General features: G+C 46.0%; 1 long non-coding RNA gene across 1 annotated transcript; it reads right to left on the bottom strand.

The window, feature by feature from the left end:
* Positions 1-5807: 5807 nt before the first annotated feature.
* LOC142786520 (uncharacterized) lies at positions 5808-10080 on the bottom strand. Its single transcript, XR_012889082.1, has 2 exons — positions 9911-10080; positions 5808-7674 (listed from the first exon to the last, which is right to left on the bottom strand). It is a non-coding gene; the product is annotated as an uncharacterized LOC142786520 (long non-coding RNA).
* Positions 10081-144179: the final 134099 nt, after the last annotated feature.

Raw genomic sequence — 144179 nt, 5'->3', positions numbered from 1 at the left:
AGTCAGCCGATGACAAGCACAGTTCCCGGTCGCATTCACGGTCCCCGGGCAGAAAGCCGCACTCGCCATCCAAGAAGAGCGCACCAGCACCGACTCAGCAGAACCTCCACCGCGGTCCTCCAGGAGGGGGAGCCAAAGGCAACGGCGGGGATCAAGGATGCACCCAACAGGCATCATCACTTCCGGTAAGCTGGGCGGAAGCCGTGGCTCCCAAGTCTGCATGTACTCCCCCCATCACACAAAACGTACACTATCAAGCAGTAATCGCTGAAAACAAACAGCTTAAGCAACGCCTTGACAAATACGAGAACAAAATAATGTGGCTCGAAAAACAGCTGGCCCAATTAATGGGAGCCACCCCGAAAACTACAGTCCCGGCCTCTCAAAATCTAACTAGCCACCCAAGCGGAAAGCTACGGGACAATGGGCACATCCAACCGCAATCGACACCACCACGAGATCCTGTAGCCAATATAGGAACAGAACAAACAGCGACAAACCTCACTTTACAACAACAACTGCAGCTAATGCAGCAGCACATACTGCAGCAAACAGAAGCCCAAATGAAACAGTTTTTTGTCGAATTTCATGACCTGAAGCGATACGTTCATGAAAGCCTCGACAAAGAAACGAAGCGTCGACGTAAGCAGAGCCAACTGCGGTCCCAGGAGTCCAACGCCAAAAGCATGCTTACCTCGGACGCTGAAAGCACACCCACCTCCTCGCATCATGGCAATTAACCGACGCATAGCAAACGAGAATCTCACTATATGGTCTTGGAACTGTCGTTCCCTGCACAACAAGCACGCTACACTCACTCTATACATAAAGGCGGCGCTGGTTCCTCCTGACGTAATCTGCTTGCAAGAGGTGGGAGCCAGGCCTAAAACAGTTTCTGGCTACAAACTGTACATGGATCCAAATACACCTAAGATTGCGACACTCGTCCGGAAAGAATTGGCAGCTACATGCATAACGGCACCGAACGAAGAGACGCAACACCTTATCGTAACGCTCTGGCCAGCGAAGAAGGGACGCCCGAGGCAGGTTATATGTAACATATACAGTCCCCCACAAGACAGAAATGCAGAATTTGAACAACAAGCTTCAACCACGCGACCGCTTGATCATCACTGGGGACTTCAACGCTTGGCACACCACATGGGGTTATAGCGCAGACAGACCCAAAGGTACGCGACTTTTAGAAGCGATACAGCGCTACGACTACACACTCCTCACGACACCGGGCATACCGACTCGTATAGGAAACAGTGTCAACAGGGACACCACTCCCGACCTTACCGTAACCAACAATGCCGCGACCATGCGCTGGAGTGTGCTGGACGACAATCTGGGCAGCGATCACAATATTGTGCAAATAACATATGAAACAGCTCGACTGCGACGCCCGCTCGGAAAAGCCAGACTGACTAACTGGACTAAATATAGAGAGCAACAGGAAGTAGACGGGCCCAAGCCAACAACTATAGCCCAATGGACACCATACATTAAGGGTCTCTATGACAAGAACACCAAGATATATCAAACAACTACCGACGCACCTGCCATTGACACCCACTTGACACATCTTTGGGAAGCTCGTCGAGGCCTCACGAAACGGTGGCGCCGACAAAAGCTAAATAAGAAACTCAGACTCCGTATAGCGAAAATCACGGAGGAAGTAAACGCATACTCAAAGGAACTTTACAACAACAACTGGCGCACCTTCTGCAATTCCTTAAAAGGCACATTAAGCACGAAAAAGACGTGGAACATCCTACGGAGTCTTTTGGATCCCTCTGCAACAAGAACCGAAACAAACGCTACCCTTCAACGGCTAGCTGGGGAATTTCAAGGTGATCCGGATCAGTTAATACAAGAGCTGAAACAACGCTACACAGGAGAACGCAAGCAAAACGTTAGCCCAACACCCAGTCAAGAATACAATGGAGAACCCAACACTGAGCTCGACGTCCCCATAACCTTTGCTGAGATTTATGCAGCGGCTCAAAGCTTCAAAAGAAATACAGCGCCCGGATTGGATGGCATTACAAATGCCATGGTACGGAACCTCAGCGATGAAGCATTACAAGCCATCACAGACCACTTTAATCAGGAAGTCTGGACACCGAGTGGAAAGATACCTGCAGAATGGACACTGGCACAGGTTGTACTCATACCTAAACCAGGCAAACGACGAAGCCTTGATCAGCTACGACCAATTTCTTTAACGTCATGCATTGGCAAGCTCTTCGAAAAAGTTATACTCACTCGCCTTGAGCAATACACAGAAGAACGGGGGCTTCTACCAACATCTATGTACGGATTTAGGCGAGGAGTGTCTACCCAGGATATCTTCTTACTGCTCAAAGAGGAAGTGCTTAACCCAGCGCCAGGTAGTCTCAACAATCTACTCGTTGCACTCGACATCAAAAAAGTATTTGATAATATTGCGCACTCTACCATACTAGACGGTCTTGCAGCCATAGGATGCGGACAACGCATATTCAACTATGCTTCTGATTTTCTTGGAAATCGCCAGGCGCAGATTGGCATAGCTGGTACCAAATCATCACCATACGACCTCCCACTGAAAGGCACACCTCAGGGCTCCATCTTGTCTCCATTTTTATTCAATATCGGCCTCCGGAAACTAGTCCTCCAGCTGGAGACTGTACCAAACCTGGGCTGTGCCTTTTACGCGGACGATATTACGCTATGGGCAACAAAGGGCTCCTATGGAGAACGACAAGATGTACTGCAAACCACTATAGACATGATTCAAGGCTACCTCACTGCTGCAGGCATGTCGTGCGCACCTAGCAAATCGAAATATTTGCAAATAAGACCCCCACGCACTCGGTCCAATCGTGCACCCGCGCTGCAGCTAGAAATTGCTGGACAGATCATCAACAGGACCCCAGTAGCTCAAATATTAGGCATGCACGTGCAAGAAAACAACAGCGTAAAGACTGCAATAGGCAAACTCAAACACACTGTAAAGAGTATTGCATCCCTTATAGCTAGAATTGCGCGAAGTAATGATGGGATGACAGAGGCCGACACGGTACGCCTTGTACAGGCCTTCGTTCTCAGCCGAGTCACGTTCGCTCTTCCCTTTCAATCAACACGCAAGCCCGAAATAGAGCAGATTGACAGACTCATCAGAATTGCGTACAAAGCAGCATTGCGACTTCCGAACAGCACAAGCACAGAAAAACTCATGGGACTCGGCATGCATAATACGTATGAAGAATTGGCCACCGCCACGCTAATCGCACAGCGAGAACGACTCACCACTACGCTCCAGGGAAGAACACTGCTACAGAGGCTGAGATACTCTCTCACCCCTCAATATTGTGGCGATGAGACAGTCATTGTACCCCAGCAAATACGTGATCAAATAATCGTGGAACCAGTTCCAAAAAACATGCACCCGCTCTACAACAAAAAGCGCCGTCAAGCGCGAGCACGAAAACTCCTGCAGAGAAGTAGCGATCCAGACGCTTACTTTACCGACGTCAGTCTTTATCCCGCGCCACCACAAGGCTCCAGAAAACAAGCATATGCATTGGCAGTGACTAACCAAAGCAAAGTCGTGGCCTGCGCGTCCGTACGCACCAGATCAAGTGCCACCGCAGAGGCAGCAGCCATAGCCTTGGCAATCAGAGAAGCCGAAAGAAGGGGGCGCTCAGCGTATATTTTGACAGACTCACAAGCTGCACGTCGCTTATACCTTAGAGGCACACTTCCAAGGTGCGTCACTGATATTTTGGGGTCCATGTTGATGGAGGCACATGGCGTCACTTGGTGCCCAGGGCATGACGGCCTGGGGGGGAACGAGGAGGCAAACTGCGTAGCTCGCGGACTTACTGGCCGAGACGCAGGACTCTCCTCAGGACACCTCACAGGGCATCATGAAGAGCAAAGTGTAACAAGCAGGCAGATATTGGAAAACCAACGCCTTACAAGACGCACGTGCGCCCCTCCACATCCGAACTTAAGCAGCCAACAAGCCCGGGATTGGCGCCGCCTCCAAACGAACACATACCCCCACATATCAAAACTACACGCAATTTTTCCACAGATATACACAACAGGGGTATGCCCATGGTGTGGTAACCACACAGCCACACTTACACACATAACCTACCAATGTACCGAGCGGCCAGCCAATGCAGTATCTAGGTTGGTGCGCTCACTACAAACACTCACAACGTGGTCTTGGGAGGCACGGCTTTCCGAGCTGGCACTGGGGAGCCAACTGGTGACCCTAGACCAGGCCCGGCGAGCCGCTGTGGCTAGTGGGGCTCTACAAGAGGGCTCCACCCGGGATTAGTCACGTAACTTTAATTCTTCAATAAAGTTTACTCTCTCTCTCTCTCTATGTTCTACAAATTTCTGCTCACCATGAGAGAGGAAATACATGGAATGATATTTGATACACAAATGTAAGCCCCTACACGGATCACGAATCAATGTAGCACGTCGCCATTCGGAATCGCTGAAAGCCATAGCATAATTACGACAGCATTTAGAAATGAGAAAGGTTCAACCTTCAAATAGACATAACCAGTATTACATGGAATCGCTCCTAGACTACAAGCTGTACTATTGATGTTCTCTCGAAATTTTTTAAATTATAAATATAGATATACATGTGTCTATACACACACAACTACGAAGTTATTATTTGCCAGAACCTTTCAACCACAGCTTTCTTCCTTCTTTTGTCGCTTCAAAAAACACTACTACCGTGCATCATTAAGTCATTGCCAAGCCACAAATTTCTCTGCGTCTCTTTTTTCCTTTCCTCGTCTGTTAACGCTAGCGTGTCATCTACCTCCAACCCGCCTTTTTTTAAATTTTTTCCTTTCCTTCTGCGTTTCTCTCGTTGATGCTTATTTCATTTGCATTCTGAATTTCTCTATTTCTCTGCCAACATGCCGCCAAGGTCTTGAGGCAATTCTGTTGAGCGGGCCACCTACGGGGATAGTGAAAGCATATTTTAACCAATGACTTTCCCAATTAAACACATTCTCTTCCGAACACATCTGGTGTCGCTTACCTTTGAAATCTTAGCATTTAAAGGTAGCCGCCTGCTGCTCTCTCGCGCCTTTTCGTAACCGCTTTCTTACGCGTCCCATTCATAGATGTTCAAGAACAGCATAGGCCTTTATCGTCGGCAACCCTTTGTGATGGCCAAACGCGGGGACTGTCTGCTGGCTTCGAACTTTCAAGCTCTTTGCTTTTTTCGCGTCTGTAGCGGCAGCACACCGCTCCTACTTTGCGTGTTTCCTCTTTTTTGCTTCCATTTTTTTCTCTACCCTCCGAGAACATTGTGAATTGCTACCAGTCAACTTGAAATGAAGTGAGGACTGCACTTGTTTGCTTTCTAGTTTTTTTTTCCGGCGGCAATTGCCAACAAAGACACGCACCACCACCAGGAGATGACATCTCTACTAACCCCCTTAAAGCTAACATGTCAAGGATGAGAAGAAAAGGCACTTTTGACGAACATAAGTCCTCCTATTGAAACATCAGCCAGCCTATCTGAGGAACTTCCACTGTTCACCCAGACTATCCCACTCTTCACAACATTTTTTTCTGATCCTAAGGCAGTTTTCAAGGCATTCGAAACACTATGGGCTGTTTATATAAGCTCTGCACACACAATTTAGCCATCTGATGTACAATATGCAAAGTATATCAGAGTGACTTGTTGGGCTTTACACTCTTACAGAGTATAAAAGAAGGAAAATTCGTAAGTTCATATCTAACTCAGAATACATGCAACAATCATTACCTCTTGCAAAAAATTAGGAATGTAATAAGCACCAGCACACACTTCGCAGAGCTGCTCAGAAATGCATCTTGATAAAATAGTTAAATATTGCAGTAAATTTTGAATACAAAAACACAACACCAGTGCACTAGTAGAGATGCCTGGTTGGCACCAAACTGCTGTATACTTAAGATGCATCATGGAAGCAAGACCACAGCCCACAACTAATCTACGCTTCATGTAACCCTTGACTGCTAAACTGAAGGCCACAAAATCAAACCATGGCTGTGGTGGCTGCAATTTCGATTAAGGAGGAAATGCATGACACCTGTCTGCTTAGACGTGGATGCATTTAAAGAACCCCAGGTGGTCAAAATATCTAAAACCCTCTACTCCAGTGTCTCTGATAATTATATCTTGGTTTTAACACGTTAACCTCGGTAAATATTATTCTCATTACACTTGACATGAAATAAAGCAAGCAGATATTACTATGTAGTTGAAAAAATTCACCATTCATCCCTCCGATCCAAGGACTCGTGTTACAATATTCTAGTATGCCTTCTATTAGTTATCATTAACAATGTTAAACATGAGTATGTATCACTGTAAAATATCCGACATGGTTTGGTATTGGCAAAGTTAGGTACTATGAAGTATGACAGTGGGAAAACACTTGATTGTACATATGAATTGAACTTCCCAAAGGCAATGAAATAACTACAGTGACAAAAATATATTAAAATAGAATATTCAGTGAAGGTTACACTGAAGATAAAATCATTAATGTGCTACTTTTTATCACAACACAAAAAGTGTTTCTAAACGGCCAATTGCACATAAGGCATCAATTAACATGACATGCAAGTCTGGCGAGCAACACACTCAGTAGATCTTGGAAAAAACAAAATATCCGATAAAGAGCTCAGTAAGCAGCACTGACACATTCTTAAATGCACAGCCTAGTTACATTGAAATCTAGCCTTAGGAACAGAAAAACACCTTGGCAGATTGTGTCCAGGGGGACACAAAGTAATAAAATAATGCTGTCATCTGGCCTACCAACCAAAAATGTTGAAATTTTAGTAACGCAAATAAGCAGGTATGTTTGCATTAAAAAGTTGGAGGCAGTCGTGTTTCTACACAGTCCCACTTGGAAAACTTTTTTGATTATGTTTATGCTCCTAGATATCCCGTTTGAAAGTTTAATTTTGCTTTTCATGATTACGCATGCAAGGCAGTGAGGTTCAGCAAAATATCACTCCATAGTGGAACGAGCAGTCGGTTCTTGCTATCGCCAGCGAATAGCAAGAGTAACCATTTTATTGTTTGCCCATGCCTTCCACCGATGGTCAGATTAAATGCATGAAATCAGAGTCTGTGCTAGTGCTCACTGTCCTGCACACATAACAATGCAAGCCGCAACTAAATTGCCAGCAGGATATCTGAGCACAGGCATGCTAGAATTCTTACAAGTGATAATATGTAGAAATGTGACTGGCTCAAGTATTTAACACATACATGATCTCTTGCTGTGGTCACTATTAGGTTGATTAATAAAACTTCATGGCACCGCTGATAGTGATAATTATTGTCTCACATTGCATCCTCCTGGATACATAGCTATCAGCAGAGGTGGCTTTACATACATAACTTACAGCGCTGACTTCTCTTTTAAGGAAAAACAAAAGGGTTAACTTTGAACACCCTGAACCTTTGTGCTCCTTGAATACAGCTACCAGGTGGCTCTCTGCAGCTCGCTTTTCAGAAGAAACAGAAGCCATGCGCCACTGATGTGCACCAGCAGTCAAATTTTCCACGAGCCAGCCTTGATGATGGGCTAGTCCAGACGTCTCCCACACTCTCTTCCTACGACGAGCATGTATAGACTGCGAGAGAAACAAAAAAAAAACAATTTACTGATGTGTCTGTTAGCGAAGCAGAATTTGGAACTCAATTTAGAATGATCTGGAACGTTTTGTTTTAAAATAGTAGGATGTACGAAAACCAGACATGCTACAACAAAAACATCCTCAATGTTTTTGGCGAACATAGCTGCAACCTTACGAAAGAATATGCATTTTTCACATAACAGATGTGTCACAAAATATACTTGAATAGCACTCTGGCATAGTGCGTATACATGCCAATTCATTAATAGGGCAGCGCGTACATGACAGTATGCGCTTTGATCAGGTATCCATTGGAGGTAACACATAAAGTTATATTACGAATTTTAGTTTGAACACAACTAATGTAACTTTCTTTCGGCTGCCTACAATAGGACGATTATGCCGATAACATAGAAAATTGGTTTCACTAAATTACTATTGTCAACTGCTAAATTATGGCTGTTAATTCAACGATTCCAGGTGGCTAAACAGGCAGTGCCCCTCACTCATCCCTAACATACCCCTCATTACAGGCTGTCTAATAAATAATGGGAAAAAATGTGGAAATGCTAATATAACGCACCCATCTTGAGCTAAATACCATCCCAATAAAGCATGCAAGCTTCTGCAACGATCTCTAGTAACAAGAATACTGGAAGGCATTGGTCACGATTTAGCAATACACAACAAACGTTTGACGAGACTGATTTCTGAAGTTGTGTAATTGCGTCAATGCCAACAGCTTGGAAACATGCAGTCTATATTCATGATTGTCAGATGAACATACTGTCCAATTTTCCATTTTCACAGCAACACGTGCATGCCTTATGTATGCATACTATGATGTATAACATTATTGCAAGTTTTGAGCGTTAAATGATATATTCGTTTCTCCAAACACCACAGATCCCTTCTATAACTGTAGCGCATGCCTATAGAATTTACTGAAGCTTGTCATCTGATGTGAAGACAAAACAACATGCTGACCCTAATTGAAAGCACGAGGTTTTGGCCCCCACACAAAAGCCCTATTCACAAGTGACAAAGCCTGTGCTTTTATTCGTGGCCAGTGTGTGGTTTTTTAATGTTTTCATGTGTGTTTCTGACCAGATCGGCATAAGCTTGTAGTCTGTTATTAAATGCCATTGGAGGTGATGGTCTAAACTGTTCTTACTGTTCGTACAAGTAAAATTGCTTAGCAAAGTTTGAACACAAAGTATGGGCGAAGCACATACAATATTTAATAAACCACCACAAAACAATGAAATTTAAGCATAGCGATAACAAGCTGAATAAAATAAAATGTGCTCTACCGCATGAACTACTGATCGAATTAGGGCTCGCACAGTTAAGCTACAGTTATTCGGCCCCAATAAGCCATGAAAATTTTGTTCGGAAATGCAGTTCAAGTTTAACGAAGGGCTCAAAATTCATGGGTTCCGAACGCATCAAACAACCTATGTTGCGAGTGTATAACGTAAGCTCAGATTTGACTAAACAGGCTGCATAAACACCTAAGCGTACATACGTGCAAGCCTTGCGAGCCGTACTTAAGACGAGGCAGCATGCTGCACGCGAACTCGAATAACACGGTAGTTCAAAGATGCGTGCCGGCGTGGATGCATACACCGGCATACGTTCGGCTACCCGCAGCAATTTCTGATAGCAGTTAAAAAAAAAGGGCGTACAACATATGAAACTTTTCAAACTGCTTTGGACGTACAACATATGAAACGTACAACATATGAACCCGTTGACTCCTGTAGCACACAATATGAACAGGCATGCAAAAAAAAAATAAAAATCCTCAAGTTAAGAGATCCAAACATATGCGCCCTAGGCGTAATCAACGCTTACAGCTAACAAACGCCGTTTTCGCCCAACAATTATTTAACCATAATATTGGTCCATCGCGAGCAGGGCTCCCCGCCAACACCACTGCCCACAGAGGCGAGCGCCGTCACAACTCGCACAAATCCGCCGCCGAATTCCCACTGCGTACGCACGCGCCATGTGCTTCACACACCGAAGCATGCTTGAATCGAAAGAAAAAGCTCGCCCACGCTTGACTTCCTACAAAAACGCCTTTACCCTGATGAAATGACACACACAAACAGGTTCGCTGCGTTAAAAAACTTCACTTATCGCCCACATGTAACGAAAAACGTAGCATGGCGTCGTTATCACGCTCTCGGTGTTGACAAAGCGCCGACAGCAGGAATGTGGTACGTACCTGGCGAGTGTTCCAAAATGCGACGCCACACGTCCTCGCTTGAGTAGAGTTCATCTTCGTAATAGGCAGCACCGGCAGAACACAAAACACGAACACAGCGCGCAAGCACACCTAAAAAAAATGAGAAAAAAACGATGCAGAACCGACAAGCTGCAGCGCCCGACCAGCGAGCAAGCACGCCCAAACATGTATCGTGGTTACAGCTCCGCAGACGTACAATGGCGCAATAAAATGCTTTAGTAATGCGTTGAAGTATACAAAGTGAATGGAAATATATATAACATAAAAACGAAGGAGGCATAATAATTTTATCTTCACAAAAAAACAAAATTTAACGTGACTTTAGCGCGCGAAGTTTGAAACGCTTGCAGGTACAATGCATTTTTAACAAATGAACAACAGCGGTAATAGTCACATAAAACACTCATGTTCTTGAATTTGAAATGTACTATTGTTGACGCACACATTTACACACTAAATTTTATTGCAATGATTGATGGTGCCTATGCATAGGCGTGCCCACCACGGGGGAAGGGAGGCGGGGGCGGCCCTTGGTCACTTAGGGGGCAATGTAAATCCCTATAGGTACGTAGAGAAATAGAGAGGGGGCACTGTAACTCGACGTAAGTTTTTTAACTCGACGGGGGTTGCAGTGCCCCCTGCTGATCACCTCATACACCCCCCCCCCCGAGGGGATGTCAAACAGAATAGATAGCAAATACAAATTTTACGGCGTGGGTTGCAGTGTCCAACAATATATATATATATATATATATATATATATATATATATATATATATATATATATATATATATATATATATATATATATATATATATATATATATATATTATTTATTTTTATTTATTTGTGAAATACTGCAGGCCAAAAAGGCCCAAGCAGGAGGGGCACAAACACAAACACAATATCAGTACATGAGTGACACAGCTTCACTAAAATACATCTGTGTAAGAGGAGAGCGAGTAGAAGAAAAACATTAAAACAAAGAAAGCACGCGATCAGTACATGAGTAACACAGCTTGACTAAAATACATCTGTGTAGGAGAAGAGCGAGTAGAAGAGAAACATAAAAAAAAATCAAGCAATAATGGGAGGGGGGGGTCAAGATTCACAGAATTAAACATTGGGTTCATCAAGATCGAAGGTTTGGAGGAAATCAGAAGGCAAGTTATTCCATTCTGTTACAGTTCTCGGAAAAAAGGAAAACTTGAATAAATCTGTCCGCGCAAAATACGGAGTTAAGGCTCGGACATGAGAATGACTAGTTTGCCTGATCGAAACTGGGGTAACGTAATGTGATGGGTCTAGCCCAAGTTTATTGTCAATTAGTGAGTCCAAGAATTTTAGACGGAGAAGCTGACGCCGCGATTGTAGCGTCTGGATTTCGTTATCTCGCATTAGTTCCGTAACTGATGTACCACGACCATACTTTGAGTAAATAAAACGCACTGCTCGTCTTTGAATCTTTTCGAGGGAATATATGTTAGACTTAGTATGCGGATCCCATACAATACAAGCGTATTCAAGCTTTGGACGTATTAAAGTGTTATAAGCTAATAGTTTCACTTGCGACGGGGCGTCTCTGAGTGTGTGTGTGTGTGTGTGTGTGTGTGTGTGAGTGTGTGTGTGTGTGTGTGTGTGTGTGTGGTGAGTATGTGTGGGGGGGCAAGAGGCGTGTCTCTCCCTCCTCTCGTACCCTTCTCCCCTTCGCTTCGCAAAGGCGCTGCGTGCACTGACCGTGCCATTCTCTGACCTTTATTTCTTCACCTAAAGAACCACTTCCCGTGCTCCCGCATGGTTGCAGAGGGTAGTGCATTGTTTTCTTTTTCGACCAAGCACGTATCGTCTTCGATAATCTTGTGAAAACAACTTGCACTCGAACGGCTTTTGACCGAGCTAGGGTCTTTTGTAATAAATTCAAGCTTTTTTTCTCAATTGCTTCTACACATGAATATGTGCTGTCCGTAGATCGTGACAGTAGCCCATTAATTTATTCACATATAATGTGGACGATATAAAGCGGCAAAGCATGTCGAATCATACAGTGCGAGGAGAAGTTAGTCTCTTTTACATTTTCTCAATTATTCTTAGTGTTCTGTATTCTTAGTGTTCTGTAAAATTTTTTTCATCCTTACGACATTGTTATCTTAGGAAAGGCATGCATTCCGTGCGCTATGCGTGGTATTTTATTTGCAAGCATGGATGCAGCTCGATTCTTGCACGTGCACTCCAGCGCCGGTGGTCTGGTGCTTATGGTGCTGGACTGTTGACCCGCAAGTCGCAGGATCGAATCCCGGCAGTTCACGCCGGCCACATTTTTAATGGACGAGAAAGAGTGCGAGACCTGTGTAGTTAGACTTAGGTGCACCTTAAGTAACCCCAGGTGGTTTAACTTTTCGGAGCCCTTCGGTACAGCGTCTCTAATGATTATATGACAACTTTGGGACGTTAAACAGAACAATTTTTATTCCAACAATTATAGGTGTACACCCTTCTGTTCTTCAACACCCTCACGAACGGCATAATAACACCCTTTTGCCAGTTACACCCTTCTCTGAGGGTGTACCAGCAAAGAAAAGGGTGTTACATTCATTCAAAAAGGGTGTAAATCTGCAAAACACCCTTTTTATACCCATAAGGGTGTAATTTTTTTTACTATGTTCGGTATCCGGGCTCCTGAACGAGGATGAAACAAAGGCGCCAAAGCTGTCCTGGCTTATGTCACTGGGGCTAGTGTCTTCGTCAATTTGTATGGGTGCCTCACTCATGGTGCTGTTGGAGTACTCGCAGAGACAGGCGTCGTCGTCTTGGGATGTAGTCTCCTCGATTACATGTGAACTTCTGGTCGACTGAGCAGCCATGTGAGGAGCGTCAGATGTATATTTCCATCTGAGACGTTTTCCTCACGACGGGCCTTGTCTGACGAGGGCCCGGCCTGTGCTTCTTCAGAAATTGCCACCGGACGTGGGGAACTTAAGTTTTCAGAACCTGGAGGAATTCCCAGGTCCGGAATCGTCAGGGATGCAGTGCGCGTATGGTGCAGCGTCGTAATTGGCGCACCTTTGTCGTGGTCGGTTACCGCGGCTCGCGTTGACGAAACATCGCACCTGTTCTCAGGTGACATTCCTGGCTGGAGTGGAGAGAAATTCTTGGATGCCACCACCGAGTAAGAGTGTTTCATTGTGCAAGCGACATTGGCATGTGGGGCGCCACAGCGGCAGCACGGCCATGAACAGCCCTTCCCGTCGTGACCATAGACTCTACACCGACCACACAAAGGAGTGGTGCAGTTCATACAAAAGTCATCACTATCGGCACATCGACGGCACACCTGTTGTATTCATTTAGAGTCGTAGATCACATGGTGGCCAGTGGCTTTGAGGTAGTTGAATGCAGGCGACGACGCCTTCATTTCCATGCGGAGGTATCGCTTTCCAACGGTCTCAGTTAGGCGCAATTTCATGAGTCCTCCAGTGATAAGCAACACCTTTCCGTATAGGAAAGGTGCTTGTGCGAGGACTTCGCAGGGAACGCGGCACGGTAAGAACAGGACAGTTACCTGGGTGTCTTGGGGTCCTAGAGGTACGATGGTGACGCGCTCTTTTTGGATGGTGACGTGTGACGCGTCGACAATTGGAGCCAGGGAGGCTTTGCTGTTCACTGTAACTTGACAATTCCGGCCTCCGAAGTGCTGGACTCAGTATACTTCTCCTCAAGGAGGATGAACTCGAAGGCTAATCCCTTTATCGGTCGCTGACTTGCCATGATGGGCACCCACCAGCCTAAGGAAGCCCTTTATTGTGCTGCTTAGCTCATCACCAAACACTAACAAGAACCAGACAGACGGAAAAACAATGCAAATGAACGAATGAACTGCTACTGGACATGATCTGACTGCCCAAAGCATGGATTGGCCATGTTACAGGAACCACCACAAATACCCTTGTTTGTAGACAAAATATTTTCCCACAAACTGGTGTTTTCCTAGCCGAGTGCAATGGCAAGGGGGTTTGTTAAATAAACGCTTACGCTGTTTAAAACATTTATCAAATATTTAATTAAAGCATGAAGTTTTCCCCCTGTCACATCTTCGTAAAAACAAATTGAGCGAATGAAGAACGATTGTAGGGCTAAGCAACGTTCCGAAGCCCACTGTGTTAGCCTGTAAGAGAAATTCTAGTTTCATGCATATAGGGGTCCTTAAATGCTCGCTGTAAAGTGACAATGTGGAACTGCCGTCGTCTACAGGCACTAACTAGGTGACGTCCCTTCTTTAACTCTCGGGCCCCCTCGGGACGGCGTTAAGCTCTCCCATAGTAGAGTACTCTGTGCTCAAAATCGTTACCACTTTTTTCTAACCCCCCCCCCCCCCCCCAATGCGGAACTGCCGTCGTCCACAGGCACTAACTAGGTGACGTCACATAAGTATTGCTTTGCCTATTGAGGCACACGGAACTCTTCGGTACTTGCGAGTGCGTAAAATTAGGGCACCCACAAGGATGAATAAAAAAAATTGTAGGAGTGGAAGCTCCAGCAGAATAGAAGCCACCTTTAGCCACTGCCAAGATGGCGGAAACGTGCTCTTTTCTGATAGTGCCTACTTGAAGATTAGGTGGCTTTGATATGTTATGTAAATGCTACGTAACTTCTATATTAAAAGATAGTTATTCCCGACGAAGTAACATACAGAAATGAGTATGGATTACTGAATCTTTAAAGAACTTTGCCTCCAATTAGAGGCTCACTAAGGAAAGTCAGTAACTGTAAGACGCACTTGGAGCACTATGTAGCCCGAAAAAGTTCCTACATTAAACTCGTCGGGCGTGCGAGGGGAACGCTTCATTTTTTGCGCTGATGTTGAATATGAAGTACTCGAAATCGTTAAACATTTTTTTTCTAAACGTATGGTAATACTTTATCGTGCCCCTAGTCAGATGGCCGCCAAAGCTACCATCTTGCCAGAGCAATCTCTTCACTTCTGTGCAATCACTTCCACTCCAGCAATTTCTTTAATCCTCCTTGGGCACCAAACGGTGATAAATTGAACCCTGACGTCATATTAAGCAGCGTTCTTGTGGAACGTGGATTGCGTATGGCAGACGCCGATGAGCGCCTCTTGCGCACGCACGATATGCCATAGAGTTCCACGTTCCTCGACAGGCAAAGCGTCTGTGCAGGTCCACTTGTCTTGAAGATATAGTAAGCGCTTGTGGCTGCCGATGGTGCCACATTGTCTTAGTAAAGTGACCGTTTCACGACCCCTTTAAACGCGATTGTCTCTCGTGGTATAATTAAGGAGATTTTGAAAACCACAGCATATTCACAGTGTGCATGATGATGAGTGGGGCGAAGCATTCGTAGGTCCGTCCGCGCTTCCATCCGCCCGTTCGTTCTTTCTTCCGTGCGTATCTGCGTTCATCCGTGCGTTCGTCTGTGCGTCCATTCGTCCATGTGTTGGTTCATGCGTCTGTCGGTGCATCGATGCATCCGTCTGCTGTCCATGGATCTATCACTCTCTCTGTCGGTGCATCTGTCTATCCGTCTGTTCATCTACTGAACACTGTAAGTACTGCCATCTCGCATCTTTTCATCATATTGTAACGTGGACTGAAAAAGCGAGAAAGAAGAAGAGGTAGGGCGCTCTCGAGTGACGTAGTTTCTGCAGTAACGGTTGAGCGCTGACATTTTCAGTGTAAATAACCCATCACATCCGTAACAGCTTTGGTGGAGGTGCTGGGTAACTTGCCATCCTGGACCCCACAGCAGTTCTTCTAAGAAGCAGACGCTTAGCTGGCCTACCCCTGGACAACATCAGCATGAACGACGACACAGCAATCCCGTTGACGTACAATGCTGCTGCATCCACTAGTGCCACCGACACGGCACAAGGTGGCCATCGACCTTGACAACCAGGCTACTGGGCACCTGAGCCACGGATATTCTCAGGTAAAACTGACGAAGACGTAAACGCTTGGCTAAAACACTACGACATAGCGAGCCGCTACTACGAATGGGGCGCGCCGGCGATGCTCGTGAACGTGGTATTCTTCCTTGCCGGGACCGCTTTGCTTTGGTTTGAAAACCATGAACATGTCCTACCCACTTGGGATATATTTGTTGAGGAACTGAAGGCCTGCTTTGGGGACACGAGTTCCATGAAAAAAAAAAAGCTGAGCGAACGCTGTCACGTAGGGCTCAGTTGCCAGGCGAAACGTGCACAACCTACATTTAAGAGGTATTGAAGCTTTGTGGGATTGTCAACGCAAATATGTATGACGAAGACGAAGTCGGTCATTTGTTAAAAGGCATCGCCGAGGACGTGTACAATTTTTAGATAACGAAAGAAAACTTGAACACTCTTTCCATTTTCGGGCATGGTATGGAAGCGCCACCACTGCCCTGAGCGGCCGCCTTTCGGCATCCTTATCCATACGAGCACACACCGACAGCAACGAGCATCGGCAACTACAAACCTATACTGATATTGTTTTGACTATAAAAACAAATTTAGTCGGCGTTGGTCCGAGCGTTGCGAGCGGTGGAGAAGGTGAAGTGAGAGAGAGCTGACACGCGGCGAGCACACGGCAGGTGAAGAACAGAGACGTCACCACGCACTTCTAGGAGGGCGTGGGCTACTGGCACTACTCCAACAGCTGCGGCGAGGGAAGTGGTGCGGATGGAGGTACAGCGCTACACAAGCTAGTCAAAGAGCTGTTATGCATCTAATATACATATCCAGGACATGACGGTGACGGTAAAAATCAGCCGAGTGACCTTAAAATTTCCACCCAAATAAAAATTTGCCACGTATCTACGTGTCTGCAAATGTCATCGAAAAACGATGGCCTTCGGCCGCACTTATTTCGTGCATGGCGTCGCATTTTCAGAGCGGCCTAAGAAACACTTGAGTATTTAGAACTACCTAAGTATGTATTTTCAAGTAAAAGAACACACCACCTAATACTTACGGATTCTTGTTGCTCCTCAGATATGTGTAATGTTTTATTTTTCATCGACAATGTTTACAACTATCGACCCAGCCACCAGTTTAAGATTGCTGTGCATTCAGCAAGTTGTACGATGATTCAAACGCAGCATCATTCGTGGGCTTTCAAAATATAGCGTTGTGTTGAGTGCCAGGCACTGTGAATGACCCCCCCCCCCCCCCTTGTTTGTGCAAATGGTCAACTGTTTTTATAAGTTTACTCATCTCGATGTTCATGAATGTTCTGTCCTTGTACAAAGTTTGCAGTGTACATCACTGCGTACACAAATAAGTTATTTTCGCTGTATATAACAGCGAAAATAACAGCGAATCATGAGTAACTGACACTAGAAACACATTGAGCCATTGACTGAAAGTGTTGAGTGAATGCCTGAAAGTCACGCGTACCCAAAGCAGCTGTCGCGGTAGTGTTTAGCGAGTGGGCAGGAGAGCCTGGTGGAAGAAACAGAGCTCTGCGTGCATCTCAGAGTGCGCACATGGTGCATGCCACAGCGCTAAGCTGCAGCCGATAGCGAAGAATCGCGCGTAGTACTTTGCTACCGTTCAACGATTGATTGATATGTGGGGTTTAACGTCCCAAAACCACCTATTGACTATGAGAGACGTCGTAGTGGAGGGCTCCGGAAATTTCGACCACCTGGGGTTCTTTAACGTGCACCCAAATCTGAGCACACGGGCCTACAACATTTCCGCCTCCATCGGAAATGCAGCCGGCGCAGCCGGGATTCGAACCCGCGACCTGCGGGTCAGCAGCCGAGTACCTTAGCCACTAGACCACCGCGGCGGGGCTACCGTTCAACGAGCTCCTCTTGTCGTGCCCGAATAAGGGAGGAAGGCCTGGGATTACAGTGGACAATTCGTATTTTTTGGATAAACAACGAAGCATTTTTGGACATACGGGCACGAACTTCCCTGCTAGAAGCACTGCAATGATAGCCCCACTTTCTTTGAGGCGATCCCAATTAGCTGTATCCCCCCCAACGAGCCATGCGCGTAACACTCGGGGCATTTTTTTCCCCGTAGACATAGAGTCCTGGAGGACGCGGCAATCAAGACGCCATGGTCTGTGAATCGTTGGCGTCTCCGCTGGCAGCCGGAGAGAGAGAGCATAACTAGGCGGTGGTCGACAATATACACTGGTGTCGGTGGCAATGACATTACCCCGGTGTCGTGAACGTAGGTAATGAGACCGGATGATGCGTACACGTGATCAATTCTGCTGCTCCACGATACTTAGCGCCAAGTATAGTCATAATTGCTACCATGTCCATTTTCATGAATGTCACTCAATGCCAATTACTGCACTAGACGTTCGAGTTCTCTGGCGTTCCAGTTTTACCGGACGCGACCCGAACCGCGAACATCTGCGTGTGAGTCTAAGACACAATTAAAGTCGCCTAGGAGTACCACATGTTGTGAATTTAAAACGAACGCATCAAGATATTGGAAGAACACATTAGAGTTCATGGACGCTGATGGGGCGTACACGCCGACAAATATTTTACGCAACAAAAAATGATGCAGTCGAATGCCAGCACGCATCCAAAGGCATCGAAAGAAACATGATGGTCACGTAAAAGACTTTAGTTAAACATATATACTCCGACGCCAGTAGAACGCGTGCTGGCGTACGAAAATAGGCAAATCCCACGTACAGTGGGAACCAATGATATGCGAAGCACGAATGAGAAATATCAATATGTCACTTTAAAATCAGCGCAACGTTATGTGGTGGAGATAAATGATGCCGTATATATCTTCCGCGTCGTGATTATCACCTTAGGATGTGTCGTTTACCTTCGTCATCTATACACGTCACGTGATACCACATTTGGCATATGTGGAGAAAGCGAAACAGCTGCGTGTACGTTATGAGCGTGGTCTGTTAAAACGTTCTTACATGAAACGCGTGGCAGGGTTATCATGTTTGCACGAGTCATATATTTCGTCATCCATTGAAGTCACGTATCACCAAATTTGGTATATGTGGAGCTAGCAAATCGGCTGCGAGCGCATCACAAAGAGCACAATATACTCCAAAGTAGCGTTGGCACACGCGCACGCTGCGCACAGAAACGCTACGTTAGTAAAACGCGAGCACTTCATAGTCTGACGCCAGGCGCGACCAGCATCCGTCGGCACGACCCGACGGCAACTGGCGCGACATGCGCCATGCTGCATTTCGTGCCGATGTCATAGAGTAACATTACTTTATGCCAATGCGTTACCCAGACAACACTACGTTGTCTGGGTAAAAAACCAATATATATATATATATTAAGTGTGAATACACTTTATAAGCGACCCCAAACCATACACCGCCGTCGGCGGCGTCCGCATCTCTCTCTCTCTCTCTCTATATATATATATATATATATATATATATATAGAGAGAGAGAGAGAGGGAGAAGAGGGAAATATATATCACGCTGGGGGCTGTTAATGACGTGAAAAGGCGCGGCACGCGGTGGCGGAGTGGGAACGGTTGCAGCACCGACCTCTTCTTGGTGCGACATATTTCCGGACACCTGGCCCAAGCGGCGACCTGAACGTAGCTCCAGGGGGTAGAGTGGTCGAGAGGATGACGAGGGATCTAACAGCACGCTCCATCACGTATGAAGTCTTGGTTTGGAAGACCTTTATTAGGCCCGAGGAACCGGCAGCCGACAGTGGAGATGCACGAACCAAGATGATGATGATACGTGACAACGATGAGGATGCATAAGCAATACATGATAATGATGATAATGTACAGATGAAGAGGATTGGTTTACTAAATGCCCACAATATATATATATATATATATATATATATATATATATATATATATATATATATATATATATATATATATATATATATATATATATATATATATATATATATATATATATATATATATATATATATATATATATATTGGTGTCAGTAACGCGCCTTATATCCAGATGGTAGTGTTGCCTCCGGGACATCCATCGCACGACCCGCTCTCGACGGGAGACTGAGAGAGAAGGCGGGCGCGCGAGAGAGAGGGGTGCTCGCGCAGCTGCAGCGAGCGAGGAGAGCGGAGGAGCGAGCGAAGGGGGGGGGGGGGGTATAAGGCGCGTTACTGACACCGATATCAGCGTCGCGTCCGTGGCTTATTCGGTAAAGCGTCGCGCTGCGGCCCGCCAAGTCCTCTTTCTTTTAAAGATAGTGAGAAGACTGCGGACTCCGCCGACGGCGGTGGATGGTTTGGGGTTGCTTATAAAGTGTATACACACTTGAAAGAAAAATTATTTTGAGGGGAGAAGTTCTTTAAAGCGGCTCCTGTTCGTCCCTCGTAGTCGTAGTCGTAGTGTGTAACAAGTGTTACATTTGGACCTGCAAGGTGGTGCCGCTGGGAGATTTCTCCTGTGCTTTGTTGAACAATAAAAAGGTGGCGGCGTGCGCGTTTACTAAAAGCCGAATGCTCCTGTCTCTTATTCCTCATTAGCAGCCATTGGCATGTACAGTGAGCACTATCTGACAGGAAAGGATTGCTACGTTCTACTCGCTGAGTGTAACCTCCTTAGTTTTAGAAAGGTTTAGCGGGCGTTGAGCCGCAGTGCCATGAATACAATGAACCAGTATATACCATGTACTCGAGGTGGTGAAAGGTGGGAAGTTGATACCAGGCGCAAGCCGTAAGAAAGTAAAAGCCGAATTCTGTCTCTGGTTTCCCATTAGCAGTGATTGGCGTGTACATTAGACACTAACTTACAGGAAAAGGGTGCGACGTTATACTCGCTAGGCGTAACCTCCTTTGTTTTAGAAATGTTTAGCAAGCGTTCGGCCGCAGTGCCATGATTACAGTGAACTAGTATATTCCATGAACTCGAGGTGGTTAAAGGGGGGAAGTAGACCCGAAGCGCAAGCCCTAAGAAAGTGTGCATGTGCCACCTCGCGTTTAGTCCTTGGAATGCCCGCTAGATGGGGGTGCTTCTATATAGAGAATATATGGTGAAAAGATGCCAGATGATGGTACTTGGAGTGTTGAATAGATGGACGAACGGACACACAGACGGATGCATGGATGGACGCATGAACGGACGCAGGAGCGGATGCATGGACGAACGCAGGGACAGATGCACGAACAGATGCAAGCACGGACGGGTGGATGGACGCATGGATGGTCATACAAACGGGCGCATGGACGGACGGAGAAAAGAACGAATGGATGGATGGATGCTTCGTCCCACTCTTCATCATTCATCCCGTGGATATGCGGCCATTTTTTTAAGTTTCTCTTTCTCTTTCAATACCACATTTAGTTTATATAATAAGTAATGGCTACTGTGCAAGGTGTTTGCAGCTAAATATTATTAGTGCAGTTTTTTGGCCCCATAAACCTACGAGAATTTAGCCGAAAGGGGTTTGTTTTGCAGTTTTTATATTGCACTACTGCTCTTTTATTGAATATCCAAACAAAAAAGTATTAGTTACTCCGAAGAAGGTATATTTTGCAAAAAAATACCTTTGCACCCCTCAAGTCAGAAAACATTAAGAGAAAAAAATCACAAATTTCCCAAAATCATCAACTTTGTCCACAATGAAGCTAGTTTGCACCACGTGGTGGTCTAATGAAAGATAACGTATATATGCAACTGGAAAGCAAGTAAGCAGTTCTTTTGATATCCCAGGTTTTATGATTACAATTTTCGTTTCATGGAAGAAAATAATTTTTGAATTTTCCAATTGGCAGCTATCTTCCCATTTGGTTATATGGCAGCTTCTCTCTTGTTCCTGTGGCCCCGGCATTCCTCAAGACAGACAGGGCGTTTCCTGTATGCCTCGCATGCTGGTGCCTCGCATGCTGGTGATGTTATCGCATGCGCCCTTCCTGCAACTGAGATGGGTCGGCTTGCTTCCCGTTTGCTTCAGCCGCATTCGTAGTGCTCACTCGCTTTCATTTACCCGCGGCTAGAACACACGATTTCTCGGGGTAGGGGGGGGGGGCTGTTATCGCTTTGGACTTTACATGGTGCGTGATGGCGATGCCGATATCGGAAACACTCCAAGAGTATTCATATCACAGTAAACATATTAAAAAGGAACTATGAAAAAACGTATGTTAAGTACACGCACCCATGCTCTCTGTTAACACATCGTGCTTCCCCAAAAAGTGGCCTGGTAGTGGCATTTCGGCTAGAAAATAACTAAGCAGAGCAGCCACCTTCTAGATTTTTTCATTAAGTTCACTAAAGCAGGGTATTGTCTCTGTACCTACAATAAGAGCAGTGCGTCTGTTGGCATCCACGGCAATTTTCTCCTTTTTCCACAAACTAAGAGGCACCCGTGAGCTTTACGTCAATCTTTGCCATGCCTCTAACAGACAGTTTTTACAGTGTACATATACCAAATTTGGTATCAAGTGACGTGAATAGATAGATGAAGAAAGTAAATAACACGTCCGAATATGATAATCATGACATGAAAGTCTTGCGTGGCACAATTTACCTCTGCCTCGTAACATTGTGCTGATGTTAAAGCGACATATTAACCTTTTTCCTTCGGGCTTCGCATATCATCGATTCCCACTGAACGTGGAATCTGCCAATTTTTTCGGCGCGCCGCCTACCCAGCGCAGGTCTCAAATACAAACTCCCGCCGAAAGCGGGCGTTCGGCCTGGCGAACACGCTCCCGCAATGATAACGTTGACGCTGTCGTACCCGCAGTGCTCAGCGACTTTTCTTGACATCGGATCGAAAGCTACAGAGCCAAATCGCGAGCATCCTTCCGCGAGCTCCACAACAGCGACCGTATTTTCACCGTAAAATATAGAAACCCTTCCATTATTTTCTACTTGGAGCTAATCGAGACAGGACGCAACTCCCCCCATTAGGATAGTCGTATTTTCCTTATTTTATTTGTTGTGACATCGAGTTTGTGAACGCGAGAGAAGTCCCACCTTTTTACGTGCACCACAAACACCAAGCGGTGTCTCCGTTTACATGAAACGCTCATGGTGCGCCCCCGTCAACTTTCATAGCGTTACGAGACGCGCACCTAAACGAACTATTTCGCGTAGTGGTACAAGAGCAGAAGCTCCACCACCGTGGCTTTCGCTTCAGTATCAAGCAATGTTGCCGCCGGGTATAGTATATTCTAGGCACTGTAATTGAGACTAGCCCGTTGCCAATAATTGCATTGCGTTTGTCTCCTATTAGCCCCGTTAACGAACTCTAGTGGCACGGAAGTTGGTTGAAGTGACGTCGAGGCAAAGACTCGCTTGATCCTCGGCCGAGTGTTGCCTTTTGCTGCGCTCACCGTGTGCCCGCTCTTACGATAAGTGATAAGGTGATAAGGGGTTATTGTTTCAATGCAAATCTTGTAAGGGTGAAGGCAGCGTTTACACTGCTAGCGAAAGTTAAATGATCTGTAGAAAGACGCGATAATCTAATAGGTAAACTTCAGCCTGAACGGAAAACTCACTGTGAATATGGTGAGGCATCACAGCAAATCATTCGTTGATTTAGCCAATGTTCCATAAACGTTGGTTTGTACTGCTTATGCCAAGAAATTGGAGCTGGAAGGCTCTACGCTGGTGGTTCTAACTTCGTTATCACTAAGTGTACACTCTAGGGTAAGAATACGTGTCCCGGAGAATTACAAAAACTATCAGAGTGTTTTTAATTTCACTAATTACATCTTGTTTTTTGTGCAGATTGTTTGGGCGATTCGCGAAAGTAGCACTGCATTAGCTGAATCTGCCATAAAATATTTTAATATATGCAGAATGTTCAGAAAAATTATGTGGTCACACACAAAGGTTCCGGGAAATGCTTAAGTATTTGTTTGCTTGAATTACGCAAGTATTTCTTCTAAGCAACTAGTCACCAGCAATTATGTGGCCGTATATTCCGATTTGCAAGAGCTGCTGGTCTGATCAAACGCCGCGTCACAAGCGGCAACGCTTAATGCATTCAATTACTGCGAGCAAAGCCTGAAACTGCATGACGAGTGAGCAAGAACAAAAGAAAAACAAATACAACAGGTGCGGTGCTCTTCTGGGCTTAGTGATGTCCAAATACATTGCGAGCTTCGATGCTGCATGGCTTTTCGCAACTGCGTAGAGCTTTGTGCACAGGGATAACGAAACTGTCTGTGGCCAGCTAGGCACATGTGTCCCATACAAATAGAACTGGTGAAAGTGAAAACATCAAATCTCGGACAGAAATGGCTCGTGAGGAAAGCAACACAGTAAATAGGTTCTTGCTCTTCACTCCCATCGGAATGCGGTCGCCACGGCCGACAATCAAACCTATCCTCGAGTTTAGCAACACGACAACCAGAACGTGATCGAAGTGTGTACGGTGGGGCGCGGTCACCAATGGTGATTGTACTGAACAAAAGTGTTTCGCTATTTTACTACAAGCATTATCGATGTTGTATTCGCCGTTCATGTGAAGATTGATTCAAGCGAAGAGCGATAGCAAACAGCTGGACAAAATACGATCCAAGCGCATGTATGTAGTAGGCGTGCTACAGTAGGCGTCGGATGATCCTTGCCATGACGTCATCCAGGCATCATACCAGGCGGCACTACCATAACTTGTTGGGACTAAGACGACTTTCCCCTCCTCCACGGGCCGTTGGAGCTGGGAGAGCGGGAGAGACGTTGAGCCCTCTCACCCGGCAGCCAAATTCAACGGTGGCGCCACGCCCGGTGTCTCCCTTTACGCACCTTATCATGCACCGATGAAGTGACACCGACGCATTTTATTATTTTTTTTTTGGAGAGCACATCTATCACGGATAACTACTACTTTGAAATGAGCTTGCGTTGTGGAATGGCCAAGTACCAGTATACGGCACATAGTGGTTCCAAAGCACTATGGATCTCAATTTTTTAATCAGAGCTGCCTATACAAGTTACAAATCGAGCGAATTACCACTACGGATATTACAGCTTACCTCTATAAGCATTCCGCATGTTCGACGCAAACAGCATGGACACCAGGTGTAGGCGCCACTGCTTCTGACGCGTATTCTGCGCCCCCCCTGTGCTGTCTGTCTCTCAACAAGACGCGTGCCCGTATTAGCTAAGATGTCGGAACAACTCAAACCAACTAGGGCCACAATGCCCACCGGCAATGAGATGTATTAAACGCTCTCACAACCTACCACTACAGAACCCAAACAGCATTAGTTAGACTACAGTAATGGTGAATAATGTGGGCGTCTGGTGTCTTATATACCATGAAATTCATGTGACGCGAAATTGATGTTCCATTTTCAAAAATTGACGCTTCCCAATACTCAAGCTAGGAGTGAAAACACACCAAAATTGGATGGTAGTGACACGAAACTGAAAGGAACATGATCTTTGCGTGAATTCTGCGACAAATTTGAAGAGACAACATAGAACTAAATTGTTTGAATCATGAAATCTAAGATCGAGGCCTGGTTCCTTTCAAAGTGGTAAGGTTAGAAAGCTTGTTTCACAGAAATAACGAAACTGCCATCATTGTTTCAGCAAGAGTTTGAGCGACAATTCAAGACAGATGCAAATAAATACTACTAATGATTATTATTATAAACTTCGCCTTGAGCAAACCTCAAAACCAAGTCGTCTGCCTAGCAAGCTGGTGTTCTGCCGCAGAACTACGCCATTCTCTGTAGTCTCTTCTGAAAAAAAAACCCTATAGAATGTTTATTGTGGGCAATGGAGGAGACTTCCCCTGCCACACCTTCCTCACATAATTCTACCGTGCAGCAATGAAATTGTTTACCTAGCCACCTGTAATGTTGCGTGGTAGAAGCATACAATAGCGCCAGGCGTCCAGATATGTTCATTGCACAACGTGTGAGTGACTAACGGCCCCCCATTAAAATGAGCTCAGTTATTTAATCAGGATCATCAACAAGAGTATCACAAAAAGGTAGTTAGCGTGTTGTTTTGCGGATGCATAGTTGGTACTTAGCTGATTTGTAAAAAGAAGAAATATGGTGTAGTGGGCAGTTAGCAAATGTGATGCAGCTTCACGTTTGCCTAAAGTGTTGCTTGGAAAGAACGTCTCGGAGCTAAGAAATGACGAAGTCGTTTAAAATAAAAACAGGATATGCAGAAACTTTAGGCATGTATGAAGATGCAAAAAGAGACAAAGTTACAACGTACGCACTGAGCCTAATTTGAAAACTAAAATGTATTCTATACGTTGTCCCGCTCATATGTTTGTGAAAATAAATGGTCACAAGTTGTTTAGATGGTGGCGGACGTTGGCTGTGTCTCAGCAGCTAGATCCACGTGTTGGCCAGCACGTCGACGCTTGGCGGAAGAAGAGGTAGTTCTTGCCCCCACCAGAACTGCGGGTGCTTTCGGACGCTAGCTCCTTCCGAGGAGGTGAACGCCACCCGAAAGGTGCCGCCCTCCACGAGTGGCTTCGGACCGGAGTCGAGGCTCGGACATCTGGGACGTGACCATGAAAAGTCAGGCCGGATCTCTGGAAGGCCGCGTTGACTCCGAGTACACCCTGGGCAGCTGGAGCATCCTGGCCTTGTCTGACTTCACGCGCTCGAGTCAGGAACCCGACACGATGGTCGCGTGACACCAAGGATTTTTTCTTTAGGCTGCTCGATACCGTTCTGCCCTCGACTAGCTCGTTTGTTTGTATATATCTTTGAAGCCTGGAATCCAAGGCACATATCCACTCTGGAAAATCGGCCACGCAAACTAATAGTACCCTACGGACAGTATCTGCACCATTGCTTACTAAAGAAATGATGTAAAAAAGAAAATCATCATTCAAAAAAGTAAAAAATAAAGATCCGGAGAGTGAGAAAAAAACAAAAAGCAAGAAAATATACGGTATTACAAAACCGATCACCTAACGTTCGGAGCCGACAAGACAGCTGATTTTGCCAAACCGAGTATATGGGATGTATGTCTCACAGTTACTCACATTTGAGAAATAACTACATGACTCTTTTTTCGAGTATTTTTTTACGTAGGCAGTAAATTTGTTAAGTGGGTTGAATGAAATTACGCACCATATTAAACACATCTCTGTGGATATGTGCCAGGGCACCAAAATTTAAAACCATTTCTGTGTTTGAAGCAAAAGCTAGCTTCGCGAATGGAAAAGGTACTAGTCTCTTCCTAATTATTGTGTGATACGAAACAATTATACAAAATAATGTTAAATGGTTTCCCATTCTTTGAAAAACGGACAAAGGAGGGGAAAGCGTCGGAACAGCTTTATGCGTATAATAATTTAACGGGGGGCTACAGCACCGCAATCTGGAAATAATAACTTCAAGTCTTTTCCACTGACCCCACTGAGGTTTTCATAACAACGTGAGGTGGTGATAATCTGCCCATTTTTCGATACTTTCAAACCTATCTGTAAAAATAGGAAATTTCGTTCATTTAATTGTTGCTACGTATTCCAATTCCGCAATGCCAATTTCGGAAGTACCAAAATTATTGGTCTAACAAGTGATAGTTGCGGCCAAAAATGTGCCAGTTCATTTAATTGTAACCCACAGTGGCCTAGGGCCCACCCTAACTTCAAGAGTTTTAACTGCGGTGGTGCTAAAGTATACGGAACGTAACTAGGGCTTGAGATTGTTCTGAGGCTATCAGAGCTGCACACACTGAAAGTAAATCTCTTACAATTATTGCACTGGCTTCATTCAAAGAAAGTTTTTGAAGTGCTAAAGTAATGGCTCCTAGCTGAGCTTCAAATACAAGGGTAAAATCTGAAAGCCCCACTGAAAAAGTCCCGCCGTTAAAACCAGAGACAATGCATACACCTGCGTTTTCATTGTTCACTAAAGCATCTGTGGCTATTACATTAATTGTGTCCGCAAGTACCAAGTTATCTTTTAATGCATTTTTAAAACTCTGAGAGATTGCAACTTGAATTTCAGAGGAAACAATTCATCATGTTCTTTCCCAATGTTGAGTATTGAGGTATTAGTTTTACTTACCTTTTTATGGTCTACGTCTATGCAATACAGTTTATTTTTTACAAAAAGTTTATGAGGTGTATTAACTCGTGGCCAATGAGCAAGAAAGAAGGAGTCAGGGTCACTGATAAATGCGTATTCTGATCTTCGAGCCAGTAACCTGTAAATTTCAAGGAGGTTAGAACTGTTTGGATGCAGAATAGACAAAGAAGTGTTGGCAAGCGCGGTTTCTTTTACACTACATTGATCGCCATAAACCCGGGAAGTCCCTGACATATTCGCAGGGCTTCTCGCTCTAACAATATTAGAGATCGCATTTTATAACCAGCACCACCCGGGAATAATACGGAGCCGTATTTAAATATTGGGCACATGAACATTTTATATAACATTAACTTCGTGTCTCTGCGCAACCCGTATTTTCTGTTACATAGCCTGCGTTAGAAACCTAACGCCCGTTGCACCTTTGCTGATATACGTATATTTTATGTGTGGGCTTCAGTTGAGCTTTTCATGGCAAATCATGCCTAAGTACTTGATTGAACCTACTTGTGGAATAGGTTCCTGATTATATAAAACAGTATTTGAAATTGATTCTGCTAGGGGAAACACCAACAGCGCATTTTTACTGATGTTTATAGATAATGAAATTGACTGCCACCTAATTCTAAGAGTATAAATAATCTCTCTGCAATTTTGATGCGATGAGTAACTGCTGGTTTCTGCAGCGAAGGATGCGATATCATCAGCAGAAACGTAGACACTGAATTCCTTGTAAATTAAAATAGCGCTCACCAGTATATTGAATAACACTGTAGATAGGACGGCCCCTTGGGGAACTCCACGTTTCTTTTTGAATTTGGGTGAACAACATCCATCCTTCAAGCAATAAAACTATCTTGATTTTAATAATTCGGCTATGCACTCAATATTATCATGAGTGAAATTTAAACTCTGCAGAGTGCTCAGTAAAATGGAGTGCTCGACATTGTCGTACGCTTTAGCTATGTCGAAACTTACTGACGCGGCGTATTGTTTTTTTTACGAGCAAGCTGTATTCGAACATATAAATCCGCATGGGCACACCAAATTGAGCATTCGCTATGAAAACCAATTTGGTTTGGCTTTATTATAAGCTTATCTGTCATCCAGATATTTATTTGTCCGTGTAGGACCCTCTCTATGAGTTTGACCATATTAGATATTAGCGAGATGGGTCGGACATTGTCTCTGCTAAAACCTAATCATTGCTTTTTCAGTAATAGAATTATCATCGCTATTTTGCAGTCACTAAGTATCAAGGTGTTTTTAAAGAGTAGTTTATAAAAGTGAGGCCATCACCGGGCGATAGCTTGAATAACATTTTAATTTTAGGAACTGTTATTTCACCAGAACCTGGAGCTGACGAGGGTAAATGTCGAATCACTTTTGATGCCTAAGACACTGTTAACTTTTTTGAAGTCAGTGTTTACGCTAGCCTTTTGCCAGGTAAAAGCCTTGGTCAAAAAGTCCAAAATTTCTAGACGTCTGCCAACAGCCAATAAAGAATTCGTCGTTCTTTCGATGATAGCCTTTCATAACCAGAATTTACAGTGAACGGCACGATTTTGCGAGTTCGCATATACCGAAATAAAGCTTTCTTATGTTTAAGTTTCGAAAGAAAATCAAAACGTTGTTTTTTCATACTCTCATTCAGCTAGGGACCCCATCCGCTTAAATTCCGACGGCAAGAAATTGATAATACAACCACGTTTCAGGGAAATGATTATGAATTAGCTTTTCACAAGCTGCCTGTCTTTGTCTGTGATCACTTAAATAGTCGGAATTCCACCATGGGCTATAGCGTGCTCTTTGCGTCAATTCAACAAAAAATTTATCTTGTTTGTATACCCTTTATTTACGGCGCTTAACTTCATAGCTTTAGTGTCATCGCGGTCTTGAGAGGGAGAATGTAAAGAAGCTTTTAAGTAATGTGTAAATTTTCAATAACCTATAAAGATTCGGGAATGTGTACATGATGGCATGTTGAGACAAGCGATCTCGAATATTATAGGAAAGCGGTCGCCGTTGAAGGTGCAATTCAGGGCTGTCCATTATGTACTAGAAATAGCCGAGCTTACAAAGCCTAAATCTAAGGCGGAGCGCGATAGAACTCAAATAAATGTATGAATTCTAGTGTTAAGGCACAATAAATTGTTGTCTAAGGACCAGTCCCACAACCGTTGTCCACATTGATCTGTTCTAAACCACAGCATGTATGGTGAGAATTGAAATCGCCAACTAGACTTTTTTTTACAACTTGAGTTAGCAGCCATATCTAACGATTGCCTGTCTTGTACGCCGATACGAAAGTAGACGTCTATTTGAGAGAAAGGCAATTATTCTGGCGAGGTAATATAAAAGGTGAAAAGTTCGCAATTAGAACGCATACATTTGTATAAGATTTCGACTTTTCAACTAATTTTATTGTTTATAAAAACGCTAAACCTCTATCTTTGAATCATAGACCAACGGTCAAGTTGAAAAGATTGAGAGTTGGGTAAGTGAAACAAGTGATGTGAGGAAAGCCAAGTTGCTTGCAATGCAATAATAACATGACCAATTATTTGGAAGACAAGTACAATAGATCTGTTAAAGCAGAGTGAATAGATTGGTGATTCTATTGTATATATTTAGAAGACCTTATGATTTTTTCAGAATTGAGTCGGAAAGAGCCTTATATAAAATATTTTTTTAGAAAATCTGTATTTGAAATTGTCTTTCTGGTATTTTTTGCTTTTGACATGTTTTGGCGAGCCAGTTTTTTTAAGACAGGAGATTTAGAACGCTTCAGACATTTGAGAATGTCCTTATCATCTGCATTTTGAGTATTTTCCTGTATACCCTCACTTTGCCCTTGAATGCCTTCTCAAGAGGGCCCTGCAGACCCTGAAATCGAAGGAGTTAACTCAGATTCTTCGAGTCTATTTGTGAAGCCGTAAATATAGCTATCTGCACTCCATACACTTGTGTCATTTGGTTATTTAAATTATACGACAAAGACTCACACAGGGTGGTAGCAGGGCGTCCACAGCCTTTAATATAATGTCAGCAATTGACAGGAAAAGTGATGTTTCCATTGTTATGTTATAGTGGGCTGCTGCACCAGTGTACCCTTCAGTTCTGGACAGAATTTCAGCGATGACATCTTTTCGGGAAGCCTACAATTTCAAGAATCTGGATTTCACGTGCCTTGGTTGAGCAATATGGGTTATCAGTGCAGTGTGCTTCATGGCAAACACCGCACTTTTCTACGTCACTTGAGTTTTGCGTCTCACCACAAACTCGGCATCTAGGTACCGACCTGCATTCTTTCACTGTGTGCCCATATCGCCAACAATTTAGTCACTGTAGAAGACGAGGTGCTTGCGGCTACACTCTGTTTATTAAAGACCACGCCTTGATTTCGGTTGGCCTACTTGACCTGGCAAAAGTAATGATTACGGACTAAGTTGGGACCTTTTTCTTATCTACCATTCGAGCACATTTATAAACCACTATCGCACCTGCCTCGGAAAACATCTAATGTCTCAGTTTGAGTCATGGCAACTACACCCCGAACGAGGCCTTTGACGCAGGCTAGGGGAGGTGGAATGAATTCTATTCTTCATCCGTATGATACATTCGTCGCTTAGGACTTAGGCCACAGGCACAGATAAGATGCCATTAGGTAGAAACAAGTCTCATTAGTAACTGCGGCGGAGGAAGCTTGAGAAGCAGACCAGATGAAGTTCCTGGTCCAGGTGCAATGATGTTCCGTATAGTACCTCGAAAAATTCCAGTTCAGAGACATCGAAATTCTGTATTTCTTGGATTTTTCTCTGGAAATGATCACGAAATTCCCAGTATATTTCCCTGCTCAAAAGAACTGTTATCCACACCCATCCACACACCCACATACTATAATTACACGTTTATGATGTACTGGTGACTTTCAAAATCATGACTGGCCCCTCAACTGCCGCTCAACAAAAGCATGACTTTATTATTTCATATTCTGTTAGAACGCTGCGCATTGTGGGCTTCAAATCTAACACAAATATTGAACTATAAATCACTCCGTGTATATACGAAGATGTGAGATAAAGATGAATAAATAAACTAAGATGTGAGATGACGTTTGCTGACTCTCAGCAACCTGACGCTAACAGAAAGCAGAGGATTTTGTTATTGCAGCCCAGAATGCGGCCGCGAATGCTAGAAGCATGCAATCTACCGATCGGAGTAGAATCCTATGTATGCGTCAGAATAGGCCACGAAAAGGGCACTCGAAAGCCAAAGGCATGACACCTTGCCATAGGTGTGGCAGTGAAGCTCACCCGAACGAGCAGTGCTATCACAATCGTACTGTCTGCCGCCGATGCGGTAAACGAGGACGCGTCGCTCGAATCCAGTAGAAGCCCCGTGGTACTTACGTCCTGTCGGCAGCAGCTGATGATAGCTCGGACAATGAGAAGCTTTATACTATCTTGGCTCATAACACGAGTACTGATCGCACAGTTAAGCCCATTTTAAAGGAAATCACTTGGGATAGTGTGCCGCTTACCATGTTCATCGATACGGCATTACCTGTTAGCGTTCTTGCAATGAGTCTGTTCAAGCAAAATCAAAGCAGATGGCCGCCTCTAAGCAGCACCACTCAAATTTTCATGTTTTTTGGGAGAACTTCCAGTGGTTGGAGAAGTGCACATGAAAGTAACCTGGAGGGGCGTGACGTACAGGGCAACCTGTACGTCACGCCCCGTGACGTACAGGGCAACCTGGTTATCATCGATACATATGGACCTGCGTTATGCGGAAGGGATACAATCAAGGCGTTTAACAATTGTGGAGTGGCCATGTTGAGGCCAAATCTCGTCGCAAACCTCAACACGCACAAGGAAGACCACACGAGCCAGGAAGTTCAAACTTTGCTCAAGGACTTCGAAGATGTGTGTGCGCCAGGTGGAGGACTATACAAAGGTCCACCGGTGAAGCTTATACTGAAGGAAAATGCCGCGCCCACTTTCGTGAAGCACGTACGGTGCCATATGCTTTGATAACCAACGTGTCTGGTGCTTTGGACCGATTGGTTGCCGACGGTGTGATACTACCAGTTATGGGTGCAAAATTGGCAACGCCAGTGGTTCCAGTTCTAAGACTAATGAATCCATTCAAATGTGTGAAGATTTTTGCCTGACAGTGAACACGGCCACAGTTACTGAACAGTACCCACTACCCCGTGTGGATGACATCTTCGCACGACTCAATGGTGGTGAAGTATTTAGTACACTGGATTTGACTCAAGTGCACAACTAGCTGCCCCTGGACGACGAGGCCAAGAACCTCACACTTATAAACACTCACACGGGCCTATTATGCTTCAATAGGCTTACATTTGGGATTAGCTCAGCTCCGGCCATCTTTCAGAGGCATACGGATTTCTTATTCAAGGATCTCCCGGGTGTACAAGCCTAACTGCACGACATCATATTGGCTGAGAAGCGCAATAATACTTCATTGTTAGAGCAACTCTTGCTGCGCATACGGGACTATAGTATCAGGCTAAACATTAAGAAATGCAAATTCAGACAACAAGAAGTCACCTTTTCGGACCTCGAGTTGATGCTTATTGGCTCAAACCGAAGGACTACAACATTGAAGCAGTTCTTCAAACACTGGTCCCCAAGTAAGTGAGTGAGCTGAAATCCTTCTTGAGCGTAGTAAACTATTATTTCAATTTTTTACCGAATCCTTTCACAGTTCTAGTGCCATTATACAATGGGCTAACTAAAAAAGCTACGTGAAAATGGCCGCAGGTACACGAGGAAAAAGTTCGAAAGGTTAAGCAGGCTATACAAAGGTCAAAGCTTTTGACACACTTTTACCCTGACAAACCTTTGAAGTCGGAATGTGACGCTTCAACTATAAGAGTGGGGGCAGCAGCTTTCCTATCGCATCAATGGCACAGACTATTTGATTAGATTTCGCCCCAGAACTTTGTTCAAAGCGTAACGAAGCTATTCCCAACTAGAAAAGGAAGCACTGGCCCTTATATTCGGCGTGACGCGATTTAAGAACTACTTATATGGCAATCAATTCGTTCTGGTGACTGACCATAAACCACTGACCAGTTTGTTTAAACCAGGAAAAGATATTCGGTGGGAAAGTGTGTCGAAAAGAGCAGCGTCTCCACACGGAGAGAAGTAGATCGGCATTACGCAGAGAGTCAACTCTCCGCAACAGCTTTCTTTTTTAAAGACGATCGTCTTTCTTGGGGACTTTCGACGCAAAAATTTTGGTCTGTCTGTCTGTCTGTCTGTCTGTTAGTTTATTTGTCTGTTTGTCCACTCTTAACGTTACCGGGTACCCTAAACGGCACTAGACGATATCCCAAACGGCTGACCCCATCTGCAGCGCCCATCATTATTGCTCAAGATTTAGTAATGACACCGCCAAACATGATAATCATGGCTTGCGTGCCATGTTCATGCCGCACTCACGATGCACTCGCGACCGTTTTACTAGCTTCACATTTGCCAAACTTGGTATTACGTCACGTGAATGAATGACGAAGGTATGTGACTGGTGTAAACATGATAATCATGAGATGCGTGTCGTGTAAGAATATGACAACAAGCCACACTCAAGGCACCAATACACTTCGACATAATCTGGTGGCGCCTTTACATTCCTTACCACTCGGATGGATGGATGGAAATGGCTGTACCCCTCAGATCGGGCGGTGGCTCGCACCACCAAGCCGTTTTACTTAGTGAACCAAAAAGTAGACTTATTTTTTTTACTTTAAATAGTGAGGATGAGGATTCGTACTTTGCAGTGAAGGGTTTAGTTTTCACTCGTGCCTTGACTTTAGCAATCAATCAGATAACCTCCTTCTAGTTAGTTCTACCCGCTTAAAGTCTATTTTGCCCTCCCTGTTTCTAAACCCCAGTGCTTTGAAAAACTCTGCGCCATCATCCTCAACTATAGGATGAAGCCTTTCACAGAACAATATCAAGTGTTCGGCAGTTTCTTCGTCCTCTCCACATGCACTGCATACCGTGTCTACCCCTTCGTATTTGGCTCGATATGTCTTGGTTTGCAATACTCCCGTCCTGGCCTGAAACAGTAGAGAACTACCCCGAGTATTATCATAGATTTTTTCCTTGGCAATTTCCTGCATAAAGTTCGATAGATCTCTAGTGCGCACTTCTTAATCATTCCGATTCTCGACATATCGGTCTCAGCTTCCTTCACCTTATTTTTAACCGAAAATTTCTTTTGGTTTTGCCCCCTGCTGTTTTCTTAGTATTTACCAGTCAATTTCCTGGTTCGCTTCCTCCATTCGTATCGACATTTTCATGTACAAGTAGCTGAAAACCTTCCTAGCCCAACGCTGCTCCCCCATTTCTCTCAATCGCTTCTCAAATTTTATCTTGCTGCTAGCTTCCCTGCCCTCAAATGATGTCCATCCCATATCACCTTGTACTCCCTGATTTGGTGTATTCCCGTGAGCTCCTAAGGCAAGCCTTCCTATTCCACGTTGCTTAATTTCTAATCTTGCTTGAACTTCTGGTCTCATGCACAAGTCCGAATTGCCGAACGTCTGACCAGGAACCATCACCCCTTTTCATAATGCTCTCACAACATCATTCATGCCTATTGTAATTCCACAGTGCCCTGTTTTTCATTACCACTGCACTCCTGTTACCTTTAGTCGTCACGTATGTTTCGTGTTCCCTTGGGTACTCGGCCCTACCCGCCGTGGTGGTCTAGTGGCTAAGGTACTCGGCTACTGACCCGAAGGTCGCGGGTTTGAATCCCGGCTGTGGTCACCACATTTCCGATGGTGGCGTAAACGTTGTAGGCCCGTGTGCTCAGATTTGGGGGCACGTTAAAGAACCCCAGGTGGTGGAAATTTCCGTAGCCCTCCACTACGGCGTCTCTCCTAATCATCTGGTGGTTTTGGGACATTAAGCCCCACATATCAATCAATTAGGTACTCGGCCCATTGCTTATCCATACGGTCAGATATTTGTATTGTTAAGCGGTTTATTGGCGGACACTCAGCGATGATTCACGACAGCGACAGTCAATGCGGGGATCGACTCTCTGCACGAGCTGCTCTTCTTCTTAAGAAAAGGGCGACCCACTAGAAGGCGCTGAAGAGGACGACCCACTGTTCAAAGGCTTTACCACAGTATTTATATGTTATCTCTAGCTTGACATTTTGTATTCTAAGCTCACTACCTTCACTGTCATTAAAAATCATGGCTGCTGATTTTTCCTTACTGAATCTGAAATCAAACCTATCTCCCTCATTACCGCAGATGTTCACCAATCTCTGCAAATCTTCCTTGTTGTCGGCAATTAACACTATATCATCTGCGTACATCAATGCTGGTAGTGCCTGTTCAATGAGTTTTCCTTGTTTGACGAAAGAGAGGTTGAAGCCCAGTCCACTTCCCTCTAATTTGGCCTCTAATCCCTGACGTACATCATGAATAACAAGGGCGACAGAGGACACCCCTGCCTTAGTCCCCGTTTCACCTCTGTTGGCTTGTATGCCTGTATTTCCCACTTTATAACTACCTTGTTACCTTTATAGATATCCTTTAAAAGATTAGTGACAACATCTTCCACGCCAGTGTGTCCAGTATTCCCCACAATTCCTCTTGAACCACGGTATCATACGCTCACTTGATATCTAAAACTGATAGCCACAGGGGCCTGTGTTCCTTTTCTGCTCTTTCGATGCACTGCGTCAGTGAGAACAGATGGTCTTTCAATCCTCCTGTGTTTCTGAAATCCATTCTGCAGTTCTCCCAGCACTCCTCATCCTCTAGCCATGCCTTCAGTCTATCCTTTATAATCAGCATCGCCAGCCTATAGACCACTGATGTTACTGTTATCGGATGGTAGTTGTTCATGTCAGCTTTGTCCCCATTTCCTTTATAGATCATGCTCATCCTGCTAAGTTTCCACCCATCGGGAACTTCCCCATCGAATATTATTTTGTTCACTGCCTCTCTCAAAGCCTGCTTAGACTTCGGACCTAAAGTCTTTATCAGCATAATCGGAACGCCATCTAGGCCTGTTGACGTACTACTAGGAACCCTTTTCTCAGCCCTTTTCCACTCTTGTTGTGAAAATGGAGCCGTTGCGCCACTTGAATTATCCTTGTCTATTGTGGTGCATAAAGCACTTCTTTGTTGAATTTTTTCTGTCACCCTTGTTCTCATATATTCAATAGCTTCGTCCCCTTCTTGCCTAGTACCTTGAGCAGTAGTTATAAACCTCTGCTCTAGGCTCGTCTCTTTTCTTAGGGAGTTTAGATGGTTCCAAAATTTCGCAGCTGCCTTTCTATCTTTTTTATGTTCTTCTGCCAGCCACTAAGCTCCCTTTCTTCTAATCTTTTCATTGATCAGAAGGGAGGCATCCCTTCTACAGCTTAGAAAGATTTCCCATTTTCTTTCAATATCATCTGTCAGTTCACCCCGCTGCTTAGCATGTCTGTGTTCCCTAGAGGCTTCCTGACGTTTCGCTATGCCTCTCTTAACTTCCTCATCCCACCAACTTTTGGGTTGGTGTCTTCTTTTCCGGGGTAACTTGTCACGCGCCTTAGCAAGCTCTAGCTCAATCAGTCTAACTAGATTCGTGTATGTCCACACTGATTTATTATCCTCAGTGATTACTATCTGAATTATTTAGTGGCTATTTCAATTACCCTTTCTGAATAAACATTTTTCTGTAGTTGCTCATCTTGTCTCCTTACATCTTTTACTGCTCTTCCTAAACTTAGCTTGATACGTTTCTCATCACTACCCAGACTTCTGGAGCCACAATCATCTATGTGCTTTCCGCTGAGCCTATCATACATCCTATGTAACATCAGTGCGTAATCTATCGTCGACTGCAGCCTTCCTACCTGTTATGGTATTTGCCCTTCACACTTCTCGGTACTGTTGCAAGTGATCAATACAAGCGTTTCACACATATCCATAATCATTTTGCCATTCGGGTGAGTATAACCATCTATATCTTCTATCTGCGCATTCATATCTCCTGATATAATTATCTCGCACTCTCCTACTAACTCCTGAATGTCATTTGATAAACACTCTATCGTTGCCTAGTTTTCCTCTCTTGCGTTTGCTCCGGTCCACAAGTACACGAAACCAAGGAGTGTCATCTGCCCTGCCACTTTCCCTTTCAGCCATAAATGTTCCTTGCACTCCTGCTTGACCCTTTGCAAGCCTGTACTTTTATGAATGAATGCCCCAATACCACCCCCTTTTCTGCTGCCTTCTGTTCTATTACAATATTTCCACGCGTAGTCTGCATTGTTAGGAGGTTGTTCCATGTTCCTGAGATGTGCTTCTACAAAACCGTATACCATCGGCCTCTCCTCCGTTAGCTGTTCTTCTATCACTTCCCACTTCAGCGTGTTCCTACCATCCTGCATGTTAATATACCCTATGTCTGAATTGGCTCGGCGCTCGTGGCTGCGTGTATTTCTGTCCCGGACTCTACCTACCTTAGATACTGGCACCACTTTGGAATCGTACCTGTCCATACCACCTGAAAAAGAGTCTCCCTGGTTGTTTTCCTCGTTGCTAGCCCTCCTGCACCCCGATGGGCACGGTTGCCCCCCAAAAAAGCTACTGCGCGTCCTGCAAGTCACCAACCCACTTCATGACCTAGCCGCCCATCGAAGTGAATTCTATCTCGTTGAAAACCACCCCACCTATGCTCCTCTCTGTTTATTTTGACCGCCTCAAAGCCTTTCTCTCGACTCATCCGCCATATCTCTTGCTTTGCGTTGACAACCGCTATTTGCAGGTGGCCATCACGCCCAAGTACCTCTGGTATTATGCGTATCACTACCTGTACCTCAGGAGAAGTGGTGGGCATGTCATCAACGCCTTTCGCCAACGTGGTTGCTAGTCCTGCTATATCTTCATTAAAGACATCGTTTAAACCGTCTGAAATTATCACGAGGTTTTGTATATCAGCTGTAGTTTACAGATTTGTGCTCACTTGCCTCATGACTGCTTCTAGTTTGCGTCCTGGGAACGCCCCTACTGCAACCCTCTTGTCTCCTCTTACCCTCTCTTTGATGGGTTCTGTGCATCGATTTAAATTCGAGTCCCCGGCGATTATCACATGCATGACTTTTCAGCTAGAGCGTCCTGCACCTGGGGGTTACTTGTACCTGTAATGCCGGCTGCTTTGTTCCCTCCCAGCCCAACCACTACTTCGCTAAAGCTAGGCCTTGCGACAATCGAACCGGCCAAACCTGATTTTTCGGAACTTGCTTGTCTTTCTTCTACGCCGTTTCGGTTGCAAGTTCTCTACTGTTCTCTCCGTAGGCCGCTCTTCTGTTCCCCTTGGCTAGTGCTTCCTCGGCGGACTTCAGCCTTTCTCCCATAGCCATCGTTTTTTCTTGCTCTGTCGCACCGAGCTCTTGCTCTCGAGCTCGGTGATTCTCATCAGCAGGTCCCTCAGGGACACCATCATTTTCTCCAATTTTTCCTCGACCTCACATTGCCTACACTACGCGTCAGCCTCTTCTCCTTCAGCTTCTACACTTGGGTCCACTTTCAAAGCCACCCCACATCCTGAACACTTTACAGTCTTTTTAACCATGTCTTCCCGACACCCTTTGTCCCTATGACTTGTCTCACTCGATAATTACAAAGCTCTAGCGCTGTCCTACGAAAAAGAGAAAGCCTAAGCTCTCCTGCAATAATTTGCGTGTTAAATGCACGTGCACCTCCTCCACAGAATGGCAAAAGAAAACAAAACAACAAAAAACGAAAAAAATCAAACACACACATGCACAAACTAATAAATACCTAGTGACTGACCCCCGAAAAAGCCGTACAATAAAATAAGTTTTACAGGGGTTTTAACTGCTGCCTTATAATTAAAAAGACAAGCTCAAAACATAAAAAACAACTTATCTGCACAGTCGATCGGGAGCACTCAAAAACACGTCCATTCACCCTGACAGTATGAACCGAACCCCGAACCGAACCCCGAAACCCGAACCGAACAGAACTCAAGGCAGGGACTAATATGAGCGCCCGAGGACTAGGTGCTTGGTGCTTTTCGGACGACTGCATGAGGCCTAGCCACAGGAATGCGCGAACATCCCTCGTCGCTCTAATCTCTAGCGGTGCGTGGACGTCAACTATCTTTGTGCTGACTGTTTTGTTGGTTTTATGTGTGGTGCAGAGAGCGCTTCCTCAACTTTGGTGTTGTGTGGCAGCTTAGAAGTGTGGCAGCTTGGGTTAGTTGGTATGGCATGACGATAGTTATAGCGCGAGATCAAAACGACGACAAAGAGACAAGAAGGACACAAAAGACACGAGCGCTGGTTTGTAAGATTATTCTCTGAGAATGTGGTGATGCGGGAACACCAACTGTTTCGTGCAAGCGGTAGTGTTGAATGACGAACAACCTGTGTCAATGTGATTATGCACAATTGATGGCTGTTTTGTGTGTGTGTTGGGCGGCGATTTGAACGTTTGTATGATTGCAGTGTACGATGATACGTAGGTGTTGGCTGATTTCTGCAGACGTTATCTCTGAATGAGATGGTGCGCACTGACGCGGTTTACTTTTGGGTGCTTACTTGCTGCATGTGGACACCTTTAGGCGCGACGTGGGCCGGTCGCAATTCAGTTCGCAAGTAGACTGACGGCTTCATCATACTTGAGCCGGATTAGTTTGGACCGTGTATCGTTGAGTAATACTGGTTTCACTCGAGATCGCGAGCACCAAGATTGTCGCTGCTGTGCAGCGTGGTACAGCCTAATCCAAATCAAGCTTGGTACAGACGCTCTGATCGCGATCACAAGTGCCTGTGTGACACGCTATAAATATTGTATTAACGTGACAGCGTTAGAGAGATCGTGTCGTAGAAATTCCGCCGTCGGCCTCGGCACCATTGGTTGTGAGCGAAAAATTGTCCGTGGTCAAAAAAATCAAGAAAGAAGCAAATAAAACAAAAAAATAATATTTTCGGTCTCATTGAGGATCAAACCAGTGCCGTTCTCCTGGCAAGTAGGGGTCCCACCACGAAGGCACAATGTTACGTGCAGAAGCTTCGGGAAAAACACTGCATAATAGGCATGTACCAGAAAGAGTCTCCTTAACGCATTTTTTTAGACAGGTGTCAAAAGGAAAACGAGTCCTTTCGGCGAGTTTAGGTGCAATTGGGAGGCGATTAAAATACGTCGAAGAAGGCTGGGATAGTGAAGCCATTGCCGCTGAAAACATACACGAACTTTCAAACAGCTCTAATATTGGACAACTATGTCCATCTAGCGGAAAACGTATCATGCCTTTCCAGAGGACATAGACAATCTACGTCCTATATTCTTTACGTCATGCGCAGGTAAAGTCACGAAGAAAGCCATACAACGGCGCTTAAGAGACTATTCAGAGGAACAGAACATCCTTCCTGACACCATGTTTAATTTTTGACAGCATCTTTATGCCCAAGACGTTCTTTTACAGCATAGGCATGAGATAATCGACCTACCCACCCCAACTGCCCGATGACAAGAAAGGGCCACCCTGGCAATAGATTTTTAACAGGCTTTCGATAACGTAAGAAACCACACCATCATGACAAACTTGATCGAAATTGGCTGTCGACCAAAAATATATGCCTACATCACAGTTTTATTAAGAGGATCAACGGCACCAATACACATGGGTAATCTATCCTCACAACCAACTACTATGGGTAACTTACCACGGCACCCCGAAAGGCGCAGTGATATCCCCATTCTTATTTATTATTGTCCTCCTTAAACTACCGCATGCCTTGCAACAAATTTTGGGGATCCACCATGCCCTGTACACAGACGATGTGACCATATGTTCTAAAGGGTAACTACAACTCACAGAGAGCAAACTCCAAAAAGCAGCCTCGACAGTCCTGTCCATCGGTAACGCCGAGAGCCTTGAGTGCTAACCCTCTAACTCAGAATTGCTCGTTTTCCGGCACAGATATTTGAAAACGACACCTCTTAAAATAAGATAGAAGACACTTATGTTGAGGAAGCCAGAAACATCATAATCCTAGGAGCATACCTTACCAGCATGGGAAACATTGCGATGCCACTACACAAACTTAGGAATAGGTGCCTCCAAATCTCAGCCATGATTAGCAAGATTGCCACCAAGCACATGAGGCTGAAGGAACAGGACCTCCTGCACCTTTTTCAAGCTTTTGTGGTCAGCCTGGTAGCATACAGCTATCCCTTTTTCCATATGAACAAAAACATATTGTTATGAGACAATGTCCCACAAAACCGGTTAGATAGGCGCGGAGAAAGATGACGTGATTTTGCGAAGCACTCGTTTCGTTATGCAAACATGTACACATAATTATATACGTATAAACTCAGATTATTGCTCTATTCTAAGAATAAATTTGTTTATGTAAATATTTGTATGCATTACATTAAGCAGCACACTTCCCTAGGCTATCGGTAATCTTTCTGTTATACCTCCATCATTCCAAATCTGAACAGCAAATTTTAAAACCTCTCGACTCTTGGCCAATCCTCCATAGTGGATATGCGCCACTAACAATAGGAGAACGACAACAACAACACTCGTTCTCCATCTTGGCTTGCGCATCGGTGCTCTGCAAATTCATCTTCAAGCGCCTAGTTTCGCGTGTACCTTCACGTAAAATTTTGGTGGCTGGTGCTGGGTTACAACACACGACAGAGTTACGCAGCGGACGCCTAGTCGCTGCTTCCGACATGTCCACCAGCAGCAACGCTTTGTAAACTGCTGCGCATAATGCATCAACGGCGCCGACCTCACCTGTTTTTCTCGTGACCACTTCACCCCGCGATCCCGGCAACTTTTCGGGAACGGAAGGCGAGGACGTGGATGAGCGGCTTAAACTGTACGAGCTCGTCAGTGGAAACCACAGGTGGGACCCAACCTTGATGCTGGCAAACATCATCTTTTATTTGCAAGGAACTGCCAATGCATAGTTTTATAACAATGTGGACGCGATCATGAGCTGGGACGAATGCAATATTAAGTTACGCGAGTTGTTCGGTCAATCAGCCAGCTGCAAGCAGGCCGCAAGGAAGAACTTGGCACACGTGTTCGGACGTCTACGGAGTCCTACCTGGCGTATAAGCAAGATGTGCTGAACCTCTGCCATAAAATTGACCGAACCATGGGTGAAGCAGACAAGGGAGCGCACGTGCTCAAGGGCATCGCAGACGATGCATTTAACCTCCTTGTGTGCAAAGGCTGCTCTACCGTGCAAGATGTTATCTCAGAGTGCCAACGCTTTCAAGAGGCTAAAAGCCGTTGCATTGCCCACCACTTTACGCACCTTGCCAACACTGTTGCAACATCAACTTGCAAGGATCTTCGTGTGTTGACCCAGCACAATTCACACTCCGGTGACATCACGAGAATCGTACGCCGCGAAATCGACGCCACATCACCCGCACCCTTGGGAGAAGTAGCACCGAGTGAATATTATCCGTCCATTTCGCTAATACAGACCGTTGTTTGCAAAGAGCTAGCCAACGCGGGTATTCAGGCGGTCTGTTCAGTGCACCGTCCCGACGCTGTCAGTTCGTCTACCGCCAGCCACCCACAGCATTATCGGCGTCCTGCTACACGTAACCGTGACCAAAATGCATGGAGGACACCGGACGACAGGCCGATTTGATTTCGATGTGAACGAGTGGGACACATTTACCGCCATTGACGAAGCACGTGAACCTCACCGTATCGGGCAAACTCAAGATTTTCTAACCTCCACTCACCAGCCCATCTGTATGGCCAGGAACTACCACGGCGGGATGGCTCAGATGATTTGGACCCGACCACTACGACCACTGCCCAGCACAGTCGATTACCTTCACCTCGACGTAGATTTTCCCGGTCTCCGGTGCCGCCCCGTTCCCCGTCCCCATCCTCTGCCCGGCGGTTTTCTCCGGACAACTAATGGCTTCAGCTCCTGGATGTGACGCTGCTGATACGACTTGCTCTCCAATTCCTCTGTTGACGCTGCCACCCAATCAAAACCTGATCGATGTTGAAGTTGACGGTTTATCTGTTAAAACCTTGCTGGGCACTGGCACCCATATTTCTGTGATGAGCTTGCACATTCGTGACCACCTAAAAAAAGTCCTTACTCCAGCCCCTTCACGCAGTGTTCGTGTTGCTGATGGTGGTACGGCTTCTGTTATTGGCGTCTGTACTGCACGCGTCACTATCGCCTGCCGTCAAACTTGAGTTCTCTTTACTGCTCTCTCTCACTGCACCAATGATGTGATCCTCGGTCTTGACTTTTTGTCCACTCATTCCACCCTCATCGACTGCTCACCTGGTACTGTGCAACTTGACCTACGGTGTTCGATTGATCCACCCAGTCCACCCCAAGCTCGTATGTGCTCTGCTGAGCATGTCCGTTGGTCACGGAAAACTGTGACCTGCATCACCGTAATTCCCTCACCATCAGTATCCGATGGCGACTATGTGCTCGCGCCCATTACATCCATTCTTTTGACTTAAAGTGTTACCTTACCACACACTGGTATTTAGCTACGTGCAAACAGCGCCTTGATTTCTGTGCTCAACTTTGCTCTGTATCCACAAGTGCTCCCGTGTGGCATTGCCTTCACCATGCTGGCTCCTTCTAACGAATGCGTCATCTCAGCTCTGTCTTCGAACGATGCTGGACAAAAATGATCGCGTCAGACCTTTTGCCGCATCAAGCTTCTTCCCGTCGTTGAGTCATACTGGGACGTATTTGACTTTTGCGATCGTCCGCTAGGTCAAACCACTGCTGTAAATCTCCGCATTGACACCGGCGATGCCTCCCCTGTCCATCGACGGCCTTACCGCGTCTCTCCAACCAAGCGTCGTTTAATTCAAGCAGAAGTTGACAAAATGCTCGCCAGAAACACAATTGAGCCATCATGTAGTCCATGGGCTTCCACACTAGTTCTTGTAAAAGGGAGGGCAACACTTGGTAACACTTTCTGTGTTGACTACCGATATCTGAACAAGATTATTAAAAAGGACGTCTACCCGCTACCGCGCATGGACAACGCCCTGAGTTGTTTTCACGGTGCTAAGTATTTTTCGTTCATTGATGTAAGATCAGGGTACTGGCAAATAGCTGTCGATGACATGGACCGCGAAAAGACCGCTTTTGTCACGCCCGATGGTCTTTACTAGTTTAAGGTCATGCTCTTCGGGCTAGGCAACGCTCCGGCATATCGAGCGGATGATAGACTCTCTCTTGCATGGGCTCAAATGGTCAACTTGTCTATGTTACCTTGATAACGTTATCGTCTTTTCTCCGACCTTTGAGACCCACCTCGACCGCCTATCCTCAATACTGGCTGTTTTTCGCAATGCCGGTCTGCAACTGAACTCGTCAAAGTGCCACTTCGGACGCCAGCAACTAACCATGTTGGGCCACCTTGTCGTCTCTTCTGGTGTACGCACGGATCCCAATATAGTGCGAGCCATGCGGAACTTCCCCATTCTGACCTGCACCAAGGAAGCCCGCAGCTTTCCTGGTCTGTGCTCCTACTTTCGACGTTTTGTAAACAACTATGCGGAAGTAGCCCGTCCTTTCAGAAACTTCAGAAAAGATTGGAATGCGTGTAATAATTTAAGCCCAGATGACTCCAAGAAATGATGCAAATTGTTGCACTAAAAGCAGAGTTTGTCCACAAAACTCGATCATACGACGACAAAATACGTTCTATCTCGCATTTCACTCTCCCGATGACGTTAGTATCAGTTTCTAATCACTGCGTATCTCTTACAGAGGCAAACTAGAAGACTGGTCTCGCGTTGACTCTTCTGCTGCCCTCGTACCATCATTTTGTTTGTTTTCAAGTTAGTACTTAAAAGAACAACTCCTTTTGTATTGGATGAAGTATAAGGAATGATTTTTGATTTTTCATGCACACTTGTGTGGCCTATCTGGAACCTTATGAATATTTGATGAGATTTATTACGTTGAACCAATTAAAACGCACAAACGGTGTCGTTACTTCCGATCATGAATATAGCCACTGCGTGTCGCTGTATTTCAAGAACAATATGGTTTCTTCGTTGAAATAAAACTATAACTGCTCTGTTTTTGGTGTTGTCACTCGCGCAGCGATATCTGAGCAATCTACAGATCGACAAGAAGTGGTGAAAACTTCCCGTTTATTTTTTGTGTCACAGGGCCCCTTTATTACCATACGAGAGACGTTGCTGACCCAGCTCATAGATGCGCTATTAACTGAATAATTCCAACAGATCCCATGCGCTGTAAGAATTGATGTAATGCGAAGCAGCGAGCAAAGGGATGTGTACATTGCTGAAGTCATTCATGTCAAATGAAGTCATCCATGTGATCGAATTTAGTTTCTTTGTCATGCACGCATCGGTGTACGATCTTTTAATGCCATTCTAGCGAAACATGTACTAGTACGTACAATGCATGACCTGTCATTAAGTTCATCACGCACTTATGTCATGACATCCATATCACTATTTTCACGTTAACACCCGTAGTTTTTGTTCGTAATACAATCGCGTCCTTCAATGCTAGTTTCGGTGTGTCAAACTAGCGAAATGACTGCGAGAAAGTTCATACGGATTTCTCAGAAAAAAAAAGCCTGTTAATTGCCAAAAAACTTGTCTTGGTCCGAGTTAGAACTCGGGACCAATGCCTTTTCGGGGCGGTCACTTTACCATCAGCGCAAACTAGGAAGCTAGCAGATGTCAGCGCGAAAATAATTCATTCACAACTCGATGCTCAGGGACACAAACTAAAGCACGGACCAAGATCATTTTTTTTTTGCATCTAGAAGGCTTTCTTTCGGAGAAATCCACGTAGATTTCCTTGTGGCTTTGTGCTAAAGGTGGGCGGTTGTCTGTTTTCCTTTTCTTGAACCCCCTCTCACAACCTTGCAGGATTCCGCAAAAACATTTCCATTACTTTGGTTTCATTTTGTCTGTAATACTGAGTCTTATTTGCGTTACAGAATTCAGCGAATAGAAAGCTCACGGAGGACAACAAGAACTGTTGGTTTTTACGTCGCACGGCTCCCAAAAATCTAGCCAGTGGGAGAACAAGGACCTAGTAAACTGTAATACATCAAGAGTGGCTAGACCAAAAGAAGGTCATGATAAACGTCGAGAAAAAAGTTAGGGACCTGCAAGTCCGGTAAGATATGTCTTTTATTCCTTACTGAGATGAAGTAGGAGAACTATCAGTGTCTAGTAGCTAAAAATATCGCCATAAATAATAGGTACCAAAAAAAGCACTACGGCCATCAGACAGAAATTTGGCACTTGTGGATGACCGACGAAGGAAAGGCCAACATAGCGAAGCACACCTAGAGCGCGGTGTGCCGATGAAAAGCGTACTCAAAAATATAAGAACATCTGTTGCAAGCAAGTTAAGGCCAGCACATTTGGCGGAGTGCATAACTCTGCATAACATCAAGCGGCAGTTTCACATTGCTGCTCTTGAACAGTGTCACGCTAATGATGCTGTTAGCGTAGATATGTGGGCGCAAGCAATGCAAGACAAAGATGAAACGCTTGTCAACCTGTATAAGGCACTGGGTGCAGTGAACCTAAATGGTACTTTTGGTGCGACGGATTTTGCCCTTGCGACAGATTTTGCCCTTGCTTTTACGTGCGTACCACAAGTGTGACCGTTAGCCGTGGATACAGAACACCACTAGCCCTTCAATGACAATGCTTTTGATGCGGTAACGACCGTCCTAGCAGTGTATACGTACGTTACAAAGCGGGTCTTGTGAGAGAAATAAGCGATGAACTCGCATCCGACGGTATTTTTTTGTGAGCTTTGACAGTGGCTGTTGGCGTCGCGGCAGCTCTAATACTTGAGTGGAGGAACTATCGCTGCAGAGCGCAAGTTTACTATAACTTTATAGAATGTTGTGCCTGCATACTTTTCCGCTTCAGATGCCTCTCGCGATTCGCCTCACGTGTCAACTTGCAATCATAGTGCGTGCCACAATTTTGCTGTTAGCGCTGTGGCGGTGGTGGTTATTACTCTGGATTCGGAATACTCTTTTCACAAAGGTGAGTGAGCGGTAGTACTTACTTGCTGTGCACAGCTATTACTAGAAGTGCATTTTGTGTTGAGTTTCTCACGGCAAAGGAGAATCATGGACGAGAAAGGCATACTGCACGCGTGCATAATTCCTTCCTACTTCTCAGTGCTGGCATAAGCAATTCAAAAGGAATGCGATTGAGAATTTGGTTTAGCCTACAGAAGTCATTGGTTCACTTTTCGCGAAAGTTTAGTTATGATGATTTTTAAAATGTTTCTGATGGTTGTAACCTAGTCTGGCGAATAAACGCTCGGTGAAACTTCGCAGCCTGTTTCCCTTTGTGCTTTCACCTGCCGTGGTAGCATAGCCTTATTGGGTGTCGTGCGACTATGCTGGAGGACGCAGGTTCGACTTCCGGCCACGGCGGCCGTATTCGAATGGGGGTAAACTGCAAAGAACATCCATACGGCAGTAGTGGCACGTGTAACTCTTTCAATTGTATATGATCGTACTTTCACGCATGGACTATAGAGTGGCATCAGGTTTTCTAGAATGTTGAAAAATTAAGTGTGATGCTTTTTTACGTGCCTCGTTGAATTCATGAGGGCTGTTGGTGCCGTGCGAAGCTAAAAATTCGTGGGCTTACCAAGTATGCCGACACCAAAAAAATTCATTTTTTTTTTACACTCTAAGGTAATCGATAAAGCAAGACTGCTTGGGAAGCAGAGCTCCTTGTATTCATGACAAATTGGTAGTATGAAGCAACACGAGACACACATAGAAGTGTGCGGAGCATCGTGCGAATGCCTGACGATAAAAAAAGACAGGCTTTTACTCTACACTAATAAAACAAAAGAAAACGTCACTCCTGCATTGCTTACAACAATCTTAGGTAAAAGCAATCGCTCGCGACTGGCCGCGGCCGGGTATAGGCTTGGCGTGCGCATGCGCGCGAGCAAGACCCCCGTGATTGAGGAGAAACTTGAACGCTGAAGGAGGATCGTTGCTCTTTTGGTCCTTGCCGCGAGAGGGCGCGACGGGTAAAGCGCCCGAAAGGGAGGAAGTCGCTGCGCCGAAGGAGGAACGGAGCCCGTTTCTACATTCTCGCTCCCCCGTTTTTTTAGAGTGTAGTTGTGCGCTGCCTCTGACAGGAGGCATGGTGCAAGTTTGACATCGAGAAACGTGACAAGCCACTGGTTTTCACATCAAAGTACATTAACGATGAAGTCTCCAATGACTATTACCGGCTATTCTGTAAGCACACCACACTGAAGTTGTGCAGTAAGAAGTTAATGAGGTCAGTCCGCAAGGTTCCTGGTGAGATGTACACTGTTGCGAAGGTGAAGCCGTGCGGCGTTTTACCACCGCAAGCGTCACCACAACTAATCTGGGGAAGCGAATTGAGGCAGTGCACATATGGATGGGAACCGAATTCACAGGCACCATAGGACCACCAAGTTCCCGAATCTTCCGGAACTTGATGTGAATAACTTTTCCTGTTGCTTCAGAGTGCGAGTGGAACCAGAGACATTTTGGGATGCCCCTTTCATTCGATGTATGTGCTTCAGTTAACCCATCTCTCCATTGAACAAGCCATCGGACACGTCAATGTTTAGGAAAAGCATGTATGACTTGTCCAAACAAAGTACATGCTTCGTTCAACATTGCTTCTTTTGAGTCCATGGCCAATAGGCCAGGGGCAAATGGTTTATATACTTAGGTCGCCGTTAGTGAGATGGACAGCATGAACGGCGGGCCTAGATGTTTAAGGTAGCGTTTAAGGGTCGCTGGTTCAAATCTCTAGTGGGTGCATGAAATTTTTCTTCTGCTTTACTTTTCTTTGTTTCTTGTCTAATTATATATATATACACGTACCTAAAAATATGCGGGACACGACGGCAATGGCAAAATCAGCCGAGAGTGTTCTCATAATTGCTATTTTGCTATTCCAATAAAAGCAAGGTAAATTGATCCAAACACAGCTCGGGCCACTCCGACTCAGTCATGTGGCCCTTAAAAAAGTGTGAAACAAAATGCAACTGCAACTGTACTGAAAGAAAGGAACATGTATTTAGAGATTCTTTCAGAAGTCACTTAGCCTTCACATCGAGTGAACCCTCTTATTTATGAAGAGCCAGTTGCCTTCTGAATTTTAAGCGCAGATCTAACGGCTGTGCTTTAGTAGTTGCTCCATGGGCAATGCTTAAGGAACTGAAAAAAATGTTATAGATGCGTTCTTAAGCTGTGGTATGCTTTAATCGACGCACATCTAGCTGGCCTGGGTAGAATTTTGCATTGGCAATGCAATAAGGCAACTCCTGATGTTCTGACCTTGCTGATTTCACCTCCTTCACCGCTGCTGGTTATTTTAGACTTCCAAGGCATCAGAAAATGTTGCCATGTGAAAGCTAGCCACGAGGCTTCATGCTTGCTGCTGCATTTTTCTTATTCACTGCATAGAAAATTCACTTGAATACGGTCGTTATAACCAATAGATCATTACATCTCGAAACATTATCAGTGGGTTTGACTGTATCCTCAAATGACCAATAAGAGATGAAGTAACTAGCAGTAAGTGTGTTTTGCGTGTGCATGGTACCTTTTATTTCTTTGATGCTTTTTGTGATTTCTACATGCTAGGTGTGTGATTAAATTTCTCAACTTTCAATTTTCCATCGGTCAAACTACGCAGTGAAAAAACACTACAGAAGAATTTCGATTATACGTCCTCCGGTTTCGCGATGACTCGCATTTTACGATGAATCGGTTTTTGGTCCCGGCCATTTCGCCCTAGAAACAATGTATTGAAAATCTTGGTTATACGATGCAGTTTTACGCCAACCCTGCATCTACCAACCTTCAGATTCTGTCACGAAAAAAAAACACCTTACTTGAATAACACGACGACTAAATATTCACGAGTACAAATAATGAACTTGCATACCCCAAGAAAGACTACAGGAAAGTAGAGTCATCTTAACCGAATGGAAAATTAATTTTACTGATAGTTCTTGCACGTCTACGTTCGCCTCAATCGGGTGCATACGTACCCGGGGTCGTGTACTAGGCGAGCTCCATCCACATAGAGTATACAGAGCTCCATCCGCATAGAGGCTCAGCTGACCGAAAAGCTGACGTTTTCACATTTTCGGTCCGTGGAAACATTTCCTGTTCGACATATGGCTGACCTCTTGCCTCTGTCACACTCGCAGTCGCTGGTTTGCGCACGAATAAGGGGACGACGCAGCTGCTTTCGGCATGCAAAATTACTTTCACTTGACGTCGACGTTCAAAACAACAGCGGGACACCACTAGTTGTACTTCACAAGGCAACAAATTACAACATGCACAGCTCTGTGGCGCACGGACGCATCGTACATAAACTCTTGTTCGTCGTCATTATGTGATAGCGATGGCACTGCATCTGACTCTTCTGATGGCAGGATCACGGCAACACGGTGTCGGTTTCATTTTCACGCGCAGGCAATTTTCGAACTCTGTTTGTCGGTAGAAAGAAGCGCGTCGGATTTGATGGTTTTTAAGGCTGAGAATAAGGATTTGCTCGGACCTCCTTCAAACAAATATTGCTAGCATTAGCTACGACTGACAACTACAATTTAATCTACCCTCGTTGCAGATGTAGAAGGTCATGCCGTGGGCAGTCAGACAGTATGTAGCCGCTTTTTGGGCAAGGCTGAGTGTTGCGGTCAATAATCTCAGTTTTTTTTTTATTGTGCGACGCCTGGGTTATACGGTGGTTTTGCGTGGTCCACTAAAAGTTGTGTAATTGGGGTTCCACTGTACTTGCAAGGACACAAATCAGGATGAAGGTATTTATGGTTGTAGAGTTCTGTAATGGCTCGTCGTTTGATTAAATTGCCTTGCCTTACCATGACTCAGGTTTAATTTCTGATTGGAAGTTCTCATGTGGTCTGTTACCTGTTCTGTGCTTCTGGTTTTGCCTCTTAACTCCATGAATGTGTCGTCCTAGTAAATGTTTTGCTTGGGCGAACCCATCTTTCACATTCTAATCGGGTTAGTGTTGCCTAAGACTTGATAAATGGAGGAACGTGACCACTTCTCGTCTTTCATGCAGGTCCGCTACCAGAAGATTATCGAGAAGAGTGGCCACCAGGCGCTGCCCTGGGTCCGCTACATCACGCAAAATGGAGACTACCAGCTTCGCACAATCTGAACACTGGTAGACAGTAAACGGCAGTCGGTGTACCTCGCACAGTGTTCTACGACGTGTAGTCTATAACTCACTTATTCACGTACGTTCACAAGTGCCCTTGCGGTGTGCAACTTGTATTTTTGACATGAAATCACCTCATGTCATCTTTTTACTTTATCTATTGTAATATGAATACGGGTCATTCTACCTCAATTGTTCAAGCTGTAACATTTAAGCATTGAAGATTTTGCCGATAGAACATGTTGCTTTTTGCAGTAACACATGTTCTGACAGATAAGCTCTGCATCAAAATGTTTTGCTCCCATGAAATCTTTGCAAATTTCACTCACTTCTGTTCAACAGCATGTAATTGAAGTGCTTGACATCTACCTTTCTATGTTTATCTAATACATTCACTTCAATCTCGATTATATGTACCTGGCTATATGATTTCATAACGTTCCTCAGCTGAATTGTGTGGTGCACAACGTGCCAAAATTACTGGTACTATTTATTTATTTTGTTTCTATACTGTCGTTCCCAAATGGGGTTTTTATTTTTAACAACCTATATATTGGGCTGGATCCACTTAAAATGAAAAAAAGAGAAGATCAACATACAGTAATTCTAGATTGCAAATGCACAGTTTATATATATTTGTGTACACTGATAAATAGCAAATAATATACATTAGCAAACAATATAATTTGGGTAACTTATACAAGTTACATACATAGTAGATTAGAAGCAGTATATTGCTTAGAGATTATTCGTAGAATACAGAGCATATAACACTTGTATATCATCCGTTTGTCTGATCTGTGTCATCATAAAATGCTTGTTACTATTTCAAAATTTCTATGCTGTCGTTCACAATAAAGTTGAGGAAAACTACAGTTTCAAAAAGTAATTTCAAGTCATTGTAGTTTTTTGTCCAAGCACAACGAATTATACATCATATCAGATAAATTAAACAAAATCGTTACCTCTGCTCGTCGTAAAATTTTTTTTATTTTCTACAAGGAGCAGCAATCAATGGCTAGGAGGCCTATCGTCAATCTATACGAATCGTCGAGCCATCAAGACTATCGCGGTGGCAAGGACTGTGACGAACCGCAGCTTGCATCGTCCGTAGCCTGAGCAGAAGGTGACGTCAAGCCGGTCGAACAGCCTGTTGCCGATGGCTGCCGCCTGGTGCTCCATACCCGGGCAGTGATGCCTGGTGGCCGAACGGGCAAGGCACGACCGGTGATTGGCAAGCTCACTGTGGAGACATTATATCAACTAGAGTCAATTTCTTTTCATAGGAAGTGTATTCACGGCCTTTATTTGTACCACTTTTCACCAGTATTTTGGGCGGACGGATGGACGGACGCTCGCACAGGGTACGCATGGATGGACGCATGCACGAACAGACGGACGCACAGATGAACGGATGCTTCACCCCACTCATCATCATTCACTTTGTGAATGTGCTGTTATTTTTATACAGGATGTCCCAAGTAACTTTAGCCAGAGTTTAAAAATATGCCAGAGCACATAATTACGATGCGACCAAATGCAGCTTACTCACCCTTGCCTGGAGCTAGACTATTTTTGTGTTCTCAAATATTGTTTAATTAAATATTTTTAATTGACTAACTTTTCAAAAAACAAAGATAAATAAATATTTTCAATGAAGAAGTTGTTGATCGGTTTGCAAAATGCCCGATTAGACAGTTTCTAACTTTATATCTGTTAGGTATTAGTGTTTTTCTGCTAATTGCAAATGCCGGCGAAATACAAAAGATACCACGTGACAAACCCGCTCGCACGTATGTGCGCACGATGATTCTAGTGCTCCCTAACGTTTCGTATACGAACGACAGGCTTTCCTCGCACTGGTTCTCACAGCGATAAGCACTCTCAGCGGTTATCGGTTTTGTGGCCGATAGCAAAACACGTTCATCATAAAGCCACCATCATCGATAAGATCCTGCTGAGACACCACAATGTGGCAAATACAATGGTCGTTCGTAAATACCCCCACCACTTTGCAGCGCATTTACTTGAGTAAATGCGTCGCAGAGTGGTGGGGGTATGGCGTGGTTGTTGCGTGATTGGTTATGGTTTGGGAATAATTATTTGCTATTTGGTCTCTATTATTCTTACTTATTTAATAAAAAAGAAGCGCTAGTTTCAACGTCAAGTGAAAGCCAAGTAAGGATGCGCTTGATTGAATTACAAACACGCGATTCAGTGCCTACATATACGGGTAGTTTTGCAGCCCGAGCAGTTGTTTTGGGGGACGAAGCTCCTCTCAGTCTAACCTTCTCTTGCGTCAGGCGTAACCAAGAGAAGAAGAGACGAGAAAAAATATTCGGCAGATCCCACGTACCATGGTATCGACGTTATGCGAAGCATGCTTAGAGAGGTGATGCATAGGGAAGGTGGAAGGTGGGAGGGAAGGGGACCATGTTGCAATTTTTTTTATTGAGCTACATGTCACGAAATGACGCTAAATATATGTAAAAATGTTGGACGCACAGAGATGTGTTGAAGAGTTGCAGATATTTATATAACCAGTTGTTTACACTTGCGCAACAATGCCAACTGCAACATGCGTATTAGCGGCACCACAAGCTGATATGAAGCGCTGATGCTCGCGAGGATGCTGGGCCTGGACACTTCTACATGAATCGATTTCTGCGCATGGCAACTAACCACAAATGACGTTAACTTAAGATGGCGGGTGTATGAAAGGAGTACGTATGTAATGTTTATAAAATTGGGTAGGCTGCACTTCAATCATTATTGGCATCTCACAAAGATTAGTCTACTTGAAAAGTAGTTCCGAGACCTGGTGTAGCTCTGTGGTAAAATGTTTTATTGCCACGCAGATTGATTGACTGATATGTGAGGTTTAACATCTGAAAACCACGATACGATTACGAGAGACGCCGTAGTGAATGGCTCCGGAAGTTTCGACCACCTGAGGTTCTTAACGTGTGCCCAAATCTGAGCACACGGGCCTAAAACATTTTTGCCTTCATTGAAAATGTAGACGCCGCAGCCAAAATTTGATCCCACGACCTGCGGGTCGGCAGCCGAGTACCTTAGCCACTAGGCCACCGCAGCGGGGTATTGTCAAGCAGAATGCTTGGGTTCAATTCCAGCTGGGACCCTGATATTTATTCTTTGCATTCAACGGGTCGACGTTGCCGATGTGGAGTATTTCTTAACGCTCGCGCGTTAAGATTGTCCATCTGTGCTCTCTTCATTCCTGGCTAGATACTTAGTGTCAATCACCTGTGGCACATACCTGCATACCAGTGTCACCTACCCGCCCCCGGGTATGTGCCACTGTCAGGTGGGAAGTATTTGACGACGTACGCAAAGGGATTGTGACATTATTCATGTCTTGACCAGCGCATCATATTCGTCAACCATCTTACCCTCCCATGCTAAATTTGTTTCACACCAAGTTAAAGGGGTGACCTCGAGTACACCCAAACATAAGCGGCCAGACATATAGACACGCTCAATGTCGCCGAGGTTCACCAATAAATGCTCCGCATTTAAGAAAGAAGGCAGTATCTCTCGAACAGTATAATAGACGGCGCTGTCTCATGGAAGTACGCACAAACTGCACTTGATTGAGAATATTTTAGATGGCGCCGTACCGCTACTCGTCCATTGGCTGTTGCGTGGGTTATGCCTAGGTGCGCGAGGAAGGAGTGCCTCTCTCAGTCTCCTGGATCGTCGCCGTACGTGGTGAATCGTTGGTGGGGCATGAACAAAACTTCCCCCTCACACGACCCTGGGGGGTAGGACATGCGGGGACAGTTGTATGGATGATGATGGGTTGATGAGTTATGGGAGACTGAGACACAGCGCCTGCGGCACCGCTTTTCCTTTCTATCTGACAACGGCATTGACGAAGTGGAGTAGAGGGCCTCGGTGGCACGTGCTTGTCACCAGACAGATAAAAAGACAGAACACGAATGCACGGATGGATAGACGGCACACGAATAGACGCACGACGGATGGGCGGACGAATGCACGGACACACAAACGGACAGACAGATGGATTGGATGGACGGACGGCCGGGCTGACAGACAGACAGCTGGACGGCCGGCAGGACCGATAGACAGATGGACAGACAGACTAACAGCATTGACAGACAGACAGACACCCATAGAGACGAAAGTACAGACTGACGCTTCGCCCCACTCATCATAACTAACGCCGTGGATATGCTGTGACTTTTTTTTTACTAAAAGACGCTGCCTGCGTCGGTCTTGCGAGGCGAGAGAGGGGGATTCTGCGGGTGTCTTCCTGAGCCGGCACGAGGCGCGAGCATGCGCAGTAAGGGTGTGAACGGTGCCTCTGCCGACGCCGAAGCGCGATGTCGCACGAATAAAAAGTGCTCGAGATTTAAAAAGTGTTTAACACTTTAGAGTGATTCGTACTCTACTATGGGAGAGCAAAAGGTGCCGCAGTTCCAGATAGACAAGAACGTGTTTAGAAAAAAAAAATTGTTTGGCGATATTGAGTATTTCAGATAGATGACAACGTGTTATAAAAAAAGTATTTGGTGGTTTTAGTACTTTGTACTCGAACAATGGGAGAGCAGTGGCCGTCCCGATTTACTGGTGAACGGACATTAAAGCGAAGTACCACGCAACGGAAAGGGGGTGCTTATTGCATACTAGTGACAGCACTACAGGTGTGCACAAATGTCTCATGTATCAAAGTCACTTAATTGGCACGTACAAATAAGAGAACATAGACACGATGCCACTTACAACACTGTAATACTTTCGGATTACAAATAACTGATGAAAACTAAGAGAAAAGGAAACACAATAAATGCAAGTTTGAACAAAATCACATATTTGCGACGAGATGCAAGATATTTTTTTCCTTGCCAGTTGATTTGATTCCGCATTTAAAAAAATAAAAAAAAACTTGTATGCCATCTTCCTATAAAAGCTTCATCACTGTGCGATACTATCTCTTCGATAAGGTGCGTTTAGAAAAAGTGGGTCTTCGATGAAGTACTGAACCAAGAATGGTGTTTAGAAGAAATGATTAACAATTTAGAGTACTTAGTACTCTACTATGAAAGAGCTGAAAGCCATCCTGTGTGTTTAGAAAAAGTGGGTAACGATTTAGAGTACTATAGGTACTCCACTATGGGAGAGCTTAAAGTCGGCCCGTCGGGGTGTACACTGCTTGTCCTGTATGTTTAGAAAAATGTTTAATGATTTCGAGTACTTTGTATTCAACTATGGGAGAGCACTGAGCCATCTTGCTAAAAGCAAGAAGCATACAGAAAAGCCTATAAGAAACATTAGATGCACAGTACGCTGGGCCACTAGAATTTAGCGTGCCACTGAAGGTGACGCGACCTCCATAGACGATCTGGCTTTTTTCACATGCTTGTTCCACTGAATCATGTTCTAAAAGTGCAATTCGGATGCAACCTACGGACCAATAGCAAGAACGCGATCGGTTTGTCTTTTTAACTATCATTTCAATTAAAGTGGTAGTGCTATCCAATTTTGAGGCTGTAACAAGCCTCTAGGCATGGACGCTCCAGATGAAGGGTAGGGCTAGACCTCTGCGCCGGTACCAAAATGGCCCACGGCGCCACGCCAGTGTTTCCATCTTTGGCGGCAGCGTGTTTTCCGTAGAACTATAGATACATATAATTATACGATGAATGACGGTGACGCCGGCGGCAAAATCCAGACGAGTGTGTCTATATAACTGCTATCGCAATATTATATTACGTTCAATATAAAACGAAGAAATGATTAGTATTAGAGACGCCGTGGTAGAGGGCTCAGAATATTTCCACCGTCTGGTGCTTCTTGAGGTGCATTGACATTGAACAAACACATATGTCGCCTCCATATAAATGCGACCACGACGGCCAGGATCAAGCCCATGCCCTTTGGGTAATCAGCCTATAGTCCCGTAACAATGCGCTATACTATACCGTGGCACACCAAATGGTTGTTTGGGTTACGGGTTTTTACGACCCTAAGTGACCTGGTCTATCAGGCACGCCGCAGTGAAACGGTCTATGCAATTTTGACCACATGGGATTCTTTAACCTGCACCGACACTATACGAACACCACGCAGTACCATACGGGCACTAAGCATTTCATCTCTATCGAAATACGACCGTTGTGGTCAGGATCGAAACTGCATCTTCCTTGTCATGAGTAGATATACAATGAACTGAGTTGTTAAAACGACTTAGTTAATCTATTCGCAAGTTCCGTAGACTGTCATGCCACCCCGTGGCCACCAGCGTAATTTTTTCAAAGAGTACTGGAGTAGCGGTGGGATAGCGGCGCTCATAACATGTGCATGTATGTCTTGGCTGGCGTTGGGCTTTCACTAGACCGTTTCTGTTGTAGTTACCGGGTGCACAAAGGCTACTGCAGTCGTTGCACAGCCTCTGTTTGCAAAAAGGGCGTGCTTTTCAGACACATTGAAGTAACAATAACTGAGACGCTTATTAGCATGCATCTATAGCTGTGAATACATTTCGTGCATCATTTGTGCATGAGAAATGCCGGGCACGTTTTGATCTGCTTGCCATTCAGCGCGTGACCTTCCCATTTGTTGCTATTGCGTTCATTGTTTTGCTTTTGCGGCGAAGCTGTAATTTAAAATAAAAATGCATCAGAAATTTCGCCTACAGGCCTTCATGCCACAACAAGTGGTGTGTTTGGCATTCAGGACCTCTTCGCCTTCAACGAGGCATCGTATCCGAGTTTCTGAAGTGTCTAAGTGGCGCATAATATGCCACTGCAAATAGGGTAAAGCCATCGCGAAGAAGAAAAAAAAAGCACTGCAGTGCAGGCTGCACATGTGCTCAGCAACTCCGACCGTAACCCCGATACTCTCTGTGGGAGCCAATATGAACCACCGAGTGCGCCCCCTATAGACGATGAAACTTGCGAATACCGGCAGGTTGGAGAGAATAACTATGTATATTCGTTCATTGTTGGGAAACTTTTTCAACAGGCCAAACAGATCAGCATGCTTGTAAGATCGTTCTTCAATGCTCACGTTGGTCCGTGCACAGCGACTATGTAATATACGTAATCCTGCATAGACATCGTAAGGAGCCGGGAGCGAAGTGGTTTTGTAACAAAAACAACAACAACAAAGGACACTCACTCGCACAATCTGTTCCGCGATTCGTCACCGATACGTGCTGTCATATTGATGGCTCGGTACGAAGGAATAGCGTAGTAATCTTGCATCTTCTCGTCGCAAGATTCCCATTCCCTGGTGAATTCCTTGAGCTTGCAGGCTGTAAAATTAAATTCAGAATAACGAAAGTGGCGATAGGAGGGCAGTAGTCATGTTGCTTCTACGGAAACGCATACGAATACTGGACCGAGGAGTTGTTCGCAAGTGATATTTTGGAAACGCGTCCATCTTGCTATTCCTCTCGTAAACGTAAGGACCTGACCACACGCAGCCATTGCAGTATGGGGCTTCTTGACGCGGCGTCGTGCCCTCTCCATATGAAGAGAGTGAGCGGGCGTTGTGCCCTCTCCCTATAGAGATAGAGGGCGCGTAGCTATGCGAAGCTGCACGCTCACTCTCTTTTTATGGAGAGGGCACGACGCCGCTTCAAAAAGCCCCATACTGCAATGGCTTCGTGTGGTCAGCCCTTAACGTTTTTGGAGGACTGCACTGTAGCTTGAACGCTCCACGTTACATTTGGATAAATGTGACGTTCTAGTCAAGGCAGAAGCAGTGAATATGCAGCGACGCTTGCAAGTGTGTGCTTTCTTGACAATTGAACGCAATAACAATTTTCAACCTCTTTCTTTCCTCACCACTAATCATTTAGGGACAACGCTTTGAACAATGTTATTTTACTGAGCTTATAATGTCTTGCATATTCTTCACACACCATCAAACTCGGGAATTTTATTGTCAAATGTTATTTTTACACTAAAGAAAGCCTACATGTTGGGGCACTACCAAAGATGTTATACGAAGTCTCGGAGAGCTTAATTGTTATCTTTGTCGTGCCATGAAAACCAGGTCAAATTTCTTTTTCTTTTCCAAGAACGCAGGGTATAGAAATGACTTTTCGAAGATTCATGAAAATCATTAGATATAATTGAGACTGCTACGAATTAGTCTTGAGAGGATGGCGAAACAGCGGAGCTGGAACGTTTCCTCTCCATCCCGTCCTCCTCGACCTTCATCTTATTTTGCCCCCGTTCCTATTGTACACACTATAATATAATACGCTTTACCCTCTCTTCCTTCCCCACCCCCTTGCTACACTACACCAGACTCCTTGCTTAGCTTGATATATACCAAGCATGTGCAAACGAAGACTAGAAATGAGGAAAGTGCAGAATTGCGAGCATCACAATGCAACCTGAGGGCAACCGCCACGCAAAGCATTGCTCAAATTTTCCATTCTGCAACAAATATCTGGGGCGTAGATTACGTGGGTTACATGACACATTTTACCTCGCCCGTCTCTGTCCGACGCTCACTCCGTATACCGCCACAAGGGTTCTGTGGCTGATCAAGTGGCCCGACATCCACACCATAGTGCAATTCGAGTAACGTCTGTTGTGTGGGCTGGTACCCCACACGGCGGCTCAATACAGTGAGCAATCGAACTGCTCTCACAGTTACTAGGCATGTAAAAAGAATATTCAGCTGATTCATGGACATTCGTGTGCAACCGAGTGCTTTTGGAGATAGAAGAGAAATTAGTGGAGACTCATGCGCCTGTGGAAAACATATGTTCCTGACGTGTTTGCCAATGCAGACCAAATGCAATTAAAACACGACGTGATTGCCACTTGGCTACGCGTGATCCTCACGTTTTAAAATTCGATAACCACATATGGTTTGAAAATATACAATATTGTGCCAACAAAACCAGACATCTTGGTGATTCCTCCCTAGAAGTTTGATGTCTTTCCTGACGAGACGTCCATACCAACCTTTCAATTCGGTACAGCGTGAATGACATATGTATTGACAAAATGCGGTCATGAACATCTAGCATATAAATTTCCTTCCAACCATACAGATGAAAGAAAAGGAGGGTACAACGGGAGGAGCTGCTATTGGACTGAGGGATATCAAACATGGATGCGAAGTCAGCAAACTAAACTTAAATAGAGTTCATCCGTGCATTCCTTTTCTTTGCAAAACAATTCTCACCCAAAATGGATCATTGTTGTTATTTAAAATCCTGAGAGAAGAAAGAAAAAAGCATGTTGTTTATTTTCTTATAACAAGAGATGTCATTAAGGCATTTATATAGAGTAACGACAACAATCTGAAAACACAAAGTTGGAAAATTTTATTTTTCTTCTGATAAAAGTAATCGAATGTATGTCTTTGTAGTCCGGTGAGATCAAGTCGGATAATTATGGCCCACATGAATGGCCCACATAAAGGACCAGAAGTGCTGTAATTATGAACTAAGTAACACGTGGAGAGAAGCAGCAATGGAGTCCTGAAACCTAGTAAGTTGCAAAAACGCGGCATTTTTGGATTTTTTCTTTGGAATACATATATAGCCCGGAATTCGAGAGCATGAAATTCGCTGGTTTCCTATTACTTTGTCATACCAAGAAAGACGTTTGTAATATTCAGCTTGCATCATGTTAGCGTAGTTGTGAATTTACAGAAACACACTCCTTTTGAAATGGCTGTCGTCACTCCACGACACCTATCGATTTTTTTTTAAAAGAAATTTTATACTTGAAAATAGAATGTCATTTAGTGCTATTCGGTTTTGCATTTTTGTAAGAAGTGTGATATCCGTGTGCAAAGGAAATCTCTCAGAAATAAACGTTTCTGGCAAAGTTTTTTGTGCACTAAGAAAGTATATTTCTTTCAAAAATGGAATACCAACCACCCCAAATATCCACTCTTTTGCTGGTCATTGAGTCATAACGTAGAAAATTATCAGAAAAGCCAGAGAAATCAAATGACTCGTTTCTTTATTTTTACTTCTAATGATACGTCGGTCGACGCATTTCGATTACATAGCAGTCCATGGACATACCCGTGACCCGAGTTGGTGTGAAAGTTGAGAAATGTACGACAGACATGCCACAAACAGTGGGAAGTTTACAACGCATGCCATGCAGTCTCACTAAAGACAAAAAAAGTGGGCAGCGATGGAAGGCTTAAAGCCACCAAATCCACACTGAGTATAACCTCACCACAGATTGGGTTTCTGACCCGACCTGTGAACCAATTTTGAGTACACAGGCACACTAAGGGGCCTTCCTGCCCACCGACAGCAGGCTTTGACACCCACTGCCTCCCTGAGCCATTCCAGCCGAGTGTTTGAGGCACACGGCCATGGGTCAGGTGATGATCATTATATTGTTCGGGGTTTATGTGTATGGAGAATCAAGCGACACCAGTGGACATAGGCCGTAGCCTTACGCTGAGGGGGGCGTGGGGTGGCCGTACCCCCCCCCCTCCCGCAATCATCTGAAAGGGGACGCTTACTGCCACGAGCAGTTTCTTACTCACCCCATAAACCCAAAGGGTCGAAGAAGCTGCCACCAGTTTAGCCTACGCGACGACTACCGCCTCTTGCATCGTTAGTGACAGCAAGACAGCTATCCGCAACTTCACCAGGGGCCTAATCTCATCTCAAGCGAACAGCAGACTAGAAAGCACACCTACACATCCTCGCCGCCAAGTCAGTTCATTCTGGGCTCCGGGTGATTCGGGCCTTGCCGGCTACGAAGACGCTCACGACGCTGCCCGAGGAATCACACATCGGGCACGTCACCCATAATCAGGGAAGCTACCGTTCCTACAAGCTCAGAACGCTAAGGACAAAGAAGTCGAGTCGTGGTGCGAACAAACAAAAGACATAATGGTCGCGTAAGGAGAAATTCTTATAGTTTGGGGCATGATTGAAGTATTCACCACCTGACAAGTCGTTAAATAAGCACCATTCATCGGCATGACGACTATTACAAGCAAGCATCATTCCCGACGTCCACGCCTTGTAGTCACATATACCCAAACGTTTATATACACCAATGAAAATCTTGCTGGGTGGCTCGCGCCAACTGTCGGCCTCATTATCTCGGCACGCCTCACAGTGACACACGCCGTCGAAAGCGCTAATCCTACATTTAGGATAACTACACCATAGTAGTGGGAGACTGCTGCACGGTGGCTGCCCGGATGACCAACTGTGGGCAGTCCGGCTGACCGAAGGCGCCACCAGGACCTAAGGTCTTGCCTGTGCAACTGGCACATGAAGGAGGAGGCTCTGGTGTGGATAGTCTCCACGCCCCCCCTCTCTTGATCCCAGCAAGGGAAAAAAGGAAGTTTTGTCTCTCTCCCTCTCTCTTTCGTCATGATTCACTTCGTGGAGATGGAAAGTGAGGGCGGGGGAGAGTGACCTGGAGGTGTGGAGGTGATGAGAGACTAAAGTATAACACTAACACTACTATTACTACAAACTACTGCTACTACTGGTCGATTTCACAAAAGATAAGAAAAGGTGGTAAACTTGAAACCTCCGATTGTCCTGGTAATTTTGTACATCATGACGCGGCCAATGACCTAATATCACGAAATGACTGTTCACTTTCGAATATTTTTTTAACAAAACAAAACTCGACAAGCGTCACCGGATGACGACAGGCATTTCACAAAGAGAGCATTTTTTTACGTTCACGATCATGCTGACAGGGACGCGAATTAAGTATTACCACAATTATCTCTGTTCGTAGCACAAATAGATGTCAAGGAAAAATAGCCCATATTCTTAGCTATTTACGCGAAGAAATCTCTAGATTTCTAGACACTTTTGCGCTTTCGAAACTGGGTTAATCCCGAAAAGGGAAGCACCAGTGCGAACAGGGGACGAAAAAAAAGAAAGACGAGAATGGACGGAGTCCCCATGCATGGTTTATTGCCATAGCAACATATATACGTCCTCGGCTACGTTTTGCCATCGGCTTTCGCCATCATGACCCGTTTATATGCGTGTGTGTGTATATACACTCGCACGCCCCGCCCCCCCCCCCCCCCCACGCACACACACGCGCGCGCGCGCGTCGCGAAGAAAAATTGATGAGAATATTTTACGACACGCAGAATCGCACGGGCTACTTTTCCCTCCACAGCACTGACCGTTCAGCCTGCAAAGATGCACGTCTTTCAGCGTACCAACTGTGAGCTGTGTACATACACCATTGACCGCTGGCGGTACGGCTGTATCGGGAGAATGTCAGCGTATCCCTTGCCTTACCAGCGACGCCCCACTCATTCCGATGCTTTGGCTGAAGTGATTCTAAGAGAGGGAAAAAAAGAGGAAAGTGAGCCCCGTAACTGTCTGCATCACGGGGTGACACCTCAACAGTAGCTCACAGGGGAGTGGGGTGAGGAGGGATTAAAAGGATAGAAGTAAAGGTATAGAGAAAATGAGATGCGCTAAGCCAGCGAGCGAGGACATGTCAAGGGGATAGGAGAGATAGGAAAGATGGAAACACGGTCACAGGAGTCCGAGGACGGGGCACCACTTGCGAGAGCTCTTGTCGGCGTCAGGAGATAGCGTAGAGCAAGCCCAGTCGGCCAGAGCTACGCTGACGTCGGAGATCGTGAGGGCACAACCGGTTGGCATGGAGGCGCGTCAACCTGCTCCTTGCCATACGGGTCATTGTCGCCCGTACGCGCGCTCTCGATTCTTTTGTCATGGGGCAATTCGTTCATCGTGTGCTTTCGTCGGAAAGATTGTGTTTAAATTACTGAGCACACCAAGGTCACTTCTCCCGCTGTAGCAGCCCTCTTTGGGAAAGAAGTGAGCTACAACAGTGACACTTGTTTGGGCTCGTCCTGGGGTACTATCCTGTGCGTATTTCTCGCACGTCCTTTGTATTTGTGCAGCGCCTTAAGTGTCGAGTTGTGAACGTTGTTAGTTCGTGCTCGTCCTGTGGGTGTTATTTTCGTGTGTCCTTTCCATCTGCTTGCCCTTCTTCGCTTGACGTCACAAGTTGTTGCCATGAAAATAACAAGATTCAGCAGGCGCTTTATTGCAGAGCATCAACATGGCGCTGCCTCCCCTAGCGGCGAAAGTGTAGATTTATTTCTTCGTCCCGTGCTAGCGTTGTTAATTAAACACGTAATTCGTGCCTTTGCCTATTTCTGCTTTTATGCTTTCATGGACGGCGAACCAACATTTGAAGAATTAGTATAAGCACTCATTTAAATATTGCGTAAAAAAGATTTTCGAACCACGTTACCACATCGCTGTAACCACCTCTCGCTTACGTTGTAACACAGAAGTTTGTATATAAAGACAAGCCTTTTTTGTTTTCTCTTTGTAGGTGTAGAAAAGAAGCGGGTTTCTTGTTATAGTTCAAGTGATTATAATACTATTATTATTATTATCATTATATTATTATTAATATTATTATTATTATTATTCATACCACCAGTAATGCAGCAGTAATGCCACTGCTTCGTTCATGCTTACCTGCAGGGTACCCCTGGGACCCATTAGCAACAGAAGCCTCGGCGCCGCACTTTCCAGCAAACTCCGATAGCAGGTGTTTTCGAAGCCCCGATATCTCGAACTTGAGGACACGGTCATCCAAGCAGCCGTTGTCCTCGGCAGCCGAACGTAGACAGTGGGTCATTTCTTGCACTAGCCTAGAAAAATAGAAAGAAAAAATGTTACCATTGTGCAGAAACGATCGATCACAAATGATAAAGGAAGAGAATGCCAAATGGTTTCAGATACTAATTTTTTATGTTAAAATATATACAATGCACTTAGACGTGTGTATTTGCTGTCGCCAGAGAATCTAAATAGCGTTTGCTATTTGGTTGCGAAATTCTGTTAATAAGTGACTGCTTCGCGTTGAAGGTAAAACAGTCAATGCAATAGCAATCAACTGAAGTGTTCTACCAAGCAAGGCTAGCACACAGCTCGCGCCTTTCCAACCTGGCATAGTTCAGCAGAACGTTGAAATTCGAACAGTGTTTTGCTTCAACACATACTTTGTGACGAGGGCGCAACAACTAGAAAGGTGTACCCTTCTACTGACACTAAGTGAAAACAATCCCTCGGTTAGGATTGAAAAACTGTGCTTTGAGAACTTTAATGTCGTATGTTTCACTATCATGAGATCATATTTAGCGGAAAAATTCAAGGTTGAAGTTTAATTTTTTAAAATTTCCGCCGAGATCTGCACGCGTGACGTCGAAAATTTGAAAATCTTTTTTTCGTACTTTCGCGGCATTCGTTCGATGAAATTTTCTGAAGTTTCGTACACTATGGCTATGGCGCCCGCAGATGACTATGTACTTTGATTTCATAGATGAAAGGTACCTAGGACGCAGAAGACTCTTTCAAAATTTTTGACCTAACGATGTTTGGTATGGAAACCTCAAGGTGGCGGCCCGTCCTGCATTTCTTTTCCTGCGGTTTCTCGCTTACAGAGCATCGGGTCGTGGTGAGAGCGGTATTTTCAGGATTGTGAAATTAGGCTTTACTAATGCGCGAAAAATTGTGTTCTTCTTTAATGCTTTTTTGAAAGCACGACAAGCACGACAATGCCCAGCTGGTTGAAGTACGCATTTTTATGACTTGGCCAGGCAACTGCTTTCGGGCACCCGATCATCATGCCTCCTTCCGGCAATGGAGACAGCCGTCACTTTTCATCTCTGCTTGAGCCACGACCGTGGACGCCTCCCGCAGACCTGCACTCATACATGGAACATACGATGCTTGGAGCGATGTCACGTATCTAGAGTTGGTGCTGGGCATGATGGCGACGCCGACAGTGCAGGAACAAAAAGTCTGCCTGAAGTATCCACTAAATTGCTATCACAGTAAAGCCAGATTCATTATTTAGCACATGTAAAGAAGAAGTAAAGGTTATTTGGTGGTCTACCCTGGCGCCAGGATTGTCATGAGGGTACTTTCATACTCCGCTTTCGCAATCTCCCCAAGGGGAGAGGACGGTGAGGAAAGAGGAGGGCTGAATTTGCATCAAGCTCTCATCGCAGCCGTCCAAGTTTTCTTACACCCCTGTTGCAACCGGCCTCACGGGGCACCGTCGACTCCAGAGGAAGGATGTAGTGACTGGAGGAAGTTGAACTTAACAGAGAATCTATTCCCAATCTGAGCATGGCGAGCCCTCTCGAATGAGCTCTGTGGCTCATTATGAAGGGTATGTTCTCCCAAGATCCCTAGATCAGGGAATGGGTGCAGACTGCACTGTCCAATCACATGTCACATGCAACTTGCGAGGGTGACGCCCACAACTACCCAGGTAGGCATGCACTATTGAGGCGTGGCAGCCGCACTGAAAAGTGGCACCAACGGGGCTATTCCTTGTCGTGTGAATGCCGCTGGGTGAGGCGTTGACACCCTCGCCACCAGCCCGGGAGGCTCCGCGATGTGCTGTGCTTTGAGGCAGCTTTGCAGCTGATGTGCCACTTGTCACGTGATCATAAAGGGCGGTGGCGAGCTTTAGGCTGAACGTTGCTACAGGCGGCTCTGTATGTCGACGGTGCCTACTGCCGTTTAGAAACATGAAATATGTCTGTAGATGTCGAGGCTCTGCGCTGCTTTTTTACTGTTGTAAAGATGTTTATTGGGCGAACTAAACGGGCAGGTGGGAGATTGGAGATAGCGACAGGACGAGGAAGATGGAGGAGCTCGAGCGCCGATCTCGTGGTGCCTTACTCTGCGATGATGCTTGCTGTTCCCTTTTGTTGTTATCATTCCTTCATTATAATTGCCCCCGTCGAGAAAGATCAAGCCATCCTGGCGATCTAACAAGAGGGAACGAGCGGGTCGAAGTACGGCTTCAAGCGGTCCACGTGAACAATATCGTGTCCACGCCGACGATGGTCGCTGAGTGGCGTAAGCGGCTCAACGGCGTAATTGACGGGCGATGTGCGCTCTATTACGCGGTATGGGCCATGGTAATTTGAAAGTAGCTTGGTAGACAAACCAGGTGCACAGGGTGGTACATACAGCCATACAAGGGTTCCAGGGGCGAACTTGGCGGCAGGAGGGTGGTCGTCATCGCGGGCCTTTTTCTGGCGTTGCTGGTCAGCTGTAGTAAACTGCTTCGCTAGTTGGCGGCATTTTTCGGCGTGACGGGCGGCTTCAGACACGGTCGTGCACTCAGATACATCTGGTGCGTATGGAAGCAAAGTGTCAATTGTGTGCGATGGTTGACGTCCGTATAGGAGGTAGAATGGGGAAAAGCCGGCGGTGACTTGGGTAGCGGTGTTGTACGCGTAGGTCGCAAATGGAAGAACCAGGTCCCAGTTCGTTTGGTCAGATGCCACATGCGTCGCGAGCATGTCACCCAGGGTTCGATTAAACCGCTCAGTCAGGCCATTCGTTTGAGGGTGGTAAGCAGTACTCATCCGTTGTACAATATGGCACTGACGGAGAAGTGCTTGGATTACGTCGGATAGAAATACACGGCCCCGGTCACCGAGGAGCTCGCGAGGAGGGCCGCGACGCAACACAAACCGATGGAGGATGAAAGATGCGACGTCCTGAGCGGTCGCCGTAGGAAGAGCAGCGGTTTCGGCGTACCGTGTCAGGTGATCTACAGCAACGATAGCCCACCGGTTACCTGCTGTGGTCAACGGCAGCGGTCCATAAAGGTCGATTCCGACGCGATCGAATGGGCGGTCAGGGCACGCAAGCGGCTGTAGTGGAGCTGCTCCTGCATTCGGTGGCTGTTTTCGTCGCTGACACTCGTGGCAGCCGCGAATAAACTGTCGAACAAAAGTAAACATCCCACGCCAGTAGTACCGCTTCCTTAAACGCTCGTAGGTCTTGAAGACACCGGCGTGAGCGCATTGCGGGTCGGGGTTAAATGATGCACAGATTGTAGAGCGCAGCTTTCGGGGAATAACGAGCAGCCACTTCCTGCCGTCTGGTGAGTAATTGCGCCGGTACAAGAGGCCACCTCGAATGGTGAAGTGCGAAGCCTGGCGTCGCATTGCTGGAGTGATGGAAAGTGTCGGTACCCCAGATAAGACGTCCAGAAGCGAAGTTATCCATGGATCGTCGCGCTGTGCAGAGGTCATTGTGTCGATGTCAAGAGCGGACAGCGCGTGTTCCATAGAAGATATAGAGGCAGCCTCAGTCGACAGTGGTGATCACGAGAGCGCATCAGCATCGGCATGTTGGTGGCCGGAACGGTACACGACGCGGATGTCATACTCTTGAAGTCGCAGAGCCCAACGAGCAAGGCGACCTGATGGATCCTTCAGCGATGACAACCAACATAAGGCATGATGGTCTGTAACTACAGCAAAGGTGCGGCCATATAAGTATGGGCGAAATTTCACAATTGCCCAAAGTATGGCTAAGCACTCTTTTTCGGTAACACTGTAGTTTACCTCAGCCTTGTTGAGCGTTCTGCTGGCGTAGGCGACGACATACTCAGGGGATCCAGGCTTGCGTTGAGCGAGAACTGCACCAAGACCGACACCGCTGGCGTCTGTATGGATTTCAGTTGCAGCCGTGGGATCATAGTGGCGCAATATAGGCGGGGATGTCAGGAGACGGCGAAGAGTGGTAAATGCGTGATCACATTCGGAAGACCATGATGAGATGTCGTTGGCACTGCTTAAAAGTTGGGTCAAAGGGGCAATTATGGAGGCAAAGTTGCGCACAAACCGACGAAAGTAGGAGCACAATCCTACGAAGCTGCGTAACTGTTTTACAGTCGTTGGTATGGGGAATTCAGCAACAGCGCGTAGTTTAGCCGGGTTGGGAAGAACACCATCCTTTGATACGACGTGACCGAGAATGGTGAGCGTCCGAGCAGCAAAGTGGCATTTCTTGAGATTCAGTTGGAGCTGCGCATTCTTCAGACACTTGAGGACATGTTTCAGGCGTACAAGGTGTGTTGCGAAATATGGTGCAAAGACGACGATATCGTCAAAGTAGCAGAGGCATATGTTCCATTTCAAACCCCGCAGAACCGAGTCCATCATGCGCTCGAATGTTGCTGGCGCATTGCAGAAGCCGAAGGGCATGACATTGAACTCATATAGCCCGTCCGGTGTCACGAATGCTGTTTTTGGACGATCACCATCTGCTAAGGGCACCTGCCAATACCCCGAACGCAAATCTAACGACGAAAAAAACTCGGCACCTTGTAAGCAATCAAGGGCGTCATCAATCCTGGGCAAAGGTATACGTCTTTGCGAGTGATATTATTTAAGCGCCTGTAATCAAAGCAGAAGCGAATTGTACCATCCTTCTTAACAAGAACGACAGGTGATGCCCATGGACTTTGGGAAGGTCGGATAACATCGTGCTTGAGCATATCGTCAATGTGTTCGGTGATAACCTGACGTTCCGTGGCGAAAACACGGTATGTTCGCTGTCGTACTGGCGCGTTGGAATCTGTGTCGATGCAGTGGAAAAAACTGGGAGTTCGGCCAAGGGTAGGTTGAGCAACGTCAAAGGATTCACCAAACTGGTAGAGCAGCTGAAGGAGCTCAGAGCGTTCAGATGGCGATAGTCCGTCGGCAATCGATGAATCGAAAAGCTCGCAAGGTGGTATAATGGAAGGGTTGAGGGCACTGATGGCGTCGTAGTCACCGGAACAGTCTGGCGGCATGGTAACAATTTGTTCTTTATCAATGGCATGCACGTGTCCAAGAGATTCACCTTGTAACAGTTCAACGGGATACGGAAGGGGATTGATGAGGCAAAGAGCACTGTTTCCTTCTGAAATAGAGAGGGTTGAATAAGGCAGAAGAAGTGATCTTCGACTAAGGAAGAGGCTTGATGGCTCAAAGAAGGCAGCTTCGTTCCTAATGCCGTCACAGAACACGGGGAGCAAAACAGCTGCTGTCGGAGGAATTTCAGTGCCTTCTTTGACGACGAGTTTGTGTACGGCGGGCTGAATGCGGCTGGTTGGTTGGTCGTAAAACGGGAAAAGTTCAAGCTCCGATCTTGCACAATCAATAACGGCATGGTTACGCGATAAAAAATTCCATCCAAGTATGATGTCGTGTGAGCATGACGAAAGGACAATAAACTCAACAGTGTAGTGGTCCTTCGCGATCATCGGTCGGACAGTACAGGCGGCTACAGGCTGAACCGGGTCCCCATTCGCTGTTTGCAAGGACATCATATTAAGAGGCGTCGTCACTTTTCGGAGCTTGCGGCAAAGTTTAGCGTCTATCACGGAAACGGCAGCACCAGTATCCACTAGAGCATATGCTCGAGTACCTTCTACAAAAACTTCGACAATATTCGACGGCAATGTCCGAGGACTTGAGCATTTCGACAGCGCAGTTCTTGCCTCCTGAACTGCGGCGGTTAGTTTCCCTCGTGTTCAGGAGCTGGCCGACGACGCATGGGTGACAAGGAGCGACGACGGGGTGAAGGTGAGCGACCAGACATAGTACGCGGACATTCCCGTGAAGACGAGCTTGACTGAGGGTCAGAATTTTTCAGACGGGATGGAGAAAGGCCCATGAAGCTGTTCTGTGTCCGGGCGTCTGTTTACCCCGGCACGCGACGACGGCAGTAACGGGCGATATGGCCAGGGCCGCCGCACGCAAAACAGATGGGCCGGTTATCGCGCGTTCTCCAAGTATTGGCGACGAGGGGACCAGTCCATGCGGCAGACGGGTGAGTCGAGGCTGTGGTGGCAATGGGAGGAACCCAGGCGGTGGACGGCTGAGTCGGGGCTGAGGTATACGGCAGTCCCTGGAACGGCGGGGGGTGGTGTCGCTGCTGCCGCTTTAGTGCCTCAGCGTAAGTAAGAGGCGCGGTGACGGGGGGCTGCTGCAAGGGAACCGGCATAGCCTCGGAAATCTGCTCCTGGGCCACATGTCGGAGCATGGGAGCCAATGGTGGTGGGTGTCGCAGTGGCTGTTGGTGCGAGAGCTCCTGGCGTTGAGCAAAAGGCAGCAGAGAAAGCTGCCGAGCCACTTCCTCTCGCACGAAGTCTTTCATTTGTGCGAGAAGGTTTGTCTGGTCAGTCATAGCGTCCAGTGCGGTCACTGGTTGGATTGTCTGGAATGAGCGTCTCGTCTGAGCTCGTTGCCTCCGCAATTCATCATAGCTTTGGCACAAAGTCACTACTTCTGCCACAGTGCTAGGAGACTTCGCGAGAAGCATCTGGAAAACGTCATCGTCGACGCCCTTCATAATGTGCTGTATCTTCGCACTCTCGCTCATGGAAGCATCGACGCGCCGGCAGAGATCGATCACATCTTCTATATATGATGTGAAAGTTTCACCTGGCTCCTATGCCCGTGTGCACAGACGTTGTTCGGCGCGTAGCTTCTGTAAGGCAGGACGACCGAAAACGGCACATATTGCCTCCTTGAAGGTGGACCAATTCGCGAACTCGGTTTCGTGGTTCGTATACCACAGCTTGGCCACGTCGGTGAGATAAAAATTGACAGTGCCTAACTTAGCGTCATCCCACCTGTCGGGTCCACTGACTTTCTTGTATGACGACAGCCAGTCCTCGACGTCCTGGTCTTCGGTGCCGGCAAAGATCGGGGAGTCTCGCTGATGAACCGGGCCGGGGCAAGTAGCGGCCGCGAGAGGTATTGTTTGTTGGGCAGCGTCAACTTGCATGGTCGACGGCAGGGTGCGGGATAGGAGTTCCAGGTTGTAGGCGATGTGGTCACCCAGCACGATTCACCAAATGTAAAGAGGTTTATTGGGCGAACCAAACGGGCAGGTGGGAGATTGGAGATAGCGACAGGACGAGGAAGATGGAGGAGCTCGAGCGCCGATCTCGTGGTGCCTTACTCTGCGATGATGCTTGCTGTTCCCTTTTGTTGTTATCATTCCTTCGTTATACTGTTAACGCTGCAGTGTAAGCTACGTTAGTTTTTATCGGGCACTGTATATATTAGGTGATAGTTTAAAATTTGACAGTTTGGATATTTTCATCCAATGCTGTTTTTGCAACAAACACCCTCGGAGTAACTTACGAGCACACGGTAGATTGTCGTGCCGGCTTGTCAATTGCAACAGCGGAACCGTTCAGTGACGACAGTAGCATACGATCGAAGGCGACGCCGCACAGAACGACGCTTCTGATGGCCTTGGGCTGGTCGCAGGAGGTCTGCCAGTCGAGGCGTCTTAACTGCGCGACAAAGGTATGATAATGTCTTAGTTCGAAGTATACTAATACTTAGAGATGAGTGAACAGAAGAGTTTCGCTCATGCTAGAGTTCTCCAACTCATCTCAGTTAGCGGGTCAAATTCACAAAAAATGACTCCTGCAAGTACCAGGCCAGTAAAAGAGGTATAGGGGCGCCAGGGCAAAGGTGGTGGGAAGATTGGTCGCACAGTTTGTCAGTAGCTAACGCTGTCATTTGAAGTTCCCTTTACATATACAACACATGAGTCATTATTGGAGAAAATTTTGCAACAGGACTGCATAACATATTGATACCGATCTTGATCTCTAAAATGGCTGAAATGTGGACGCTTATCTCTAGTCTTCTTTCATGGTCATGTATGTATCAACACATGGCAACTGCGGGAAGTGATTCCCAAAAAATAAATTCCTAAAGGGCCCCTTGAACGTTTTTTTGTTTAACTATCGATTGATTTCATTAAAATATTTGATTTTCTCACAAATTGACCTCCGCAACAACTTTCGGGCTCCTTCAAGGACGAGCGAAATTGGAGATTTGCCGTACGCTGTAGCTGTTGTTTCGGTGGAACCGACGAGCACATTGTAAGTTAAGCAGGGAGAAATAGCACGGGGAAATAAGTTACGTGACGCCCGTGTGGTGAGTCCTTGAGGGCCTTTTGTTTTCAGAACACGTGCCTTACTTTCAGCGTGACGACGATCGCAGGGCCGCGGTGGCTTCACGATGCTCAAGTCTGCCAATGGCCGTGAATCGCGTATCCATGCATAGTGTCGCAAGGCAAAGGAAAGTGGGGGTGCACAGTGAAGAAACGAGGAGGGGAGAGTGCAAATCATCGCTTAGCTTTGTGTAGTAAGTGTATCAAGTAGATGGAAAGAGAAGGGGAAGTGAGGATAAAAGGAATGAGGAGGGGAGGGGGTAGATAATCACATAGCTTTGCGTAATATAGTAATATTAGGGAGACGGCAAATGGAAGTGAGGGTGAGGAAAAAAGGAAACAGGAAGGGAGACGGTAAATGGTTGCTTAACTTTGCATAGTTTGGTGAATCAGGAAAAGGGCAAATATAGGTGAGGGTGAGGGGAAATGAAAAGAGGATGCGAGAGGGTAAAAACTTGCACAGCTTTGTACAGTACAGCACATCAGGAAGATGGGAAAGGTGAGGAGAAAGGAAAGCAGGAAGGGAAAGGGTAAACTGTTGCATAGCGTTGTATAGTATATTGAGAAAAGCAAAAGTGAGAAGGGCTGATGTGAAGGTGTGGGGGACAAAGAACTTATGTTGGCTAAATCACTCATGAGTCGACTCACTGGGACTCACTCATACTAAGATTGAGACGTGAGTCTGAGTGAGTCCGGGCGAGTATTACTTTTGTGAGTATTGGTCAGAGTGAGCCCTGAAGAACATTTTCGTCACTGTGAGTTCGAGTGAGTTCGGCTATGGAAAATTTCGGTGAGTATCAGTCCGAGTGAGTGGGGTGTTCGCAATATGTTTCCTGAGTGAATATGAGTGAGCCCCGCAAGTTTTGCCGACCTATGCACCGAAGGGGAGGGTGCAGCATAACTAGCAACGTAAAGTGTATCACAGCTAGGAGATGGGAAGGAATGGTAAGGACAGATGAATAAAGGAGGGGATGGCTACCAGCTTAGCTGCTCCCTCCGACGTTGAACTATAAAAGAGTTGATTTTCGGTGTGCAAAAACCTCGTCAGTAAGCCGCCAAATCTTTATTTTTGTCAGCGGGATGCGATGCCTTGCAAGTGCAGAATTAGAGCCTTTGTTCACCATCACTCAAGTATTGCTATTTCATTGGAGTCATTGCCTGATCTGCGTTGCTGGTAAGCCGGTAACCTACGTTGTTTCACTTGGTGGTTCACATAATTGCCCCAGAATCACTACTACAAGAACCCCACCTGGCAGTGACATGCCTCTTTACCAATGGCGTTCTACGAGACGCTGTCCAAGTCACGTGACTCTTCCGGATGCTTAGCGACCGGCATTTCCTCAGCTGCGCCACTTAGGTTACCGAAACAAGCGCGGTCAATATAACCACCTTCCCCTTGGCGGCCGATGTCGGTGAAAGAGGGATGATAATCAAGGATTACCCAACAATGCTGTTAACCTAAAAATATGTCCTCAACAGATGATATATTGTTACGTGATGTCGTCTGACAGAAAGAGGGCATAGTGGGGCATACCCAAAAAAGGTGCCTGAGACTGAGAGTGAAGAAGTGGACGTTGTCGGTGAGCTGCGTTGTGGCTGCGGACTGGCAACTGTTATTTTCCACGTAACATTTTGGTGGAGGTGCTGGGTGGATGTGCTTAGCATCACAGATAACAAAACTTGTCTACCTCTTGTCAATTTCGGCTACATGAATCACGTGCTTCCACAACGCATTTCTGTGGCCCACCTGTGTCCGTTGCTCGATTCACAAATTGAAGCGCTTGCCTTAGACACACTTGTTTCACCGCAACACACATCACTCGCAACACATTCGGGCAGCCGTCAAATTGTAGACATGATCGCCACTGATCTTCCGCCTCCGCAAGTTGAAGCCCTACAACATCTTCTTGAGGCCTACCAGGATATTTTCGATTTTGGCGACCGACCTGTTGGGCAGACGTCCTTTGTCCAGCATCGCATACACACAGGTGATGCCGACCCTGTTCACCGCCGTCCCTACAGAGTGTATGCTTTTGAGCGGAGCATAATTCAGAAGGAGGTGAACAAGATGCTAGCGAAGGACATTATTGAACCATCCTCCAGTCCCTGGGCATCCCCGGTGGTATTGGGTAAAAAGAAGGACGGATCGTGGCGATTTTGTGTGGACTATCGCCACCTTAACAACATCACCAAGAAAGACGCATACCCTCTGCCCCGCATTGACGACGCCCTTGATTTCCTCCGTGGTGCCACCTACTTTTATTCCATCGATCTTCGTTCTGGTTATTGGCAGATTCCCGTGGACTCCATGGACCGAGAGAAGACGGCTTTTGTAACACCCGATGGCCTCTACCAATTCAAAGTCATGCCTTTCGGCTTATGTAATGCCCCCGCCACCTTTGAACGAATGATGGACTCCCCGCTCCATGAATTTAAGTCGTCTACATGTCTTTGTTATCTGGATGATGTGATTGTGTTTGCTTCCACTTTTGAAGCACACCTTGAAAGACTGTCGAAAATTCTTGATGTGTTCCGTCTCGCCGGCCTTCAGCTGAATTCATCCCAGTGCCGGTTTGGTCGCCGTCGCATTGCAATACTTGGACATATTGTTGACGCTTACGGCGTACAGCCTGACCCAGAAAAATTTCGAGCTGTGAAGGACTTTCCTGTGCCAAAAACCGCCAAAGATGCCCGCAGCTTTGTGGGGCTCTGCTCCTATTTTTGGCGGTTCATCAAGAACTTCGCGGAAATCGCTCGGCCCCTAACAGATTTACTCAAACCAGATGAGACGTTTACCTGGGGTCCCTCGCAAGCAGCAGCATTTTCCGACCTGACCACTTTGCTCACTTCTCCTGTGCTGGCTCACTTCAACCCTACGGCACCGACCGAAGTGCGCACCGATGCCAGCGGTTACGGAATAGGCGCTGTGTTGGCTCAGTGACAACGTGGGCAGCATCGCGTGATAGCTTATGCCAGCAGGCTGCTGTCCACCTCGGAGCGTAATTATTTCATCACAGAGCGCGAATGCCTAGCACTGGTGTGGGCAGTCGCGAAATTTCGCCCTTACGTATACGGCTGACCATTTATAGTTCTCACCGACCACCACGCTCTCTGCTGGCTCACCTCCCTCAAAGATCCCACAGGTCGTCTCGCCCGCTGGGCACTCCGCCTCCAGGAGTATTCTTACACCGTAGTGTATAAATCAGGAAAACTGCACAAAGATGTGGATTGTCTGTCACGCCACTCTGTGGCCGACTGCGATCCTACGAGCACTGATTCTGTGGGCTGCGTCCTTTCCATCTCCCAGCTGCTTCATCCCGGGGACGAGCAGCGTCATGATCTGGATATCAGCCACCTAATACAACAGCTCGAATCTTCACCGCAAGACGCTTCTGTTCGCATGTTTACCTTAAAGGACCGCACATTATATCGGCGTAATTTATCGCCCAATGGCCACGACCTACTTCTGGTCATACCAAAGCACCTGCGTTCCACAGTCTTACGCGAGCTCCATGATGCGCCAACCGCGGGTTACCTTGGTGTCTCTCGCACATATGACCGTGTGCGCCGCCGCTTCTACTGGCCTGGCCTTTCACGCTCTGTACGTCGCTATGTCAACGCTTGCGAAATTTGCTTGCGTCGCAAAAAGCCGTCAGGACTCCCTTCCGGGTATCTTCAGCCCATCGACATCTCATCGGAGCCATTCTTTCGTGTTGGTTTGGACCTTCTCGGTCCCTTCCCAACATCCGCCTCCGGAAACAAGTGGGTCGCGGTTAATTGCAGTTACGTGAGCCATGCAAACGAGCTGCACTACAGACGTTGCCGATTTTCTACTACGCGCTCTCATTTTAGTGCATAGAGCCCCTCGTCAACTGCTGACAGACCGAGGCCGTACGTTCCTTTCAAAAGTGGTTGACGATATCTTGCGTTCCTTCTCTACCCAACATAAGCTCACGACATCGTACCATCCTAAGACAAACGGGCTTACAGAACGTTTAAACCGCACTCTGACAGACATGCTATCAAAATACGTCTCGGCCGACCATCGTGATTGGGACCTTGCACAACCCTACGTGACGTTCGCATACAATTCCTCCCGGCATGACACTGCTGGGTACTCGCCATTTTACCTTCTGTTTGGACGCGAACCAACATTGCCGTTGGATACGTTCCTGCCAGCCGCTGCACAGTATACTTCTGAATATGCACGCGACACTATTACCCGAGCTGACCACGCTCGTCAGCTTGCCCGCAGGAGATTAATGGCGTCCAAAGACTCGCTGAAGCATTGTTACGACGAGCGGCATCGCGACGAACAGTTTCCGACAGGTTCGCTCGTTCTTCTTTGGTCCCCTACGCGACATGCAGGCCTTTCAGAAAAACTTCTCTCTCGTTTCACGGGCCCATACCGCGTGCTTAGACGAGTGACCGACAATACATATGAAATTGTCCCTGATAATCCATCAACCTCTTCCGCTCTGCTGTCAAGGGACATCGTCCACGTATCACGGCTCAAGCGTTACCACACTGCTCCTGCTGTGGCCCCGTAAACTCACCGGGTCGGCGCTTTGGCCACCGGGGTCGTGTTACGTGATTTCGTCTGACTGAAAGAGGGCATGGTGGGGCATACCCAAAAAAGGTGCCTCAGACTGAGAGTGAAGAAGTGGACGTTGTCGGTGAGCTGCGTTGTGGCTGCGGACTGACAGCTGTTATTTTCCACGTAACAATATCAATACTTTCAATAAAATATGCACCACTTCGTGCTGCACAAATTTAGCGTATAGTTCTACATATGTGTAACACACTATACATAATATATTATCTCCTAGCTTGTGACACATTGCTTCCTAAATGTGGTATCCTCATAAATATTACCTTTTAATTATACAATAATTCGGATTACTGCAGCTGTACTTAAGCACAATGTTATATATCAGCACATCACGCTTTCCATTTCCTATTTATGTGCAACTACTTCTGACCCATTTTTGTCAGTAGTGGCAGCTAGTCAAGCTGCTTCAGAAATATTTTTACTGCATTGCCACCCTTACGAAACACACTTGAAAATATATATTCGATTCCGATTGAGAGGTACACGAAAAGCCATATGATCAGTCCACAGTGTCTACAGTTATTGAGCGAGCAATCATATCTTCTACTGCACTTTATGCAAACGTATACGCCACACCTTCGTTGTCGAGACAGCCGGGCCCGTGTATTTTGCCAATGTACTTGACGACCTGGTTCAGCTTCGAGACCAGCTCGGCAAAGTCGTCGCAGCCGGTGGAGGCGGCTTGCACACACATGCTGAAGGTCAGCAACATTCTGCGTAGAAAACGTGAGGTTCCATCTGGGGACGTCTCCAATTAGTCTTTTCAGTGCAATATATTCATCTGGTCTGCTAGATTAATTTTGATAAATATTCTTACAGCACATTTTCGTAAACATATCTGTATTTTTTCAACACACCTGTACATTGGCCCTACCTTGCTCTTCTGTGATATAATGTATGCTAGTTCTTGGCTAATTTGATTGATTTCGACTGATCTTACTAATCTACATTGGCAGTTTTGTTTATTGCAAATGTTACACCCACTTTTTTTGTTGTTACATTGGCAGTTTTGTTTATTGCAAATGTTACACCCACTTTTTTTGTAGTCTCTTCCCTGCAGCGCTAACATTTCCGAGGACTTCTTTGCTATTGTATCTACAACTAGCCTTTCGTTACAGATACGGCAAGTGTTTGTCATCTCCTGTATATAATTTGAAATAAAATGCTCCTTATTCATCCTAAATCAAAAAGAATCCTTGCATGCGGTTATGCTGCATGGCCTGAATATTTGGCCTGTTGTCTGGCTGATTGTTATGAGCATTCCCATTCAGTCACATTTACATGAACTGGTCCCTACGCTATCCAACAGCCCTCTCTACGTTCTATCGCTTCAACCAACAACATTGAATTCTCAATTTCCTGATCCCATACTTCTCATGGCTACACTGTGAGACCTTATTGTTTGGCGTGTTCTTTACTTCTCCACTAACAACCTTCCATCCATCCCTCAATGGGCATCACGTACACGCGTCGCCAAGTGCACGTGGCGCCAGCTCTCGGCGACCGCAATGAGGCCGCCCCACAAGTGAATGAGGAAGAGGCAGAAAGAGTGCACACCTTGTGAACAAAACAGAAAGATCTCAGCAGATTAATGGATCCCGTTATGATAATTTCCGGCCCAACAGCATGGGTCAAGGGCTGACAGTGACAGCTATATCATTGGCATTTTATATTTTGAGATCAAGCTAAAATTTGGCTGTCTGTGTGTAAATAACGACGGACTGCTCGAAAACGTACAGACCACTTGTTCACTATTTGACACCCGCTGTCTCTCTCAGGCTTTTCATTCGAGTGTTTGTGGCACAACTTCATGGGTCAGGTCGTGATCACTGGGATATTCGGGATATATGTGCTTTTAATAAAGGAAGAAATAGGAGGAGGAGGAGGACTAATTGGGGAAGAACAGGGAGGTTAGCCAGTTCTCAGACCGGCTGGCTACACTGTACTGGGGAAGGGGGTAAGGGGGATAAAGAATGAGAGAAAAGAGACGTTGTAAAAAAAAGAGAGAGAGAAGGTCATCAGACGATCTACGACGCTGTTTACAGTCTGTCTCTAAGACCACTTGCCTGCAGAAAGCGCAACAACGCTCTCAATGCCTTGCGTGCAGAGGACAGTCTCGGCCAGTGTCTTAATACCCTTTCTTCCGACAATTTGCGATAGTCTATTCTATTTAAAGCTTTTGACAGTTCTTTTCTTGGCACGCTGAAGCGAGGACACTCGCAGAGAAGATGGGAGAAAGTCTCTGCGCAGCCACAGTTGTCACATGTCGGGCTGCTGGCCATTCCGATTCGAAACGAATAAGCATTCGTAAAGGCCACCCCAATCCACAGACGACACAAAAGTGTCTCCTCTGCTCTGGTTATTCCTGATGGAAGACGGAGCTGTAGGTGTGGGTCCAAATTATGAAAACGGACGTTGGAGAATACCGGTGAATTCCACTGAGCGAGTGTCAGTTCTCGTGCAAGTGATCGAAGCCTTGCAGCGGCGTCCGTTCTTGATAATGGTATAGCTACACAATGGGCATCATCATGAGCAGTTCGGGCTGCTTCATCTGCACGGTCGTTTTCATCAATACTGCAGACATATCACTATGATAATAACTGCGGATCACTTAACAATTAACGCAAAAAAATATGAGAACTGGTCGGCAAAATTTTTGGAGCTCACTCAGACTCATCGTTTCTTTTTTTGGAGTTTACTCAGACTTCTCGTCGTTTCAGCGCACTTTGTGACGCCAGACTGGTGTATAAGATGACGTAATTGGGATACATATTCTTTGTCGGTCTGTACACGAGAAATGTCGTCTCCTGCCCTGCTTAGGCGCGCAGTCTCCCGAACCATTCGTCCTTGTTTCGCACGACTGTCGTGCGCAGTTGACTGATTTTGCTTTGTGTTGTATGTTACCGACTGCGCAGATAACAACGTGTAGGCTACAAGGAGGAAATCCCAGTTGTCTCAGCACTTAGTTCCGACATTGAAAATGGGCTTTATGAAGAAACGAAGCAGGTGATAAGACTGAAAAACACCCTGCAACATTTTTTGCAGTAGCCATGGAATGAATTAACTGAAGCAGCTTATTGTCTCTTGAATTCATCACCGCAAAAATTTTAGAATCCGTCCCGTACAAGTGGATTTGCAAAGACTTACTGCAACTGCATTCCCTTTTCTCTCGTCCCGACAAAAACGTTGCAAGCTATCTACGGAAGCAAGGACGGCACGTGGGAAGGAAAGACATCACGTGCGCCTCTAGACCATGAGCCCTTTTTCTTTGTTCCTTTTTCTTCGAATACGTGGTTTTAGTGCCATCATGTGCCCACGCACCGACGATTCCCGGCGTCGCACGGCGACCGCAGTAATAAACGAGCGTGCAAAGCTCACATCAGCCAATGGCTGTACATCGGTTGTGACGAGTGGCTTTTGGGCTGGTAGCGTCTATTATCGAGAGAAGAAAAAGCTATAGCTTACTTTGAGAATTTATTTTAAATTTCAGGCCACGTACGTCGCTATAAAATTTGACTCGCCTGTTCTCGGTGCCATGGAATATCGTCAGTGTTTCGTGGCCCCTCAAAAAGTGTTGCCCCTTGAAGCTAGGGTATATAAGACGAAAAAAAAAAAACTGCTTTTACGTAGTAGAACTGGAGGTGGTTTTGGGGCCCTTTTAAAGACCTATCGGTGAAATTATAGGTTGCAGCGCCACCTCTTTGTGTGGGTTGTTAGCGCTAAACATACTCGCACTCTCCGGTCTGGGCGAAGCGGTACAAGTGGGCATTGTTGTGGTGCGCCTCGTAGTACGTCACGCCGCATGAGAAGAAGGCCCTCAGCAGACGCAGCTTGTTGCATGGCACTGAAAGACACAGAAGACAGGGAGGCAATACATGTGTGAGATAAAATACTGTGACCTTCTACGATCACCAATAAAAAGCGCAATGCGAAAATAGGGCATGGAGATATTGCCATGCCCGCTTCATTTTGTATCTCTATGTAACCGGTGCGTCACACGTATGGACACTGCCTTTCGCTAACGGTACGCGCATGTCTCGAAACCTTCAAGACTATTTTACGATTTTTCGATAGACTTGAGCCCGCAAACTCCAAGAGTTGCGTTTATTCTGAAACTGTCGCCCGCCATGGTGGAGCAGTGGCTAAGACATTCAGCTGCCGACCTGCAGGTCGCGGGATCGAATCCCGGCCGTGGCGGCCGCATTTTCGTCCATGTTTTTAGGTTTAGGTGCACGTAAAGAACCCAACGTGATAGAAAGTTCCGGTGGTCTCCATGATCATATCTCATAATCTCTAATAATTATGTCGTGGTTTGAGGCATTAAACCAGAACATTTATTATTCTTCTGGGACCTTCGCGGCCACGAGCTTTAAGACTCAATTGTTTAATGCCGCATGCAGACATGCCAACGCGTCTAACCAGAGATCGAATTATTTACGGCTGACGCTGTGTTCGTCGCTGCCACTACACAGCGTGCATTGGTGATAGTTTGACTTTTCATTTGCCGGGCCCATGTGCGTCCTCACGAAAAGTTTTGTCTTCAACCGGTAGACTGCTGCCTTCCTCAACGTCATGACCATGTGACTATATATTGTGCAAGTTATGGCCGTTATATACAAAAATTTTGCCGCTCATCACGCCGTAATCAATGCTTATTAGTTAGTCTCGTTTTACATTGCCCAATCATTTGCTGATGACCTCATTAACAAGAAGTTTTCTTCGGACACGTGGTGAAAGAGCTGTGGGAAAGGAGACCGTGGATTGCAACTGTATATACTGCAGTGGCTGGTATTAAGTGAAAGAAACTACTAACTCGAAATCAACACAGAAAAACACTGTGCTTATCAAGAATTGCGAAAATAAAGTTCAGCAAGTTCGCAGTTTAAAATGCGCGGGATTCGAACACAGTTTATCGTGGTGAATTGTACGCATACGCAAGCTAAAGAACATATATTGAATAGAGGAGATATGCCAAACATAGAAGCAAGAAACAAGGCAATATCGCGACGCGCATGTCGTTTTGACGCGTCCAAACTCCATATTTTTTTTTTCAATTTGAAATTTCAAGTTCAAAAAACTTCGCCACTGTTGGACACCGTTCCGTCAAGGTTGCGCGCAAGACGCGAAGAGTCTATTTCATACGAGAGCTTAAGTGGCCACCAGTGATAACGCTGGGATGCTCGATAATGCATGTATGAAAACCCGACGCGCTTGGCCAAGTGACAGATAACTCGACGGCCAAAGGCTGTTGTCACCGCTAGTCATGCAAAACACGTATCGCTGTGTTTCAAGCGTTTCTTTAACGAGCCCAAGTTCACCCGCATAAAGAGTTTCGTCTTCCTTCGTCAACGTCACGACTAGGCGACCGTGTGAATGGTTTGAACCTGTAGTCAGCAATTTGTATCATCAGAGCAACGGAGTTGAAGTGTGGAAGAGTAGTGAGTAGAAGAGGAGTGTGAAGAGGAATGCTGGGCAAAGCATTGTCACAAACTTCTGGAATTCTCGCCAGCGCACCCCTTCGTGGAAGGGAGGTGGCCTTTGTATTTGGAACAGACTTCCGAGCACTGTTTTGAATAATTGCATTGTGTGTGCTGCGTCGCATGTAGTAAATCAACCTTTCTGTAATTCTCCTTTCGTATCTTTTCAGTTCCATCATATGCTGTTATTTTATTACATTCCGCGTTGTGTTTACTTGTAGTGGCTGTGTAGCATTCTTTTGGAAATAGTTTGTTTTGTAGATGGCCTTTTCATCGCGCGTATCATTGTGTTCACTCGTCACTTCTATAAGCTCTTGCCTTTTCCTTCATTTAATTAAAGGCACGTCTGTTTTTATCCACGTGTCCATGCCAGATCCATGAGTAGGTCAGTCAGACCCAAACACGTGCAACCCTGCACGGGTCTACCGACCTGCAAATCATTTAGAAATGCACCACTTGGAAGCCTTTTTGGTGTCGCAGGCCGAAGCGTAAAGTTGAAGCCTGCGAGTCTGCCGCGCGCCGATGTTACATCGGCGAGGCCTCACAAGAAGTGTGTAACAAGCATGAACTAGACTGTCGAGTGATTGGTGACAAGTTTGGGTGCCTTGAGTAATGATGAGTTGTTTTGTTGTTTCCCGGCCTGCACTGTTATAGCATTGCTGCTGAAAAATTTGCAGATAGTTGATCTGTTATTGTTGCACTCAGTAGTTCAGATAGAATATGAGCACTAAAAAGTTTACCCTCATGTTAGAGGCCGAAAGTTCGACAGCACTTGCACAGGGTACGAGCCCTGCTTGGCATGTAGTACACGACACGAAATTATCGTGTCTTCCGATTTGACTGTATCATATCACTTTGCATGTCTTTGCAATTTAAGTAGTGAAACTAACTTTGTTGTGCAGAGAATGTTCCGCCCTGATGGTTGAGGTGGTGGTGCCCTTCTAGTGGCATGCGCACTCCGAATTTATTAGAAACATACTTTGAGCTACTTTTTTTATAATGCAGCAGAACTGCACTTGTACAGCTGTGTCGAGGCTCAGCGCCACGCAGCGCGAAAGGTGAAAACCAAACGCATGCTAAACCGACGCAGAGGTTATGCATGTTTCGCGTCTTCTACTGAAATGCCGCTAGCATCTATGAAGGTCCAACCACATACCCGCTGCAGCGCGTCAACGCGCGTCTGGCGATGCGACGCCGCACCCTCCTCCTATGGTGCAAAGAGATGGCACGGAGCTGCGCGCCCTCTCTCTTCATAGGAAGAGAATGCGGTGTCGCATCAAAAACACGCGCATTCACTCGATGCAACGCGTATGTGTGGTCAGGCCTTAACTCGCGCGCGGCCGTGCTGTCAAAGCTCTGCTGTCAATCGGCCGTCAAGAGTCGGGAATTAGGGCGGCTACAGCGTAGCAGCACTGCCATTTGAGCAATTGGAAGGAGTGGGCCCCGTAATTTACGCCGCTGCCGCATTGTACAGTTTGTGACCTTGGTGAAGTTTCGTTGTGTACGACTCCGTTTCACTTTGTTCGGCCCTTACCGGTTACGTTTTGATGCTTGCACAGTTTCGCGTAGCCGTCCGTGAGCACCGCCGTGAAGTGTGCCAGATACGATTGGAGGTCGCTGGGAGAGTGGCACTGCGCGAGCACTTGGATGCATGAAAGGAACTCCACGTAAAACCTGTAACAGCAGCGCCAGCAACGCAGCGAATGAACTTTGAAAAAAAAAGAAGTGGCAGAAGAAGGTCACCAAAAAATGTCATAATTTATAGACGGTTCATACCGTTCATATAATTTCCTACAATATTTACTACAAGAATAGCTACACTCTTAAAAAATATCGAGTAAAAAAGGGCGTAATTTTCTCGCACAAAAAAAATCGTCATCAGGCTTGCGTGCGCTTCCTTTCTTGAAAACTCGGTGCTGGCCACTTTCCTATCGAGAATGCAATGTAAACCCTGATAATGGGCTTGTCGATCGTGACGGGAAAGTACCGGGCGCGGGGCGATAGCGCAAGGATGGAACGCAATATAGATGACGATTACTGTTGTGGTACAAAAGGATGCCCTTTTTACTCGCTCTTTTTTTATAGTGTATACGGCCCTGCGACCATTCATGCACCGCGGGAAAGATGGGTAGTGCACGGTTTTGCCCAGTCTTTGTGCTTGAAGCTTCCAAGGCGTTTGTGGTGACCTCAGGGGTCCGGGTTGTCGTCTGCTGTCGTCGTGGTTTGGCGTCACGCAGGCCAAATCATGAACAGCTTAGTCCTCCTTAGCGTATTGAGCACGTGCTAGAGGCCAAAGAATAGTATCCTCCCTCTTCTTTCTTCAGTGCCTTGATGAGACTAAGTGAACAGCACCCTAGGAGCTAAGTTTTTGTATGCTGCGGTCGTTTGGCGTGAAGCAGGAAAAATGACGTACAAAAATAGAGAAACTAAAAAGAAAGCAAGCTAAAAACAGAAAGCGAGGAAACGAAAGGCTAATTATAGCAATAAAGATATATACAGCAAGAAAAAATTAATAACGAGGCAGAAATATATGTTACAAGGACAGAGAAATACAGAAACCTAGGAAAGGCAGAAAATTGAGAAGGAAATAATAAAAAAACTGAAAATAAACGAAGAAGGCTGCCCAACGCACCACTTTTTTCAGGCTTCGCACCACTAGTACAATGCTGCCTTATTTTTGTATGTCTTTTGTTGCTTTTGTTTAGGGTAAAAAATAGTTGGTCATGAACCTAGTTTGCTCATTTGAATGGCCTAGTCTGTGAGAATGAGAGCCAAAGCTGAACTTTTATGAAACCTCGTCTAGGGACAAAGCGGCTGCAAACCACAAGAACGAAGCGGAGTCGTCACGACAAAGCTTAGGCAAGTCCGTGTACCACCCATGGCATTCCCATCCAGCCTGAATTACAATGCGTTGGAGCACCCATGGACATGAGCGCTACATCACCGTCTAGGTTGCTGTTACGAAACTTTGTGATGCGAGCTATAGAGCACGAAGAAGGTGCGTAAGCACCTTGGTGGCGCTTGCCGTCACCGCGATTCAAAGACGACGCCCCCTCACGTAGATTCATTCGTCCATCGATTCGCAACAGTGCTAAATGTTAGCGCATGCAACTGTGTTCCGTCAAATAATAGAATGAAATAATGCGTTCTGCTGAAATGGCATGCAACCGCGGAGTGTCACAGCCAAGATTTTATTCCAGCGCTGCTCCGAACCATATATGACCAATCTTGTGCGTTTGTGTGTCCGCGTGTATGTAGATACACCTACAAGAAGCTGCAAATGTCAAGCTTGGAAAACAGTTTATAGTACTGTTCCTCAACCCCTATGTGTCTGAAAGGAAATACATCTACGTATGCAGGTTTACACTTTATTGTTTGGTGTTGATGGGCTGAGGTTGATGGATCAATTATTCCGCAAGTGATTTGCAACGGGCTGGCCTTTAAAAGACGTGCCTGTGGCACAGTTGGTTGATTGGGCACTTCCGCCGTGTGATGAAACATTACTTTGTTCGACTCCTCGCATTACATGACACCTGCATAGATCTAAAAAATTACGAAGCAGTGAGGCCACAGGGGTGAAACGACAGGGAGGAATGAGGAAGGACGGACGCACTCTTCCGGCCGTCTTCCGCTATCCCTGGCTTTCCAGAGCTAGCTACGGAATCACCGATTGCATTAAATTAACTAGCCTAAGCATTTGTGCCCTTGAGACACGCGCGTGGAAATGGTTGAACACATGACGACCACGTTCCTGGGTTGTTACTACAGCACAAACCACTGCTTTTTTTGAGCCCAGCACCTAGACGAGCATTCCTGCTTGGGTGGCATCACCGTAGGCTAGCGTGGGTGGCATGACCGATAGAACGAACGAGGACGCAAGAAAGTGAGCGAGGACGAAATAGAGTGAACTTGCGAAGTCTGTGTCACGGATCACTGGCCGTTGATCTCACTCACTTTTTCCGTCACGTGCGCTGGCCCCTAATTCGTAGTTTATACTAAGAAGGTTTTAAAAAAAATTGCTCTAGTGGAAGCTCCCGCAATGGTTTGCCAGCAGTAGTGAAGCCAGCTTGCCCTCCCAAGATCTCAGAAACATGCTATTTCCCAGTGGTGCCCGCTTAGACATCAAGTGGCTTTGATTTGTTAGTCTAAATGTTACGGTAATTATAAAATAAAACACAATTGTTTCCAAAGAAATTTTTTTTTATTTCGTATTTATTTCAGACAAAGACAAGTAATATGTACATTTGCCCTGTCTAGGAGGAGTGACAAAAAGGCACGAGTGCCTGACTGGGTGTCACACCCCTTTTTAGACACACACAACTCAAACATCAGTGGCAGTTATCTAAGCAAAATACACAAGCATAATGAGCAGAGCCTAGTATCAGTGACGTAATTTCCCGAAAATTGCCTAGAATTAGATGCTTACTGAAGAAAACTATTGTAACGCAAGGACGCACTGTGAATACTATGTGACCCTAAAAGGTTGCCACGTTAAACTAGTTGGGCGTGCGAGGAAAACGCCCTCTCAATCGCCGAACCCCGACAGCTCATCATGCCCCTAGTAAGATGGCTGCCGCAGCCACCATCTCACGGTTGGCCCGGCCTCACTCGTAGGTAAGAATTTCCGCTCCAACTCTTTTTAAACCCCTTTGGTTCATACGCATGCCGGGCTGGCACGTGCACTACGGCTTGATTCGCTCGTCTTAGCGGCATAGAGTAACGTAGTTGGCGGGGCTGTTGGAGTTTCGCTTCGTTTCGCTTTGGCTTGTAATGCAGAGTGATGTGCGTGGCACTTGAGTGCTGGTAGTTCCTGTGGCAACATGTAACGAATATTACATTGGCACAAATGCGGATAGCCAGAAGTTCACACACAGCTGGCGTCGCCCAGACACAAAGCTGCGCTCATAATTCCCGTCGGCGAGTATGGTACGTCGGTGCATCTTTTTGAACATTTGCACTCAACACGATTTTTCGCGCTCACGGACAAAAAGGGATTTATCGCTCACAGCGAACTCCGATGACTTCAACGTCAGAGTCTGCGACACGGTCCCTTCAACAATATCGCGTTCACATTATATCGAAACTTAAGGGATTAGCCCACCTGCAGTATTCGTCAACCGGCGGGCGAGTCGGGTAAGTGTTCTTGAGGAAGGTGGTGCCACACCGGAAGTAAGTTCCTGCGTACTGGCGCACTTGACAGATCTGCAGTGAGGACCGGAACCGTATCTTCGCTGCAATGGCGACAGACGAAAGTACAGCACTGTGAATGCAATATTGCAATGCACGTGAAGTCGTCAATAATGATTTCGGGCTTTTTTACGTTTAAAAAAGCACGATATGATTAAGAGGCACGCCATAGGAGAGAGCTCAAGGAATTCATACCTTCTGGTGATCTTCAACGAGCACTTATATCGCACTATACATGGGCCTCTAGCATTTTACCTCCGTGAAAATATGTCTTAAGTTATCGTTTAGTAGCCACATTAGGATTTGAGTAAGTGCTTCTACAACTCGTGTAAAGTTGACAAACGTTAGTATCAGTTTCGCAAAAATATGGTAAGTGTAAAGAACCGTATTCATTCCACTGAAACCTATGGGTATCAATGTTGGAGATGCACCACCGCATGATGATGTAACATCTCACGTGAACCAACAAGCACTTGCTCCAGCCTTCCTTCTGCCCGTCGCTAACGACGAAAGCGACAACGGGAACCGGAACTACGGCATTGGTATAGTTCTAACCGAGAAGGGAAGCACCTCCTTTCTGTATAAGCTAAAGGCTTGACCACACGCAGCTGTTGTAGAGCGTCAGGGTGGAGCTTTTTGACGCGGAGTCCAGCCCTCTCATAATGGGGAGAGTGGGCAGCATCACGTAGCCACACGCCTTCTCTCTCTACAGAGATACCTACCACTGAGAACGGAAACCTTGCCCCCCCCCCACCTTCCACTCATCCTTGCTACCGGACTGCTGTTCGTGTTGAAGGCGACTGTGCTGTTGCTTACTATTCTTTTTCTTTTCTTTCCATTTATCTCCCATTTTCCTTCCAGACTGGCACTGCGCCGTGCTCCCTCACGCCACGTTCCCTCACGCGCACTCATCTCGCGGTGGCGAGGAGGGGAGGACGCCTTGACTGGCCACGGGCTTTACGTAGAACGATTCCGCTGTAGTTACCGGGCGCACAAAGATCACTGCAATATTGCAGTCTCCGTTCGCGAAAAGCGCGCGCTTTTCAGATTTAGCTAAGTAACAAATGAGACGATTATTCGCGTGCATCCATACCTGTGAGTACGTTTCGTGCGCAACTTGTGCGCAAGAAACGTGGGGCACGTTTCGATCTGCTTTCTGTTCTGCGCGTGACCTTTCAAATTGTTGCTATCGCGTGCATTGCTTCGCCTTCGCGGCAAAGCTGTGGCTTTTCTAGCCTACCAAGCATCATGTCGCGGTGAGATTAGTGTTCTCGGAATTGTGAAATTGCACTTTACTAATAAGTGTTTACATTTTAGATGCACGTTAACGAATCCCCCTTGCCCGAAATGACGAGGAGTGCCCCTGCTACGGCCTAGCTCACAATCATATCACAGTGTTTGCGCCTACAGCTTCGAACGCAACACGAGGCGACACAGTGGTAGCTCCACATTTTTCTACGTCACGTAGTACCCATCAGACTGGCGGAAAGATTGTGGGTAACATAAGGTTAGAAATAGCTATTTTTAAGACTGACGCGTTGTGTTGAGAATGTGTGCCTAAATCTGCGTGACTAACTTTATGAACAATCCCAATGACAACGATAGACTTAGATTAGTGCGATGGCCAATTCGTAGCCCTTTTAATGTTTCTAACAACACTGTTACTCCGGGTGAAATACAGCTGACCAGAAAAAGTATTTAAAAGGGCACAAAAGACGAACAATGACTTGCTTTAAATTTACAAATAAACTGCACACTGATCCGACTAATACCATATGTTGCACTGCGATAAGTTATTTATTATCGGAGCAAATCAATGAAGTTTGATTTTGTAACTTCGCACCGAAATCTCCCCGTGTGAGGTCAAAAATTCCAAATTGTATTGTTGGTATTTTCCTGACCTTGGCACGAAGAAATTTTCCAAAAATTTGCATGTGGAGCCTACGTCACCCCCAGAAGACAATGCACTTCAGTTTCATCGATTCTAATCTACGCTGGAGCCAGTAGACAACTTATAAATTTTTTTACGTCGTGTAGACTGCCGCGGGAGTCTCAACATGGCGTCGCAACCCGCATTTTATTTTCTCGCATTTTCTAGCTTACCAAGCGTCGCGTCGAGGTAAGAGTAATGTTTTCGGAATTGTGAAATTGTACTCTACTGATACGCGAAAAAGTTTTCTGCTGCCCAGTGTCCTCTTAAAATAGCAATGATGAAAAGTACCGGTTTTCCTCTTGCAGTTTTCCTTGGGACAGCGCACGCCTCCGAAAGACCATGCTTCTTGGTTGACGTAGTCGAGAACCGGCTTGATTTCGATGTCGTAGTCATCACAATGAGACGTCTTCCTGACCGTAGTGAGGCAACCTTGGTGTTCTTTTACGACGCTGCAAAGAAGGAAAAAAAAATTGCAGGCAGCATATCACGCTCTGCAATGCTCGAAGGCGAAAGCCCGCAAACGCTCAATAAGCGGTTCAGTTATAAAATCATGAGCCAGATATTTTGCAAAAGTAACGAATCGTAATGAAACAGATGCTAATTCCCCCGAAAAACAAATCAAAAGAAACGATGTGACATGTCAAAACTTTTTCATACAACAATCACACAAATTTGTATTTCTACAACACTGTTCTAAAAGTGAATCAGTTGTCAGTTCAATCTGCTTTATCATGTCTTTAACAAAATTAGCTTCATTCCTTTAAATATATTATATAGTAATGTAGTAGCACTGTTCCCTATAAGTTAAGGCAAGACCACGACCGCATTACACATTTGCGAATCAGCTATGGAGCCCAAATGCTTACCTAGGTACATAATTCTCCATCTTGATATAACATAATAAAGGTATACTAAGGGCTCAATTTTTTGTCAGACATAATAATAATGAGAACTAACAGACAATCATGCCAGGGAAAGTATATGGGATGCTATTGGAACAATCTGTAATGCATATGTGAAGAAAGAAAGTAGACGAAAAGATAACTTGCCTCTGGCAGTGACCAAACCTTAAACATTCGAATGACCCACCCGATGCTCTACCACTGAGCTACGGCGGTGGTCACCCCTTCATCCACTATATATAGAGTAAATGTGCTCATCTAAACGTGGGAAAGTGAGTCAGCGCCACCTGTAGCCATTATGGTGAGTGTAGAACTCTCTTCTTGTCAGTTGGCGTGATGCCAGCAGGCAAATAGCTTGTACATGGTAATGCCTTGTACATGGTAGAAGCAACAGTTTAAATACCCCTATTTACGACTACAAGTACGGCCATTACCTCAAAGTACTGTTGCAAAGTACCTTGTACAGGTACTACTGATATTACTATCAACTGCAGGTACTGCTACTACTACTACTCATTTTACTGCTACAACTACGCTGTCTGCAAGTACTAATTAGCACAGCACTAGCAGTGCAACAGCTGCTGCTATTACTGCACTGCAAGTTGCGCGTTAACTAGGCAAGCGATTGAAGCGCCACGTCTCACCTGCACACGTGGCACTCGTATTTCGAACTTGCTCCGGGGCTGACGGTATCCATGTTGAGCGCGAAATTAAGGCCGCAGTAGAAGTAGCCGCTCAGGTAGACATCTTCGTCGCAGACTAGTGTCGTCGTCGGTGGTGTTGGAGTCGTGCGACTTCCCCTGGATGGCGTTTTTGTTGGTCCCACCGACGGCGTTGTCACATGTGGTGGACCTGGCGTTGGCGGCGTTGACGGCAACGGCTTCCCAGTTGGCAGCTGCGTGCAGGGGCAGGTAGGTATATGCGCCAGTCTAAATACAACAACAACAAAAATAACAACGACAACTACAACAAAAAGAACAACATTATTGGTTGATGGTACCGAGTATAAACGCAGTTGCAGAGCAGCTTCAGAAAAGCCCGACTGAATTCTTTCCTGCATCGTACATCTGACGTAGTCCTTCCTGCCGCGTTCTCCAAAGAACGCGGCAACATATCAAGAAGTCACGTCGTGCAGCACTTTTGTACGTGCTAGCGTGCTGCTCTAGAATTCGTACAGAACGATCAATCATTCCATATCACATTCAAAGAAGAAAAGCTTGAAGTAAAAAAAAAACAGTTTTATGCAAATTTCAATAAAAATCGCTATCAGCGTGCGATTATAGGTACTTAATTATTATTCATTCAATAAAGCTGCACTTTCGTCTAAAAGATTGATATCGTTAGTTCAAAATGTGCACGTGCAATTGCAAAATACTTGTGACGTTAGTTCTGCGACGCGGCACGTCGTACGACCGGATAATCCGCCGTAGTGCATTCACCATAGAGATCGCAGCGCATTGTGTTCAAGTCAAGACACATTGACTACACAGAAAAGGCGCAAGTTCGGGGGAAGTGGAAGCTTGAAATGATGAAACATTCATAAAAAGGGGATTCATTGAAGCCGACTTTTCGGCAAGCGGAGTTGTCTTCTGCAATGCAGCCACTCGGTCTGTGTCAATGCAGCAAATTCAGCTAGGTCATCCTATAAACCTATTTCATGTTTGTTAAAAGCGGTAGGCGCCGTTGACATAGTGAGGAGCTTGTAACGAAGCGGCGGCGCGTAGGCTCCACACAACCTATATAAAGCTCGCCACTGCCCTCTGTGATCTCATGACAATTGGCAGAGCAGTATGCGCCACAGACTTCCGGGGGCAATGTTCTCGGAGGCAGTTTTACAGCTGCTGTGCAGGTTGTGACGTGATCAAGGAGGGACGTGGCAGGCTTGCTGAGTGAAAGCTACGGACCGTGACGTCACTACAAGCGCCTCGATATGTCGACGGTGCCTACTGCTGTGTACAGACGTGGAAAAGGTTGTAATTTCATTCACGGATGTGCAAAAGAACAGGAACAGGACGTCTCATCTGTTGTCTGGTTCTTCAGCGCAGCCATGAATCTGGTTACAAATTTGCACCAACTGGCCTAGTGAGAACGTTCAAATGTCTGGCAAAGCCAAGTTGCGTCCAGTCTCGTAGACATTGCGCTTCTAGGGTATATCAAACGAGACTCACGCACCGTCACGATATTAGAGTCTGGCACGTCTGGAACGTAGCCTTGGCAATATACATCATAGGGCTCCAGGAGCACGTCCCGCACGTGCATAGAGTGAACGTTGAAGTCGGACAGGGTTTGGCACTGCACGCGCTTTGTGCAGATGTTAAAGTCGTAGTAGCCCCTGCGATCGAAAGGAGGTGGTGAGCCGTGACTTCACGAAATACACTACAAAAGAAGCTGCATGTATTCACGGTGACAAGAGAGAATAAGACAGGGAGCATATGCATAGTTCTTATTACATTTTTGTAAGACCACCTGAAAGTGAAAGCATTAATAAAAATATTTGGGGTTTGACGTCCCTTGAGAACGATATCAGTATGAAAGAGGCCGTAGCGGAGGGCTTTAGAAATTTTGACCACTTGTAGTTCTTTGAGCTGCGCTCAGATCGTACTACACACGTGGCCCTACCATTTTGCCTCCACCAAACTGCGGGAAAGTGAAAGCCAGTTTATTTTGAACATAAAAGTATTTTATGCTTCGTCCACCGCGGCTCCACTGACGCATTTCTGTGAAGGATATGAGTTTCCAAAACATACACCCACCGAGGGTAAAACCTACGACCTCTCGCTCCACAGCGGGCGGAGCGAAACAGCTTGGCCACTAACCACTATTTTTTTTAGTAGGAACGGCGAGCTATGCATATACACCCCTTTTCCTCACTGGTACTCAGAGCTCGGCGACTTCAGAGTGTTTTTGTAATCACTAGCAAGATGGTGGAAGGGAGCACTCCTTGCGTTGTGTTGCGCACACGCTTACCCCGTCATCATAGCGGCCCTTAGGCCTTGTGCTGGCGTTGTACGCCTTGCAGAGAGATCGAAGGTCACTGCACTCACTGCAACAACTGCGTAAGGTGTGTGCTTAATGGCATGATTTGGCCGCAAAAGAGACACACACAAGAAAAGGAACACTCAAACGACAAGCACAGGCGGCACTTCCAACTAAAGCAGACTAGGTGCAGACCCAGACTTAAGTACGAAAATATAGACATGCGCAGTCTTCATACAGCCTTACGCTATCCAACAATCAAACAATCTTGTCTCCGAAGCATACAACGTCACTGACGGTTCGCTGATACACCTTTCACCTTTCTTTTTAATGTAATAGGCTTCCATCAGCTCACGCGCAGTTTTGTACCTGCTTCTACCCAGAATCTTAAACTCATTAAAACGTGGTACACACCCACAGGCTTTACAGTGCATAGGCAAATGCGCCAAGCCATCGTTCATTAAATTTAATTCGTGCTCCCTAACTCGTTCATTGATGCAGCGCCCGGTAATCCCGATGTACGAGTTGCCACACGAAAAGGGAATCTCATAAACAACGCCTTTTGCACATCTCCCGTACATCGTGGCGTGTTTTTTGCCGCACCCTTGACGGCTCGCCTCCACCTCCCGAGCAGTTCTCGGGCACAGCTGAGCCAGCTTTATGGGCGCAGAGAAGGCGACAGGTACCCCATATCGGCCTGCTACCTTTTTCAGGTTGTGGGAGACCTTATGAACATAAGGAATCACTGCAGGTCTTACGGTTTCGGTTCTTTGTTCCCCCGTGGCAGCTCTAGTACCATCACCCTTAGCTTTCCGCAAAAGCGCTTCGGAGACAGCTGTCAATAGCGAGTCAGGGAAATTCGCAGCTAAAAGACGCTGGATCTGGTTTCCGAATGATGCCTGCGTCATGTGCGTGCACGATTTCTCGAGAGTAGATCCCAGGCAGAGCGTAGCTATACCACGCTTAACTATTTTCGATTGGCAAGAGTCATACGGCATTACACCTTTCTTGGCGCGAGGAAAATATTGCCAACACGTTTGCCCGTCATGGAAAGTTAAGCGGAGATCTAAAAATTGCAGGGTGTTACTTTGCGGCAGTTCTTGTGTAAAAACGAGTCCTTTTCCGTGAAGCCTAAAAATATTTAAAATGTCATCGCAGCGCGTCAAGGAGCCTTGTCTGTTAAAAAGAATTAAAAAGTCATCCATATACCTAAAAACTTTGGCAACGTTCAAGGCGCTATGCAGATTAAAAGCTTCATCGAGCGACCGGTCAATACTAGATAAAAATATGTTGCACAGCAACGGAGCAATACAGGATCCAATGCAAATGCCGCGTTTCTGCAGAAAAAGCTGCTTGTCGAAAGATATAAAAGTGCTACGTAGGTAGGCTTCTAACAGAGTTAAAAAGTCGTCTATCGTTACACCAGCCGCATTTTGAAAGGGTATGGCGCCACTTTCTTCTATGCAGGATCTCACCGCAAAGAAGAGTTCATCATGTGGAATTGAATAAAAAAGATCTTCCACATCTACTGAGAAGCCATTGTTGAGCGAGTGCTCATTATCTCTCAAGAACTGCACTATGTCTTTTGAACTGCTAGTGAAGAAGGGGTCCTTAATCTTAACGCACTTCAGCACCTTCTGTAAGTGCTTACTAAGTAAAAGCTGCCATGTGTCCCGTTCACTCACTATACTTCTAAAGGGTACTTCAACTTTGTGTGTTTTTGCGCTGAAGAATACGTTTAATGCCGTAGCTTTCATTTTTCTAATATCTGTTGCTAACTTTTGCAACTTGAGGTCTTTACATAGCTTGGAAACCTTACTCTTAACCTTTGATTCAGACTTCTTAATCTGAACAAAATTCTTTCTTATAGCCTCTGCTGCCTTCAAATTAAACATTTCTCGTGGAAGCACTACAAAACACCCTTCTTTGTCAGCTTCCAATATGACAATATTCTTTTCCCTACACAACGCTACTGTCTTTCGCATAACCTCAGTTTTATGACTCTGCCTGGTACCAGAAACACATTTTTTCAGGCTATCTACACCATCTAACAGACACCTCTCCTTATCCTCTTCTGAGGCTTTACTAGCCACATATCTGTTAAGTGCCGCTAGTTCATGCACAGGAACACTGGTGTGTGCTTCTCTGACACAAAGACATAGCTGTGGCAATTGTTAGTTCCCGATCCCCCAGGTGGGAATAATTGTCTGTGCAGTACACTACCCCGTCTCTGATGATCATCGTTGGTTTGGGACAATATGAGTGGTTTTACGTCTGAAACCACGATATGATTACGAGGAAAACCGCAATGGAGGGCTCCGGGAATCTTCACCATCTCGTGTTCTTTAACGTGCTCTGACATCACACAGTGCACATGTCTCCACCACTTCGCCTTCATGGAAATGTGACCATCACGGCCGGGATCGTACCCACGATTTTCGGGTCAGTTATCTGAGCACCCTAGCCACTGATCCACCAAAGTGAACATTGCAAAGTTTGAAGAAAGCTTTATATTTGCATTGTTAAGCCCAGTGTAAGAAGTTGCCGAACGTTACATCTCTCACTAATCTTCATTCGTTGTGAATATCCGGAGCACTGGTGGCATTATAGCGCGTGTATGTGCGCGCGTGACAGGTATAGACGTCCCACCAAGCAGCTGGTTACTAAGAAAGAAAGAAAGAAAGAAAGATAGATAGATAGATAGATAGATAGATAGATAGATAGATAGATAGATGAATATATAGATAGATACATAAATAGATAGATAGATCAAGTTCAACTTTATTCTGCCTTGCTAGCAAATAAATTTTGTGGCTGTTAAAACAAGGAGGGAAATCAGCACTCACATGCAGACCTTTTCCTTCGGCGGATTGTAGCTCATGATTTCGCTGAACTGTAAGCCGCATCCGAAGAAGGCGGCTGTGTTGTCGTGCAGGTCGCAACCCTGTTCGTCGGGCGCGGATCCGTTGTCAAATTCGTACATAGAGCGCAGGAGCTTCGCTGCAAACAAAAGATTAAGCATAAGAGGAGATTACCAGAGCTCCTTCTGAAATTTACGTGCACAACGAAGTTTCGCTTCCGTGGCCTTGGAGATTCCCGTGGTGGCAGCTGCTGGAAAACCTGTTGGTGTGAGGGCTCGGGGGGCTATAGGCATGAAGGCTGAGGCGTGGTTAAGCGAGAAAAACGTGCTTTACTCGAAATTACTTAAAACGTGCCGTCTTGCTGGAGGTGCGAGGGAAATTCTCGACTACCGATTCCTGCTTGGCCATGTAGTGTAGTTGCCATAATGGCACTGCAGGTGGCACTTCTGATCAGCTAAGCATAATCAGAGAGTACAAGGTGAAATTGGATGGAGATCACTTGAAGGCAGGGAAGCTAGCGGCAAGATAAAATTTGAGCAACGATTGAGAAAAATTGGGGAGGAGCGTTGGGGTAGGAAGGTATTCAGCTACTTGTATATGAAGAATGTCCATACAAAACGCAGGAAGCGACAGGAAAATTGACCGGTAAATACTTAAAAAACAGGAGGGGTCCAGACCAAAAAGAATTATCGATTAAGAAGAAAGTGAAGGAAGATGAGACCGATATGTGGAAAATTGGCACGATTAAGAAGTCCGCACTGACAATCTATCAAACTTCTAAGCAGGAAATTGCCAAGGAAAAGATCTATGATAAAACTCGGGGCAGTTCTCTACCGTTTGAGGCCAGGACGGGAGTATTGCGAACCAAGGCATATCGGGCTAAATACGAAGGGGTAGACATGGTATGCAGTGCATGTGGAGAGGAGGAGGAAACTGCCGAACACTTGATAATGTTCTGTAAAGGGGCTCAATCTATAGTTCACGATGATGACGCAGAGTTTTTCAAAGCACTGGGGTTTAAGTACAGGAAGGGCAAAATAAACTTTAAGCGGGTAGAAATAACTAGAAGGAGGTTATCTGAATGGTGACTAAAGTCAAGGCACAAGTAAAAATGAAACCCTTCACTGCAAAGCACCAGTCCTCAACTTCGCTATTTGAAGGAAAATAAAAAATAAATCTAGTTCTTGGTTCACTAAGTATTACGGCTTGGTGGCGTTAGCCACCACCCGCTATAAAGGGTACAGCCATATTACTCCACCCATCCATCCAGCCCGAAGCCCCTACACTGCATAAAAGTACCGCCATCCGCTCTCCCCCTCACCGCTTCCTATCCACCGCGTTGCCTTTTTGCTTTCGCTTGCGACATAGGCACCCCCTGTAACGTGCCACGAGCCTGCAGTTTGCTTGCGAGCCGAGAGGGAGAGAGAGAGGGGGTTCAGGAAAGGAAAAAGACGCTACTTCTCAGCACCTGTAGGGGTGGGATGATGGTATCAAATATGTGGAGAAGGGAGAAGAGGAATGCCGTCCATGACCAAAGACGCGGCGGGCGGCTTCTATGGCCGGTTGTCTAGTCCAGTGTCCTCAAGGAAGCGAAAAAATGGCAGCATATCCACGGAGTGAATGATGAAGAGTGGGGCGAAGCATCCGTCCGTTGATGCGTCCATCTGTGTGACCATCCGTGCATCCATCCGCACGTCCGTGCGCGCGTCTGTTCGTGCGTCTGCACGTCTATCCGTGCGTACGTCCCTACGTTCGTCCATGCATCCGCCACTGCGTCCGTCCACGCGTCCATAAGTCTGTGCAGCCATCCGTGCATCCGTCTATGCATCTGTCTGTGCGTCCGTGCAATCATCTATTCAATACTCCAAGTACCACCATCTCGCATCTTTTCATCATATATACCCCGTATAGAAGCACCGCCATCCAGCGAACATTCCAAGGACTAAACGAGAGGTGGCATACGCACACTTTCTTACAGCTCGCGCTTCGTGTCTACTTTCCACCTTTAACCACCTCGAGTTCATTGTATACACTTGTTCACTGTATTCATGGCATTGCGGCCCAACGCTCGCTAAACCTTTCTGAAACCAAAGTGGTTACGCCCAGCGAGTATAACGTAGCAACCCTTTCTTGTCAGATAGGGCTCAATGTACATACCAATGGCTGTTAATGGGGAATGAGAGACAGGAGAATTCAGCTTTTAGTTAACGCGCACGCTGCTAATTTTTTATTGTTCAACAACGCAAAGGAGAAATCTCCCATCGGCTCCATCTTGCAAGTCAAAACGTAAGACTTGCTACACAATACGACTATACGACTACTACGAGTGACAAACGGGTGCCGCTTTAAGGAGCTTCACAACTAAAAACCACCTTGAAGACCTGGGTATGGTGTTGTGCAGGGAAGAGAAGGTCCCTCTGTGTAGCCGGTGCGAAGAGGGAAGTGGCGCAGATGAAAAGAGCGCTGTACTTTTCAACTACCGCCATCTGCCGTTCTCTCGAGCCTGCTGCTTTTCTTCTCTTCACTTGCGACAGTGGCGCCCCTGTAACACGCCACGAGCTTGCAGTATGCTTTCGAGCCTGTGAGAGGAGGAAGCGGCGCCGATCAAAAGAATGCTGTACTTTTCTGAAAGTATAGGGGATTTAGCTAGGCCACCATAAGCAATGCTTGTGCGGGTGCTCACACTGGCGCACCACACCTTTGGTATGAGCGTACATATTTCGCAAGATGAGAAAACCTTCTTTCTGCACGTGGGAGAATGCTACGAACATAGTTAGGTGATCTTATTTTCAAAGGCAATTATTTCATGTGATACGCGTAGTTATAAAAAAAATTGGAGTAGTTCGTCAGAAGTTTAGAAGCAATTGTTTGTAATGCTTTCCGTAAAATAGAAATAATCGTACACGTGACTGTATAACAATGCTACGTACAAAAATAGTGCAGTAATTTTGATGAGTTTCACGGGTTGAGAAGAGTTTACTTTACTACCTGAGTGAACCCAGACCTATAGGACTCTCTTCGATACTGACCAGAGAACTAGCAGATAAAGAAGTGATGCCAAAAGTGAAAACATGCACATACACAACAATAGAGAATGCTGCCAAATAGTAGTTCACAAGGGTGGTAGGAGAATTGTTCTGAAGGTGTAAAGCAGTCAACCCCGCATCGTTGTAATACGAAGCTTTTTATCTTTTACAATACTGGTGTGCCAGAGCGTCTTAAAGAGTCGAGAGAGATAAAATAGAAAATAGGAAGGAAGGAAGGCTAACGCGAAGCCGGGATCCCGTTTGCTACCCTGCACTGCAGTAGTAGGGATCAGGGGGTTGAAAGAAAGAGAAAGAGAAAAAATAAATAAGAACAAGACACGGACACACGCGCCAAGCAAAAATGATCCACTCAGATTTGTTTAGGCAGGTCAGTTAATCGTAAGAGCCCTGTTTTAGGGGCGAAGCTCCATGAGCCCGTGGGTCATGCGTCCACTGTGTATGTAGTAGTAGTAGCATAGAGAAACCTACTATTCAAAACTTTCACCGCCTAGCGAGCCCGCTAATGCAAGCCCACCATGGATGTCGTTTGGGGGATCGCGTAGCCGGTGCGCCGGCAGCCGCCGCCAGTGTGCCCGTAACTTCGAACTGCGTAGTATTTTCAGCTGCCGCCACCATGTTGTCAAGGCTTTGCTGAGAAGGTCATTGACTTTAGCATGTATTATATTCGACACTGCGTGTTGAGAAACGCGTGTGCGGCGTATATTGAAGGAAAATAAGTTTTGAACGCCGGGCACATCGTCTGCTACGGCGTGAAGGAATGCACGTAGAACGCTGCTCGTGCCATGGCTGGGGAAGAACGAGCGGCCGCGCTCGTGCAAAGCAGGGAACCTCGCATTTGACTGCACGGCGTCTGCGCAACGGCATCCAATATATTTCGTGATTCTTCTAGCTCAGCAAGCAAACAATAAAGAGTAAACCATTGCTACTACGACTCGCAGTACCTGTCTAACTTCAGAATAACCGTAGTAGAAATTGCCAGCGACAAAATATAAAGCACCAGCGAACCGCCTAAGTGAGGCCGACTGAACGATGGCATGGGCTGGCTGCGTGGACATCCCCAAACGACAGTTACGACAGATGCCGCATGGTGACGCCACTATCTGTGAAAGTTGCGAATATAAAGAGTAGTCACTGGAGCCTTTTCACAGTCCAGCAGGAAAGGGTCTGACGAACCACTAGATGGAGAACACGTCCTCGCTTATACGTGTTTTTTTTTTTGTTAAGACATGTAATAGCCTCCCCAGAAGGACATGAATACCGAAGCTTATCATAAATTTTTTGCGAAGAAGAAATCTTAAATATTTGTGCAATTTTCCATATCTGCTCTACATCGTGTGCCACTGAGGACATTTAATGCCTTACAACCGAAAACAGTAAAGTATGACTAGAAAGTGTTGTCTTTCTGCATTTGTTTTGCAAAGAAACACATTCATGTGGTTTAGATGTACTGTACATGTATTCCCTTAGTGGACACATGGGCGTGTAGCATATTGGTAAAGACACTCGCTTTCGGAGCATAGGGGCGCGGGTTAAAACCCCATTGTCGAAAAAAATTGTATTTTTATTTAGGCTGAGGACATCATCGTGTCTGACCAACCACTCGTGGCGCTCAAAGCAGCGCACTAGTTATTCCGCAGGGTCCTACGGGAGTGTCCGCTCTTTATGTAGGTTCGTTTCTCTATGGTACTAGTGCGTCGTAGCCACCTCCACACCTGGACTAGAAGAGCGGCACGCGCGCACAGATTTGAATTCAGGAGGAAATCCGGGTACGTTAATCATAAATAAAAAAATAGTTGTTTCTAATAAAACAACCTACAGAGGCGAGTATTGGTGACTTAATCTCCAACACCCTTATAACACCCTCCAAATTCATACTCAGGCCCACGGGACGACTTTCTGCTCTTCCTTAGTAGAGTGCATCGTACTCTAAGTCGTTAACAACTTTTTTCTACACACACAAATTTGCCTCAAATTTGATACTTGCTGAACAAGACCACGCTTGACCATCCACGAAACTAAGAACTCATATATGCGTATCAGAAGAATGCTCTTTGAGCACTATCTGACCAGAAAGAGTGGCCTCGTTAAACTCGCTTGGCGTAACCTCCTTAATTTTAGGAATATTTAGCGAAGTTTGAGCCGCAGTGCCATGAGCTAGAGATGGTGTATGATAGGAACTATACACGAAGCGCAAGCCGTAAGAAAGTGCGCACGTGCCGCTCCCCCTGTCTGGCCGTGCCACCTCTCGTTCAGTCCTTAGAATGTCCGCTGGATGGCGCTACTTCTATATGATGAATATATGATGAAAAAGTTTGAGATGGCGGTACTTGGAGTGTTCACTAGATGGACGGAGTGAGAAACAGACAGATGCACGGACGGACGAACGAACGCGTGCACATACGGACGCAGGAACGAACGGATGCATGGAGCAACGGACGGATGAACGAATGAACGCTTAGATGTATGGACGCACGGACGGATGGTCAAACGGACGAATGGAAGCAAGAACGAACGGACGGACGGAAGTGCGAACGGACTGATGGATGCTTCGACCAACACATAATGACGCACTCCGTGGATATGCTGTAATTTTTCTTTCTGTATATGCAGGCAGCTGATGAGCTTTGCTTATGCAGAGCTCTTTGACTCGAAGTTCATGCACTCGGTCCCGGCCGCGGTGGTCACATTTCAATGAAGGCGATAAGCTACAGGCCCGTGTATTAGGAATAATGTGTACACGCTGACGTGTCTCAAGTGTTCGCACTTTCCGGAGCCCTCCACTACAGCAGGTTTTATAGTCTTACCACACTTTTGACCCGTAAGAACCGATAAAGTATTTCTAGCCTCAAGCTTGGATTTTATAAAATGCTGTGACGTTAGTAATTATGTAGCTTACGAGTTCGCTACCTTTCTTATTTAGTGCCATTCAATTTACGCATAGCTCGAGTGGTATAGTTGGTGCATAATGAGAAACACTGTCTACGTCTCGCTCTTTGGATAGATGCACTGCTACCTTATGTTGGAGTGCGGCTCGTAGGCACGGCCATTCTGGCGTTCAGCGTCAGAGCCATTGAATTTGGCAGAGCCAACGAGGACGAAAGAGAGTGAACACCGTGCACAACAGAGGATGAAAGATGGCGACAGCGAGAAGAACGCGATGACGAGGAAAGGACAGTGGCGAGACGACAGGTTATGCGGCGGCAACCCGCGGCGCCACAGTAGTGCTCGCCGTCGTGCGGTTGCTGATGACGTCGTCACTACGGTACGTGATGAGGGCGGCCACGGATACCGTATAAGGAAATTCAGCGCCACATGAACTGTGGCCTGTCTGAGGCGGCTGTTGAGGAACGCGCCGGCGTGCTTCCCTCAGCGGTCTCCCGGTTAGCGAGACAGTCACACCTTGACCCTGTCGCAAAATCAAAACACCTAAATAGCTGCTCTCAGAATCCGCATTGGGCAGTACGCTAATCATCAGTGACTTTTTGATCGCTGAAACAACAGTGAACTATCTAAGCTCACTCTCGTTGTAAAGTTCAGGAATGATTGAACTCGCATTGGCTTGGTCGTATTGGGTTCACTCAAAATGTCGACAACGCCAGACGTCGGGACGAACGAGGCTCACCTTGCAGTCGCTTGGCAAACGTGGGAGTCGTAAGCTGATGGGTGTCAAAGCACATCGCCCGGTATTTTCGTGTCAGCGCTCCGATAAAGTACTCCATGTGAACCACGAGTTCCGGGTTCTCGCTGGCCGGCTTCCCGTGCAGCACCGTGTCGACGCAGCCTTGGTAGCGGCCCAGGTACCTGCATGCACAAAAGACGTGCGCGTCAATTTCGGGGCTGATTTCTTGGCTAAGTGCTTACCAGTATATTTTCTATTGTTGACCATTCATGACTTTGTCTTATTCTTAAATCGTTTGTTAGAGAGTTGAGCTGTATACTATATGTTTCTGCTATGCCATGCATGTATATTGCTTATTCGTTGTTAACAGTCATATACTGACGGTCCATAGCTCGGATAAACCAATATAGAACTCTTGAAAGGCATTTATCTGCTCAGATCGTCGCCACACGCATGCATGTTTCGTAAAATTATGGCCAAAACTGGCTGCATAAATTCAGTATCGTCGCTTATAATACAGTCATTACAGTCATGTTGGTAAGAGATTCACCTGTCTGTCCATACGTATGCCACCCTCAGCCACGTCAGTTTGGTGTTCCCCCAGTAAATTTAATGTTAAACTGCTCATAGTGTTCCCCCTTTATACTGCAGTATGTGACTACGCTTAAGCGTTTCCTTCACCAGCAATTAGGTTGCGTACACTCAACAGAAAATTAGACGTAGCACAAGTCAAAACGTACGCCAGTGTAGAAACCAGTCGTTCCGCTGTGTTTCATTTTCCAGCCAGTAACTGTTTATTTTTTTGCACCCCACGTGTCTACGTTGTGATGACTTAAGTTCGTATTATGTACCTACTTTTCTTGTGGCGTTGTCTCAGTTTTGTCAGGAAGTGTAATTGACACAAACCTAACAAATCACAATTGTCCCAAGTTATGGACGCGTCAGTATAGGAGCAAGCGCTCTTCGGCGTTCGTGTGTCCAAGTGTATTCCTAGGCTGAACACTTGGGTTTCGCGCTGCCGAAGCAAGGGCCACGCCGAAAAAAATGGGAGCGTGGTCGATATTCAATCCTGCAGGTGTCGCAATCATCGCAGCTGCTCACAATCGCTCAATTTAGTCAACTTTACCTGAATATTCTGGCAGTTAATTGGCACTTACTCTAACTACACTCATGCTTCTTCGCTACATGTATCAAGTATGAGTCAGCAACAAGAAGCAGAATGATCCATTCGAACGAGCCTGCCGAAGCAAACCTCAAAGGGTGCATGAAAAAAAAAAGCGCGTTGCTCAGGATCTGCTCCGCAAGGGGCCACAATGATACCTCGCTCCTCCCAATCTTTTGCAATTAACTCAACAAGTTAATTTAACATTATCATCCTAGAAGCTAATAACACAAACCTTACAATAATTATGGCAGCTGCACACTACTCGCGCGAAGCCTGAAGGAAGTGCAGAGTTAGGTAGCCTTTTTGTGTTTCTCTTCAGTCATCTCCTTTCTTTCATTTTCGGATGTTTATGTGTATTTCTTACTTTATTTCTGTTTATTGTATTTTTGTTCCTATTTACTTACTTTATTTTTCTCTCTATTTCTAGATAGCTTCCTCTTTTTTTCTATATTAATGCGTAGTTTTGCTTGCGTTACGGCAAGCAAAGCCTCGTATGTGGTAGTAAGTTTCTTTTTTATTGTTGTTAACCATCTCACTGTTTTTTTTTCTCCTTGGACTTCTTATAACTATTAACACCCGAGGGTCCTGCTGCAGTCTTCGATTAAGGGACCCTCGTCTGTATATTTTTCTGTAACCGCATTTTATTCTGTAAGAATGATACGTGACTTTGAATGACGACAGCGTACGGTAGCATGTAACAGGTTGGGTCCCCAAAGTGCTGCGCACTTGATTTATGATGAAGGCGTTTGAAGAACAAAATAACGAAGACTTATCTTTGGCGCGAGCACGCTTTCAATATGCTTCGGATGGCTATGCTGTACGCTATTTTGCCGTCCTTGCACCTATCTACATAAGACTACGACAGTGTACGACACCCCGGTTAGTAATCTCCACCTAATACGTGTAAGCTCCGGTGCTATATGTCTTGAATATCCAGCCGTATTCAAGGTGTACCAAAAATTATTATTTACCCAACTGTTACCTTAAACAAGAACCACCACTTTCGTTGTATAAGGAAAACCGGACATCAGCGCTGCACAGGATATGCTTTGAACACGATAAAACAGTCCCCCGTTGCTGCCTGAGATTGATTCACTGAAAAGTGGGTTTCATACCACAATGCTTCCGTGTGGCAAAGTGCACCTATTGAGTGTTTCACTGCAAAGGTACGTTTAGCGCATGTTATATCTGTAACTGCATACCAGCAGATCTGACGTGTGTCGACCACGGGAGCTCCACGCATGCCTCTTCTCAGGTTGGCCTGGAATTCCTCGGCGCAGAGGAATTGCGTCAGCCACGCCTTTACCTCCCGGCTCGTCGATTCAGGGTTCGCGCGAACTCTGCCTCTGAACCTGGCTTCTGAAAAGAGCCCCGTTAAAAGCCCGCATTACATTTTACACTTTTTCTTGAACGCCACGGAACGCTCACTGTCAGAAGCACGCTAAAGCAGCTTATCAGTCGACATGTAGCAATAAAGGCCCAATGCTTTCATGAGCGCTTGACCTTCCGTACGAAAGAAAGTGTAAAGTTCAATGCTTATTTTTTAGTTAGACACAATAATAATGAGAACAGACAATGAACCCCACCAGAAGTGTTTATTAGTAATTACAATGTAAATGAGAAGACAGAAAAGTGGACGAAAAGATAACTTGCCACCGGCAGAGCTGAACCTGCGACCTTCGAACAACGCATCCGATGCTCTACACCACTTAGCTACGGTGGAATTTATGCATTTGTGCCCTTCAGAGGATATATTACGTGCATATAAATGTGGGAGCATCAGTCACCGGTGCCAGTAGCCACTACGGCGTGTGGAAAATTCATTTCTTGCCTGTTGGCGTCACGTAACCTTCCATGAGTAGGCCTTCTGTAAGTTTGATTTCACTTATTGGTTCATACCAGTAAAACTTGTTAAATATTAATAAATAATAACGACGTGGCACACAACAAGAATGGTCCTTCCGTCTAAAGGTGACACTATTATGCACGTGATCACACTTTTCGTGAACATTGTGATGCGTGACTGGTGTCATCAATTGGATGCCGCCATGCTTGCATCAGAAAGGTTAGGGCTACTGGCTGAAAAATTCATGATCTGATGCAAGCATGGAGGAAGGAAAACCCACCGAAAAAATCTGAAAAAAAAAACTTCCTTTCGTCATTAAAACAACGCAGTTGCCATGTACTTAATGTCCAATGAAACGAAAAATAACGTAAATCAGCATGTTCCCTGAAACAAATTGTGTTGTTTATTAATATATTGTGAAAATCATAGTAAAACAGTTATTCAGTTGTCATTAGAGAGACAGACAGGTTGATAGGTTAGCATGACACACGTCTGATTTGCTTTCCTGCAATGGAATAAGTAATGAAGGGATGACGTATCCCTCTTTTCTATTCCAGCCAACGTGATCTTTATTGTATACACCGACAGAACACAGAAAGGGTTTCAGTTTAAAGTGAGTGTGAAGCAGTGTGTCATGGCCAGGTTTGATCGGAGATGACCAACGTTAACGGCGGACATAACACCAAATTTTCGATCATGCTTTGTGTTACGGGGGGGTTGATCCTTGTGTGTTTGCGAATGAGCGCACGAAGTTTCAACAGATCGCTGTGCGAGCGTTTAAATTCCGGCAAGCGGTTTCATTCGATGTGACGCACACACGCAGTGACATAGGGAGTTGGCGGTATGGCCCCAGCAAGAACGGTACAAGATTGCTTAGAAAAACACTCGGGAGGCCTCTGCCCTGCATGCAGTTGGCGCATTCAGGATAATGGTGATTATGATGATAGGGCCCACAGGTTATAGCAAAGCTGACTCGCTCGGTGAATTCCGTGATCAACGCTTGTGTAGTCCACCATATCCAACGCGCCAGCGTAGCTCTCGCCGATCGACCCACCGTCCGTGAACTTCTTAGGCTTTGTGCTCTCGCCGATCGGTGGCCTGTCCGTCATCGGACTCCTTCGACCGGGCTCCAATCTTTCTCTTTTCTCTATATTTACTTCTCACTTCATTCCTTTTAGTCCTTCCTAATCAACTTCACTCATGAGTTACTAATGAGGTGTCAGACTTATCTGCAGCTATTTGCGGGGCTCACTTTTTCTGTTTTTGTTCTATTTTGAAACCACAACCTCCCTATAGCATAGCAGAGTATGTGATACACACCATGCTATAAACCGACACGCTAACTGAATACGACTGCGTGTAGCGTACCCCTCCGTTCATGTCTGCACTGGCTGTGACTCAGTTCAATGTGGCGTCGCATCGGCTTCAGCTGGTCCAGGAGGAAAGCCCTGTTGGCGCATGCCGTTTCTCGAATCAGTTCGGCAAGGCACTCCTTGTACTCGCCGATGAGCCTGCGACGCATCACACCAAAAGCAGAGCACTCTCTGTTGCGTAACATTCGTGATGCTCTCCAAGTAATGGCGCACGGGTGCTCTATAGTCAAACTAAGCCGCTCCCCCCTTCCCTACTCTGATGTACAGCACTGCGCAGAGCTATGAACACGGTGTGAAATTGATGTAATATAAAATGTTGCGCATACTCTGCAAATCGCCTCTGCAGCTACCACCCCGAGCAGTTCTATAAGCTGCATACGATCAGTGAGCGACGACGACTAACCGCCATAACATTTGCACTATCTAGACTAAGTGTAAAGAGCTTTCTTAGGTGCATAGAAAAGTTTCATTAGTAGGATGTAACCACTATTAGCGCTCCTCTTTTTTAGCTCACTGAAACTAAATGCAAAAGGTTTGCTCCTGCACCAGGTATCTTGCTTTATTGAGGTTAACGAATTCGGCGTCTAATTTGCAAAGCATTCCATTTTTAAGTGCGCATAGCCATTATTCCAGTGACTTATGGAATAGCACGCCAAGCGTCACGATTTCCCAAACATTACTGTTACGAACAATTCTAGAGTGAGATGAGTTTGTAATAAAAGGCTTCAATCCAGATGGGGTAAGATGTGTCCATTAGACTCGGCAATATTTCTTTCTTAAAGCGACGTAAGTGCAAAAATTTCAAGGAGTACTCACGATCCAAGCTGAAGGGCATACTCAGTAATACTGAACGCAAAAGGTCTTAGACATTGGGCAGCGATAAACCCGCATGAACGGTAACTTCGAACTGATCTTTATTTCAAATGAATAGCTTATTGAAAACCCAAACGTGAGAAGTTATTTTGAACGTGAGCATGCGCAGCAAGTTTACGCTTTGGAAGTTAGCACTGATTAGTGTTAGTTGCCGTCTTTTGCCGAAAAGTTTTCGCGCTCAGTGTTCCTCACTGTCGTTAGCACATGCGCACCACTACTCACGAGCATGCAAATGCAGCTTTCGTTTCTCGCTCGGCGAGTCGAGTTCCCAGCCGAAACGCCGCGTCGCATTGCTCTCGATAGAAAGTGAAGTACGTCACGTTGCAACCGCTTTCGCTTCCTGTGAAGGGTAAATAACAGAGAACACGTAAAAGCGAGCAATGCATGCTGCTGAGGGGAACAGCACAAAAAAACGGGACGGATAAAGAGTGAACACACGGCACAAGCGCTGACGAACAACTGTGTGTAAATTTATTACACCTGGAAATATCTAGCTGAAAACAAGAACAAAAACCATCACGTGCATATAAGAGTGAGAGGCAAAAAAGAATCGGCCACGAGTTGAAAGGTAGAAGCTAACTACTCAGAAGCATTATCTCTTTTTCAAGGAAGGCGACTGAAGGCTCACTGACGCACATGTTTTCTTTCGTCTTGATATGAAAAGCCTCGTTAAATTCGCACTCTGTCTTGTTACGATAACTTGAGAGTATCTTGCAGTCACCAAAGAATGGGGCGCAGCCGCACAAAGAGCAATGCACTGCCAATGTGCTGCTTGTTGAAGTCCTCAGATTATTAGCGTGCTCTCTCAGGTGGTCGTTGAAACAGCGACCGGTGTGTCCAGTATAGGACAGACCACGGGACAACGGAATGTCGTACACTACGTTGCTCATGCACTCAACGTATTGCGTCCTGTGTTTCTTGACACACGCATGCTCCTAGGAATTGTCATCGTTGACTTTCTTGCAAAGGTGGCGGAGCTTACGAAGAGCAGAGTTAACCATGCAGTCTCACGCCTGCCTTGCCAACAATCTTCTTGAGTGCATGGCTCACACCGTGTACGTAAGGGATGACAGAAGTTTGCTGTCTGCCCAGCGTTGGGTGTGTCCTGGAGCTACGTTCGCCTTGGCAACAATTCTACTGAGCGAGCTTTCGAAACGTGGCTCCGGGACACGTCCAACGCAATAAAAACCGAAAATCTCTGTCATCCCTCACGTACACGGCGTGGGTCATGCGCTCAAGAAAGCAGGCGCAAGGCTCGTTTTCTCGGCTCCTTGTAAGCTCGGCAGAATTTGCAAGAAAGTGAACAACGGCAATCCCAAGGGGCATGCGTGCGTCCAGAAGGAAGCAGTACGTTGAGTGCGTGAGCAACGTAGTGTACGATATTTTGTTGTCCGGTGGTCTGTTCTATACTGGACCCCACGGTCGCTGTTAGAACGACCACCTCAGAGAGCACGCAAATTTTCTCAGGACTTCAACAAGCAGCATTTTGGGAGCACATTGCTCCCTGTGCGACTGCGTTCCGCTCTTCATGAATGCAAGACACTATCAAGTTATCGTAACAAGACAGAGTGCGAAATTAACGAGGCTTTTCATATCAAGACGAAAGGGAACATGTGCGTTAGTGAGCCTTCACTCGCCTTCTTGGAAAAAGAAATAAAGTTTTTCAGTAGTTAACTTGTGCTTTTGAACTCGTGGCAGATTCTTTATGCCTTTCACTTTTATGTGCACGTGTTTTTTTTTGTTCTTGTTTTGAGCTATATATTTCCAGATGGACTTAATTTACACAGAGTTGTTCATCAGCACTTGTGTCGTGTGTAAAATTTTTCTCCGTCCCGTTTTTTGTGCTGTTCCCCAAGTATCATGTACCAACTGGCCCTTCAAGAAACCCTTCTGCAAGAATTGCATGTACGGCTTTTTGAGATATCCACCCACACTTTCTAGGTGGAGAGATAAATTGGAGTGAGAAGCATTAGACAGGAGGTTTAGTAATTTAAAGTCAGGAAAAACAACCCTAATTTCAGCAAACCATATATAGAACCACATCTTATTGTCTCGAGGGTTTAAGAGAAGGGGAGTGAAATATCAAAAATAAGTAGTCGCATGGTATCCACAGAGTGAATGATGGTCGGTGGAGGAATCTCCAGTGGTATATAGGTAAACCGTGAATCCTCCATAAATCTTGCCCAGTCGATCATCATATAAAGAGAGCGAGCACGTTCTGCAGCCGTTTTCTCAGCCCTCCGATCCGCCGCCTTTCCTTCGTCGCTCATACTCGAAGCACACAGACTGCCGGCGAAAGAGGAAGCGCGGCAAGAGCGAGCGCGTTTTAACGCAAGAGCGAACGCGGTCTCCTATCACACTGCAGCATGCATGGATGGATGGATGCTATGAGCGTCCCGTTTATAACGGGGTGGTGACAAGTATGCCACCAGGCTCGAAAAAAAAAAAAACCTTTTTTCTTTTTTTATGTTGGCCTAATGCCTCTACTTCGATAAATTCTATCTTAATGGCAAAAAAGGTAAATTTTCAGCTTAAGTTCTCTGCCATTTACGGCACACTGTCCATATTTTATTTTTCCAATATTTGTTTTTGTCCTTTCTCTCTAATTTTCTGCCACCAATACTCTAACCGTCTCTTACTTATTTCAATCGCGGGTGTGTTCAGCTTTCCATTGTTCTCCCTAAAACCCAAGGCTTCCTGTAGGCTCGTGCCCAAACGTACACCTGGGTGGATATCTCCACATTCAATCAGAACATGCTCCGCCGTTTCCTTATCTTTCCCGCAGCATGTGCATTGTTCTTCTTCTTTACTGAATCTTGCTTTATAACTACGCGTTCTAAGGCAACCCGATCTCGCTTCAAACAGTAAAGCGCTTCCCCTTGAATTATCGTAAAATGCCTCCCTCCTTATTTCATTTTTGCCCTTTCGGTAGTTACTCAAAGCCGGTTTTTTCTCCATAGCTGCCATCCAGTAAATCCTCTCCGCCTCCCTGACTTTTCCCTTAACGCTCTTTGTTGACATATGGCTTACAATACCAGCCGTATATTTACTAGTGAGTCTTCTAGTTCTTTTTCTCCACTGTGTGTCCACGCTCTTCCTATACAAATAACGGAACACCTTCTCTGCCCATCTACTCTCCTTCATATTTCTTAGCCTTTCTTCGAACCTTATTTTGCTCTGCGCTTCCCTCGCCTCAAAACCTGCCCACCCCATATCGCCCTTTACAGCCTCGTTTGTCGTCTTCCCGTGAGCACCCAACGCGAGGCGTCCCACAGTCCTTTGATTTACATCCATTCCCGATTGCACCTCTGCCCTCATGCACACCACTGAGTTCCCAAAAGTAAGCCCTGGAACCATTACACCCTTCCACAGACCTCGAAGCACCTCATACCTATTGTATCCCCACAACGCTCTGTGCTTCATTATTGCCGCATTCCTCTTTCCTTTTGCTGCCGAGGCTTTTTCCTGTACCTCCATGTATCTATCACTCTCATTTACCCATACTCCAAGGTACTTGTATTCACTTACCCTCGGTATTTCTTGGCCTTGTATGGACACCGTCTGATCACAGGGATCATTGAATACCATCAATCCACACTTCGTTACACTGAATCCTAGTCCAAGAGCTTCACCTTCCCTTCCGCATATATTCGCCAGCTGCTGTATATCATCTCGACTGTCCGCAAATAAGACGATATCGTCCGCATAAAATAAACCTGGAAGCTTCTGCTCAATCATCATGCCGCCCTGTTTGTGTGACAGATTAAAACCAATGTTGCTACCTTCTAGCGCTTTTTCCATACTCACTATGTACAGCATGAATAACAGCGGGGACAAAGGACATCCCTGTCTCAGACCCCTGCTAACCTCAACGTTCTCTTTGCTACGCATTCCTTCCCACTCTATGCAAACTGTATTTTCTCGGTATATCTCCCTCAAAAGCTGTATACAGTCGTCGCCCATGCCCATTCCTTTCAATATATCCCACAAAATTTCCTGATTAACGTTGTCGTATGCCCCAGTGATGTCTAGAAAAGCCACGTACAAGGGCCTATTCTCTATTTTAGATATTTCTATACACTGAGTGAGAACAAACAGGTTATCGTCTAACCGCCTGTCGACTCGAAATCCGTTCTGAAGTTCTCCCAAAATATCGTTATGTTCGGCCCATGTTTCTATTTTCATTTTTACTGCTTGCATCGCCAACTTGTATAGTACCGATGTAATGGTTAGTGGTCTATACGAGCGAATCTTGTCCTTTTCTCCCTTGCCTTTATAGATTAAGTTCATTCTACTTTGTCGCCAACTGTCCGGTATTTGTCCGTCCTTTAAGCTTTTTTCTACTGCTTTTAACAATGCTTCTTTAGTGTTATGTCCTAGTTCGTTAATGAGGCTAACGGGAATCCCATCTAAACCCGCGGCAGTGCGCTTTGGAATTTTTCCTTCGGCCTTTTTCCAGTTGAAATTATCAAGTACTAGCTCTTCCTCTGTTGCTTTCTCCGCCACACTTTTACTCACCGGGGAGATCCCCTGGACGCTCTTTTGAAACGAATCGGCTGTTACCTTTTGGATGTAACCTAGCGCTTCGTACCCTTCCAATTGATTTCCTCCTTCATCTAGAATATGTTGTTGCGTTGTGACAGACTTCCTACCTAGCGCCTTTATGTGGCTCCAAAAAATCCTAGGCGCGGCCTCCTTTTTTTCGTGTATCTCTGTCATCCAGCGTTCACTTTCACCTTTAATTTTTGCCTCTACCAATTTCTGTACAAGGGATTTTTTCTCTAAATATATTTCCCATATTTTTTTTTGACTTCGTCCTGCGGCCGCTTCTCCTTTTTTGCCTTTCTATGCTCCCGTGATGCTTCGCGTCTCTTCTCGATCGCCTCCCGGATTCCCTTGTTCCACCAACTTTTTGGCTTCCTTTTTCCTTTCCAGCAAACAGTTTTCTTTTCTTTCCCTATCTCCTTCGTCATTAGATGTAACAGCTCACTATACTCCTATATATGCATTGTATGTATTGTTGCGAAGAAAGATGGTTCTGCGCGGTTCTGTGTAGACTACAGACGGCTCAATAAGATCACTCGCAAGGATGTTTACCCACTGCCGCGCATCGATGACGCAATTGACAGCCTTCACGGAGCCGAATTTTTTTCTTCTCTCGATCTGCGCTCGGGGTACTGGCAAGTACCCATGGCTGATGACGCTCGACCGAAGACTGCGTTCATCACACCCGACGGCTTGTACGAATTCAACGTCATGCCGTTTGGTCTATGTAATGCACCTGCGACCTTTGAGCGCATGATGGACACCGTTCTGCGCAACTTGAAATGGCACACGTGCTTGTGTTACCTCGATGACGTTGTGGTGTTCGCTCCAGATTTCTCTACGCACCTCCAACGTCTGAAAGAAGTTTTTGCACGTGTCAGCAATGCCGGCTTGCAACTAAATCTGAAGAAGTGCCGCTTTGCAGCACGGCAACTCACCATCCTTGGGTACGTCGTGTCCAAGGATGGCATTCTTCCTGACCCAGCCAAGCTTCGGGCCGTGGCCGAATTCTTCAAACCTGCGTCCGTCAAAGAACTGCGTAGTTTCGTGGGCCTGTGCTCGTACTTCCGACGCTTCATACGAAACTTTGCCACGATCATATCACCGCTGACGAAGCTCCTTGGAAGTAACGGGTCCCTCAATTCGTGGTCGTCTGAGTGCGACGACGCGTTCGCGAAGCTCCGCCATATGTTGACATCTCCTCCCATTCTACGCCACTACGACCCTACGGCCCCGACGGAGGTGCACACAGACGCCAGCGGCGTAGGCCTCGGCGCTGTCCTGGCGCAGCGCAAACCCGGATTCCCTGAATATGTCGTAGCATATGCAAGCCGTACGCTCACGAGAGCTGAGACAAACTACACCGTCACGGAGAAAGAGTGCCTGGCGATCGTCTGGGCTCTTACAAAGTTTCGACCGTATTTGTATGGTCGCCCATTCGATGTCGTCACCGACCATCATGCACTATGCTGGCTTTCATCATTGAAGGATCCCTCAGGCCGTCTCGCCCGTTGGGCTCTTCGTTTACAAGACTACGACATCCGCGTGCTGTACCGCAATGGACGCCAGCATGCTGATGCCGACGCCCTCTCGCGCTCCCCTCTGCCTGAAGGTGATGTGCTCTGCTCAGTATCCTCGGCTGCTGTTTCTGCCATTGACGTTGACATAATCGCTACCGAACAGCGAAAGGATAATTGGATCGGCCCGCTGATCGACTTGCTCTCTGATCCATCCGCAACGCCATCCACGCGTGCATTGCGTCGTCAAGCTCGCCATTTCGCCATTCGTGACGGCCTTCTACACCGACGCAATTACGACGCCGACGGCCGGCAGTGGTTACTCGTGATACCCCGCAGTCTGCGGTCAGAGATATGTGAATCCTTCCATTCTGATCCGCAATGCGCGCACTCTGGGGTATTCAAAACCTACCATCGCATTCGACAACGCTACTTCTGGCGCGGGATGTACCGCTATGTGCAGCAGTTCGTTCGCTCTTGCCTCACTTGCCAACGCCGTAAACCGTCAGCTCACATGTCGCACGCCAGTCTACAACCGTTACCTTGCCCTGACCGTCCCTTTGGGCGCGTAGGTATCGATTTGTATGGACCACTTCCTCTGACGTCGGCTGGTAACCGCTGGGCCATCGTTGCCGTTGACCATTTAACGCGATACGCCGAAACCGCCGCTCTCCCTGCAGCTGCTGCGCGCGATGTTGCGTCCTTCCTGCTGCATCGATTTATACTGCGCCACGGACCACCCCAAGAGCTTCTCAGCGATCGAGGCCGTGTCTTCTTGTCGGAAGTCGTCGAAGCCATTCTGACGGAGTGCCATTCTGTCCACCGCAAAACTACTGCTTACCACCCACAGACGAATGGCCTCACCGAACGCTTTAACCGCACCCTCGGCGACATGCTTTCTATGTACGTCGCTGCCAACCACACTAATTGGGATAATATACTGCCCTTCGTCACCTACGCCTACAACACCGCCCCTCAGAGCACGACTGGTTTTTCACCTTTCTACTTGCTGTACGGAAGGCACCCGTCGCACACCATGGACACGATACTCCCGTACACGCCGGATCCATCTGAGTGTACACCTATTTCCGAGACAGCCAGGCTTGCTGAAGAGTGTCGCGAGCTTGCCAAGACTTTTACGACGCAAGAGCAAGAGCGGCAGAAGAGTATCCGTGATGCCAGCACCACTTCTGAGCCCACGTTCCTTCCTGGTGCGCTTGAATGGCTCTCGATCCCGACCTCTGCCGCTGGCCTCTCTTCCAAACTACGTCCCAAATACGAAGGCCCCTACCGTGTCATCGAGCGCACCTCACCCGTCAACTATCTGATCGAACCCGTTGAACAATCTTCGGACATGCGCCGCCGTGGGCGAGACATCGTCAACGTGGAGCGCCTGAAGGCTTATTATGACCCGCTCATAATAACAAGCTGTTAGGTCGCCAGGCGGCTCCCTCTTCGACCCCGGGGTAATTGTAGCGAAGCCTCCGAACTATGAAATGGGTCGAACTCTTGAGTACCTTCTAGTGGGGCTACCCAACAAGGACGCCGCTCGCACTGAGAGCCCGTGCTTGGCCGTTACTGTCGCCATTGTGCTTGCTCGCTGTGGACCGGCTATTAAACGCCTTAACAGTATATATTGTATGTATATGTATGCATTGTATATGTATGTATGTATTGTATGTATATGTATGCATTGTATGTATATATGCATTGTTGTATATACATTGTATATATGCATATATATGCATATATACTCCTATATATGCATATATGCATGCTATATATGCTCACTATTTGCATTGGGGAACGCCGCAGCACTATCTAGTGAGCAATTCGAGTACTAGTGGTGCGAGCGCCACAGCGCCATCTAGTGAGCGCTCTGAGTACTAGCGGTGGATACTACGCCGAGGCGGGACAAGCCTACGCCATAAGAACCTTTGCCTCTAAAATAGAGGCTCAAACACTGTTGTTGTTAGAGCACCCGACTCCGATTTCGTTGGTACTGGCTTTGATTTTCACGGCCGTGAGGCACTCGCTGTTTTCTTATTTAACGATTTCGTTGGTACTGGGTTTGATTTTCACGGCCGTCAGGCACTCACTGTTTTCTTATTGAATGGGGAGAGAAGTACTTCTATATGGCGCTTTGAGGTGTATAGTTTAATCGCGAAACGAGAATGAGGTCTTTCAATTTCGCTCCTAATCTCTCGTTCCACTTCCCCGAATCACAAGGAATAATTAGTAAATAAAGTTGAAATAGTAAATTTAGCTGTGTGATGTAACTTTGCTTGTGTCATATCTCTCATTTCTCAAGTGCGAACTAAACGGTAGAAGTATGTACACGAATGACGAATTAAAAATGGTCAATGAAAAGTTTGAAGAAAAAGAAAAGCCATAGAAGAGAGGATTAGACAAACTCAGCTTAGTTGTACCATGAGATGCGTTCAACGAGACACAAGATCCCCCTTGTCATGCTTACAGGAACATAGCTTGTTGAACCATGTCCAAATGATAACACTCTGCTCACGCTATCACACCAGCTTGGTTGCTAGTTAGCAATGCCGCTGAAGTGCTGAGCTCGCAGGAATGTTAGATCAAAGAAATGCTTTAGAAAAGGTCGTGAACTTATCGCTAAAATGCCCGTTAAGAAACCATATATGGTCAATACTATAATCCGGAGTTGCCCCCCCCCTATTGTGTCTCATAATAGGGTACCACTACTTCGTCCCGTCACACCCCGGAACTTCAATTTATTTTTAAAATCCGTGTTGATGTGGTATTGAACATACAAGTATAAATTGCGGGTAACACTCATGTAGTAAATAGCATATATAGATGCGATGAGCTTCCGCTTTTCCCGTTCGTTTCTGGCCTGCATTTTCTGCAGTCATATTTTCAATGAGCGCAGGATCGATACTTTCGCCGTCTGTCATAATGATATAGTCGTCTGGGGTTGTTAAACCATAACAATCATATTATTATTATTATGATTATTTTGTAACGTTATTAAAACAAAAACGTTTAATTAGACAGCCTATTGCAGTAATCGCTTTACTCACGTTGAAGGCCTTCAGGCGTGAACGTAAACAGCGTCGGCCTAGAGAAAGCAGCAGATCCAGAAAACGAGAACGCGACACGCAGGAATAGGCCGACGATGCCCCACACGTCAAGTGGCTCCATTTAGCGACTTGAAGGCTTCCAGACTGTACAAGGGTAAAGCGAATGAATAAATACTAAGGATAATTGAAACGTGACATTTTTTTACACTACAAGTTTTCCTTTTTTTACTGCGTAAAGGAGAGGATATCGAGTTAATGTTATAAAGAAGCTCATGTATAAACCATCTCGCTTCCGAAAGCCTTGCCCGTCTGTGTCCATTTCGGTGAGAAAATTTGTTGCCCAATTCACTTTTACCTGTTGTAACTGAAGGCATCACGAACAAGTACATAGCTTAAAAAAGTTTGTAAACACGTATAGTAAGCCTAGAATCGAAACGAGCACTGTGGGCACCTGTTGAGGTTATTTATATCTTTACTCCTTATCGACCCAGAGAACAGCATGCCTGCTTTTCTGCACAGACGCTGCCTAAACGCATCCTAACCCGCTTATCGCAAACAACTATACTTATAGACCACTCAGATGTACAGAAACGTAAACAGAAACTGCTATCTATGGTTGTCATTTTCAGTGAACAAAAACTACTTGTCGTAAGAGTGATAGTACATCGAGAACATTGCTGCTCTTTCAAAATGTCATTCAAAGGTTAGTAGTATTATTATTATAGCCACCTCGCTGTCGCACAAGCAATCATACCACTCGTATTCAAGTGTGATTCCATACGTACTACTCTGGCCATTGCGTGCATTTGCCTAACGCCGTCGTTGCTCTTAAATGTAGTAAAGCGGCATGTACCCAGCAGTACTTTCACTGTGGCATTCTAGATACGCGAAAATAGCCTGACCGATTATTCTGAGCTCAAAAAACCCTGCAAGATTCGAAGTTTCAGATAAAGGTAAAGACATCCTCACCTGCCAAACGGGGCCGGAATCAAACTTCTTTCACTTCCTTATCTTGTCTTGTCCACGGCACGTGCCCGCTATTGTCACATTAATGTTAATTTCGCATTACATTTCAGTTTCTCTTTTTAATTGACTGTTTATCAGATCGCTCTTCTGGGTAATTTCTCCGAGGCCACAAACCAAAACAAGTTTTCTAAAAAAACCGGTGTTTGAAATTGTATCATTAGAAAATAGTTAACGTAAATGAATACGATCGAGACGAGGCCATGGAAAGGGAAGTATATCGACAATGATGTGATGTGAAACCATGAATGTGTAGGTATTTTGAAAGATATGTGTAAAGTTCTATCATTCGACGCCTCTACTCTGGGCTACAGTCACAGGGATGTTTACTACGCCATAGAGGAATTTATCAGTCAGACTAAATGTATATCGAGCTTAATTCTTCATTTTTTAAACATTTAAATATTATTATTCAGTAAGTACTTGTTGTGTAACCTATCCCAACCATATATGAGTGGTATTGCGAAGGAACAAAAAAAATTAACCTAACACTAAACCAATCCCCTGCAGTGGGTAAGAGCCATGAGAAGAAGAAGAAGAAGAAGGACGAGGAGGTGGAGGCGATGGCGGAGGAGATGTCAAAAACTTGAACACGTATGGTGCAGGGATATTCACTGTCACTGGACTGTTGGAGAACTGATGGTGAAAGTCTACGGGATGAAAGCAAGAGAACGAATCCCCACAAAAAGTAACTTTACTCAACTGTGACTGTGAAGCGCAGAAAGTTCAAATGACAATTTACAGTTTTTCTCCAAAAAACTATGAAACTCGGATATGTATAGCAAATAAGGCCCCATGAGGCATCAGGCTTAGGGGCTCAAAAGTCACTGTCACGATTTTCAGAGGCGATGATCATGACATCCATCGGTCCGTCATCGAGTGAGCCAAACTTCGTGGATAAGGTAAGGCGAGGGTAAATGACTTCTGTGACCGGTAAATTGCCGAAGTTTTTTTCTGTAAATTTTATTTGTTTATTCTCTCAGCGGCACTAAAGCTATGAGCGCAAATTTTATGTCTCTTGGGGGTAAGTATGGTTGATAAATACATGTACAAACGAAAAAGTAGTCTAATGCGTGGCAGCAGCGTCTCACAGGACTCAAAATAATTTAAAGTTCGACATTTTAACCACGTCACCACACCATGTGAGTGTGCCTCTCTGTGTTATGTTCACGCTGCTGGAAACAAGCGGTACAGTTTGCGCTGTATACGAACCTGCTGTTACAAATTTCATTCAGTCACAGGCTATCGCAGGTGTACCGTGTTTTGCATCGCCAGACATACACAAATTTCGCATGACACACACATTTGCACTTATTCATAGCCAGTCGCACACAAAAAGAAAGGAGAGTGTGCCCTCCTGCTTAGACGGCCTCGTCAGGTACTGCCGCAAGAGAACTTCCCTTAGGCCTAGTTGGTACTCACCGTTAGACATCTTGGCCACACAAAACAGATGAGGCCGTCCACCGTGGTGGAGCAGTGGTTAAGGTGCTTGGCTGCTCAACCGAAGGTCGTGGGCTCCGTCCCAGACAGACAGACAGACAGACAGACAGACAGACAGACAGACAGATAGACAAAGAACTTTATTGGGTCCTGAGAAACGCTGCTCCTTTAGAGCAACGTCGTGGGCCGCTCCCACGTAAGAACGGGGAGGCCTAGCCTCACCGCCGCGTCGTGGGCTGTCTGGGCAGCCCGTAGTTGTGGTAGCAACACTGAACTTTCTAAGGCAGAGTCCCAATCTTTTCTGTGAGCCGACTTGGGCCCCGTAACGAGGGGCACTGCCAGAGCATATGTGCTAAGTTACTAACCTCACCACAATCAGGACAGGTCGAGTCGAAAGCCTCTGAGGAGACTATGCTGAGAAAAATAGGTTTGGATAGGATCTGGTCTGGAGCATTCTAAACGTGATGACTTGAGGTCTAGACTACTTGTTGTGCGGTGGAGCAAATGACCACCTACTCAACTGGTAGTGTTTAGCCACTTCACTGAATGTAAGTAAAGCGTCCCTGAACATCTCACTGCCAACCTGTGTACCTACGTCCTCCCCAGCGCGGAGGCTTAGTGCGCACGCCCGGGGTTGAGCAGTGTCATTCAGGTTTACTTGAGAGTCCAGTAGGGGTTGGAGATCTGCAGGAAACCAGGTAATGATATGTGGAGAAAGTGTCCTATTTTCAAGTAGTTGAAATACTTCAGTACAGACGGAACCAGAGGCGAAAGCCTTGACCACTGACATTGAGTCGGTGAAGATTTGCGATCTACTGTCATCCAAAAGGGCAAGGGCTACAGCCAACTGTTCAGCTCTTGAGAGAGTAGAGTCCCTAACTGACGCAGCATTGATTATAGAGCCCATATGATTGACGGAAATAACGATCCCAGCTGTGGCGGTCACATTTCGATGGAGGAGAAATGGTGGAGGCTCATGTGCTGTGCGATGTCCGCGCAAGTTAAAGAACACCAGTTGGTCAAAATATCCGGAGCCTTCCTCTACGGCGTCTCTCGTAATCAAATGGTTGTCTGCGGATGTTTAAACTCCGATATTAGTAGTATTAAAAACACGAGGGCAGACAGGGATCGCAGTGGTGGAGAAACGCTCCGTGTGACAGCTTCTTTTACGGGAGGTACCTAATTCGATCCCCATGCTGCCGGTCGGCCACCCACCGGTTTTCCGATCAGTTTCCAATGACTGTTTTGTAGCCCACGTTCAGACAGTCCCCTATTCTTGACCGCATGAGTGACTCATAGGAAATTATACGTAAGCTTCGATACGATAAGCTCATTGTTGATAAAAAGAGCTTCGTGTATGATAGCACGCAGGATATCGTAGTTTAGAAAGAAAAATAGCAAAAGGGTCGTTGCCTAAGCAATGTTTCCTCACGGCTGCGTTTCGGCAGAAGATGTTCTACTAATTCGATTTCTGCACTTACCATTTTGGTCGTTAACTGTCAAAGCATAATTTGCTTGAATTTGCTTCTCTGACCTCTTTTGTCGAACCTACCATGAATATAGGCACGGAATCCTGGCTCGAGGAATCTGTTGGTAGCCCAGCGATTTTCCACCTGGTTTCCACGCTTACCGTTCTGGTGGCAATGCGCATGGTGGTGATGTCTTTCTTCTTGTTGCTTCGTGCTTACAGTCGTCTCCCGTGTTAACCCCACCTGATTGTTCCGCGTCAGTTTGTTGCAATATCAAATTTCAAACTGGACAGTCTCTGGCGATTGGTTCCTTTTACCGTTCCCCTGCCTACGCATCACCTGAGTCCTACACATCCATTTCCAAGTTTCTCTCTACAATAAACAATGACTAGGTTATAGGTAGCGATTTCAGTATGCCCAATGCTAGGTAGGTGGACAACAAAACTATCTTTGGTAATTCATCTGCCCTATATTTGGCGTTTGATGAGGCCCTTATCGTCAATGACTTGTACCAGTTTGTTACTGAACCTTGTTACGAAAGACGGCGACGCCAACATGGTCCTGGTCCTGAAGGCGCCACTGCTCCGATCTCCGCCAACACGGTCACCAGGCGTTTGGTAGCGTAGGTGTCTAAGCTCGCGACTGCTTCTGCGCAGCGCTGACAGAAGAGCGGACGAGAGGACGGTGAGTTAAAGCAAGGTTTATGTACAGCATAGAAAGAGAGGCGTTACAAATTCGGCACTGCGGGCGACACTTTAGAGACTCGAAGAGCCGAGCTCTCTTCTCTGACACCTAGGTCTAGTGCTCGCGACGCGCCGCAGGGCTTTTTTATAGGCACAGGGTGGATTCTTTGAGTAGCCAAATGTCCAACCAGAAGCGCCGCTGGCCGTGAGGTGAGAATCATCCAATGGGGCTCGCCGCTGGGCCGCGTCATTCTCATCAAATCCGGAGCCGCTGCGGATGGTTGCACCCAAGGACGAGTGACGCCGCCACGCATTGCGTAAGACTCGCCAGACTGAAAGGCGCTGATTGCTTCAACGGGATCGTGGGCTGGGGGAGCTCGCTGTGCGTTGCGTGACAGACCGGCGCCACCGCGTGAGGACGCCGTTGCGTTGTTCGCGCCAGGCGGGCTAGCGTGCTGGCCTTGACATAGATTGCCTTTTTGAGAGGCATGAACGTTCGGTGTGGACTCGCAGGCATAACATGCACTAGGTGTGGCCTCTATAGTTATTCCGGCTTAGGTCTGCTCTTATCAGATGAACCATCGCTCGTGCATGATAACGCTGTTATTCCTGAGATTAGTGATTACGACTGTATTGCGGCCCACGTTCAGATAAAAACCGATTTCTTGTGTGCATGATCGGCATAGGAAGATAATCTTTTGATTGAAGAGAATTCTGGTTCGCTATTGAATGAGCTTGCCCTTTTTCGGCAGGAATGCCATCATTTAGCAAAGTCCGCACATTGAAACACCCAGTGGGATACACTTTGCTTCACACTAAAGCAGATGGTAGACAGACATGTTCCAAGTAAGCATTTGTCTGCCAAACAATGCTGTGATAAACCTTGGGTTACTCCGGAAATCAAGCGAATAATCAACGAGAGACATCGTCTTCTGAATGCTTATAGAAAACAACACAACTCTGGTGCAATCAGGGTGCTAAAGTCACTTGGAAGAGATATAAAAAACAAAAAAGTGCCAAGGAAAAATAATTACTAGCATTGGACCCAAAGTTGCAAAATAACTCGAAAAAAATGTGGAAGTGAATAAATCGAACAGCAAAGAATTGATTGGCATTTCGAGCATAAACGACGGTGGTGTACTTTTAATTGATGACACCGATAAAGCTTCTGCTTCCAATCGCTATTTGCAGGCTTCTTTTACGCACCTTTGTCACAGTGGTGTACCGTGTATTCCTGACAGCGTCTTTCAACCTATGCCAGAACTGGTGTTAAAAGATGGTGGCATATTTAGGTTGCTTGATAATATAAAGGCTTCTGCTGTAAATGGCCCTGACGGTATATCCTCTTACGTGTTGAAGGCTTGCTCTGATACCATTGCCCACTATACCTTGTTATAATCTCTGAGAAATCATTGCGTACTTCTTCTTTACCTAGTGAATGCAAAGTCGCGCATGCGGTTCAGATTCATAAGGTTGATCCAAAAAATATTTTCTCCAACTACAGGCCTATTTCTCTAACGAGCATGTGTAGCAAAACAATGAAGCACATAGTGTAAGGCGTCGTAATAAAACATCTAGAAAGTAACATTTTTTCACAGGATTGCAGCATAGATTTTGGTCTAGTTTTTCTTGCACAACACAGCTTTATCAGCTTATTGAGTTCAGTCATGGTCTTTTTTGCTCATGTGATCTTTGGGTGCTGACGGACTGCACATTCCTGGACTTTCAGAGAGCTTTTAGTACTGTGCCCCATGTACTGCTGCTACATAAACTCTCATCACTCGGTGTTACTCCTGCATTGCTTGATTGGATCAGGTGTTGTCGACAAGACCAAATGCAACGTGTCGTAATTAATGATTCCGGATCGGAACATGTCGCTGTTCCATCAGGAGTTCAACAGGGATCTGTGTTGGGACCGTTGCTATTCCAAGTATGCAGCAACGATATTGCTCATAATGTGTCATGCAAAGTACGTCTGCATGCAGATGATTGTGTGGTTTACCATTACATTAGATCAACATCTCACCACCAGTACTTGCAACGTGATTTAGACAGTATTATGCGCTGGTGTTAGAAGTGACGTATGAGTATGAACCCTAGGAAGTGCCAGGGTGTCTTCTTCACTCGTAAACACGACCAATACCTGTTTCAATATATATTAGATATCATCCAGCTAACGCGAGCAACTGGGTGTAAATATCTAGGTGATTAATTTTCATCAACTCTTACCAAGACTAAGCACGTTTAATATGTCCCTGCGAGATCATGCAGTATGTTAAACTTTGTTAAACGGAACTTCCGGTGAGCTCCTCCCGAAATAATAAAACTACTTGACTTTTCGAATGCCTGACCTATCTCAAAGTACGCCTGTGTGGCATGGGACCCCCAAACAATAACTTTCTCTAGTATGCTCGAGATCGTACAAAACCACAAAGCTCTTTTTGTGACTATGACTTCAGTGTCAGTGTCACTGCACTTAAGGATAAGTTAGGGTGGGATTTGTTAGTATGATGTAGGAACAGCTTGAGATTAGGAATGCTATTCACAATATTTCATCGATTGATCAAAATAGATAAAGAATCCCAACTTTCACCTCCCCATTTTTTATCTAAGAAAACTGACCACCCTCTAAAACAGACCAAACTCTAGCATGGCGGTATGCACACGACGGCCGGCAAATGTCAGCAATTTTGCATAAGTTGGCCTAATGCCCAGATGCTACCACCGTCAAGCGCATATGCACTTCAATTTTGGCTTTCCGCCGATTGTCAGGAAAGAAAGACGGAAGAAACAGGAGGGAAAAGGAAGGCAGGGATGTTAATCAGTCTAGAAGCACCAGTATGCCCGCCTACACTGCGGAGAGGGTTGTGGAGTTTTAAACATTGAGAAAGAGGGATAGAGAAGTGAACACTCAGATACTGATTCTAAGTTCCAGTCTGCTATGTTCAAGTTGGTTATGTTCATGATGTTGAGCAGTGCCTTAATCGCCTTCACCCGCGATGTCCTCTCGGGTTGACATTCCAGAATGGTTTCTGCCGCCATCGGTAAAGTGGCTGCGAGATATGTTGTCTGTGCAATGTAACGTGTAGCAACCTGTTCGGTTTGAATCACACCTATTAAGGGCAGTCTGTCAGACGCAGTTATCTGCAAAAATATGCAGAGACCAACGCCGCAATGATAATAAACAATAACATATAGCGCATGCTGTATTCCATTTCGTACATTAGGTGCAACGATGCAGTGGTCGCATTTTCGATGGAGGGACTAAGTATTGAGGCCCGTGCCCGTAAATTTAGGTGCACGTTATAGGACTGACGATTGCCCACAACATGAAATGAGATGACTGCACGGATGGAAACACATTCCCTCGTAGTGACTCAAACCAACCTTATTTTTCTCGTGAGAAGTAGCTACATTCTTGTTTTTTTGTTGTGAATCTCAAAAATAGCCTGTGGCGCTACCTGGTGGCAGAAACTTCAAGTGTATGACCGGCCCTGTCACGTGACTGTAAACTGGTGTACGAGGTCAAAAATTTTCCTGTTAGTATTGAAATATTGTTTGCTTCTTTATAGTAAAATATATTTCTCCATAAAAATGTACTTATGTGCCTGCGTTAGTGATACGCATTACAGTGGTGCTGCCTTCGCATGATGTAGTAATGCTCGTCAGTGCGTCAACTTTTCTGCGTGCTCATGAAACCATGCACGCAGTTTCCAGGTCGCTAAGATTTTGAAGTGACGTGGTTTTTTTACCTACACTTTGTCTCAGAAATGACGCGTTGTGACGCTTTCGCTGACTTCGCTTGGCTCGTTCTATGTCGAGAAAGTAACGACGACGGGACAGGCCATCCGCCAAACACGTGCATCAACCTGGGGCACGGGCGCTCGCAACGCGGTACCAATACATTAACAGGGAACCTGCATAAAGCCACATCATCTCATTGTAACGGCTTGTTATTTTCAAAAATACTTGTAAAACTCAGGCTAAAGCTGCTTAAGCATAGTTACAGGAACTCCTGTGAAAGTAAAACAATGGCAGCATGCACAAGTCGCTAGAAGCATAGTGTTTCCTAAAATTAACTAAGGAGACTCTGGCGCTGCGATTGTTTAGCGACCATGGCAATGACGGGTAGTAAACGGATTTGACTAGTATTCGTAGTTGCGGGTGGCGAATCGTACTCTTGGCTTCGTTTATTGCTGTGTTTCAGTTTTGTTTTGAAGGAAAGAACGTACCTTTTTGAATTTCGTTACCCGATTTGAAATGGTAAGCCTAAATCACAGAAAATTTGCTTTTTGTTTTGTAACAAGAAAGTTCGAAGCCACGTGAACACAAACGAAGCCAGAAAAACAAAAATGAGACAAATACATGTACTATTCATCATCCTATGAAAGTGCGATTGCATTTCTCTTTTTCTACTTTCTTATCCTTTTATTACGCTTTCGTTCATTCTCACCTTAACTACAACATTGAATTATGGGGCAACACATACAGCAGTCACCTGTCATCAATGCAGATTATTCAAAACCAGGCCATTCGTGTGATAACGTTTTCATCACGTTCTGTTAACGCGACTCAGATATTGCACTCCTGCAATATTCCAAGTGTGTCCCATATTATAAACATATTATCGCCATTTTTGTTTTAAAGGCACAACAGAACGATATTCCGTTGTTTATAATACAGGGCATCCCACATTAATACCAACAATGCTAGATTCGCTGGAAACGATAATTTACTTTCACCCATCGTTCGCACAAATTACGGCAAGCAGTCGCTACATTTCCCAGCACTTGCTTTGGGGAATTCACTACCGTCTACTCTAAAATCACTAAGTACTCAATGCTTCCGATCTGAAATTAAACATTTTCTGCTTGATTTGTCGGATTTTGGTTCTTCACTGCTACAAGTGCTCTCATTTGGTAGTTTTTGTCTATCTTCTCATTTTTTCTCATTCTTGTATTGCTTTTCTGTTATTTTTTTATTTGTCTTTATATTTTGTTTATTAGTTTGAGCTTTACTATGTTGCATTACTGTTTATTCCTTTTGAAAAGCCTCCCGCTCTCTCCTTACTTTCATCGACTATGGCACATTACTGGTTCGATGCTTTTTGTTAACGTTGTGTAAACTTATTTCTTAGTTGATTAAATTTAGTAATTATTATTATTATTATTATATTATTATTATTATTATTAATAATAGGTCCAGGAATTTCAATTTACTTGTGTTAATGAATTTGTTTTCATGTACAGGAGGTTTCTTACTATGAGACATCCTTCTGCACATACTATTCATGTATTTTCTCCTTTCGTTGACGTGCAAAATAAAATGATTCTGATTCCCATGCTCGCTGAAGCGCCGTGCGTTGCAGCTCTCATAGACCCTAGCGCCAGAGATTACTCCAGTGGATATTTAAGAAACTCTATGGCTAGAAGGACAACCGGCATCGCTATCAATTCACAGCGTTGCTGGACAGAAAGGTATGTCGGTGTTCAGGGCCTTTCAAATGGAAAAAATAATGTTGATAAAATAACTAAGTGCTTCTGGGAGTAACTATTGGTGCTGCAAACACTGCGATGGGTAAGCTTTCGGTCGCGCCGATAAAAACTGGGTCGAAAAAAATTTGTTGTTGGTCCCTTCAAAGAACATCAGGTAGTCAAAACTTCCGGAGCCCTCCAAACACATATTCATTCTTTAGGCATTGTCTTCATTACACCCAGTGTAGTCTCAACTTGTTTGAATTCACGTTTGACGATGCATGATTAATGCTACTTGTAGAGTCTCCCAACGTATGTTTGACTTCAATACTCAACCTTAGAGTAACATATAGAGTTAAAAGAGGACACTCCCATAGGCCCCTGCGGCTGAATTTGGGTCTAAGCTTTCCAAGCTGTTGTTGGCAACTTTTGCAGTCTCAGAGAAATGACCACAGAAAAGGATTTCTCGAAGGTGATTTCGTAGTGACAAGGAATAATATACAGCCCGAAAGAACACTTCTACTTGCGTGCTAGTCTCTGTGACCATACCTCTTTTTTTTTTAACGCGACGTTTGCATGCACCGATGAACTTCGTGTAAGCTGCACCACCAGAGCGGCAAGCACACGATTCCAGTGTGTGTCTATGCACACATTTAAATTAAAACATGAGAGTCATTGGAGTAAGGAAAACTTTTATTTTCAAGTTTTAATCTTGGTAAGTACATGCCCACTTTGTCAATGTTTGATAAGAGCAGGCACAAATAGATGTTCATTGCACTGCCAGACGCTCAAATACAGCAGCGATATCAAAATTATAAATTGCACACAATAAAGATACAGGCAGCAACACAAGGAGTACAGGAGAAGAGTAAAACTTCAGTAAACGCACCCAACCCTACATACAGTGCACAACGCGACACGGCAGTAGTTGCTCCAACACTTGAATCTGGCATGCGCCGAAAAAAAAAATGTTGGCTACATTTTGTTTCCCACCTTCTCACTGATTTTCTACTTCGCATTTTACATTTCTCTGTCACGAAAAACAGTCACGAGCAGTTGCCGCAGCAAAAACAAAGCAGTTTTAGGTTTCACGCAAGAAGTTAATGAGGCGTAAGTGTTTAATGAAAGATTACGTCCTAGCTTTAGCTAACAAACATTTTTCTAGGTCCACCACTTCTCTTTTGTAGCGCTCGTTAGAGCTTCAAGAATTTTGCGAACGGCACAGATAACGATACTGAGCATAGCTGCACTTATCACAAAATCTCGCTCATTGAATTATATGTGGAGTTTGACGTCCCAAAAACTTCATGTGATTGTAAGAGACGCCGTAGTGGAGGGCTCCGGAAATGTCAATCAGCTGGGATTCTTTTAGGTGCACCCAAATCTGAGCACAAGGTGCTACAGCATTTCCGCCTCCATCAAAAATGCAGCCGCTGCAGCCGGGATTCAATCCCGTGACTAGCCAGCCAGCATCCGAGTACCTTAGCCACTAAACCACCGCGGCGGGATAATCTCGCTCATGCAGTGAATTCGAATACATGTAGAGCGGCAGAAAGAAAACCTAGCAACGGGAGCAGCAACTCAATTTTTTCACCCAAGAAACAATATTCTCTCAAGCTTGCTACGAAGCATTCCATACAGTTTTCTTTTGTGTGAAGCATTCCGCAAAAACAGTATGCGAAGTGAAGAACACACGAAAAAATTGGCAGATCCCACGTAGAGTCGGAATCGATGATATGCGAAGCACGAATGAGACATGTTGATATGCCACTTTAAAATCCGCACAACGTTACGAGATGGAGGTAAATGACGCCGTACATGACTTCCGTGTCATGATTACCATGTTTGGATATGTCGTTCACCCTCGTCATCAATTCACTTCACGTGATACCAAATTTGTATATGTCGAACTAGCGAGACGGCCGCGAGCACGCTATGAGCGTGGCATGTTGTCATGATCCTAAATGACACGCGTGTCAGGATTACCATGTTTGCACCAGTCATATATTTTGTCTTCAATTGGTGTCACATAACACCTAATTTGGTATATGTGGAGCTAGCAAAATGGCTGTGAGCGCACCATGAATGGCCCAATATACTCCAATGTAGCGTTGACGCGCGCGCACGCTGGGCCCAGCGACGCTACATTAGCAATACGCAAGCACTCTATAGTCTGATGCCAGGTGCGACCAGCGTCCGTCAGCGCGGCCCGACGGCAACTGGCGCGAAATGCGACATGCTTCATTTCGCGTCGATGCATTACCCAGACAACACTGCGTCTCCCTCTTTTCGTGACGGAGGGACGCCGGACGCGCTGAAACGCGCATGCGTCAAAGCAACGCAGAGCGCGCGCCGGTGAGTATATGGCAGGACCGGTGCCCGGTGTGGCAACGCCGGCGTGACGCGACGAAATGAACGCCGGCGAGCACGCACACCACGTCACGTCGAAATGTATTGGCGCCTTGACTGTGGCATGTAGTCATGTTTTCACATAACATGCATCTTATGATTATCATGTTTGCACCAGTCACATACGTTCGTCATCCATTGACGTCACGTAATACCATCTTTGGTATATATGTGAAGCTAAGGAAAGGGCTGCAAGCGCATCATATGTGTGGCATGTAGTCATGTTGTTTCATGACACGCATGTCGTGATTATCATGTTTGGATGTGTCGTTTACCTATGTCATCCGTTCGCGTCACGTAATACCAAGTTTGGTACATGTGAAACTAGCGAAATGGCCACGAGCGCATCATGAGCGTACCATGTAGTCATGTTGTTACATGACACGCATCTCGTGTTTATCATGTTTGCACCAGTATCATACATTCGTCATCCATTCACATCCCGTAATACTACATTTGGTATATGTGACGCTATAGCGAAACGGCCACGAGCGCATCATAAGCGTGGCATGTAGTCATGTTGTTTCATGACATGCATGTCATGATTTTCATGTTAGGCTCAGTCGCTTGGTTTCGCCATGCAATCATGCCATACCATACCAGTTTTGCAACATGTCATGTGAACTAAACCACCGCAAGAGCTGCAGGACCTTGAAATGTAAATCATTACTTTCATGATATGCATATCATGATTTTCATGTTATGACTTCTCAAATATGTTCTTTATACAGTCATGTTATACCATACCAAGTTTCGTAATACACTATTATCGAAACGGCCAGGAGAGCTAAAAGTCGTAGGCGGCTAGATAGATATATAGATAGAGATAGATTAGCTGAAAGCCGCCGAAGTTCGCTAAGGAATGCTTCGCATTTGAAAAAGATGTCTTCAAAGAACAGCCGGAGATTGCTAGGTGGCGTCGAGGAGCGCGGACGTGAAAACGCCGGCTCCCGCTTTTCTACATGTTTTCGGTCGTTTCAGTGCTCCAAGATCACTTTGCTTTGTGCTTATTCGAACAAGCAAGCTCTGCGGTTTCAGTCGAGACGCCATTTTTGGCAGTGAGTGAACTCTTAGACATATTTTTGGACTTTAAAGCTGCGACGCAGCGAGCGTCCCCGCTAACCCTAACCACACCTAGGGTTGGCGAGGAGTACGGCCGTTACACGTAGCCAAAAGCTCGGCCAGACGCGGCAGCTACTGGATCAACCTCCGTACGTCGTAGCCGACAACCAGGCACTGATAATGCCTTCCACTATAACCGTGGAGGGAATGGAAGTAAGCGCGGAGATCTTCGACGGACCAGGATGGACCACCGCCATGGGACACCGAAGACAGACGACTCCGCCGAACGAGGACCTGGCTGCTGGGACAGTCGAGCACAGCAACCAGCTGAAGCACCCCAGGGGCTTTAAAAAAAGTCAATCGGCACTACACCGTGTGGTATCCGCTTCCAGGCTACCCTGCCTACCCAAGGACCAGATCAGGGTAATTATGAGACCCAGAGGAGGATTAGACGTAGCCCGAGTCGACCTCGTTCTGCTGGCGAGAGCCGTCATCATGGCCGCCCAGATCACCGACGAACAAGCACGGGAGGACACGATCTGCCCCAACAATATGCAAAACATCATTGTTATTTCTACGCCGTACCAAAATAATGCTACATCATACGTGAACGTGCAGAAACTGCACACAAACCAAGGCTCGTTCGAAGTTGCCGCATACGTGGTCGCGCCCGATAATACATGCAAGGGCGTCATCAAGAACGTTGACCTCTCCCTTGACGACGCAACGCTCAAACGCCTGATTGTGCACGAGCGAAATCCCACTGCCATTGAGGCAAGACGCATTAAAAAGACCAAAGTAGTCGCAATCCTCTTTGACGGGTTGCGCGTTCCGAGCACAGTGATATGCGGAACCGCCATGGTTTCCTGCTCGCTCTCCAAGCGACAAGTGGATGTTTGCAGAACGTGTGGAGGAGTCGGCCACCGCGCCGATGTTTGCCGGCACACAAACGCAACGAGCAAGAAATGTCACAACTGCGGTGAAACGCTACAAGAAGACGGCGTGCATCACTGCGAGCCGAAATGCAGGCTTTGCGATGGAAATCACCCCACCGGAGATCGCGAATGCAAAAGACGCTTCCACATTCCATACATAGGGAGAATGAGAAGAAGACGCAGAAAGCAAGAGTGGCAAGCACAACAACGTCAAGACGCACCAACATCTGTCACGTTTAAAGAACCCGGCCACAACCAGGTGCCGGGATGGGAGAACGCCTCGAGCGTCCATCACCGTTCTCCATGCAGGGGGAGATCCCGATCCAGAGGGCGTTCCCGATCCAGAAGGCTTTTTCGATCCAGAGGCCGTTCTCGTTCCGGAGGGCGCCCCTCGACCTTGTCGGAATCCGACAACTGCCTGTCATCTCGGGAGTGCTCCAGATCCCGATCGAGAACGAGACCAACAGCCACGCAGCAGCAGCAGCCGAACAATGGCTCCTGGGCCAGCAGGGTTGTAGGTGAATTACGAAGCACAAGTAGCCAGCCCAAAGGTAAGGCACAGCCAGAGCATGCTCCCGATTATCGTATTGTAGCGCTTGAACAAGAAAACAGGGCCCTCAAGAAGGAGCTTGAAGAGCTCCGGGCCTCAATAGCCAGAATTGAGAGCTGCCACGAAATTAATCTGTCGAACTCACCGGCACCACCGACAACCAAAGCCTGCATTTTGCAGGCTTTGGTTACGCTGCTACTGCTGCCGTTTTCACCGACAGTACTCACTGCAACGGACAATCCAGTCCCGCTGCCACCGCTGAGCCAACCTTCGAACGACCGCAATCAAGAACATGGCTTTTTCTTCGCTTGGCCTGACATGGTGCGCCGGGATTCCTGCGCAGCACCATCCTCGGTGACGTCGCCAGTTCCAGCGGCCTACATAAACAGCTGCTGGCACGACTACCGCTTCAGTGGGCAAGCGGGCAGCGCCGACATCATGTCTCACGCATCCCGCTTCTGCATTTCGCAGGTGTGTAAACGGTTTTCGCTACATGCTAAGCGAAGTGATAACCGCTATTTACTGCTGCTTCCTTGCCCACACGTGTTATGTGAAACGTTTTCTGAGTGCTTTTCTATGATCCTTATTTTGCTGTGTTCTGGCGACGTCGAGACAAATCCCGGGCCGCGTAATACCCGTTCCCAGGCCCTTATTGACCTAGATGACTTACCCGATGATCCTACACAGCATACAGATATTCTTTTCCGCCTTTTCAAGGAGGTTCATGCCCAGCAGATGGAATCCGCAAAGAACCACGCGGAGCTAATAGCCGACATAAAAGCCATAAAAACTGGGCAGAAAAGCATTGAAACAAAAGTTGGTGCTATTCAGAAGAGGTTAGACGCCGTAGAAGAAAAAATGAAAACATTTGATCGCATGGATGAAGATATCGTGCACCTTCAGAGTTCCGTCGAAACATTAACATCTCAACAAGATACCCTGCAATCACGTGTTGATGATCTGGAGGACAGGTCGCGACGCAGTAACATCATTCTACGAGGTATTCCGGACGACCGCGAAACGTGGGAGGAAACCGAGGTGCAGGTAAGGGAAGTCTTGCGTGACGTTTTAGACCCGTTACCCGAGACTGCAATTGAGCGTGCGCATCGCTTAGGGCAATATCATCCAGGTAAACGTCGCCCAATTATTGTGTGATTTTCGAACTTTAAGACTAAAAATAAACTACTTTCCGTGCGCAAAAAACTGATGGAAAAAGACGTCTCAGTAAGCGAGGACTTTTCGCCTACCACGCGTCACGCAAGAAAGAAATTGTACGAATTTGCGAAGACTCACACAGACGATTTCCAGATTCGGTACAACAAGCTCGTAATGAACAAAAAAATTGCCCGCAGCTTCCCTCGGGGGAACACTGAGGAGGATGCGGACCATATAATTGGTTAACGGGGTGTTAAAGTGCGACTTACTTGGGTCGATGGCTAAATTGGTTAACGTGGTTGTGAAATGGGGTGTTAAATTGCGACTTACTTGGGTCGATGGCTAAATTGGTTAACGTGGTTGTAGGAGGGGGTGTTAAATGAGTGAACACGTACACACGTATGCGAAAGGGCGGCGCTGGTCGAAGGGACGTCGATCATTGTGTTTGTGGATTCGTTGGAATTCATTTCACCGCGACCTTGGACGTCGACGCGCCGTACAAACCAACCGACGAGCGGCAACTGAGCGAGCGAGCGCCGACCTTGAGTATATATACAGCACGACGGCGCATGCACTGTCAGCTGTTGAATGTTCTCGAAGCGCGACGCCACATGCGCGTCCACTGGAGAATCAGGAGAATTGTAGATGTCGAACGCGGTGTGTAGAGGAGGAAGGGTGCACAGATGGTGGAGGAGTGAAGCGCACGCGGTGTGTAGAGGAGGAAGGGATGCACAGATGGTGGAAGAGTGGGCGACGGCGCGACGGCGCATGCGCGCGCGTCAGCTGTCGAATGTTCGAGAAGCGGTGCGGACGGCGCACTACAAGGCGCGAGTATAAGATGCTCCGCATCTAAAACACTATATCTACAATTCTGTAACTGATACCGTGAGTGCAACCGCTGCCCGTGTAGCGCCGGTAAAACACCAAGGGAGTGCTGCGCATTCGTCTAGCGCATAGGGGGGCGTGAGGGGCGGTGGTCGCCACATTCCTTGTGTATCAGCTCTCTTCACCAACATTCGCAGTGTGATTAACAAACGCGATTCCTTAGCTTCTGCCATAGATACGACTTGCGCCGATGTTGTCGTATTAACGGAAACTTGGCTGCACTCGCAGCTACAAAACAACGAAATTTTTCAAACCACTCGTAACTTCACAATTTATCGCTGCGACAGAAATAACCGTCAAGGAGGCGGTGTCCTTTTGGCAATTTCGGAAGACCTCAAATCCCACTGTATTCATATCCCAAGCAACTTAGAAATTTTATGGGCCATCATTGAACTTGGTTATCAGAAAATAATCGTGGGTGTTTGCTATCGTCCCCCTAATCACACTTCCGACTTCATAGATGACCTTCATGACATAACACATACAGTTTCTTCTCGTTGTCCTAGCCTGCCTTTATTTTTATTGGGTGATTTCAACATTCCTAATATTAATTGGGCTACTGAGCTACCTACCGTACTTCCACTATCAACATTAGCCAAAGAATTCGTCGACCTGTGCTCTGTATTTTCTTTCTCTCAAGTAGTTCATGAACCGACAAGAACAACATTTTCAACCGCCAATACCCTTGACCTCGTACTAACAACCAGTCCTGACGTTGTTTCGAACATTACCTACGCACCGGGCCTATGTGATCATTCTTTATTGTCGTTCAACATTAAGCTCCCGCGTCCGAAGCCGCTTAAGAGCACCAAAATAATTCGCGATTATAATAAAGCAAATTTTGAAGGCATTAACAATGACCTGTGCAATTTTCTTGACACTTTTCTGGAGGGTTTCGATGAACGCACTGTCCAAACTAATTGGAATCTGTTTATACGTAAGGTAGATGAACTGACCAACAAATACATCCCCGTTCGATCTATCACTACAAACTTACACGCCCCCTGGTTTAATAACCACATTAAACGGCTATCCAACAAAAAGAAGCGTCTATACAGATTAGCAAAGCGTTCTAACAACGCTGCCCGATGGAATGCCTACAAATTAGCATCTGCTGAGTACATCAGAGTCATCCAATCTGCTAAAGACACATTTATCAATACCACTCTTCCATCCATGCTATCCAACGATCCTAAAAAGGTTTGGCGCGTCATAAACCCAAGTAGTGAACAAACGATAACCCTTATCAATGGCTCTGGAGACGCTGTAGCCCCTGAGCAGTGCGCTTCATCTCTCAACATCTCTTTCACTGGCAATTTCTGTCGCACTATTAATGTTCCTCTGCCACCTAAGACATGCAATAACTACCCAATCATGTTCCCAATTATGATAGATTCTGTTGGTGTAGAAAACATAATTAAGTCCCTCAAACTTTCATCCGCCCCGGGATGCGACCTGATTACCACCAAGTTCCTTAAAGGTACCTGTGCCTACTCATCCATTATTCTTACTAAAAGTTTTCAACAGTCTCTTCACGAAGGCGTATTACCAATCGAATGGAAGATTGGCAAAATTGTGCCATTTCACAAGTCCGGTGACAAGCATTCCCCATTAAACTATAGACCCATCTCACTTACTAGCATTCCATGCAAAATACTGGAGCACATTTTGTACTCTAACCTTGCAACCTTCCTTGAGTCTAACTCGTTTTTTACGCGTCACCAACATGGCTTTAGGAAAACATTCTCGTGCGAAACCCAGCTTGTAGCCTTTACACACAAATTAAACGTTATTCTCGACCAAACTAGCTCTGCCGACTGCATATTCATAGATTTCTCTAAAGCTTTTGATAAAGTCTGTCACAACTTGCTGTTGCACAAATTAAATGAACTTAATATAGATCCCAGGCTTCTAACATGGCTCGAATGTTTTTTAAAAAATCGTTCTCAATTTGTTTCAGTTAATAATGTAAGCTCTGAACTAAGTGCCGTTCATTCCGGTGTACCACAAGGCTCCGTACTAGGCCCACTGCTCTTCCTTATATACATTAATGATTTACCGTCCTGTATTACCTCCAATATTCATTTATTTGCGGATGACTGCGTAATCTTCCGAGAGATAACTTGTGATGGCGATATTACCTGTCTTCAACATGATCTTAACTCCATTTCTTTTTGGTGTAAAACATGGCTCATGGAGTTAAACAATAAGAAATGCCAATTTTTACGTGTTTCGAGAGCGAACCATCAATTTCCAAACTATTACCTTGATAACACCCCTCTTCAATCCGTGACAAACTATAAATGCCTTGGGGTGCATATAACAACTGATCTGACCTGGACTGTTCACTGTAATTACGTCATTAAAAATGCTAACCGAATGTAAGGTAACCTCCGCCGCAACTTTTCAACGGCCCCTTCTTCCTTGAAACTTCTTCTTTACACTACACTAATACGACCTAAACTCGAATATTCCGCTGCAGTATGGGATCCTAGTCATACCAACCTAATACAATCTCTTGAAATGGTACAGAGTAACTCAATTCGTTTTATACTTTCTAATTACAACAGGACAGCTAGCATAACAGCCATGAAATCTAGCCTCAACTTACCTTCACTTTCATCCCGTCGTAAAATGTTTCGTCTCCACTTGTTTCACAAGCTGTCTCATCACACATCGCTGCGGGACGGTCTTATCTTGCCTCCTAGTTATATCTCACCCCGGCTGGATCATTCCCATAAGGTCGGGTTGCCTTCTTGCAGGACTCGCGCCTTTTCTCAGTCTTTCATACCTCGCACCTCTGAGGACTGGAACCGGCTTCCCGCATCAGCGGCAACCATTGTAAATCACCTTCATTTCAAAAGTGTCTTAGCTAGTTATGTGTAATTACAGCCAACAAAGTATTGTATTACCCGATGCTGTGTTGTTCCTGTACAGTATTTATTTTCTTGTCGTTTTTCCTGTCTTGATGTAATTCTCATCATTCCTGCGTTTTTGTTTGCCATAAAGCCTGTATAATCAAGATCTTCTGCTCGATGTAAGATTCGCCGCTGCATTTTGTAAAAACTTTTGTCTTTTCTTTCTCAACCACTCCCCTCTGTAATGCCGTTTGGCCTTGAGGGTATTGCAAATAAATAAATAAATAAATAAATAAATAAATAAAATAAATAAATAAATAAACACGTTCACAACAAACGATCCACAACACACACAAACGCAAAGCCGTAGACAGTGACAGCGATACGACGGAGGAGATCGAGATGGTCTCGATAGAAAAAGAAGCCCCACTGACAAATGTCAAGTCCGCGACAACTAAGCTCAATGACAAAATTGATACGTTGGCGAACACGCTTGCCAAGTTTACGGAAACCTTTAAGACTTACACAGACAAAGCTGAACAGAGGCTCGTGAGCCTGGAGAAGATGACAGCCAACCCACCTGTGGCAGGTGCTCCTCAGAAGCTAAGCGCGGACAAACCAGCGGTTACGGCAAACGTGCCGAGCATAACTTCTAGAGCTAAAGTCCGACCAGTAAAAGCACGCAATCTCGCGGAAATAACGAGCCGCGACGCACACAAGCTACCAAGCCAAAATGGCTGCTGACCGTAACGAGATTAAGATCTGGCAGTGGAACTGTAACTCACTTCAGAAACGCAAAGCAGCACTAACACAACTATTGCTAGCCTGTAAAAAAAGCCGCATATAATACTGCTACAGGAATGTGGAGAAAGCAAAACTGCTAAAAGCATTGGCATATAGGGGTACAGGGTAGCCAGGCCGACCCTGCACCCCGAGCAGAACAAGACGCGAGGAGTGGCTACCTTCATCCGGAAGGACATAATGTTCGCCGAAAGGGACGCCCCCGTATACAAAAAAAGGCCTGAAAACGGTCCTGGTAGAAGTCTTACCACACAGGGCTGTTAAAAGAAGCATCTTTGTGCTCAATGCTTACAGTCCTCCATCAGATAAGAACAGAGATTTCAACAGACTGCTTACCTCGATGGTAAAAATGGCGGGTGACAATCAGCTCATAGTAGCGGGTGATTTTAACGCCAGGAGTACCGAATGGGAATACCTAAAGAGTGAAGGCAAAGGCACCAAGATAGCAGAAAGCGCGAATGCGCTGAACCTGCAGCTGATAAACAACCTTGCCCTCCCTTCAAGAAGAGGTAATTCGGTACAGCGGGACACAATGCCGGACTTAACCTTCACCAAGAACGTCAGAGCTACCTGGGATAACCTCGCCGAAGACCTAGGTAGCGACCACTGCATCCTGGAAATTACCATTGAGAACGAGGCGAAAGCGTCAAGAAAATTCAAAATCACAGACTGGGACCAGTTCCGTAAAATACAGGAGCAGAAGGGCAATACAGAACTATCATATGAAGCCTTCTTAAATAAATTAAAAATGGCAGCGAACGAGGCCACCAAACAAGTCGAGACTGATTAATCCATTCAGCCAATGGACTCTCACCTGGCCAGTTTGCTGCAGAAAAATCATGACCTAAAAGAAGCGTGGCGTAAAAACAAGCTCAACAGACACGCACAAAAATCGCGGACCTTGGCCGCGAAATCGTATCTCACGCCAAAACACTCTGCGCCCAGCAGTGGAACAACACATGTGACAAAGCAGATGGCAAAATGAGGAAGGGAAGCAAATGGGGGCTGCTCAAACACCTTATGGCGGACAGCGACAAACCCATCAGAGGCGGCACCCAGCTGCAAATTCAACGATTGGTGCACAAGCACGCCCAGGATAGTGGTGGATCCGAAGCTCTCCTCAAAACGCTAGGCCAAAAATATCTCCCACTGGAAAGCAAATCAGTAGCCTGGGAAAACAAAAAATCCTCATATGGAGGTCGACCGCAAGAAAAGCTAGGCGAACCATTCAGCGAAGCTGAAATACGGCACGCTCTACAACAACTCAATGGCAGATCGGCGCCAGGGTCAGATGGAATCGACAATAAACTGCTACGGAATCTAGACGATAAAGCAATTGTAATCATTACTAAGATAAATGAGGCATGGGAAACGGGTACCGTGCCCAAAGAATGGTGTAGTGCCAAGGTTTCGCTCATCCCAAAACCTGGAAAACCACTGAGCATCGATAACTTAAGGCCCATATCACTCACATCTTGCGTTGGAAAAGTAGCCGAGCATGCAATACTCAACCGTATCACGGACCACATTGAGAGCAATGGGCTCTTTCGACACAACATTATTGGCTTCCGCAGGGCACTGTCCACACAGGGCGCCATGTTTATGTTAAGAGAACACATATGTTACGGCCTCCTTCACACGCCCAAAGCCATATTAGCCCTGGACCTCGCCAAGGCCTTTGACACCTTAAAACATAAACACATACTGGGTGAAATATCGCACATGAACCTAAGCGAGAAATTCTACAACTACATTAAAGGCTTTCTGGCGAACCGAACCGCTACCATACGCATAGGAGAGCAATGCGGCGAACCCGAACGACTCAGAAATATCGGCACCCCACAAGGGTCAGTGCTCTCACCATAGATATTTAATGTGGCGATGCACAGGTTGTCGGAGAAGCTCGCTCAAATCATATCCGTGCACCATGCCATATACGCGGATGATATTACCATATGGGTCCCATGTGGCCACTCATATGGTGCCTTGGAAGGAATTCTTCAAAAAGCACTGACTCACACTGTCCCCCACTAAATCTACTCTAACGCTCTTTCACCCTCGACGAAATTCGGGCGAAGAGGAGCAGCAAGTAGTGCTCAAAGCTGAGAACAACCAAACGATACCGCAAGTATATACGGTCAAAGTACTAGGGCTAACGTTAAGTGCCAAGGAGGGCCACAACAAAGAAGCACTCAAGCGCCTTGAAAAAAGCACGAACAATTTTTCAAGAGGCATTGCTTGAATCGCCAACAAGAGAGCAGGCCTCCTAGAAGACAACATCATGAAGGCTTATCACGCCTTTCTCACGTAGCATACGCGTTCCCGTTTCTGAAACTTACGAAGGCTGAAATAAAAAAGGTCGACTCCATGCTCCGCAAGGGACTGAAAACGGCACTGGGGTTGCCCAATAGCACGAGCAACGAGAAACTCGAGCAACTCAATCTGCACAACACAGCCGAAGAAATTTTTGAGGCTCTGAGAGTGGCACAGATCACACGCCTGTCGTTGACACAGGCAGGCCATCTCATCCTACGAGACGCAGGCATTTGCCCAATTTTCTAACCAGAGAAAAGAACACAGCTTTGTAATGACGTGAGGAAACACATTAGGGTTGAGCCAATCCCCCGCAACGTTCACCCTACGTTCAACAAAGGGCGAAGGAATGACAGAGCGAGGGCGCTCATAAACAAGGCAAAAAAAAAAAAAACACGCACGCGCTATTCGTAGATGCCGCCCGCTACTATGGCAGGGAGGCGTTTGCCATAGCGGTCATTGGTATAGACGGAAACGTCATAAACGCGGCAACCGTCCAAACAAGCCATGTCCACGAAGCAGAGGAAATGGCGATCGCGCTAGCCTTGCAAAGCTGCCAAGCCTACTCCAAAATATACACAGACTCTAAGACGGCGGCACGAACGTTCGCGGCTGGCCTAGTAACTAGAAGCACTGGAAAACTCACCGTCAACGCAATAGGAGAGTACGAGAGCAAAGAAACCCTTGTTAAGGAAGAGAAAGCTCAAATCTACGTATCCTGGTTCCCAGCCCACATGGGACAGTTACCGGGACTCGACCACTGCAATCCCAACGAAGAGGTCAACCGCCTGGCGCGTGAGCTCACACGCCGCGCCGCGGACAACGACCCCTCGATGAGTGAGCGGTACGAGAATCTCTGCAGCCAGGACAAAGCACTCACATACCACGAGATCACTTCACATTACCGGGGACAAAGACGTGCCTTCCCAGCACCGCACCCAAAACTTAACAAAGCACAAGCTCTAACTCTCAGAAGATTGCAAACACGTACGTACATAACACCATCCACCTTACACAGAGTCGACCCCGACACACCACCCACATGCTCCCTTTGCAACCATCCCTATTGCAATTTCGAACACATGCTCTGGCTGTGCCCTACCCATAGCGCAGCACAACTGAATACCCAAGAGGCTTGACAGGAAGCCCTCAAGAGCAATCTATACAAGCTGCAACTACAGGCGGTCCAGAGGGCCCGGGACGTCGCTACAAGCCTTCGGCTGCCAGCGCCATCCTGGGCGGAGCCTCCAGGTTGAATTAAGGGTCGGAATGGCCCTTTCTCAACCTCCTCAGGATATGTTTAAATAAAGTCAATCTCTCTCTCTCTCTCTCTCTCTCTCAACGAACAGCCCAATGACAGAAACGTTAGGTTAAGGCTTGAATGACAAAAGCAATGCGCACCTAACAAAGTATTGATGGCGTTCGTGTTTAGCAGCAGCCAAGGTGAGAGGCAGCCGAAACAAGCGAAGACCAAGATGCACGCCAGGCACGTTATCACATATTTTATGGCGTCGCCCTGCTGCTGCCCGTACTTCTTCATTGCCCTAAATGCCCATGAACACAGAGCGTGACAACGTTACCGTCACGCACCGTGCCGTCGACCCCGTGTGCACTTCTCTCGCGTCTGATTCATGCCTGATCCCAGCCCAACGTTATCGCACCATACAATCGCAGACAATAAAGACGAATTCACGCCGCTATCACAGTCGCAAAAACACGTAGACGTATACTGCTTTAAAAAAGATACTGTAGTAAATAACTAGTACACGTGTTTCATTGAAGCAGTAAGTGATGTGCTGCCATATTAAAGTTGGGGTGAAGCTACGTAGCTCCACCACTTTTGGCCTAAGTGGCCACTCTTGTAATTTTCATGTTACTCTATGACTCAACTACCCACCGTCATCGACAAATGCGCTATAAGTAAGCGAGAAAGGCGCTATTGGCGAACGTGATGGGCACTAAAATAACTACATTTCTCAACTAAGTGCAAATGAGCTCACCAAATAGCATATCGAGTGACTGGAAAATCCTAGAAACGACTCAGCGAAAAATGAAGCCCGAATTCGGTGATTACAAGTGCAACTTGAATCTCTAGTTTGAAGCTTCGTTGCTGACCACGTTATAAGCAAGTGCTTCCAGAAA

The sequence above is a fragment of the Rhipicephalus microplus genome, unplaced genomic scaffold (assembly GCF_043290135.1).
Source record: "Rhipicephalus microplus isolate Deutch F79 unplaced genomic scaffold, USDA_Rmic scaffold_24, whole genome shotgun sequence".
NCBI lineage: Eukaryota > Metazoa > Arthropoda > Arachnida > Ixodida > Ixodidae > Rhipicephalus > Rhipicephalus microplus.
Note: the sequence above shows the minus strand (reverse complement) of the source record. Positions and strands in the feature narration are given on the sequence as shown.